We start from the raw sequence: 144,179 nt of genomic DNA, 5'->3' as shown, positions 1-144,179 counted from the left end.
ATAGCTTTTACCATATAGGTAAATATCCTTAAAATTATAGTTTTAATTTGGCTTTTGGGCTTTTAAGAAATGGGGTCAATCTTCTATATGCAATCTCTGTGACTTACCCTTTTTTGTATTCAACGCTCTGTTTGTGAAATCCATCTACATTGTCATCAGTTAGCTGTACTTCCATCATTTCTCCTGTTGGGCTCCATCTGTATAAATAGGCCACAATTTATATATTTGTATATGCTCCTATTAAGGATCATTTTGGCTGTTTCCAGTTTTTGCTGTTACAAACAATGCTGCTATAAACATTCTTGAACTTGTCACCAGGCCTACAAGTGCAAGATTTTCTCTAGGGTATTGCAGGGCGATAGAGCGAGTGGATTCTATGAGACGGTATCAGATTGTTTTCCACAGAACTTGTGCCAGTTCACCCCCTTCAGCCATGTGTTGCCGTCCTTGTTTTTCCACATCTTGCCCAGCAGTAGGTATTGTCAGGCTTCTTAGTGCTTGCTAAGTTAGTGGGTGTAAAATGGTACCTAATTTGGTTTCAATTTGTACTGGTACGTTATTATTATTTTTGTTATAAATCATATTCAGACAATGTTTGTTTACATTTACTTCAGTTTAACCTTCATGTTTGTCAGCTATTTCTATTTATCATTCCTGCTTATATTTCTGACCTTTCTACTGGGATAATTTTTCTTCTTCTTGAATTATATCTTTTAGAAGTTCATTTAGTTAAATACCATTGGTTGTAAATTCTCTCATTGTTTGCTTCTCTGAAGATGTCTTTCTTTAGCCCTTGTTCTTGGAAAAAATACCTTTCCAGGGACAAAACTCTATTTTGACAATATGTTAATCAGTCTGAATATATTATTCTGTTGTCCGGGTTTCCCTTGTTGTTGCGAAGTCTATTGTCAACCAACATGTCTTTTCGTAGGTGATACTTTCTCTCTGACTATTCTTACTACTTCTCTCGGTCTTTGGTATTTTGTAGTATCATGTAAAGACATGTCTAGATGTGGAAGTTTTTGGTCTGCTTAGTATATGTGGGTCTCCCTATAGCTGTGAATTCATGGCTTTCATCGTATTTGGAAAATTCTAATCCACAATCACTTCAAATATTGTCTTTCCTCCATGAGTTCATTCTGTCTTCCATACTGCTCAACTTCTCTGTCATACTTTCCATTTTCCCATGTCTCCATTCAATACTATGAATAGTTTCTCCAGCTCTTTTCCATAGTTCACTAATTCTCTTTTCAGCTGTTTCTAAACTATTGTTTAACCCATCCATTGTGTTATTAATATCTAAATATAAGTTTTCATTTCATTTCAAGTCAGAATATAGGCTTTATTTCTGATTTTCCAGGTCATTTTTTATAGTCTCTTTTATGCATATTTTTTAAGTGAATATTTTTTATCTTTGAGTTATCTTTATATTTTCTTTAAAATGTTTAGTGTCTGATAATTACAGCGTCTGAGTCTCTCCGGGGAGGTGCGGTGGGTGGGGGGAGCATTCTATATCTGTTTTTGTTTTCTGCTGACTCTCCACATGTATTAGTTTTCTATGACAGCTATAGCCAATTACCACAAAATTGGTGACTGAAGACAACACAAACTTATCCTCATATAGTTCTGGAAGCCAGAAGTCCAAAAGCACTGAGCCAAAGTCAAGGTACTGGAAGGGCTGGTCCCTCTGGAGGCTGGAGGGGACAGTCTGTTTGCTTGCCCTTTCTAGCTCCTAGAGGCTGCCCTCGATCCTTGGCTCATGGCCCCTTCCTTATATCACTTCATGCCCCAACTTCTTGTTTTCATCATCACATCTCCTACTCATTTAGTCATGTCTCCTCTTCTTCCCTCTTGTAAGGACATTTGTGACTATATCTAGGACCCATCTGGATAATCTCCCCACCTCCAGATCCTTAACTTAGTCACATCTGCAAAGTTCCTCTTGTCGTATAAGGTGACATTCACAGGATCCAGGGATTAGGACCTGGCTAATTTGGGGGTCCATTATTTGGCCCAGCACACACTCCTTGTGTCAAAGACTGCTGGTTGCCAACAAGTATCCATTCCACCCTTCTCTTCCTAGGAATGAAAATACTAATGTTTAGTCAGACTTACTGCTGACTACTTAAAATTACCATTTTTTGGACATCTACATATGACCATTGGGATTAAAATTTTGCCAATGAGTTGTAAATTGAGGTACTGAATGCAAGTTCCAGAGTATATTTATACAGAAAATAGGCTCTTCATCCCTTTCCTTCCACAGCTGATCTGGATATGGACATCTGGAAAACTAGCCACCATGTTGGATCACAAGAACAAGGGTCCTAACGTTGATCTGGGAGGATTTGTGAACTGTATGGAAATAAGTCCCTGAAAACTTTGTGATGAACTTGCCCTGGATACCTGGATACTTCCTGACTCCTTTTACATGAAAACAAATGAAACCGTGTACATCTAAGCCACCATTATTTGTTTTTTTCTGCCATGTGAATGTAAACACAGACCTAACTGATATAATCATTGTCATGTTTCCTTGTGTGTCTGGTGATTTTTATTGTGATCTTTCATTTGGTTTTACATAATCTATGGGAATCCTGAATCTTTGAATTAATGACACCTTTCTCCAAAAGGGATTTTCATTGACTTATTCCTGGAGTGACGTGTACTACCAACAAAGGATAGCTTTAGGTTCCTTAATGCGGTCAAAGGCCCTGGTGGCAGGCTCAGAGCTTAAGTTCCTATTTCTGCACTTATGGCTGACATTGGCATTTATTCTTCAAGCTTTGTGGTTGCTTACCTCTCTCGATTCTAGCATTACTTCACTGTGCATGTTCGCGTGCTGTTGTTTTATTGTCATTTAAAATTCCTTTTGTTTCTTGTGGGGCGCAATATATTGAAAAACATGTTATAATATGAATTTAATGCCATTGTAGTGGAGTATTACTTCAGAGTACTATCTTGTTCACCATTCAACCAGATACCATTTTTTTTTTTTTCCCTCCTTAGAGATGACCGGTAAGGGGATCTTAACCCTTGGCTTGGTGTTGTCAGCACCACACTTTCCCAACTGATCTAACCAGCCATCCCTATGTAGGGATCCGAACCCATGGCCTTGGTGTTATCAGCACCACACTGTTCCAAGTGAGCCATGGGCCGGCCCCAAAGCAGAACCCTTCTAAAAACCAGATTGGAACCACTTTCTCTGACCATAGCCTTCATTTATTATTTTGTACCGGGGGTTTATGTCATGGTCATTAACTATGATGCTCTCTTTTAAAGAGTTTCTGGGAGCTCTTTCAGATCACACAGGCTCATTTCTCTCTCTCCAAAGATTCTGATGCATTGCCAGGGATGTGTCATAAAATTGTATTAATGGTATAATATTATACTTATCACTCTGCAAATTCCTTTTGTGTTCAATAATGTAGCATACTGCATCTCAGGACTTATAGTCACCTCATTCTTTATTCATACCTGAATAGTATTCCATGGTTATATATCACAGTTTATTGAACAATTTGGCTATGCTAATCATTTAGGTTGTTTCCAATTTTTGGATATTATAAACACTGCTGTGCTGTAATAAACATACATATGTGCATGTGTGTACACGTGTGAGTCAATCTATAGAAAGGATCTCTAAAAATAAATTCATTGGTTTCAAGGGTGTGAATATTTAACACTTTGATGGATGTTGCCAACTTGTCTCCCCCAAAAGCCATGCTAATGTAATGTATTTGGGATCGAGACTACTAATGCTGACTTAATATCCATTTTCCTTAGTAAGATAATCCCTATATTGTCTGAGAGTGGTGCCCATGCCTAGCCAAAGACAACATTTCATAGCCTCACTTTGAGCTAAGTGTGGCCACGGGACTCTCTGCTGGCAACTGCAGTGTGAGTGCAGGCATTATTGGGGCATCCTGGGGTACTGCTTATTGGGAGATATGCCATTTTCTGCCCTTCTACCATTATTCCTTCTTCAAACCTGCATAGTGGTTTGATGGCTGGTGTTCCAGCGGCCACCTTAGACGATGAAGTGATCTTGAGGGCAGAAACCATGCCCTAGTGATGTGGAGAAGAAAGAATGAGGAGGCTGAATCAGGGAGAGCCACTATACAACTTTAGACCACATACCTCTTGACTTTCATACCATGAGAGTAGAAACCCATTAATTTCTAGATCCCTGTCACATGCAGCTGCATGCAATTCCTCAATGACACAGTGCTCCTTTAAACCATTTCACCAATAAACCAGTCTTGCTGCGTGCTTGCTGTGAGCCCCATCATGTGCTATGGACTGTCACCACCGTGCCCTTGCCCATTCCCGAGTCAGCCGTCCTTCTTGGATGGTCAGTGCAACGAGGAATGTGGCCTTGTACACTAACTCCCCACCCCCTCTTTCCCAAATGGTGTCCGCAGTCCACAGGACTAATAGAACAAATGTTAAACTTTCACCTTTGGCTCAGATCACTTAAGGAAACCAGTCTGTACAAATACACATATGCACGGGAGTGCACACACACGCACACACACACTCTCACAGTCCACTGCATACAGAAAGCCAAATGGCTTCTCACAGCATCCACATAGCTTCTTGTACTTAAAGCAGTTTTTACATCAGTCTCAAGAATTTTCCAGAATAACCCTTCAGCCCACTTTAAGAGAAGGCCTATCTGATGAAAAACATAACAGTTCTATGGAATAAAAAATTGTCGAATTAGTAATCCAAAACTCCTATCAAATCAATGTACTTCGTATTGGTTTGACTATATACACTTTTTCAATTCGACCATTGGATTACAGGATGAATACCAGGAGCATAATTGAGAGGTTATTGTTCTAAGTTATGATTTGTTTAGCCTAACGATCCATATGTGCAGTTGAATAAATGTGATGACTATAGGCTTCCAACGATGAAGGGCCATTATTGGCAGTTGAGTCTGCTCCTGTCCCTGGTGAGGTACCAGGCAAGAGTGATTCTCCTCATGTTCCCCTCGCAGGATCCTTCGGGCCAGCCCATTGTAATGGCCCCTCACCTACTTTCCCAGGGCCCTCTCCTACTCCACGCAGGAACACCCACACTACTGGTGACAGGTGTTGCAGACAGTGCCTGACAGGTAAGTTCTGATTCCCAAACCAAATCCTACTTTTTTCTGGTAAATAAAGACAGCAAACAAAATTCCTTCTTAATCTCTATAATGTCCTGTAGAACTTGTCAAAAGGGAACCAAGTTGGCAAAATTTGCCGAAGTCAATCAAACCCAGGGGATCTCTGTATGAGGAATGCATCATCAATACCTGAGTCACTTAGCCTGCTGTAGAAGAAACACCAGATATGGAACCGGAACTGACGGGATCCTGGACCTTCTACATTCTAGCTCCGTTCCTTCAGGCAATTCACTTAACTGCTCTGAGCCTTGGTTTTCCCATCAGTAGAATGGGGATAATAAACTTTGCTTTCCAAAGCTGTAATGAATACAAAAGGGTATGGTAATTCCTCTGGTGCACAGCAGATTATCAGTTACCTGACTCTGAATTTATTGAGTATAGTAGTATGACAAGCTCTGTGCCTGAAAGAAGGGGTCAGAGCCTCCACCTCTCCCTCCGTCACAACATTTCATTATTGCTTTTCCTCCTTAACTTCGTTGGGAGCCCCTGCTTTTCAGGCCATGATCAGAGGGCAGCATTCTTTCTTCCCCTCTAATGTGCTGTAGAACATTTATCTCTCTTAGCTTGCAAGTCTTCCGTATTTGATGGCAAAGATAGTGTCACCTGCTTTGGAGTACATGACGAACCACTAGAGGGCAGACAACTTGGCTTCTCTCCTTATCTAATGCCCCCAAAGCGTGGGCAGGCAAGGTCCAGATTGGCCCCATTTCCTCCCCCCTCACCTCCCCCACACTTGTGGGCCTCCCCTCGTAGGCTCCCCAGAGGTCAGAGGACAACTCAGCCCATCGGGTGAAACCAACTCATCCTGGTTTCAATGGCATTTTTCTCTGGTCTTTGCACTGAAAGACTAGCATCACCCCAGGACAAGTAGTCACTCTGGGTGAGGGTCACCACCAGAACATGCATCTGAATGGCTTCTCTTGGAGGCTTTGCCTGCTGTGTGCTGAGCACTCCTCACGGCTGCTGCTGGGGGGGCATGACTCATTGGGCTTCTATTCTCTTCCACCTTGACTTCAGAAATCGCCCCTACCTGGACACCAGCACCAGGGTCACCTGACTCAGGCCACACTAGGGCTTGTGCTTTACAAACCAGCCCAAGGGACCAGCCCTGTTCAGAGCGGCCTCTCCCAATGCAGGTTGGACTAATTAACATGTCCCATTTTTTTCTTCACTTTACCAGGTTGCCCATAACAGAACCGTGAGGACAGGGAGGCCCCAGGGCCCACAACTGGAGCCTGTTCTCCCCTGCTGTTTAATGATGAGAGTCTCTGTCGGCTGAGGCCCACAGTTTTTACCGTGTTGACTCTTTTGCAAGTTGTTTATTTCTTGGCAATGTATGCCCTAATATCCACCATCGAATGTATGCACCTTGTGGGTGCATAGTCCCCTGCCGTTAAGGACTGTGGTTACTGTTCACACTCATGCTGGGAACTTTCTTTCCCATGTACTTCCTTTAATTCTTCTCTCTTATCAGGCTGGTCTCCTCTTAACCATGGACCTTTAGATTTGAGGGAGGCTGTATCTGCCTTTGAGGGGCTTATGCATACCATACCCCATTAGACTGGCAGATTCTCTACTGCCCATCTCACAGGTTACAGGGACAGGCCTGCAGAGGCTGACGACGTGTCCAAGGCCCTCGAGCTCATGAGGGGCAGGACTGGGACGGAGCCCTCTGAAGGCCCCTGCTGTGCTGCCTGCTCAGCTAGAGTTGGCTGTGGGAACCACCCCACTGCTCCCGTGTTGTCTGGAATTTGCAGGCAGAGGATTGGGCCTGAGTAATGGGAGCACTCATTCTCCCTGACCTTTACGATCAGCTCAGGGATGGACCTATGGCCCAGCCAGCCCAAGGGGCCTCTGTCCTGAGATTTTTTCTGTAGCTGTTGGGGAAAAAGTGCTCTCAGGCCATTAGGGTTGCTCAGCTGGGATGATATATGCCTGGTCCCTTTTGTCCCCATGTGGGACAGCCTGCCTTAGAACGCAGTTGACCCAGAGGAAAGAGGGCCAGGACTCTGAGAGACGCTGCCCTGGCGGCATAGTTTGAGCTTTGTGCCTTTGGCTCAGCCAGGCCAGTACGAATTTATCCCTGTGCCTCATCACACACCTCCCGTTTTTGTATTACCGAGTGGAATCGGGGCCATGTGTCTTGAACCCGGGAAGGCGTTACTAACACAGCCACAGCCTCTGCCTCTGTGCTCTGTGTGCTTTCTGTTCTGCTGGGCCTTCTTTCTCCCCGGCATGCTACACATTCTCCCATCACCACCATCTTCACTCCAGGCGATCTCCCCTGCCTGTCCACACATCCCTCAAGACCATGGCAAGCTCTTGTGTCAAGCCTTCCTTAGTTCCAGCCTCCTGCACTGCTCTTCCCTCTTCTCGATTCCTACGCAGGGTGGAATCGCACAATTTAACAGTGAATGCCAATGTTGTTGGCTCTTGTTTTCATATGTTGATCTTGTCTCTTTCACTATATTTTAAGTACTTAAAGATCTGAGACTGTGTCTCACATTTCCACAAATCCTGAAGCAGTGTGGGGAAATAATCACTAAATTTGTGTTGAGCACAGAGAGTGTGCCAAACACAGTTCTAAGCCCCGTACATGTATTTGCTCATTAAATGTTCACAACTACCAGATCCGCACTGCTCTACCTTTCCCAGACCCCACCTTCAGCTCCTCTGACTTCTGAGCCAGGTATGCGTGTTTAGCTCTGTGATGAAGGATCCTGACTTCTGCAGGACACGCAAGCCACCAAGGCCAGAGGCACAGTTTCAGTCTGTCCTTTTGGTCTTCAGCTGGTGGGTTCCAGCGTGTTCTTGCTCTCCCCACTTTACACCCACCTCCCCTCCCCAACTGCCCCACTGACTACAAGCTCCAGCCTCAGACCTCAGAACGAGAGCCTTACAGAGACTACTTCACCAGCTCCCACAGCTGGGCAAGATCAAATCCCTGTGACAAATCCCCGGTCCTTTGCTTCTCTCCTGGTTCTGCGTCTCTGACTGAACCCTGACTGATACGTTACCCCAAATTCTCCTAATAGCTTACTTTTTAGTATAGTTATTCAGTGCCTATTTCTGTTGCTTGCAACGAAAAATATCCCAAACTGCACACAAGTTGCATCACGGGTACCAAAATATTTCGAAATTATGGGGGCCGTCCCGTGGCTCACTTGGGAGAGTGTGGTGCTGATAACACCAAGGCCAAGGTCTCGGATCCCTGCATAGGGATGGCCGGTTAGCTCACTTCAGAGAGCAGGGTGCTGACAACACCAGGTCAAGGCCTAAGATCCCCTTACCGGTCATCCCTTAGAAAAAAAATATGAAAAACAAGATTGAGCAGAATTTCAGAAAGATGCAGGCAACAGTGTAGTTTTTGAGTCTCCCAAAATTCTCTCATGGAAATAGACCAAATAACCTCAAAAACCTATGAGTAACATGTACACACAAAACTAGAGGACAAAGTTTTCCCTATGATCCCCAGAACAAGAGGGTGGGAAAAACCACCACCGATAGGCACCAGACGTACCTGCTATCAGCATCTGCGAAAGAGGGGGTGGCAGACAGGAGGCCTCCAAACTGCCAGCAGATGTTACTGGAAAGCACGTGGACCAATTCGAGCACAGCAGGCTGAAAGTGCAGGGCTTTTTGCCCAGACCTGACGTGAGTAAGTGTAAAGCGGCCCTTGATAGAATCTGAAGGGCTGATGCAGTCTAGCCCTTCTACTGCAGCCAGGCCCCTTTTCAGGATGTGGCCCGACACCGAGGAGAAACTGCTAAGAGGAACAACAGACACAAAGGATAAATGTTGAGGAGGGGGACAGAGTCCAGACATTTCAGAATGCAAGCCACCATGTTTTAGAGTACTATTGAAGTAAGAAAGAGAAGTTAGGAAGTTAGAAAACTTATCCACAACCACACTTCCTTTTCAAAGTGCAGAAAACCTAACTTCGCCTAAAAATGAATAACGGAAAAGGATTGAGATCAAATTCCATACAAAGGTATTCAAGAAAAAAGAGAATAAGGGCCAGAATAGCATTCTCTCATACAATGCAAGTCAGAAAAGACAGGCCCCCAAAACAGGTCACAACGGTAACCCGCTCTTTGAAACTAGGTAAGAGACATTGGGAAAAGCGTCCAAAAGATGAAAGAACATGGAGGGGATAGGGGGAAATATTATTTAGTGGGTGCAGAGTTTCTCTTCCGGATCATGAAAATGTTCTGGAGATGGACAGCGGTAATGGTGGAACAAAATTATAAATCGACTTGTCACTGAATTGTACATTTAAAAATAGTTAAAATGGTAAATTTTACATTATGTGTATTGTATCACAATAAAGAATATGAAGGAATGACATAAATCAGAATTGAAAGACCTGAGAGAACTCAGAACAGAATTAAAAATAAAAAAAAATTTAGAAATAAAGACCAAACTAAAAGAAACACAAGAGTAAATAAAAATATATATATATATTTGGAAATGGAAAAGAAGATAGAAATGATTCTAGAGAAATGGCAAATATAAAAGGCAAATAAAGCCAGGACAGTTCTGAAAAGGTTAGTGCAAATAAACATAGAAATTTAGGATAACACAAAAATGACATTTCACATCAGTGGGACACATTATTCAATACATTGGGATACATACATCATGTTGGGGTACAAATAAATAATTTCTCTGGAAGGATCGAAAAAGTAGCAAAAGTAGATGTCTCTCAGGGAGGAGGGAACTGGGTGGTTGAGAAATGGAGAAAATGGTGAATTTCCACTGAATACCCTTGTGCATCTTTCTAATGTTCTCTCATGTCAATCTATTACCTCCCAAGTCTGAATGCCTGGGTTAAAGTTGCTCCCCCAATTGCTAGCACATGATTTTGGGCAAATCCTTGACACTATCGCTTTATCTGTGAAATGCGGTGAGTACCTTAGCCAGGTGCTGCCTGGCACAGAATAAACTCTCTCTACATGTAAATGACTAAAGAAACAACCCAGTGTCCAGCAGCTCTTGAATAGATGAACTGAGGTGGTATGTCCAGACAATAGAACATTCTGCAGTCGTGAAAAGGAATGACACACTGACAGTCTACAACATGGATGAACCTTGCAAACATTATGCTGAGTGAAAGAAACCAGATACCAAAGGTCACACTGTGTGATTCCATTTACAGCATGTATATGAAATGTCCCCAAAAGGCAAATCGGTAGAAATCACTGCTTGCCTGGAGCAGGGGAAGGAGGGAGGGGGTGGAGAGGTCTCCTTTTCGGATGATGAAAATGGTATGGCTTAGACAGTGGTGATGGGTGCACACCCTTCTGAAGGTACTAAGTGCCTCCGAACTGTGCGCTTTTTTTTTTTTTTTTTTTTTTTGTCTTTTTGTGACCGGTAAGGGGATCGCAACCCTTGGCGTGGTGTCGACCGAACTGTGCGCTTTTACAAGGTCGATTTTGCGTTGCGCGAATCATACCTCAAAGACCAGTTTTACTGCTGTAAAGTACTAACTCTCCCGTGGTGACGGTCGGCTGCCGCATTTCTCCCTTGCCCCCTCCCTGCCTTTCCTGCGCTCTCCCCGCCGTCTCCCACCCGGTTTCCCTCCCGCGCGCGCCACCAGGACGCCCGACGAGCGCTCTGGACCGTTGGGCGCCCGCGTCCTGGCTGTCGGACGGCCGCCAAGTGCGCACGCGCACCCCCGCTCTCACCTAGAAATGGACGCTCCGGGACGAGTTTTCTCGAGCGCTTCGGTTGATGGTGGAGGTCCGGAAAGGCAGCACGCGCTCGGGTCTTTGGAGAACTTGGTGGGCATTTCACCTTAATATTCAGGCCCCTCTAGAAGCTGATCTCGTCCCCCCGAAACCTCCAGATGCTGTGCTCTGAAAGCCAGGTTGACCGCCTGTGGGCGCTTGCAAACACTGAGGACTTGGGGGGCTCGTAGGCTTCCAATGGAGGCCTGGCTCCTTTGCGTGCAATGCGACCCCAGCCCCAGCTGAACCTACTACTAAAGTGGCAGGGTGATAAATGATACTGGCCTTGCACGTTGCAAAGGTTAACTGAAGTAATGCATCTTGCCGGCCCAGTTCATAGGCCTTGAGTGCGTAGAGATTTATATTCCAGGCCCTGTTTTGGGTGAGCCTCATGCTCCTGCGGGTCACTTTGCTAGGCCCCGGGTTATCACCTGTCCCAGGATAACTTTGAGCTCTTGCCACTCCCCTGGTAGATTCCCCTATGTTTAGTATTCACCTTTCCCAGCTCTACTCACACATGCAGAAGGTAACCCAAACCTGATGGAGATATGTCCTGCCCGTGTTTTCTAAAACGCTATCTGGTAGGTCATGAGACATAAAGCCATCCTGTGTCAGAGATTTTTTAGATTTCTTCTGGTCAGCCCAGACTGATCTCCAGCCATCTTCAACTTTATCCAAATTTTATTCTTTTAACCTAACCTCAGACTCTGCGTCTTACTTTTGCCATTTCCCCTAATTCTGATTCCTTTTATGAGCCATAAAACCTCCCCCCTTATGGCCTTCCTAGTCCTGAACCGGGCTGCTTCCTCTTTCCTCAGTTCTTATCCCTTTATTCCCTGTTCTTCCACCCAAGTTTCATTTCCTTCTCTCTAATGCAGCCTTTGATCCCCACCACCACCACCAAAGAAAAACCAGTTAAGGGCATTGGAAAACTCAAGAGGCTTTTTTATTATTCATCTATTAATTGTATTACATGTCTTTATTCAGTTGAATTCAGTTTTAAAATATATCAGAATAGAGAAATTTGTATCTATCTATCTATATGCATATTGTATCTATCTATATTCCTATCTGTCCATATTCGTATCTATCTATATCCTATCTATCTATCTACATCTATGTTGTGTCTATCTATATATATGTGGAAAACCAGCTGGTACCCAAAGTGGCACCAACAATCTTAGAAGCTCTTATTTTGCATAGCCATAGTATCTAGCAATTTCCATCTCTTTTTCCCTCTCGATGAAATACTGCACTTTCCCCAAAGATGTATATTTGGCAGCATTCTCACGCTCTTGCTGAGCCTGCTTCTTCATGGCCTCACGCTCTGGCCTCTGCTCTTTTGTAATGGGCGTTGACATTACCGGCTCAGGAACATTTGGATTCCTCCATGGAATTCGTTGGTAGCGCAAGTCTTGGAGTGGATATTGGGTTTGAGGCTTGGGTGGAGACTGGAGCTTGGTCACAGCAGTGGAAATGGGCCCCTGCTGGAGAGAAGTGCAGGATGATGTTTTGTCGGGTGCGGGCCCAGGAGCAGCCGTCTGAGGGACACTGGGCAACCTAGGGTTGGTCAAACCTGGTTGGGTTGTGTTGATTGGAATTGGCTGAGCTGGCCTGGCAGGACCTGTCAAGGCTGCATTGGCAGGAGCTGGTTGGGATGGATTGACTGAGTTAGCAGCAGCAGGCTGGGCAGAGCAAGCCATAGCAGGCCTATGTGAAGCCAGAGACTGTGGCCTCCGAGGAGCAGGTCGAGGTCGAGGCCTGTCCAGGGTCGGAAAAGGCAAAGGTATCAACCTGACCTTCCCAGGAGGTGGCAGCTCATACTGGGATGGAGATGGAGACTCCTCTTCAGCACTGCCATCTCGTTTCTGGGCTTTGACTTGAGTTTTCTCAGGACTTTTACCCTTCCATGGGGTATCCAGCTGTCGTTTGATAGCTCGGGCTGGCTGGGGTTCTCTGGTGTTGCTAGAGTTTCCTAGGGCCCGAGAGGAAGAGAGCCCAGCTTTCTTGTCATTCTTCCTCCCCAGTGCATGAAAAACCTGCACAGACTCCAGCATGTGCATGCCTAGTCTGCTTCGAGGCTTTTTAAAGACCTCTTGGCTAAGGTCAGGTTGATTTTCCTTCCTCTTCTTCCTGGGAATGGTTGGCTTCTCCTCTGCCTGGACTTTGTTCCCTGGCTGCTTACTCTCACCAGCTTTCTTGGTGTGATTTTCTCTGGTTCTTCTCTTTTTTTCCTGCCCGTGGCTCTCAGTTTTGCTCATCCTGCTGGATGCAGCTTTCTGGGGTTTGCTGTCAGGATGCTTGGCCCCATTCACAGGAGCCCCGTCACTGGCTGCAGCACTGCAAACAACCACTTCTCCCCCTAACAGGCACTCTGGGTTCTTTGGCTGGCTTTTGGCTCTGGGAGCACGACTGATATGTTCAGAGGCTTTACGCCTGTTCTGCCTGACCTGATTGGATGGACCCTTTATGACACTCGGCTTGTCCTGCACCTGATTCATCTTGATGGCTCCGGTGTCTTTGGCTTTGATGGCTGTGAGATCTTTGGATTGGTCAAGATATTTCAAGGAATTCAAGAGCTGGGGAAGGTGGGTATCTTCCACCAGTTTAGTGGTGTCTGCAAAACCACTACTGGACTCAATCCCATTTTCAAGTGTCCCTTGGTCCTCAAGACTCAGGCTGTTCTTTCCCAGATTGGCATTGTCAGGACCAGGAGGCTGCTTTTGACCAGGAGGATCAATGCACGCCAGAATCTGGCGAATATCAGGGATTTCAAAAGGGAGTAGTGGAAGATCTTGGTTTTCTATTGGGATCTGGTCGTCATCCAGAGGCTTCGAAAGCTTGGTTTTCCTGTCTTCTGAATTTTTAATCTCTGCTTTTTCCTTGCTTGAAGGTTGCAGCCCGAGGTAAGTCTCCATCCCCAGGGAAGTTTCCATCACTACAAAGGAATCAAGGAAAAAGTCAGTCCTGGGTAAGTGAGATACTCCCCCTAGATACAAACACAGCAATCAGGCACCTTCCAGCAGTGGGCAAGCCATTTCCACTATCTCTTCTTAAGGACCATGGACAGGACCTTGTGTTAAAAGATACTCAGTGACTGGAATACTTTACTGGTGATCATCTGATGTCATTGTTTCTTGGTTTTCTTTTATTTCATAGGGTTTGTGTAAGTTATGAAAAAGTGAACGTGAGTTTTGAACTATGAAATGTTTTATACAGCCTAGCATTCTCATATAGGGTCCTTTCAATTCTCTCCAGTCTTCTGAGAGAATAAGAACACTTCATGTCATGGACGAGGAGAGACAGTGGAGCTCTTCCTCATGAAATATACAAGCAAGAACACATTCTGAGCTGGCTTTCATTGGGCAGGATCCCTGAACACAAGGTCTGAAATTCCGGTGTAAGTTGAGGAAAATTAGACTGTCACTACCACATAAGAATTCTGAAGTGCCTTCCAAAGAGACTTAAAGCAGTAGATCAGGGAAGGTAGTTAATTACAGTGTGGTGGTGTAGGGAGACTGAGGAGCAGGACAGCAAAAAGTGAGGCATCTCTTGGTGTGTTCTTGAGGTTCTCCTATATGTAGCATAGATGGCATTGTAGTATCCCACCTTCCCACCTATATGGAGTCTGAAAATGGAGAGCACTGAGCAATGGTGGTGGTTAAACTCTCAGGACTTAAACTCTACCTATCTGTGGACTCACCACTTCTGAGCTGCAGATTTGACCCTCCTTTGGAATGCTGACTGCATTCCTCTCCCTTCTTGCTGTTTGTACTCACCTTGAAAACCTGTTTCGGTGATGGATCGAGCGGACATAGAGCAGTAGGTTCCAGACGTGGAGACTGGCGTGAGGACATTTGTGGGCTGAACCTCCTCCAGCACCATCACTATCTCTGGTTGAGGGGCAGGGGCCCTACTTCCCATATACAACACAGAGCCATAGGACTGCAGGCAGGGGCCAAGCTCTCCACACAGTAGATGCCCCAATGTGCCTTGATTATAGTAATACATCTGGCTTCTCTCCTGGTAGGGAAGTGACAGACTATGTCCCTGATTTGGAATCTGTGATGGTGTCCCGTGAACAAGGCTGACAGACAGTGATGGATACAGAGGGACCACAGTATGGGCAACTGAAGTTTTATCACACTGGGCTGCCATAGATGTAGAAGAAACAGCTGTGTCTTGGTCAATGACCGTGACAGTGTAGTCTTCAAGTGAAGATGACTTTGTTTCAGTGCTTCCTGTGATATCCCACTTCAGAATACCTGGATAGGAGGCAGCTGAAGTGGAGATCTGGCTCTGGCCAGTAACCCCAGACAACATAGCTGTGTTAGAATGTTGGTAAGGGTAGGCACTATCTATGAGTGGCTGGAAAGAAGTGCCAGAGGCTGATGACAGTAGCCATGCCGAATTGGCAGATGGAGCAGGGGTGCTGGCAAAGTTGCAGACACTTCCAGCTGTTATAGAAGCTGCATGGCTCACCACAGGAAGAGAGAGCTGAAGAGATTTTGCAGTTCCAAGTACAGATGAATTTTGGAAATTTTCTGCAGGAAACAAAAGGATGATGAAAAAATGGTGAGATTGATAAACTTTCACTAGGTTTAAGGAACATCATTATCTTAAGGTTGTTGCAATCAGGAAGTCTCTAATACCAATACTCACTGAGAAACCAAAAGTCAAAGTTTATGATGGCTGTAAGTGCTGGAGCACTTTGATACTCTTCTGAGGAACTGCCTCTGCTCCAACTTGGGCACAGATGTGCAGAAGTCCCAAGTAGTCTGGTTCATGTGTTATTCCCGAGGTTAGAAGCAAACTTCTCCCTGCCCTGTCCTTCCCTTGAGCCTGTACTAGCATTGTCTCATAACTTTTTCCTAGAATTGAAGCATTTCAGCAGTAGGAGGCCCTTAGCAAACTTCTGTTTTAACATTCTCATTTTACAAGTGAGGAAACTGTGGCTCAGAGAGGTCAGATTGTCTTATTCACGTTCTCTCATTATGTTCATATCATTACCAGGTTTCAGACCCTGACTACATTGCTAGTACTCTTGCTCTTAGCAAAGGCCAGAAACTGGGAGAAATAAAATTTGAGTACAGGCAATTTTTTTTCTCTTTGCATTAGTAAACTGTACAGCTACTACTATTGCAATCTTCGGTCTCATTTTGCTTGGGTAGGTCACATGCCATTCCCTAGAGTTCACATGTAAGCCAGTCCAGTGGGTAAATGTAAAGGACCATTCTTTACCCTCTTCAAGCCTAGCTTCTGATCCAAAGTCAAAATGCCTCCCTGCCTGTTTCTCAAGAAATGCCTTTGAAAAAAAATGTTATTTAAACTGTCTGAGTAGTGATTAGAATAAAAATAACAATTATAATTAATACATGAATGAAAGTAATACATATGACTTGTATGAAGGAAGATCATTAAGTTCTGGAAAGACAATAAGACAAAAGTCATGAAAAACACGTAACATCACAGGACTAAATGGAATACATAGGTACTAATGAAAATTGAGGAATAACGAATATAGCAAGAGTCAAAGCTTAGTAAGTTTACTCATAAATGAAGTTCTGTTATCATAGATGTAATATTATGAAAGCGAATATTATCTACTGTGTGTGAATACTATTAACCAAAAACAGACCACGATAGAAGGTGATTTTCAATAAACCTATACACCTAGACCGAGAAACCGTATTAACCAAAAATGTGTAATAAACAGAAAAATGCAGTAAATGTGAATGTATAGGTACCCATAATATATGCCGGCAAACATTTTAATAAAAACTGGTAAAAGCGGGGAGCAAATCAATAACCATAAAGGAATTCCATTATTGTGCTCATTCCTATTTCTCTGAATATTACCCAGCAAGTGACAGGTATTAATCCTAGTTCAAATAGATATTTCAATTAATATAGTCACATAACAAGCAGAAAATAAAGTATTATGAAGGTTTTTATATTTATCCTGAAAACATAGATTATAATCATCTTCAACATCTAAGAAAATGTGATCCCCAAAGCCGAAGAGAATCACCTCTAGAATCCAATTTAAAAGACAACCCAAAGGACTCCACGAAGTTGTTTTGATAAAGGTGGAATTAGAGATGTGGTGCTTGACCTTTTGTTTTTATTCTTACGTAGGTCTTTCTTTTCATTCTTAAGTCTAAAAACGGTTAATGACTGTTAATCAGCACACACTGTGATTTAGGAAGAAAATAATTGTAAAGATGAAAAGCAGCCTTCAGTTGAAATCTACTTATCACGAAAAGGAATTGGTCCTTCTGATGCAAGGTAGGATATATCATTTTTTGAAAACACAATTTTATTTTTAATAGGAGAAAAATTCATATAGTTTAAAAATCAGAAAAAAAAACCCACTTAAAAATCTGTTTCATCCAGACCCCTAGATAACCACTTTTATTAATTTCTTGTTTATGGGAAGCATCATTTCTAAAACATTTCTTCACTGTTCATTTTTAAAACTGTCAAGTGTCATCTGAGTTCAAAGAAGCAACAGAAAAAAGCCAGGTAACCAGATATGACTTTTCTGACAAGCTGCTTTTCCTAGTGACACCCTATTGTAGCCTTAGTTTCCTTCTCAGTCCGGTCATCTAAGCACTTGCTGACTTCATTTTGCCCTGCTCTGAGGAGATTTCCCTCTATGCTCGTGCCGCTTTAATTTAGAATCTTGAGTCTCCTTCAACATTCCATCACAAACTGCCTTCTTTTTTTCTTGAGAATTCCCCCATGTGCTCCACCTCTTTCATCTATTTTGTCCTTCCTCATTTTTATATTTTCTTGTCCCTCTCAGTTCCTGTTGGCCTGTGCTTGATGAAATCACTGCCAAACTTCCTTGCCCGAAGAATATGTGGGTCCTTCTGGCCCACTACTATCCATCCCCTCTCCCGCTTTTTTTTTCACCTAGGTTACAAAGAAAATGTCACAACATGTGAATGTTACTTTTTGAACAGCACTGAATTTGAAATACTAAACTGAAAATATTCGTAGAGGGAGACAATTACAGATGAGACATCTCGGCATATGTTGCTAGTTTTCTACACCACCGAGGTTTTTTCTCTGTTTCTGTTGAAACAGTCTCAAGAAGTCTCTAATTTCATTTTCTGTACACAAGCCCTTTAAGATTTAACATTAGAAAAGAAAGGGACCAGAAAGAATAACCAATCTATTATCCTAATATAACAGATGAGGAAACAGATTTTGTGAGAGAGTAAATGATTTGTCCAAAGTTACACAGCTAGTAAATGTCAGAGCCAAAACTGAAATGAGGTTTCCAGATTTCTGGTTCAATACTTTCCTCCATTATTCTAAACCGTCTTGACTGTACTACTAAATTTAGGCGGAAAAATCTAATGAAACACTAGAAAGTTTCTGTCCTTACCTGACATGGTGAGAGAAGAGGAAACGTCAGCTGAGGATACCCAGGATGAGGAGACGATACTGGAGGATGTCTGGGTGGCAGAAGCCAAAGGGCGCATGTGTCCAGTACAGAGGTTACTGATCACTGGACACTGGCCACTGGTGATGATTCGAGTTTATTTACACACAATTCCATGGAAACCCCAAGATTCTACCAGGTGGCGGTAGGTTGGTGGGCGAATGATGTCACGAGACAGTCAGTTTAAAGGTATGCAATAGCCAATAGGGAGGTCAAATTTCCAACAGGAAGGTGAGATTGGACGGAGAGAGTGGCAGGAGCAGCATCGAAATGTCTGAACTCTGGGGAGGTTAAATACTGCAAGGCAGACATGATAGTTCCACGTTCCCCTAGATCATCTCAGTGCTTCTTATAGATGTTCATTAATATAATAAACTAATAGTCATTTATATTTTGTATATTATTTTTAATGTAATATACAATATTATACATTTATAAGTATATTTATATATACAGTTAATTAATATCCTTGGGGAGGAAGGAAAGGGACACATAGGGTGAGCAATAGTAGTTGTTCTGAAACTATTTCAGTTATTTTGCTTAGTGAAATTACTGCAACTTTCAGGGAGCAAAGGAAGGGATTAAAGGGCTCTTTTTGTGCGTTGGTTGAAGACTAGGGTGAAGTTGGTTGAGTGTGCCTTGTAGGGAATGATGTAATCCAAGGCTCTGCTCTTAGTTTCTTCTCCTTGAATACCACCTTCCTTGGGCTGGGCTGGACTGGGCCGGGCCAGGTGGCGCCAGAACTTGCATCTCTCTTCTGCTCTCCTTCCTTCCCCTTCATTTTAGGCATTGTTTCTGAGATGAGCCTTGATGTTGCATTCTTATACTCGTGATGTTATTTCCTGTAAAATTCAAGAAGCAGCGGTCTTCTCTTCAGTGCCCCGATGCTTTGAAAAATGGACTCTTCCTATTCAAAGCCAACACCAGAGTGGTTGAAGATACAGGTAATTGCAGACGTTCCCTCATCTGGTCTGTGGTCACAATTCCTTTGCCCATAATTTGCTACCTCTGGCTCCTTGCACCATGAAGACATTCTGCCATCCTGCTCTTTTATACGTGGGAAGCATTTGGGATATTTTCTCTCTTCTCACACGAGAGAATCCAGTGTGGCAGTTACTGTAGCCTTCTCTCCCTTGTAAACAGCCACCATAGAATCTTGGGCATCTAGGATTCCTTGTATGCCATGCTTGGGTGCAATGCCAGGCAAAATGAAGAGAAGAATAGTTAGAGAAAGAAGACATCACTGGAAAATAGGGAACATGTAAGGGAAGGGCACAGGAAAAAAGAGACTGGTGTATTTTTTGGTTTCTGTAAGAAACAAGTGGACGTTCTTTGGCCTCATTTTCTACTAGTAGAACAGACAATTCAGTATGTGTGTGTGTAGATATATTTTTTCAACGTGTATGTCTTTTTATGTAGCGAGAGTCCAGAAGCTGTCATGAATTTGTACACTGAAGAGAATAGTCATAAATGTCTTTGCTTTTTTTTTTTATGTCATATTACCTTATTTATGCCATGCATTATTATGTTTGTAGAATATAGATTGCTTTTATATGCTTTGGTTTTTCTTCATGTTTTTTTCACCCGTAGTCCTATTTTTCAAGAATCCACCAGTGTAAGACATATTGCATGTTCTTTTCTCTTGACTTTTTATTTTGAAACATCACAAATTAACTTGACCTGATGGATTTTGTGGAGAAAATTAAAGAGGGGTCCCTGAAAAAGGTTCATTATAGCTTTTATACTTATATTTCCCGTCTGTTCGAATAATGTTTCTACTGCTTAATATTCAATCTGAATTTTTTCAGTGATTGTATGTGTGTGTTTGTGGGGGTGATGCTTATCTGAGAAGAAATTGTGAAAGGTGTGGCAGGGTAGACATATGGTTTAAGTTTCCAAGTGCTTTTCCCTTTGAGCTTAGCTTCCCCTGTCACATAGCTTACTTCCGCAATACTAACATGTAATGTGAGGCTAACAACGTATGCTAAGTGTCTGCAAGCCAACCAGTCTCTGTTTTCTCTATGGTCCCATAGAAATCAAGGGAATCCATAGCTAGCACAGGTTTGGGTGGGTGACATGGATAGGGAGGAGCGTGGTTAGAACAAGAACGTGTTTACATATTAAAATATTCAGTTGCAACATTCAATTCTATTTAGGCAAATGCTTCTCATAGTTTGGTCTCTCCTGGTCCCCAGCCTCTGTAACTATTTTCTCCCGCAGTTTCTAGACACTTAACTCTAGCTCCCAGTCTCAGGATCATATTAACCTCTAAAATAAATCTGAAATGTAGGAGGAAGAACCTAAAGAGCTTCAGTCTAGCACTCTGGAACTTGGTCAAGTCCTACCATGACTAAAGCCTCAGTTTTTATAGTCAGGGTGTTGTCTTGCTCCAGAGACCCATTCCCTGCATTTCGTACCCATCAGGATAACTGAACTTCTCTCAGTGTAAATACCCAGGCCATCCACCCCTGAGGCCCTTCTTTATTCTATCCATTCTCTCTTTTTGCTTTTCTTAAAGTCTGGAATCCCTCAAACGCCTACATTGTGCCTGGGCCCTGCCAGATACTGGTAGATATTGTTAGTGTCACCTTAGCTGTTTGGTGCTCCGAATGTCCCTTAGTCCTATACTTTTCAATCCGCTGTACGACGTGCTTGTGAAGGCACACTTTGTTAGTTTTCAAAAGCATTTTATTTATCAGTAAACAGTGTCGTTGACTTTCATGTCCCTTCACCAATTCTTCCCCTACCTCCTCCCTCTCCCCGGTCCCCTACATCAACATCATATCCGTTCAGTTAACAAAGTCAAGGAATTGTGATTGTTGTGTCTTCTTCCCCCTGTCCCATTTATTTGTTTGTATGTTTATTTATTTATTTTTATTAGCTCCCACGAATAAGTGAGAACATGCGGTATTTCTCTTTCTGTGCCTGGCTTATTTCACTTAATATAATTTTCTCTAAGTCCATCTATGTTGCTGAAAATGGTTGTATTCCACTATTTTTCATATCACAGCAGTATTGCATTGTGTAGATATATCACATTTTCCTAATCCGCTCATCCAATGATGGCTATTGTAAATAGTGCTGCACTAAACATGGGAGTACAGGTAACCCTTCGACATGATGATTTCCATTCCTCCGGGTATATTCCCAGTCGTGGGATAGCTGCGTCATATGGTAGATCGATCTGTAGTTGTTTGAGGAGCCTCCATACCATTTTCCATAGAAGCTGTACCATTTTGCAGTCCCACCAACAGTGTAGGACGGTTCTTTTTCTCCACATCCTCGCCAGCATTTATCATTCTGCCTTTTGGCTATTAGCCGTCCTAAGTGGAGTGAGATGGTATCTAAAAGTGGATTTGATTTGCCTTTCTCAAATGCTAAGTGATGTTGAGCATTTTTTCATGTGTCTGTTGGCCATTCGTGTATCTTCGAGAAATGCCTGTTCAGCTCCTTTACCCATTTTTTAATTGGGTTCCTTGGTTTTTTGCTGTTAAGTTGTTTGAGTTCGTTGTATCTTCTGGATATCAATCCTTTGTCCGATGTATAGTTTGCAAATATTTTCTCCCACTCTCTTGGTTGTCTTTTTGCTCTGTTAATTGTTTCTTTTGCTGTGCAGAAGCCCTGTAGTTTGACATAATCACATTTGTTCATTTTTCCTTTGGTTGCCTGTGCTTTTGGGGTTGTATTCATACAGGCGAAGACATACTTTTACCTCATGTTGGACAAACTCCCTTTCAAAAAAGCCTGCACTTTGCCAGTTCCCATACCTTCTGGAAACCCTATTCTGCCCAGATCTGGGTTTTTGTGTGTGTCAACAACTATAACTGAGTTTGTTCTCACCCGAAGTTTGTGCCTTTTAGCAAACTCGATGTACAACATCAAGATAGTATTTTTGAAGGTTAATTCTAGTTGTCAGCTTGGTTAGATGAAGGAACGCTGAGAAACCTGGTAAAGCAATCTTTTCAGGTGCATCCATGAAGGTGTTTCCAGCAGAGATTAGTATGAGAGTCTGAGTGGCCTGAGTGTGAAAGACCCACGCTCAGCGTGGGTGGGAACCATGCAATCCACTGGGGTCCGGAGGGAACAAAAGACAGAGGAAAGAGGTGAAGCTCTCTCTCGATCCGCTGGAGCTGAGTTACACTCTTCTCTCCTGTCCATGGACATCAGGGCTTGAGACTCTTCAACTTCTGGGTTCCAGAACTTATACCAAGAACACCATCAGCTTCTCTGGGTCTGAGGCCTTTGGACTTGGACTGAGCCATGCTACTGGCATCTGGTTTATAGACGGCCTATCGTGGGACTTTTCTTCATAGCCACGTGAGCTAATTCCCCTAATAAATCCCTCTCATGGAATTAAAGCATATCCTATTGATTCTGTCTCTCTGGAGAACCCTGACTAATACAGCATTTCTAGTTTCTGACAGACTTAGGTCACATTTTGTATGGTGTCATGTTTATAGATATTTGTACCATTTGTACATTATTGTAACCATACACTGGTTGGATATTTTTTCTATAAATTCCAAAGGAGTATTTTATAATTTAATACCAAATATGAATGTGCATATTTGTAAGTTTGCAATCTGTGTGATGCCAACTTCTGTCTTTTTTTTTTCCTAATTAGCAATCCAGTAATAATGACCCATTTTTAATTATGTGGAAATTTTCAGTGTTTGTAGATTTAAAATTTGTTGAGATATGAGTATCCAAAAATGTTAAAGCTAGTGTTCTTTTGTCCCTTTCATTCAGTCATTCATTCATTCATTCATTTATTCAATAACATTGACTTCTCTGACCCTTAGTTTACCCAGCCCTAAAATGGTTGTGAAGATTACTAACAATGCATGTAAAGTACTTTCAGAAATTGGAAACTAAAAATTGTTATTATAATTAGCTACAGTTTAATCTGGAATTTAGTAGTCTATTCTGTCTTCAGAACTACTGTAGGACATGCTGTCCTTTGCTGTTCCACTTGTAGCAGATGTCAGAGTTTTTCTAACAGGTACAGATTCCTATGCTTGGTACTGGGTGGAAATCTTGGACTTGAGCTCCACTCTTATCTCTCTCTGTTATGTTTTGGTATTCCTAAAATGTAAATACATGCTGTCACCTCTAGCATGATACCTGGCATGTGATAGGAACCCAGTAACAGTTAGGGTGTGAAAGGCAGTGTACATTGCTACAGTATTTTTAAAGGGTAATTAGGCAGAATCGTTCAAAATTTCAAGTTTGTATATGTTCCATTGCAGCAATTCTAATTCTAGGAACTTAGAGATAGTTGTATATATGTACAAGGATGTTCACGTTGCAGCATCGTCTGTAACAGAAGACAAAACAGTAACAACCGCAAAACAACTAAAGGTCCACCAATATTAGACTGGTTAAGTAAATTATGATACTTTTAATCATGTTACTTATAATCAATCAAACGCTGTACGGCCATTAAAAAATTGAATGGGGTGCATACAAATTGACCGGGATCATCCGTGTTCAAGATGTATTGAATATGCATAGCATGCTGCTTTTGTATAAAAATAGGGGATATACATATGTGTGAAAGTAAAGAGACACAATATTCAAAATGTGAATGGAAGCACTTGGAAACATCTGGGGGAACACACGAGGGATTGGTAGCAGGAGGACTTGGCTTTCCATCCCATGTCCTGTTTTGAACTCTGAAGGGCGCAGACACGAACTCATCGACCTGTAGTACCGGCTGTCGGCTAAGGAGGGCGCTGTAGCCAGCAAAGCCCTGTTTACAAACCAAGCGCCTCGGTAAGCGGCCTGGTGAGGCCGGCGAGACGGGCGGTGGCGCATGCGCAGAGGCGGGCGCCGGGGCGCTGCGTGTTTGCTGCGGAGGCGCCTTCGCTCTGGGAACTTGTTCTGTCACCGAGTGCGCCGGGCTGGCCGCTTTGACCCTCTTGGTATCGGGTGGGCGGCATCTTGGGTGGCTGGGGTCTGGGACGCCACTTTTCTGGACGCTCCTCGGCTAAGAAGAAGGGCGCGGTTGGAAACCACATCCCCGAAAGGTAATACGCGCTGGGGCTTGGGCATGGCCCTTCCAGCCGGTAGCTTCCGGCCTGGGCTGCAGGTCTGGCAGTCGCCGCCTCTCACTGTCACTGCCGCGCGCTCGGCCCATCCGCCCCTTCCGACCCTTGACCCTTAGAGTCAGTGACCCTCTCGCTGCGCCACCCGCAGTCGCTGAAAGGGACAGTGTCTGTGATTTCCCCCCTACCCCCCATTCTTTTAAAAGCGAGGCTCCGGCCATTGCTGGTCAGTGAGAGTACGGAAGGACTGCTTTAAGGCGGAACTGTTAGTGTTGGGAACACTCCTTAATTACCAAAATGGAACCTCCCTCAATTCCCCAAGCTGTGTTATATTGGCACAGAGAAAGTGAGTAATAAGATAGAAGTTTGAGAAAAGGAACCCACCAGTACCGCCCTGAGATCTTACATGGAAGGTAGGTTTGTACTGTTTCCAGAAACACAAAGTGCATACTGTTGCTTCCAAACAGGTGTCAGCAGAGATACCTTCCTCTGTACGTGCAGACGGTTCATTTGGGGACTTTGTGAAGTGAACTGTGTTTACTCCTTGAGACCTTCCTCTCCCTCATCTCATGCCTCCTTCTATTTCCAGAGTGTCTTTTGAATCTCTCAACTTCTCTCTATCAGCTCCTCAACACACGTTTTGCCTGACCTATTGCAGTTGGGTCCTAATTAGTGTCCATTCATCTACTTGTTTCCTTTCAATCCATTCTTCACACAGGAAATTTTTTTAATACGTAATTGTTAAAAACTGAAATTGAATTGTAATCGGAATATTGCTCATAAACATTGCTCAAAAACATTGTTTTAAGAATAGAAAGAAACTCCTTCTCGATATCTGTAATATAAGGTTCTGCATGGTGTGGGATCCTGTCTGCTTTTCCATCCCCATCTCTTTCCACTCTTCTCCTCACTTTCTGTGCTGCAGATATACTGTATTAACCCTAGTTAATTAAAACTCATCCCACAGAAGTCAACTCAAATATTACTTTTCACTGTGACACCTGGAGTTCACAGCCCTTTCTATCAAGTTTTCTCTTAAAATAGGAACTCAGACTTCCCTACTGGTTGAATTTAATGGCATCAGTTGTGTGAAGACCAAAAATAAACTGTGAAGTCAAAGAACTGAATTTAAACTCTTTCAGTCAATGTATAATTAATGCTTTCTTAGCATTTGGTACTGGGCCAAGTTTTGTCAGGGATACAGAAGTTCTGGCCATCTTCGGTTTTAACTATGCTTTATTTGGGGGAATCTCGCACTGTTTTGTTGCCTTGTATCTGTTTTCAAGATGGAGAAACAGGAAGAAGGAAAGTCTGGGTTGTTACTAGGTGGGATTGAATAAGTGGAATAGCAAAATGCACAACAGAGAAAAGCGGGGACATGCTGTGTGGGCCGTGATTCCCATTTTCAAGGATTCTTCATTCTCTGCAGGGAGACAAGGCTGTCATACAATTTGGCTAATAAAAAATATATCTAATAGGAGGAAAGACTATCTCCCAGTTGGACAGCGGATGCCTGGGACTCGGTTCATTGCTTTCCAAGTTCCTTTGCAAAAGGTAAGCAAAAGTTGATTCAGTATTCTTTCAGAAATCTGAATTAACCATGTGGAACACTGGTTCTCAACCCTCTCACCCTCCATCTTCCCTTTTTATAGCAGATACTTTGTAATCCCCCTTACTGAAATGAAATTCATAGATAAAATATAATCTACTAAAGAGTTTATGACTTAAATTAGCTATCTAATGTTAGTTATTATTCAAATAGATGGAGACGATAATTGATCCATCAGCTCCACGTCTATGCAAGAAACAGGCTGAAGAGATGGCCTTTTAAGCAATTTACTCTTCAGAACTTTTACAATATGATGTGGAAGACTCACCGTCAAATCTGAGAAGTCTTCCCAAGTTAATTTATAAGTATAACATCATGTCAATAGGAATTTTCTGAGTCAGGCAGGTTCTTAAACTCATAGAAAAATAAACATCAATAGCCAGGAAAAGTCTGAAAAAGAATAATGGAGGTGGAGTGGGGAGTCCTCTAGCCCTACCAGATATTAAATCATATTAAAAGTGTGTTGTTGAAGCACAGGGGATTTTCAGGGCAGTGAAACTACTGTGTGTGATACAAAAAGGAAGGGTGGATACGTGTCATTGTAGAAGAGGATACTTGGATAAGATGGTGAAAAAGTTGAATTAAAAGGTAATGTGAATCCTTCCATGAATTTTTTGAAGACCACCTGTATTGGTCAAAACCCATAGAATATATAACACAGAGTGAACCTTAGGTAAAACAAACTATGCGCTTTGGTTGATAGTGATGTGTCAGAGTTGGTTCATCGATTGTAACAAACGGACCACACTGGGTGAAATGCTGATGGTCCCGGAGGGAAAGTACAGTCTGTCCTTTGGCTGAGTTTTGCTGTGAACCTAAAACTGCTCTAAACACTAAAGTCTATTAATTAAAAAAAAAAAAAGTGATGTTGCTGGCCCTTGAATAGCCAGACAGATCCATAGAACAGAGTACAAAGTCCAAAAATAAGCCACATATACAAAAGAATATTTCGCAATAAAAGCCATCCTTCATACATGTAGACATTTAAGAAATATTTAGAAGCACTAGATATGATGGGCAGTCCAGTTGTTAGCTGGACATACAGTGGTGAACAAAGTCAGTGTGATTCTTGCCTTCTGGGAATTTACAGTCTGGTTAGGAGACCAACAGGAAATAAATAAGCATAGAAATAAATGCGTAGAATTGAGCTTATTTTCTTCCTTCTGGTCTTACTGGATGAAAGGATTGTCATGTAGCTTCTTCATTCCAGAAGAGTAGAAACTTTCCTTCAAAACCCATTGTAAGTTAGCATCACAGGGCTTGAATAAATGTATAATATAACACAGGATTTTAAGCACAAATTTGCTCTTTCTTATTTCGTTCTCTTTGACAGAGTTTTGAAGAGAAACTTGCTCCAGAAGAACGCTTTTCCCCTTTGAATCGTTTTAACAAAACCCGAGAACCAAATGAAGAACTAGGACTGATAATTGATTTAACATATACTCAACGGTATTATAAGCCAGAGGTAAACAGAACCCTTCATTGAAAAGAACTTTCTTCATTCTAATACTAAAAAAATTCATGGTAATTCAGCAGTAATTCAGAAGTTGTCATCTTGTGCTAATGTTAAGGCCGGCCTTCTTTCCTGGGTGATAATTTTAATAAGCGAACCAAATGGTTTCCTTAATTAAATATTTTTAATTGCTGACTTAAATGAGAATGGAGACATGAATTGAGGTATAATATTTGTCAGTAGGCTGTGGGTGTGGTTAAGAAATTTTATTAGCGTCCACATTCATTATTTTGAAAATGCAGTAGATTTAGTAAGACTAGTAGTGGCCTGAAAGGAAAGAAAAGAATACGTTGTATGTCTTTAGCACTTATTTCAAGCAGTTGCCTGAGCATATGTAAGCATCATGGTAAATAAAAGACACTTGTCCTCTAAATTTTATGCTTTCATTTCCTAATATCTTTTCATATAATAAGGAAACCTATGTATTCTGCTGGCCCCATGTGGTGTATCAGTGGGAAAGAATTATCCTCCTGACCAGTTTCATGGCCTTTGGAACAGTAACACCTAATGTTTCTTAGCACTTGTATTTGTATAGCAGTTTGCCATTTAAAAAGTACTTTCACACGTATTAATTTAGTTAATCTTCACAATAATCCTATGCTGATGAAATAGCAGCAGTATTAATGTCTCCTATTGGGTACTTATTCTGCACTAAAGTCAGAAGAGAGATGATTACAATTAACAAACAGTTTTTGCTGTTTTTGATAAAACTGAGGCTCAAAAAAGGAAGAATTAAAACTTGAGTTCATTGTCTCTCTTGTCCTTTTTTATTGTGGTAAAGCATCCATAATGATATTTATCAGTATAGTCGTTCATAAGGGTACCATTCATTGGCATTAAAACCATTCACAATGTTGTGTAACCATCACTACTGTCTATACCCAGGACTTTTTCACCATCCCTGACAAAAGCTGTGTAACCATCAAACTGTCATTCTCCCTTCTCCCTGGGCCCTGGTATCCTCTAGTCTACTTTTGCTCTCTATGAATTTGCCTGTTCTAGGTACCTCATTGAAGAGGAATCATACAATATTTTCTCTTGTGTGTCTGGCTTCTTTCAGTAGGTGTGTTTCTAAGATTTATTCAAGTTATAGCATGTATGAAATGTTCCTTTTTATGGCTGAATAGTATTCCATTGTGTGCATATAACATATTTTATTTATCCGTTCATCTATTGATGGGCAGTAGGCTTGTTTCCACCTTTTGGCGACTGTGAATAATGCCGCTGTGAACAGTGGTATACAAATATATGTTTCAAACCTTGCTTCCATTTCTTTTAGCTACGTAGCTAGGAGTGTAATTGCTAGGTCATATGGTTGCTCTATGTTTGATTTTATGAGACCCTGCCTACCTATCCAGGTTTTGTGAACTGGAAGCATGTAGAATTGGCAGACCATCTTTATGAATAGAAAATTGACAATCCAAAGTAGGATTCTTTGGAAGGGTCTGTGCAAGTGAGGGAAGGACTTTGCTACCTTCCCAGTAAATGTGCCTCCTCCCTGGGTTTGCGCTCCTTGGAATACACAAACTGCTCGTCTGTTTATTCATTCAACACCTATTTATTGAGTGCTTACTATGTGGCAGCCTTGTTCTGGTCACTTATGATACATGAGCAAACCAAAAAGACCAAGATCCCTGCTTTGTGGAGCTCACTAAATAGAACGAAAAAACAAGTATATAGCTATAGTATTTAGAGTATCTTAGAAGGTAATAAGAAAACGTGGAGCTGGGTGAGGGGACAGGGAAAAATGAAATCTGGGTCAGGTAGTAATTAATTCTCCTCCTACATAAAGAGTAATCGAGATACTCTCGATTCCATTTAGCAGCACAGTCGATCACGTTTTATCTTGTTCCAGGGTCTCCCCTTTGGGGTTCTCCCCCATCCTCTGTAACAACAGGCCTAGGTGTGGGCAGCCTCACTCCGGGGGCTCCACTTGTAGACTGGGCCATGAGGGAATGAAAATCAATGCAACATTTCTCGAAGGGTGTGGACTGAGAGCACATGAAATACAAGGTGTCTGCAGACTGGGAATAACAGGGTAAGCTTTTAAACAATATGTTAGTTCGTTCTTCAGAGAATAGGCTGAGTATGTTTTCAGGTGAAATATGTCTAAACATACAGCAATGGGACTATTTTTAATTTGAGAAAGGTACTCTATTTTCCACATGTTTTCCAGACCTTCTGAATACCCTTCAGACTTTCTGAAATGTATTAATTGATTGTTTTTCAGATTAACAATTGGATCCTTTGCTTTAATTTAGAGATTATTTCATCTAAAAACACTTTTAGCCCAATGTTTGAAAAGGTCATTTTTAACACACCGCTTAAGAATAAGTTTATCCTCTAATTCCCTGCTTTGCAAACACCCTATAGAACCACTTGGTTAAAAATGCAGACTTCTGGGCCCCACTCCAGATCTTGAGAAAAATACCAAGTGCAATCCAACACCTTTGATGGTCCTCACACCGTACTGGGCCACGGACATGAGCGCTGATGCCAGATTTGCTGGTTTGAATCTCGGCTTGACCGCTTTAGAGCTGGGTGGCCTCAGGCAAGCTACTTAAACGTTTGGCCTTTGTTTCCTCATGCACAAAATAGGGCTGATGATAGTACCTAACTCATAGGATTGTGAGGATTGACTGATTCATATACTGTAATACGTATACTATTGAAGGGTATGTCAACAAGTTCACGGAAAGATTTGTATTATCTTTCAGTTCTATCTTTCCCTGAACTTGTTGAAGTACACTTGCACATAATATATTTTGTTTATATCATATATTATATACATAATATATATTGTACGTATATAATATACATCCATCCTGTTGGTCTGTTTCTCTAGAGATCCCTAATACAGGTAGTTCATGCAAAATCCCTTAGCACAGCGGTATTTGCAAATGCTCAGTAAGGGTTATGAGGTTGTTTTATCATCATCGTCACCAGCATCATTGTGACTGAGTTATCAAATTTCAGATCTGACCTACCTCCTAACCCTGCCATGTTATGATCTCTAGCACTGGCACAGGAATCTAAATACCTGCAAATGGAGTTCTGTATTAGTTTCCTAGGGCTGCTATAACAAAGTGCCACAAACTGGATAGCTTCAAACAACAGAAATGTGTTGTCTCACAGTTCTGGGGGCCAGAAGTCCAAACAGAGGTAGTAGGCAGTGCTGTGCTCACTGTGCAGATGCTGGGGATAGGACATTTCTGCATCTTTCCTAGCTTCTGGGAGCCTTAGGCATTCATCCCTTCCTCCATAATCACAGGGCAGTCTTCCTCCTGTCTGTCTTCACATTGTCTCCCCTCTGTGCTTGTCTGTTTCTGTGTACACATTTCCCCTTTGTAGAGGGACACCGGTCATATGGGATTAGAGGCCAGCCTAGTGACCTCATTTTAACTTGATTACTCCATCATGGCTCTACTTCCAAATAGGTCACATCCCGAGGTACCGAGTGTTCGGACTACAACATATCTTTTTCAGGGGGACACAGATCTGTGCATTACATGACCCAATGACAGCAGGCAGAGAAGACATAAGCCCGAGAAAAGGATGGGAGCCAGCAGCAATGCACAGAAGAACCACATTAGGCGTCACACTGTGGATTGTACGTACTGGGAGCTAGGGCTTTGGAGGAGAGTGAAGGCAGCTAGATATGAGCTTCTCTGTATGTCTTTGTTTCCAGCCAAGTAAGGCAACTGCAATTCTGGAGCACACAAAAGGAAACACTCCCAAACATGCTGCAAAACGCCCAGTTCCTGAGCCCGAGGACATCAGGCTTTGCTGTACGGGCTCTAAAAAAAAGAAGAAAAGTGGGATGAGAGGCGACTTTGTATTTATTTTTCTCCATTCTCGAGGGCACAAGATTTTGCTGCCAGGATTCTTGGAGAGTTTGCCAGAATGCCTTAACCAATTGTTCAGCCATTGTTCCTTGGGAACCTCAGTTCCAGAGGAGGCATTTTCACAACCCATTCAGACCCCTTGAGCATCCAAATCTTCCTAGAGGGACGTCTCTTGGTTTAGTTTCATCAGGCTTGAATGTCCCTGCTGGAGCCCTATGGAAGCATCACTTAGACACCACTTACTCAGAGTTTCGTGGAGGACCAAAGAAAACCATCCAGACACAGTCTGAAGCAAAAGCCACATCTGCCAGGCCCTAAAGCAAGGAAGATTTGGTCGCTTCATGCTGAGGATCCCCTTCTTGGCATCCATATCTGTGCTTTTAAGTGCTTTGTCAGAGAGGCCCTGGGTGCTTGTCATGCTACTCGTGAGGTTATTTGGGGGGTGGGAGTGGAGGGGAAAAGGTAAGGCTGAAGGCAAAAAAAAGTGAGGTACACCGGGGAGTTGGAGATGAAGATGAGTGGATTGACATCCTGACTGATGCTAATCAATGGCCTTGATTGAGGAGTGACCAGTGGGAGAGTAAGTCCAGAAGTAAAAGTGATAGTAATAATTGCTCCTTACATTTACTGAGCACGTACTGTGTGCTCTATGTGCATTATCTTCTATAAGCCTCATAACAACTCTATGAAATAGGAACTATTATTGCCCCCATTTTAAGGATGAAAATACTGAGGCTTAAAGGGGGTAAGTGATTTACCCAAAGTTACACCATCAGTTAAGGCGTAATGCCAGGAGTGATACACAGACAATTTGATGTGGAAGCCAGCCTCACAATCCACACTATTTTTTGTGTGTGATTATGTAATACTTGACATATACAATGTATATGTAAGTAAAACATATATGTTACGGAGCATATTAACAATATGAACACCCGTGAAGACACATGCAACTCAGCTGTCCCTAACAATATCTTCGAAGTGACCTACATGCTTCTTTCTATGCATCCCATCTCCTTTCTTCCCCCAGCAGAAACCATCATCCTGGAGTTTGTGTTTATTATTCACTTGATTTTATAAAATAGCTTTTACCATATAGGTAAATATCCTTGAAATTATAGTTTTAATTTGGCTTTTGGGCTTTTAAGAAATGGGGGTCAATCTTCTATATGCAATCTCTGTGACTTACCTTTTTTGTATTCAACGCTCTGTTTGTGAAATCCATCTACATTGTCTTCAGTTAGCTGTACTTCCATCATTTCTCCTGTTGGGCTCCATCTGTATAAATAGGCCACAATTTATATATTTGTATATGCTCCTATTAAGGATCATTTTGGCTGTTTCCAGTTTTTGCTGTTACAAACAATGCTGCTATAAACATTCTTGAACTTGTCACCAGGCCTACAAGTGCAAGATTTTCTCTAGGGTATTGCAGGGCGATAGAGCGAGTGGATTCTATGAGACGGTATCAGATTGTTTTCCACAGAACTTGTGCCAGTTCACCCCCTTCAGCCATGTGTTGCCGTCCTTGTTTTTCCACATCTTGCCCAGCAGTAGGTATTGTCAGGCTTCTTAGTGCTTGCTAAGTTAGTGGGTGTAAAATGGTACCTAATTTGGTTTCAATTTGTACTGGTACGTTATTATTATTTTTGTTATAAATCATATTCAGACAATGTTTGTTTACATTTACTTCAGTTTAACCTTCATGTTTGTCAGCTATTTCTATTTATCATTCCTGCTTATATTTCTGACCTTTCTACTGGGATAATTTTTCTTCTTCTTGAATTATATCTTTTAGAAGTTCATTTAGTTAAATACCATTGGTTGTAAATTCTCTCATTGTTCGCTTCTCTGAAGATGTCTTTCTTTAGCCCTTGTTCTTGGAAAAAATACCTTTTCCAGGGACAAAACTCTATTTTGACAATATGTTAATCAGTCTGAATATATTATTCTGTTGTCCGGGTTTCCCTTGTTGTTGCGAAGTCTATTGTCAGCCAACATGTCTTTTTGTAGGTGATACTTTCTCTCTGACTATTCTTACTACTTCTCTCGGTCTTTGGTATCTTGTAGTATCGTGTAAAGACATGTCTAGATGTGGAAGTTTTTGGTCTGCTTAGTATATGTGGGTCTCCCTATAGCTGTGAATTCATGGCTTTCATCGTATTTGGAAAATTATAATCCACAATCACTTCAAATATTGTCTTTCCTCCATGAGTTCATTCTGTCTTCCATACTGCTCAACTTCTCTGTCATACTTTCTATTTTCCCATGTCTCCATTCAATACTATGAATAGTTTCTCCAGCTCTTTTCCATAGTTCACTAATTCTCTTTTCAGCTGTTTCTAACCTATTGTTTAACCCATCCATTGTGTTATTAATATCTAAATATAAGTTTTCATTTCATTTCAAGTCAGAATATAGGCTTTATTTCTGATTTTCCAGGTCATTTTTTATAGTCTCTTTTATGCATATTTTTTAAGTGAATATTTTTTATCTTTGAGTTGTCATTATATTTTCTTTAAACTGTTTAGTTTCTGATAATTACAGCGTCTGAGTCTCTCCGGGGAGGTGCGGTGAGTGGGGGTTGGGCATTCTATATCTGTTTTTTTTTCTGCTGACTCTCAACATGTATTAGTTTTCTATGACAGCTATAGCAAATTACCACAAAATTGGTGACTGAAGACAACACAAACTTATCCTCATATAGTTCTGGAAGCCAGAAGTCCAAAAGCACTGAGCCAAAGTCAAGGTATTGGAAGGGCTGGTCCCTCTGGAGGCTGGAGGGGACAGTCTGTTTGCTTGCCCTTTCTAGCTCCTAGAGGCTGCCCTCGATCCTTGGCTCATGGCCCCTTCCTTATATCACTTCATGCCCCAACTTCTTGTTTTCATCATCACATCTCCTACTCATTTAGTCATGTCTCCTCTTCTTCCCTCTTGTAAGGACATTTGTGACTATATCTAGGACCCATCTGGATAATCTTCCCACCTCCAGATCCTTAACTTAGTCACATCTGCAAAGTTCCTCTTGTCGTATAAGGTGACATTCACAGGATCCAGGGATTAGGACCTGGATAATTTGTGGGTCCATTATTTGGCCCAGCACACACTCCTTGTGTCAAAGACTGCTGGTTGCCAACAAGTATCCATTCCACCCTTCTCTTCCTAGGAATGAAAATACTAATGTTTAGTCAGACTTACTGCTGACTAGTTAAAATTACCATTTTTTGGACATCTACATATGACCGTTGGGATTAAAATTTTGCCAATGAGTTGTAAATTGAGGTACTGAATGCAAGTTCCAGAATATATTTATACAGAAAATAGGCTCTTCATCCCTTTCCTTCCACAGCTGATCTGGATATGGACATCTGGAAAACTAGCCACCATGTTGGATCACAAGAACAAGGGTCCTAACGTAGATCTGGGAGGATTTGTGAACTGTGTGGAAATAGGTCCCTGAAAACTTTGTGATGAACTTGCCCTGGATACCTGGATACTTCCTGACTCCTTTTACATGAAAACAAATGAAACCGTGTACATCTAAGCCACCATTATTTGTTTTTTTCTGCCATGTGAATGTAAACACGGACGTAACTGATATAATCATTGTCATGTTTCCTTGTGTGTCTGGTGATTTTTTGTTGTGATCTTTCATTTGGTTTTACATAATCTATGGGAATCCTGAATGTTTGAATTAATGACACCTTTCTCCAAAAGGGATTTTCATTGACTTATTCCTGGAGTGACGTGTACTACCAACAAAGGAGAGCTTTAGGTTCCTTAATGCGGTCAAAGGCCCTGGTGGCAGGCTCAGAGCTTAAGTTCCTATTTCTGCACTTATGGCTGACATTGGCATTTATTCTTCAAGCTTTGTGGTTGCTTACCTCTCTTGATTCTAGCATTACTTCACTGTGCATGTTCGCATGCTGTTGTTTTATTGTCATTTAAAATTCCTTTTGTTTCTTGTAAGAGCGCAGTGTATTTAAAAACATGTTATAATATGAATTTAATGCCATTGTAGTGGAGTATTACTTCAGAGTACTATCTTGTTCACCATTCAACCAGACACCATTTTTTTTTTTTTTTCCTCCTTAGAGATGACCGGTAAGGGGATCTTAACCCTTGGCTTGGTGTTGTCAGCACCACACTCTCCCAACTGATCTAACCAGCCATCCCTATGTAGGGATCCGAACCCATGGCCTTGGTGTTATCAGCACCACACTGTTCCAAGTGAGCCATGGGCCGGCCCCAAAGCAGAACCCTTCTAAAACCCAGATTGGAACCACTTTCTCTGACCATAGCCTCCATTTACTTATTTGTACCGGGGGTTCATGTCATGGTCATTAACTGTGATGCTCTCTTTTAAAGAGTTTCTGGGAGCTCTTTCAGATTACACAGGCTCATTTCTCTATCTCCAAAGATTCTGATGCATTTCCAGGGATGTGTCATAAAATTGTATTAATGGTATAATATTATACTTATCACTCTGCAAATTCCTTTTTTGTTCAATAATGTAGCATACTGCATCTCAGGACTTATAGTCACCTCATTCTTCTTTCATACCTGAATAGTATTCCGTGGTTATATATCACAGTTTATTGAACAGTTTGGCTATGCTAATCATTTAGGTTGTTTCCAATTTTTGGATATTATAAACACTGCTGTGCTGTAATAAACATACATATGTGCATGTGTGTACACGTGTGTGAGTCAATCTATAGAAAGGATCTCTAAAAATAAATTCATTGGTTTCAAGGGTGTGAATATTTAACACTTTGATGGATGTTGCCAACTTGTCTCCCCCAAAAGCCATGCTAATGTAATGTATTTGGGATCGGGACTACTAATGCTGACTTAATATCCATTTTCCTTAGTAAGATAATCCCTATGTTGTTTGAGAGTGGTGCCCATGCCTAGCCAAAGACAACATTTCATAGCCTCACTTTGAGCTAAGTGTGGCCACGGGACTCTCTGCTGGCAACTGCAGTGTGAGTGCAGGCATTATTGGGGCATCCTGGGATACTGCTTATTGGGAGATATGCCATTTTCTGCCCTTCTACCATTATTCCTTCTTCAAACATGCATAGTGGTTTAATGGCTGGTGCTCCAGCAGTCACCTTAGACCATGAAGTGATCTTGAGTGCAGAAACCATGCCCTAGTGATGTGGAGAAGAAAGAATGAGGAGGCTGAATCAGGGAGAGCCACTATACAACTTTAGACCACATACCTCTTGACTTTCATACCATGAGAGTAGAAACCCATTAATTTCTGGATCCGTGTCACATGCAGCTGCATGCAATTCCTCAATGACACAGTGCTCCTTTAAACCATTTCACCAATAAACCAGTCTTGCTGAGTGCTTGCTGTGAGCCCCATCATGTGCTATGGACTGTCACCACCGTGCCCTTGCCCATTCCCGAGTCAGCTGTCCTTCTTGGATGGTCAGTGCAACCAGGAATGTGGCCTTGTACACTAACTCCCCACCCCTTCTTTCCCAAATGGTGTCCTCAGTCCATAGGCCTAATAGAACAAATGTTAAACTTTCACCTTTGGCTAAGATCACTTAAGGAAACTAGCCTGCACAAATACACATATGCACGGGAGTGCACACACACGCACACACACACTCTCACAGTGCAGTGCATACAGAAAGCCAAATGGCTTCTCGCAGCATCCACATAGCTTCTTGTACTTAAAGCAGGTTTTACGTCAGTCTCAGAAATTTTCCAGAATAACCCTTCAGCCCACTTTAAGAGAAGGCCTATGTGATGAAAAACGTAACAGTTCTATGGAATAAAAAATTGTCGAATTAGTAATCCAAAACTCCTATCAAATCAATGTACTTCGTATTGGTTTGACTATATACACTTTTTCAATTCGACCATTGGATTACAGGATGAATACCAGGAGCATAATTGAGAGGTTATTGTTCTAAGTTATGATTTGTTTAGCCTAACGATCCATATGTGCAATTGAATAAATGTGATGACTATAGGCTTCCAACGATGAAGGGCCATTATTGGCAGTTGAGCCTGCTCCTGTCCCTGGTGAGGTACCAGGCAAGAGTGATTCTCCTCATGTTCCCCTCGCAGGATCCTTCGGACCAGCCCATTGTAATGGCCCCTCACCTACTTCCCCAGGGCCCTCTCCTACTCCACGCCAGGAACACCCACACTACTGGTGACAGGTGTTGCAGACAGTGCCTGACAGGTAAGTTCTGAGTCCCAAACCAAATCCTACTCTTTTCTGGTAAAGACAGCAAACAAAATTCCTTTTAATCTCTATGATGTCCTGTAGAACTTGTCGAAAGGGAACCAAGTTGGCAAAATTTGCTGAAATCAATCAAACCCAGGGGATCTCTGTATGAGGAATGCATCATCAATACCTGAGTCACTTAGCCTGCTGTAGAAGGAACACCAGGTATGAAACCAGAACTGCAGGGATCCTGGACCTTCTACATTCTAGCTCCGTTCCTTCAGGCAATTCACTTAACTGCTCTGAGCCTTGGTTTTCCCTTCAGTAGAATGGGGATAATAAACTTTGCTTTCCAAAGCTGTAATAAATACAAAAGGGTATGGTAATTCCTCTGGTGCACAGCAGATTATCAGAAAAGGTTAGCTGACTCTGAATTTATTGACTATAGTAATATGGCAAGCTCTGTGCCTCAAAGAAGGGTCCTGAGCCTCCACCTCTCCCTCCATCACAACATTTCATTATTGCTTTTCCTCCTTTTCTTCGTTGGGAGCCCCTGCTTTTCAGGCCATCATCAGAGGGCAGCATTCTTTCTTCCCCTCTAATGTGCTATAGAACATTTATCTCTCTTACCTTGCAAGTCTTCCGTATTTGATGACAAAGATAGTGTCACCTGCTTTGCAGCACATGACGAACCACTAGAGGGCAGACAACTTGGCTTCTCTCCTTATCAAATGCCGCCAAAGCGTGGGCAGGCAAGGTCCAAATTGGCCCCATTTCTTCCCCCCTGCCCGCCCCCCACACTTGTGAGCCTCCCCTGGTAGTCTCCCCAGAGGTCAGAGGACAACTCAGCCCATCGGTGTAACCAACTCATCCTGGTTTCCCTGGCATTTTTCTCTGGTCTTTGCACTGAAAGACCAGCATCACCCCAGGACAAGTGGTCACTCTGGGTGAGGGGCACCACCAGAACATGCATCTGAATGGCTTCTCTTAGAGACTTTGCCTGCTGTGTGCTGAGCAGTCCTCACGGCTGCTGCTGGGGGCATGACTCATTGGGCTTATATTGTCTTCCAACTTGACTTCAGAAATCCGCCCTCCCTGGGGACCAGCAACAGGGTTGGGTTACCAGACTGAGGCCTCACTGGGGCTTGTGCTTTACAGTCCAGCCCAAGGGACCAGCCCTGTTCAGAGCGGCCTCTCCCAATGCAGGTTGGACTATTTAACATGTCCCATTTTTCTCCTCACTTTACCAGGATGCCCATAACAGAACCGTGAGGACAGGGAGGGCCCAGGGCCCGCAACTGGAGCCTGGTCTCCCCTGCTGTTTAATGATGAGAGTCTCTGTCGGCTGAGGCCCACAGTTGTTACCATGTTGACTCTTTTGCAAGTTATTTATTTTTTGGCAATGTATGCCCTAGTATCCAACATCGAAGAATTGCCTCGCAGCACCTCATGGGTGCATAGTCCCCTGCCGTTAAGGACTGTGGTTTCTGCTCACACTCATGCTGGTGACTCTTTCCCATGAATTTGCTTTAATTCTTCTCTCTTATCCGGCTGGTCTCCTTTTAACAATGGACCTTTAGATTTGAGGGAGGCTGTATCTGCCTTTGAGAGGCTTATGCATACCATACCCCATTAGACTGGCAGATTCTCTACTGCCCATCTCACAGGTTACAGGGACAGGCCTGCAGAGGCTGAACGACGTGTCCAGGGCCCTCGAGCTCATGAGGGGCAGGACTGGGACGGAGCCCTCTGAAGGCACCTGCTGTGCGGCATGCTCAGCTTGAGTTGGCTGTGGGAACCACCCCACTGCTCCCGTGTTGTCTGGAATTTGCAGGCAGAGGATTGGGCCTGAGTAATGGGAGCACTCATTCTCCCTGACCTTTACGATCAGCTCAGGGATGGACCTATGGCCCAGCCACCCAAGGGGCCTCTGTCCTGAGACTTTTTCTGTAGTTGTTCGGGAAAAAGTGCTCTCAGCCCATTAGGGTTGCTCAGCTGGGATGATATATGCCTGGTCCCTTTTGTCACCATGTGGGAGAGCCTGCCTGAGAACGCAGTTGACCCAGAAGAAAGAGGGCCAGGACTCTGAGAGACGCTGCCCTGGCGGCATAGTTTGAGCTTTGTACCTTTGGCTCAGCCACGCCAGAACGAATTTATCCCTGTGCCTCATCACACACCTCCCGTTTTTGTATTACCCAGTGGAGTCGGTGCCCAGTGTCTTGAACCCGGGAAGGCGTTACTAACACAGCCACAGCCTCTGCCCCTGTGCTCAGTGTGCTTTCTGTTCTGCTGGGCCTTCTTTCTCCCCATCATGCCACACGCTCTCCCATCACCGCCATCTTCACTCCGGGCGATCTCCCCTGCCTGTCCACACATCCCTCAAGACCATGGCAAGCTCTTGTGTCAAGCCTTCCTTAGGTCCAGCCTCCTGCACTGCTCTGGCCCTCTTCTCGATTACTACGCGTGGTGGCATCGCACAATTTAACAGTGAATGCCAAGGTTGTTGGCTCTTGTTTCCATATGTTGATCTTGTCTCTTTCACTACATTTTAAGTTCTTCAAGATCTGAGACTGTGTCTCACATTTCCACAAATCCTGAAGCAGTGTGGGGAAATAATCACTAAATTTGTGTTGAGCACAGAGAGTGTGCCAAACACAGTTCTAAGCCCCGTACATGTATTTGCTCATTAAATCTTCACAACTGCCAGATCTGCACTGCTCTACCTTTCCCAGAACCCTCCTTCAGCTCCTCTGACTTCTGAGCCAGGTATGCGTGTTTAGCTCTGTGATGAAGGATCCTGACTTCTGTAGGACACGCGAGCCACCAAGGCCAGAGGCACAGTTTCAGTCTGTCCATTTGGTCTTCAGCTGGTGGGTTCCAGCGTGTTCTTGCTCTCCCCACTTTACACCCATCTCCCCTCCCCAACTGCCCCACTGACTACAAGCTCCAGCCTCAGACCTGAGAATGAGAGCCTTACAGAGACTACTTCACCAGCTCCCACAGCTGGGCAAGATCAAATCCCTGTGACAAATCCCCGGTGCTTTGCTTCTCTCCTGGTTCTGCGTCTCTGACTGAACCCTGACTGATACGTTACCCCAAATTCTCCTAATAGCTTACTTTTTAGTATAGTTATTCAGTGCCTATTTCTGTTGCTTGCAACCATAAATATCCCAAACTGCACACAAGTTGCATCACGTGTACCAAAATATTTTGAAATTATGGGGGCCGTCCCGTGGCTCACTTGGGAGAGTGTGGTATTGATAACACCAAGGCCAAGGGCTCGGATCCCTACATAGGGATGGCCGGTTAGCTCACTTCAGAGAGCAGGGTGCTGACAACACCGGGTCAAGGCCTCAGATCCCCTTACCGGTCATCCCTTAGAAAAAAAATATGAAAACCAAGATTGAGCAGAATTTCAGAAAGATGCAGGCAACAGTGTAGTTTTTGAGTCTCCCCAAATTCTCTCATGGAAATAGACCAAATAACCTCAAAAACCTATGAGTAACATGTACACACAAAACTAGAGGACAAAGTTTTCCCTATGATCCCCAGAACAAGAGGGTGGGAAAAACCACCACCGATAGGCACCAGACGTACCTGCTATCAGCATCGGCGAAAGAGGGGGTGGCAGACAGGAGGCCTCCAAACTGCCAGCAGATGTTACTGGAAAGCACATGGACCAATTCGAGCACAGCAGACTGAAAGTGCAGGGCTTTTTGCCCAGACCTGATGTGAGTAAGTGTAAAGTGGCCCTTGATAGAATCTGAAGGGCTGATGCAGTCTAGCCCTTCTACTGCAGCCAGGCCCCTTTTCAGGATGTGGCCCGACACCGAGGCGAAACTGCTAAGAGGAACAACAGACACAAAGGATAAAAGTTGAGGAGGGGGACAGAGTCCAGACATCTCAGAATGCAAGCCGCCATGTTTTTGAATACTGTTTAAGTAAGAAAGAGAAGTTAGGAAGTTAGAAAACTTATCCACAACCACACTTCCTTTTCAAAGTGCAGAAAAACTAACTTCGCCTAAAAATGAATAACGGAAAAGGATTGAGATCAAATTCCATACAAAGGTATTCAAGAAAAAAGAGAATAAGGGCCAGAATAGCATTCTCTCATACAATGCAAGTCAGAAAAGACAGGCCCCCAAAACAGGTCACAACGGTAACCCGCTCTTTGAAACTCGGTAAGAGACATTAGGAAAAGCGTCCAAAAGATGAAAGAATATGGAGGGGATAGGGGGAAATATTATTTAGTGGGTGCAGAGTTTCTCTTCCAGATCATGAAAATGTTCTGGAGATGGACAGCGGTAATGGTGGAACAAAATTATAAATCTACTTGTCACTGAATTGTACACTTAAAAATAGTTAAAATGGTAAATTTTACATTATGTGTATTGTATCACAATAAAGAATATGAAGGAATGACATAAATCAGAATTGAAAGACCTGAGAGAACTCAGAACAGAATTAAAAATAAAAAATTTTAGAAATAAAGACCAAACTAAAAGAAACACAAGAGTAAATAAAAAAATACATATATATTTGAAAATGGAAAAGAAGATAGAAATGATTCTAGAGAAATGGCAAATATAAAAGGCAAATAAAGCCAGGACAGTTCTGAAAAGGTTAGTGCAAATAAACATAGAAATTTAGGATAACACAAAAATGACATTTCACATCAGTGGGACACATTATTCAATACATTGGGATACATACATCATGTTGGGGTACAAATAAATAATTTCTCTGGAAGGATCGAAAAAGTAGCAAAAGTAGATGTCTCTCAGGGAGGAGGGAACTGGGTGGTTGAGAAATGGGGAAAATGGTGAATTTCCACTGAATACCCTTGTGCATCTTTCTAATGTTCTCTCATGTCAATCTATTACCTCCCAAGTCTGAATGCCTGGGTTAAAGTTGCTCCCCCAATTGCTAGCACATGATTTTGGGCAAATCCTTGACACTATCGCTTTATCTGTGACATGCGGTGAGTACCTTAGCCAGGTGCTGCCTGGCACAGAATAAACTCTCTCTACATGTAAATGACTAAAGAAACAACCCAGTGTCCAGCAGCTCTTGAATAGATGAACTAAGGTGGTATGTCTAGACAATAGAACATTCTGCAGTCGTGAAAAGGAATGACACACTGACAGTCTACAACATGGATGAACCTTGCAAACATTATGCTGAGTGAAAGAAACCAGATACAAAGGTCACACTGTGTGATTCCATTTACAGCATGTATATGAAATGTCCCCAAAAGGCAAATCGGTAGAAATTACTGCTTGCCTGGAGCAGGGGAAGGAGGGAGGGGGTGGAGAGGTCTCCTTTTAGGATGATGAAAATGGTATGGCTTAGACAGTGGTGATGGGTGCACAACCTTCTGAACGTACTAAGTGCCACCGAACTGTGCGCTTTTTTTTTTTTTCTTTTGTCTTTTTGTGACCGGTAAGGGGATCGCAACCCTTAGCGTGGTGTCGCCCGAACTGTGCGCTTTTAAAAGGTCGATTTTCCGTTGCGCGAATTATACCTCAAAGACCAGTTTTACTGCTGTAAAGTACTAACTCTCCCGTGGTGACGATCGGCTGCCGCATTTCTCCCTTGCCCCCCTCCCTGCCTTTCCTGCGCTCCCCCCGCCGTCTCCCACCCGGTTTCCCTCCCGCGCGCGTCACCAGGACGCCCGACAAGCGCTCTGGACCGTTGGGCGCCCGCGTCCCGGCTCTCGGACGGCCGCCAAGTGCGCACGCGCACCCCCGCTCTCACCTAGAAATGGACGCTCGGGGACGAGTTTTCTCGAGCGCTTCGGTTGATGGTGAAGGTCCGGGAAGGCAGCACGCGCTCGGGTCTTTGGAGAACTTGGTGGGCTTTTCACCTTAATATTCAGGCCCCTCTAGAAGCTGATCTCGTCCCCCCGAAACCTCCAGATGCTGTGCTCTGAAAGCCAGGTTGACCGCCTGTGGGCGCTTGCAAACACTGAGGACTTGGGGGGCTCGTAGGCTTCCAATGGAGGCCTGGCTCCTTTGCGGGCAATGCGACCCCAGCCCCAGCTGAACCTACTACCAAAGTGGCACGGTGATAAATGATATTGGCCTTGCACGTTGCAAAGGTTAACTGAAGTAATGCATCTTGCCGGCCCGGTTCATAGGCGTTGAATGCGTAGAGATTTATATTCCAGGCCCTGTTTTGGGTGAGCCTCATGCTGCTGTGGGTCACTTTGCTAGGCCCCGGGTTATCACCTGTCCCAGGATAACTTTGAGCTCTTGCCACTCCCCTGGTAGATTCCCCTATGTTTAGTATTCACCTTTCCCAGCTCTACTCACACATGCAGAAGGTAACCCAAACCTGTTGGAGATATGTCCTGCCCGTGTTTTCTAAAACGCTATCTGGTAGGTCATGAGACATAAAGCCATCCTGTGTCAGAGATTTTTTAGATTTCTTCTGGTCAGCCCAGACTGATCTCTAGCCATCTTCAACTTTATCCAAATTTTATTCTTTTAACCTAACCTCAGACTCTGCGTCTTACTTTTGCCATTTCCCCTATTTCTGATTCTTTTTATGAGCCATAAAACCTCCCCCCTTATGGCCTTCCTAGTCCTGAACCGGGCTGCTTCCTCTTTCCTCAGTTCTTATCCCTTTATTCCCTGTTCTTCCCCTCAAGTTTCATTTCCTTCTCTCTAATGCAGCCTTTGATCCCCACCACCACCACCAAAGAAAAACCAGTTAAGAGCATCGGAAAACTCAAGAGGCTTTTTTATTATTCATCTATTAATTGTATTACATGTCTTTATTCAGTTGAATTCAGTTTTAAAATATATCAGAATAGAGAAATTTGTATCTATCTATCTATATGCATATTGTATCTATCTATATTCCTATCTGTCTATATTCGTATCTATCTATATCCTATCTATCTATCTACATCTATGTTGTGTCTATCTATATATATGTGGAAAACCAGCTGGTACCCAAAGTGGCACCAACAATCTTAGAAGCTCTTATTTTGCATAGCCATAGTATCTAGCAATTTCCATCTCTTTTTCCCTCTCGATGAAATACTGCACTTTCCCCAAAGATGTATATTTGGCAGCATTCTCACGCTCTTGCTGAGCCTGCTTCTTCATGGCCTCACGCTCTGGCCTCTGCTCTTTTGTAATGGGCGTTGACATTACCGGCTCAGGAACATTTGGATTCCTCCATGGAATTCGTTGGTAGCGCAAGTCTTGGAGTGGATATTGGGTTTGAGGCTTGGGTGGAGACTGGAGCTTGGTCACAGCAGTGGAAATGGGCCCCTGCTGGAGAGAAGTGCAGGATGATGTTTTGTCGGGTGCGGGCCCAGGAGCAGCCGTCTGAGGGACACTGGGCAACCTAGGGTTGGTCAAACCTGGCTGGGTTGTGTTGATTGGAATTGGCTGAGCTGGCCTGGCAGGACCTGTCAAGGCTGCATTGGCAGGTGCTGGTTGGGATGGATTGACTGAGTTAGCAGCAGCAGGCTGGGCAGAGCAAGCCATAGCAGGCCTATGTGAAGCCAGAGACTGTGGCCTCCGAGGAGCAGGTCGAGGTCGAGGCCTGTCCAGGGTCGGAAAAGGCAAAGGTATCAACCTGACCTTCCCAGGAGGTGGCAGCTCATACTGGGATGGAGATGGAGACTCCTCTTCAGCACTGCCATCTCGTTTCTGGGCTTTGACTTGAGTTTTCTCAGGACTTTTACCCTTCCATGGGGTATCCAGCTGTCGTTTGATAGCTCGGGCTGGCTGGGGTTCTCTGGTGTTGCTAGAGTTTCCTAGGGCCCGAGAGGAAGAGAGCCCAGCTTTCTTGTCATTCTTCCTCCCCAGTGCATGAAAAACCTGCACAGACTCCAGCATGTGCATGCCTAGTCTGCTTCGAGGCTTTTTAAAGACCTCTTGGCTAAGGTCAGGTTGATTTTTCTTCCTCTTGTTCCTGGGAATGGTTGGCTTCTCCTCTGCCTGGACTTTGTTCCCTGGCTGCTTACTCTCACCAGCTTTCTTGGTGTGATTTTCTCTGGTTCTTCTCTTTTTTTCCTGCCCGTGGCTCTCAGTTTTGCTCATCCTGCTGGATGCAGCTTTCTGAGGTTTGCTGTCAGGATGCTTGGCCCCATTCACAGGAGCCCCGTCACTGGCTGCAGCACTGCAAACAACCACTTCTCCCCCTAACAGGCACTCTGGGTTCTTTGGCTGGCTTTTGGCTCTGGGAGCACCACTGACAGGCTCAGAGGCTTTACGCCTATTCTTCCTGACCTGATTGGAGGGACCCTTTATGACACTCGGCTTTTCCTGCACCTGATTCATCTTGATGTCCCCGGTTTCTTTGGCTTTGATGGCTGTGAGATCTTTGGATTGGTCAAGATATTTCGAGGAATTCAAGAGCTGGGGAAGGTGGGTATCTTCCACCAGTTTAGTGGTGTCTGTAAAACCACTACTGGACTCAATCCCATTTTCAAGTGTCCCTTGGTCCTCAAGACTCAGGCTGTTCTTTCCCAGATTGGCATTTTCAGGACCAGGGTGCTCCGTTTGACCAGGAGGATCAATGCACGCCAGAATCTGGCGAATATCAGGGATTGCTAAAGGGAGTAGTGGAAGATCTTGGTTTTCTATTGGGATCTGGTCGTCATCCAGAGGCTTCGAAAGCTTGGTTTTCATCTCTTCCGAATTCTTATTCTCTGCTTGTTCCTGGCTTGAAGGTTGCAACCCCAGGGAAGTCTCCATCCCCAGGGAAGTTTCCATCACTACAAAGGAATCAAGGAAAAAGTCAGTCCTGGGTAAGTGAGATACTCCCCCTATGTACAAATACAGCAATCAGGCACCTTCCAGCAGTGGGCAAGGCATTTCCACAAGCTCTTCTTAAGGACCATGGACAGGACCGTGTGTTAAAAGATAGGCAGTGACTGGAATACTTTACTGGTGATCATTTGATGTCATTGTTTCTTGGTTTTCTTTGTATTTCATAGGGTTCTTGTAAGTTACAAAAAAGTGAACGTGATTTTTGAACTATGAAATGTTTTATACAGCCTAGCATTCTCATATAGGGTCCTTTCAATTCTCTCCAGTCTTCTGAGAGAATAAGAACACTTCATGTCATGGACGAGGAGAGAGATTGGAGCTCTTCCTCATGAAATACACAAGCAAGGACGCATTCTGAGCCGGCTTGCTTTGGGCAGGATCTCTGAACACAAGGTCTGAAATCCTGCTGTAAATTAAGGAAAATTAAACTCTCACTACCACATAAGAATTCTGAAGTGCCTTCCAAAGAGACTAAAGTAGTAGATCAGGGAAGGTAGTTAATTACAGTGTGGTAGTGTAGGGAGACTGAGGAGCAGGACAGCAAAAAGTGAGGCATCTCTTGGTGTGTCCTTGAGGTTCTCTTGTATGTAGCATAGATGGCATTGTAGTATCCCACCTTCCCACCTATATGGAGTCTGAAAATGGAGAGCACTGAGCAATGGTGGTGGTTAAACTCTCAGGACTTAAACTCTACCTATCTGTGGATTCACCACTTCTGAGCTGCAGATTTGACCCTCCTTTGGAATGCTGACTGCATTCCTCTCCCTTCTTGCTGTTTGTACTCACCTTGAAAACCTGTTTCGGTGATGGTTCGAGCGGACATAGAGCAGTAGGTTCCAGGCGTGGAGACTGGTGTGAGGACACTTGTAGACTGAACCTCCTCCAGCACCATCCCTATCTCTGGTTGAGGGGCAGAGGCCCTACTTCCCATGTACAACACAGAGCCATAGGACTGCAGGCAGAGGCCAAGCTCTCCACACAGTATATGCCCCAATGTGCCTTGATTATAGTAATACATCTGGCTTCTCTCCTGGTAGGGAAGTGACAGACTATGTCCCTGATTTGGAATCTGTGATGGTGTCCCCTGAACAAGGCTGGCAGACAGTGATGGATACAGAGGGACCACAGTATGGGCAACTGAAGTTTTATCATACTGGGCTGCCATAGACGTAGAAGAAACAGCTGTGTCTTGGTCAATGACCGTGACAGTGTAGTCTTCAAGTGAAGATGACTTTGTTTCAGTGCTTCCTGTGATATCCCACTTCAGACTACCTGGATAGGAGTCAGTTGAACTGGAGAGCTGGCTCTGGCCAGTAACTCCAGACAACATAGCTGTGTTAGAATGTTGGTAAGGGTAGGCACTACCTATGAGTGGCTGGAAAGAAGTGCCAGAGGCTGATGGCAGTAGCCATGCCGAATTGGCAGCTGGAGCAGGGGTGCTGGCAAAGTTGCAGACACTTCCAGCTGTTATAGAAGCTGCATGGCTCACCACAGGAAGAGAGAGCTGAAGAGATTTTGCAGTTCCAAGTATAGATGAATTTTGGAAATTTTCTGCAGGAAACAAAAGGATGATGAAAAAATGGTGAGACTGATAAACTTGCACTAGGTTTAAGGAACAGCATTATCTTAAGGTTGTTGCAATCAGGAAGTCTCTAATACCAATACTCACTGAGATACCAAAAGTCAAAGTTTATGATGTCTGTAAGTGCTGGAGCACTTTGATACTCTTCTGAGGAACTGCCTCTTCTCCAACTTGGGCACAAATGTGCAGAAGACCCAAGTCGTCTGGTTCATGTGTTATTCCCGAGGTTAGAAGCAAACTTCTCCCTACCCTGTCTTTCCCTTGAGCCTGTACTAGCATTGTCTCCTAACTTTTTCCTAGAATTGAAGCATTGTAGAAGTAGTAGGCCCTTAGCAAACTTCTGTTTTAACATTCTCATTTTACAGGTGAGGAAACTGAGGCTCAGAGAGGTCAGATTGTCTTATTCAAGTTCTCTCATTATGTTCGTATCATTACCAGGTTACAGACCCTGACTCCATTGCTAGTAGTCTTGCTCTGAGCAAAGGCCAGAAACTGGGAGAAATAAAACTTTAAATGCAGGCAATGTTTTGTGTGTGTGCATCAGTAAACTGTACAGCTACTACTATTGCAATCTTTGGTCTCGTTTTGCTTGGGTAGTTCACATGCCATTCCCTAGAGTTCACATGTAAGCCAGTCCAGTGGGTAAATGTAAAGGACCATTCTTTACCCTCTTCAAGCCTAGCTTCTGATCCAAAGTCAAAATGACTACCTGCCTGTTTCTCAAGACATGCCTTTGGGGAAAAAAAAGTTATTTAAACCCTCTGAGCTTTGGTTTACTCCTCTAAATAGTGATTAGAATAATAATAACAATTATAATTAATACATGAATGGAAGTAATACATATGACTTGTATGAAGGAAGATCATTAAGTTCTGGAAAGACAATAAGACAAAAGTCATGAAAAACACGTAACATCACAGTACTAAATGGAATACATAGGTACTAATGAAAATTGAGGTATAACGAATATAGCAAGAGTCAAAGCTTAGTAAGTTTACTCATAAATGAAGTTCTGTTATCATAGATGTAATATTATGAAAGCGAATATTATCTACTCTGAGTGAATACTATTAACCAAAAACAGACCACGATAGAAGGTGATTTTCAATGAACTAATACACATAGACCGAGAAACCGTATTAACAAAAAATGTGTAATAAAAAGAAAAATGCAGTAAATGTGAATGTATAGGTACCCATAATATATGCCAGCAAGCATTTTAATAAAAACTGGTAAAAGCGGAGAGCAAAACAATAACCATAAAGGAATTCCATTATTGTGCTCATTCCTATTTCTCTGAATATTACCCAGCAAGTGACAGGTATTAATCCTAGTTCAAATAGATATTTCAATTAATATAGTCACATAACAAGCAGAAAATAAAGTATCATGAAGGTTTTTATATTTATCCTGAAAACATAGATTATAATGATCTTCAACATCTAAGAAAATGTGATCCCCAAAGCCTAAGAGAATCACCTCTAGAATCAGAATTCAGGAACAACCCAAAGGACTCCACGAAGTTGTTTTGATAAACGTGGAATTAGAGATGTGGTGCTTGACTTTTTCTTTTTATTCTTACGTAGGTCTTTCTTTTCATTCTTAGGTCTAAAAACGGTTAATGACTGTTAATCAGCACACACTGTGATTTAGGAAGAAAATAATTGTAAAAATGAAAAGCAGCTTTGACTTGAAAGCTACTTATCACGCAAAGGAATTTGTCCTTCCGATGCAAGGTAGGATACATCATTTTTTGAAAACACAATTTTATTTTTAATAGGAGAAAAATTCATATAGTTTAAAAATCAGAAAAAAAAACCCACTTAAAAATCTGTTTCATCCAGACCCCTAGATAACCACTTTTATTAATTTCTTGTTTATGGGAAGCATCATTTCTAAAACATTTCTTCACTGTTCATTTTTAAAACTGTCAAGTGTCATCTGAGTTCAAAGAAGCAACAGAAAAAAGCCAGGTAACCAGATATGACTTTTCTGACAAGCTGCTTTTCCTAGTGACACCCTATTGTAGCCTTAGTTTCCTTCTCAGTCCGGTCATCTAAGCACTTGCTGACTTCATTTTGCCCTGCTCTGAGGAGATTTCCCTCTATGCTCGTGCCGCTTTAATTTAGAATCTTGAGTCTCCTTCAACATTCCATCACAAACTGCCTTCTTTTTTTCTTGAGAATTCCCCCATGTGCTCCACCTCTTTCATCTATTTTGTCCTTCCTCATTTTTATATTTTCTTGTCCCTCTCAGTTCCTGTTGGCCTGTGCTTCATGAAATCACTGCCAAACTTCCTTGCCCGAAGAATATGTGGGTCCTTCTGGCCCACTACTATCCATCCCCTCTCCCTCTTTTTTTTTCACCTAGGTTACAAAGAAAATGTCACAACATGTGAATGTTACTTTTTGAACAGCACTGAATTTGAAATACTAAACTGAAAATATTCGGAGAGGGAGACAATTACAGATGAAACATCTTGGCATATGTTGCTAGTTTTCTACACCACCGAGGTTTTTTCTCTGTTTCTGTTGAAACAGTCTCAAGAAGTCTCCAATTTCATTTTCTGTACACAAGCCCTTTAAGATTTAACATTAGAAAAGAAAGGGACCAGAAAGAATAACCAATCTATTATCCTAATATAACATATGAGGAAACAGATTTTGTGAGAGAGTAAATGATTTGTCCAAAGTTACACAGCTAGTAAATGTCAGAGCCAAAACTGAAATGAGGTTTCCAGATTTCTGGTTCAATACTTTCCTCCATTATTCTAAACCGTCTTGACTGTACTACTAAATTTAGGCGGGAAAAATCTAATGAAACACTAGAAAGTTTCTGTCCTTACCTGACATGGTGAGAGAAGAGGAAACGTCAGCTGAGGATACCCAGGATGAGGAGACGATACTGGAGGATGTCTGGGTGGCAGAAGCCAAAGGGCGCATGTGTCCAGTACAGAGGTTACTGATCACTGGACACTGGCCACTGGTGATGATTCGAGTTTATTTACACACAATTCCATGGAAACCCCAAGATTCTACCAGGTGGCGGTAGGTTGGTGGGCGAATGTTGTCACGAGACAGTCAGTTTAAAGGTATGCAATAGCCAATAGGGAGGTCAAATTTCCAACAGGAAGGTGAGATTGGACGGAGAGAGTGGCAGGAGCAGCATCGAAATGTCTGAACTCTGGGGAGGTTAAATACTGCAAGGCAGACATGATAGTTCCACGTTCCCCTAGATCATCTCAGTGCTTCTTATAGATGTTCATTAATACAATAAACTAATAGTCATTTATATTTTGTATATTATTTTTAATGTAATATACAATATTATACATTTATAAGTATATATTATATATACAGTTAATTAATATCCTTGGGGAGGAAGGAAAGGGACACATAGGGTGAGCAATAGTAGTTGTTCTGAAACTATTTCAGTTATTTTGCTTAGTGAAATTACTGCAACTTTCAGGGAGCAAAGGAAGGGATTAGAGGGCTCTTTTTGTGCTTTGGTTGAAGACTAGGGTGAAGTTGGTTGAGTGTGCCTTGTAGGGAATGATGTAATCCAAGGCTCTGCTCTTAGTTTCTTCTCCTTGAATCCTACCTTCCTTGGGCTGGGCTGGGCTGGGCCGGGCCAGGTGGTGCCAGAACTTGCATCTCTCTTCTGCTCTCCTTCCTTCCCCTTCATTTTAGGCATTGTTTCTGAGATGAGCCTTGATGTTGCATTCTTATACTCGTGGATGTTACTTCCTGTAAACTTCAAGAAGCAGCGGTCTTCTCTTCAGTGCCCTGATGTTTTGAAAAATGGACTCTTCCTATTCAAAGCCAACACCAGAGTGGTTGAAGATACAGGTAATTGCAGACGTTCCCTCATCTGGTCTGTGGTCACAATTCCTTTGCCCATAATTTGCTCCCTCTGGCTCCTTGCACCATGAAGACATTCTGCCATCCTGCTCTTTTATACGTGGGAAGCATTTGGGATATTTTCTCTCGTCTCACACGAGAGAATCCAGTGTGGCAGTTACTGTAGCCTTCTCTCCCTTGTAAACAGCCACCATAGAATCTTGGGCATCTAGGATTCCTTGTATGCCATGCTTGGGTGCAATGCCAGGCAAAATGAAGAGAAGAATAGTTAGAGAAAGAAGACATCACTGGAAAATAGGGAACATGTAAGGCAAGGGCACAGGAAAAAAGAGACTGGTGTATTTTTTGGTTTCTGTAAGAAACAAGTGGACGTTCTTTGGCCTCATTTTCTACTAGTAGAACAGACAATTCAGTCTGTGTGTGTGTAGATATATTTTTTCAACGTGTATGTCTTTTTATGTAGCGAGAGTCCAGAAGCTGTCATGAATTTGTATACTGAAGAGAATAGTCATAAATGTCTTTGCTTTTTTTTTAATGTCATCTTACCTTATTTATGCCATGCATTATTATGTTTGTAGAATATAGATTGCTTTTAAATGCTTTGGTTTTTCTTCATGTTTTTTTCACCCGTAGTCCTATTTTTCAAGAACCCAGCAGTGTAAGACATATTGCACGTTCTTTTCTCTTGATTTTTTATTTTGAAACATCACAAACTAACTTGACCTGATGGATTTTTGTGGAGAAAATTAAAGAGGGGTCCCTGAAAAAGGTTCATTATTGCTTTTATACTTATATTTCCCATCTGTTCCAATAATGCTTCTACTGCTTAATATTCAATCTGAATATTTTCAGTGATTGTATGTGTGTGTCTGTGGGGGTGATGCTTATCTGAGAAGAAATTGTGAAAGGTGTGGCAGGGTAGACATATGGTTTAAGTTTCCAAGTGCTTTTCCCTTTGAGCTTAGCTTCCCCTGTCACATAGCTTACTTCCGCAGTACTAACATGTAATGTGAGGCTAACAACGTATGCTAAGTGTCTGCAAGCCAACCAGTCTCTATTTTCTCTATGGTCCCATAGAAATCAAGGGAATCCATAGCTAGCACAGGTTTGGGTGGGTGACATGGATAGGGAGGACCGTGATTAGAACAAGAACCTGTTTACATATTAAAATATTCAGTTGCAACATTCAATTCTATTTAGGCAAATGCTTCTCATAGTTTGGTCTCTCCTGGTCCCCAGCCTCTGTAACTATTTTCCCCCGCAGTTTCTAGACACTTAACTCTAGCTCCCAGTCTCAGGATCATATTAACCTCTAAAATAAATCTGAAATGTAGGAGGAAGAACCTAAAGAGCTTCAGTCTAGCACTGTGGAACTTGGTCAAGTCCTACCCTGACTAAAGCCTCAGTTTTTATAGTCAGGGTGTTGTCTTGCTCCAGAGACCCATTCCCTGCATTTCGTACCCATCAGGATAACTGAACTTCTCTCAGTGTAAATACCCAGGCCATCCACCCCTGAGGCCCTTCTTTATTCTATCCATTCTCTCTTTTTGCTTTTCTTAAAGTCTGGAATCCCTCAAACGCCTACATTGTGCCTGGGCCCTGCCAGATCCTGGTAGATATGGTTAGTGTCACCTTAGCTGTTTGGTGCTCCGAATGTCCCTTAGTCCTATACTTTTCAATCCGCTGTACGACGTGCTTGTGAAGGCACACTTTGTTAGTTTTCAAAAGCATTTTATTTATCAGTAAACAGTGTCGTTGACTTCATGTCCCTTCACCAATTCTTCCCCTGCCTCCTCCCTCTCCCCAGTCCCCTACATCAACATCATATCCGTTCAGTTAACAAAGTCAAGGAATCGTGATTGTTGTGTCTTCTTCCCCCTGCCCCATTTATTTGTTTGTATGTTTATTTATTTATTTTTATTAGCTCCCACGAATAAGTGAGAACATGCGGTATTTCTCTTTCTGTGCCTGGCTTATTTCACTTAATATACTTTTTTCTAAGTCCATCTATGTTGCTGAAAATGGTTGTATTTCACTATTTTTTATATCACAGCAGTATTGCATTGTGTAGATATATCACATTTTCCTGATCTGCTCATCCAATGATGGCTATTGTAAATAGTGCTGCACTAAATGGGAGTACAGGTAACCCTTCGACATGATGATTTCCATTCCTCCGGGTATATTCCCAGTCGTGGGATAGCTGGGTCACATGGTAGATCGATCTGTAGTTGTTTGAGGAGCCTCCATACCATTTTCCATAGAAGCTGTACCATTTTGCAGTCCCACCAACAGTGTAGGAGGGTTCCTTTTTCTCCACATCCTCGCCAGCATTTATCATTCTGCCTTTTGGCTATTAGCCGTCCTAAGTGGAGTGAGATGGTATCTAAAAGTGGATTTGATTTGCCTTTCTCAAATGCTAAGTGATGTTGAGCATTTTTTCATGTGTCTGTTGCCCATTCGTGTATCTTCAAGAAATGCCTGTTCAGCTCCTTTACCCATTTTTTAATTGGGTTCCTTGGTTTTTTGCTGTTAAGTTGTTTGAGTTCCTTGTATCTTCTGGATATCAATCCTTTGTCCGACGTATAGTTCGCAAATATTTTCTCCCACTCTCTTGGTTGTCTTTTTGCTCTGTTAATTGTTTCTTTTGCAGTGCAGAAGCCCTGTAATTTGACATAATCACATTTGTTCATTTTTCCTTTGGTTGCCTGTGCTTTTGGGGTTGTATTCATACAGGTGAAGACATACTTTTACCTCATGTTGGACAAACTCCCTTTCAAAAAAGCCTGCTCTTTGCCAGTTCCCATACCTTCTGGAAACCCTATTCTGCCCAGATCTGGGTTTTTGTGTGTGTCAACAACTATAACTGAGTTTGTTCTCACCCAAAGTTTGTGCCTTTTAGCAAACTGGATGTACAACATCAATATAGTATTTTTGAAGGTTAATTCTAGTTGTCAGCTTGGTTAGATGAAGGAACGCTGAGAAACCTGGTAAAGCAATCTTTTCAGGTGCATCCATGAAGGTGTTTCCAGCAGAGATTAGTATGAGAGTCTGAGTGGCCTGAGTGTGAAAGACCCACGCTCAGCGTGGGTGGGAACCATGCAATCCACTGGGGTCCGGAGGGAACAAAAGACAGAGGAAAGAGGTGAAGCTCTCTCTCGATCCACCGGAGCTGAGTTACACTCTTCTCTCCTGTCCATGGACATCAGGGCTTGAGACTCTTCAAATTTTGGATTCCAGAACTTATACCAAGAACACCATCAGCTTCTCTGGATCTGAGGCCTTTGAACTTGGACTGAGCCACGCTACCGGCTCCGGTTTATAGACGGCCTATCGTGGGACTTTTCTTCATAGCCACGTGAGCTAATTCCCCTAATAAATCCCTCTCATGGAATTAAAGCATATCCTATTGATTCTGTCTCTGTGGAGAACCCTGACTAATACAGCATTTCTAGTTTCTGACAGACTTATGTCACATTTTGTATGGTGTCATGTTTATAGATATTTGTACCATTTGTACATTATGGTAACCATACACCTTCTGGATATTTTTTCTATAAATTCCAAAGGAGTATTTTATAATTTAATACCAAATATGAATGTGAATAATTGTAAGTTTGCAATCTGTGTGATGCCAACTTCTGTCTTTTGTTTTTCTAATTAGCAATTCAGTAATAATGACCCATTTTTAATTATGTGGAAATTTTCAGTGTTTGTAGATTTAAAATTTGTTGAGATACGAGTATTCCAAAAATGTTAAAGCTAGTGGTCTTTTGTCCCTTTCATTCAGTCATTCGTACATTCATTTATTCAATAACATTGACTTCTCTGACCCTTAGTTTACCCAGCCCTAAAATGGTTGTGAAGATTACTAACAATGCATGCTAGATACTTTCAGAAATTGGGAACTAAAAATTGTTATTATAATTAGCTACAGTTTAATCTGGAATTTAGTAGTCTATTCTGTCTTTAGAACTACTGTAGGACGTGCTGTCCTTTGCTGTTCCACTTGTAGCAGATGTCAGAGTTTTTCTAACAGGTACAGATTCCTATGCTTGATACTGGGTGGAAATCTTGGACTTGAGCTCCACTCTTATCTCTCTCTGTTATGTTTTGGTATTCCTAAAATGTAAATACATGCTGTCACCTCTACCATGATACCTGGCATGTGATAGGAACCCAGTAACAGTTAGGCTGTGAAAGGCAGTGTACATTGCTACAGTATTTGTAAAGGGTAATTAGGCAGAATCGTTCAAAATTTCAAGTTTGTATATGTTCCATTGCAGCAATTCTAATTCTAGGAATTTAGAGATAGGTGTATATATGTACAAGGATGTTCACGTTGCAGCATCGTCTGTAACAGAAGACAAAACAGTAACAACCGCAAAACAACTAAAGGTCCACCAATATTAGACTGGTTAAGTAAATTATGATACTTTTAATCATGTTACTTATAATCAATCAAACGCTGTACGGCCATTAAAAAATTGAATGGGGTGCATACAAATTGACCGGGATCATCCGTGTTCAAGATGTATTGAATATGCATAGCATGCTGCTTTTGTATAAAAATAGGGGATATACATATGTGTGAAAGTAAAGAGACACAATATTCAAAATGTGAATGGAAGCACTTGGAAACATCTGGGGGAACACACGAGGGATTGGTAGCAGGAGGACTTGACTTTCCATCCCATGTCCTGTTTTGAACTCTGAAGGGCGCAGACACGAACTCATCGACCTGTAGTACCGGCTGTCGGCTAAGGAGGGCGCTGTAGCCAGCAAAGCCCTGTTTACAAACCAAGCGCCTCGGTAAGCGGCCTGGTGAAGCCGGCGAGACGGGCGGTGGCGCATGCGCAGCAGCGGGCGCCTGGGCGCTCCGTGTTTGCTGCGGAGGCGCCTTCGCTCTGGGAACTTGTTCTGTCACCGAGTGCGCCCGACTGGCCTCTTTGACCCTCTTGGTATCGGGTGGGCGGCATCTTGGGTGGCTGGGGTCTGGGACGCCACTTTTCTGGACGCTCCTCGGCTAAGAAGAAGGGCGCGGTTGGAAACCACATCCCTGAAAGGTAATACGCGCTGGGGCTTGGGCATGGCCCTTCCAGCCGGTAGCTTCCGGCCTGGGCTTCAGGTCTTGTAGTCGCCGCCTCTCACTGTCACTGCCGCGCGCTCGGCCCATCCGCCCCTTCCGACCCTTGTCCCTTAGAGGCAGTGACCCTCTCGCTGCGCCACCCGCAGTCGCTGAAAGGGACAGTGTCTGTGATTTCCCCCTACCCCCCATTCTTTTAAAAGCGAGGCTCCGGCCATTGCTGGTCAGTGAGAGTACGGAAGGACTGCTTTAAGGCGGAACTGTTAGTGTTGGGAACACTCCTTAATTACCAAAATGGAACCTCCCTCAATTCCCCAAGCTGTGTTATATTGGCACAGAGAAAGAGAGTAATAAGATAGAAGTTTGAGAAAAGGAACCCAGCAGTACCGCCCTGAGACCTTACATGGAAGGTAGGTTTGTACTGTTTCCAGAAACACAAAGTGCATACTGTTGCTTCCAAGCAGGTGTCAGCAGAGATACCTTCCTCTGTACGTGCAAACGGTTCATTTGGGGACTTTGTGAAGTGAACTGTGTTTACTCCGTGAGACCTTCCTCTCCCTCATCTCATGCCTCCTTCTATTTCCAGAGTATCTTTTGAATCTCTCAACTTCTCTCTATCAGCTCCTCAACACACGTTTTGCCTGACCTATTGCAGTTGGGTCCTAATTAGTGTCCATTCATCTACTTGTTTCCTTTCAATACATTCTTCACACAGGAAATTTCTTTTAATAGGTAATTGTTAAAAACTGAAATTGAATTGTAATCGGAATATTGCTCATAAACGTTCGTCAAAAACATTGTTTTAAGAATAGAAAGAAACTCCTTTTCGATATCTGTAATATAAGGTTCTGCATGGTCTGGGATCCTGTCTGCTTTTCCATCCCCATCTCTTTCCACTCTTCTCCTCACTTTCTGTGCTGCAGATATACTGTATTAACACTAGTTAATTAAAACTCATCCCACAGTAGTCAACTCAAATATTATTTTTCACTGTGACACCTGGAGTTCACAGGCCCTTTCTATCAAGTTTTCTCTTAAAATAGGAACTCAGACTTCCCTACTGGTTGAATTTAATGGCATCAGTTGTGTGAAGACCAAAAATAAACTGTGAAGTCAAAGAACTGAATTTAAACTCTTTCAGTCAATGTATAATTAATGCTTTCTTAGCATTTGGTACTGGGCCAAGTTTTGTCAGGGGTACAGAAGTTCTGGTCATCTTTGGTTTTAACTATGCTTTATTTGGGGGAATCTCGCACTGTTTTGTTGCCTTGTATCTGTTTTCAAGATGGAGAAACAGGAAGAAGGAAAGTCTGGGTTGTTACTAGGTGGGATTGAATAAGTGGAATAGCAAAATGCAAAACAGAGAAAAGCGGGGACATGCTGTGTGGGCTGTGATTCCCATTTTCAAGGATTCTTCATTCTCTGCAGGGAGACAAGCCTATCATACAATTTGTTTAATAAAATATATATCTAATAGGAGGAAAGACTATCTCCCAGTTGGACAGCGGATGCCTGGGACTCGGTTCATTGCTTTCCAAGTTCCTTTGCAAAAGGTAAGCAAAAGTTGATTCAGTATTCTTTCAGAAATCTGAATTAACCATGTGGAACACTGGTTCTCAACCCTCTCACCCTCCATTTTCCCTTTTTATAGCAGATACTTTGTAATGCCCATTCCTGAAATGAAATTCATAGATAAAATATAATCTACTTCCACACATAGATTGAAAGAAAAAAGTCAGTGTAACACCCCCACTATAAGATATAGAATAAATTTGGGGAAACTAATTTGTAATAAAGTAATAGTATTTCACTATGTAAATGTTTGGACACAACTATGCTAGAAGACATGAAGAAATAGTTGCTTGCACCGTGAGTGCAAGAACTACAAATGCAGACTGCTCTAGGTGGGTTATATTGACTTAGGCGTAGGGCTTTTCATAGCAATGAACAGCTTTTAGTAGACTTGCAAACAAAACAAAGTACGTCTTCACTTGGTTGACAAGGTTATTACTATCTTGTGAAATTCTATGCACGTTAAAAATGTGCAAAAACTCCTTTCAGTTTATTTGTGAAATGGAGTTGGGTTCAAGGATGACATAAATATGAAGTTCTTTTAACTCATATTAATGTTGAGTAGGACAGTCGAAAAAGTCATTCTGTATGCGGGACACATTTGTGGGACTGTTCTGAATTTGGCAAGCTGTCTAGCATCTAAGACCCTCACCTACTAGATGCCAGTAGGACCCCTTCCCTCCTATTGTCACAACCACAAATGCTCTGCATCAGCAAGATCGATTTGAACATGGAAACTCCGAAGGTTGTGTTTTTGTTTGAACTAGGAAAGGAATAGGTTGGGAAAGCATTTGACACATGCATAAAAAAAGTGAGTAGAGAAGGTGAAGACAATTATTGTCATCTAGATTCCATATCTTGTTAAAATTGCCCAATATAGCAGGGATTAGTATCAGGAAAAGCCCATGTTGAATGTTTTGGGAATTTATTTAATTTGTGACCCATAGGTCAGGCTTCCTTTTCACCTGCTCTGTCAACTTTTCTGCATCTGTAGACTTCAAAATTAGTTGTTTTTGAGAGATAAACACGTGGTTCTTATTTACATCTACATCCAACAACACCAAGCATAATGTTTGACATGTAAGATAAACTTAACAAATCTTTGTTGAATGAATGGATTCTTTACCCACGTTTGCAGTTACTGTGAATATTTTCCTATACATCTCCTCGTCTATGCTATTGTCCTAACTCTTGAAGTTCCTACTCCATGGCCTCTTAAAATTGACTCCTGTGCTTTCAGAAGTGTCACTGCTCAGCCCCTTGCCTGAAAGTCCATCGGCAAGAGGAGAGAAAAGCGGAGGACTCTTCACTTCTTTTTCTCCCCACAGCCACACATCATTGCTGCCCAATGTCTTAATTAAAGGCTTCTTCTAGTTGTGTATACTTGTTTTCTTCAGTGTTGGGGTTGTTGAAAGTACCATAGAGGGGATTGTGAAGAAGTAAAACTGCTCTCAGTGTAGTTCCTGTACATGTAGTAGAGTTAGGGAGATGAACTATCCGTGTGTGGCAGTGAAATGTGGCATTGGTTTCTTGTGTTTCTTAGAGAAGACACCCAAGGAAAAACAGGCTCAATACTTGACAGTCACTTCCCAAGCACACTAGAGTATGAAATAGGATGTAAGTGTCAAATAAATGCTATGGCAAAAAATACTTAAGAATTCAAAGGAGGGAGAAGTGACTCCACATAGAGTTAATGAAGGAAGTCTTACTAAAGAGTTTATGACTTAAATTAGCTATCTGATGTTAGTTATTATTCAAATAGATGGAGATGATAATTGATCCATCAGCTCCACGTCTATGCAAGAAACAGGCTGAAGAGATGGCCTTTTAAGCAATTTACTCTTCAGAACTTTTACAATATGATGTGGAAGACTCACCGTCAAATCTGAGAAGTCTTCCCAAGTTAATTTATAAGTATAACATCATGTCAATAGGAATGTTCTGAGTTAGGCAGGTTCTTAAACTCATAGAAAAATAAACATCAATAGCCAGGAAAAGTCTGAAAAAGAATAATGGAGGTGGAGTGGGGAGTCCTCTAGCCCTACCAGATATTAAATCATATTAAAAGTGTGTTGTTGAAGCACAGGGGATTTTCAGGGCAGTGAAACTACTGTGTGTGATACAAAGAGGAAGGGTGGATACGTGTCATTGTAAAAGAGCATACTTCGATAAGATGGTGAAAAAGTTGAATTAAAAGGTAATGTGAATCCTTCCATGAATTTTTTGAAGACCACCTGTATTGGTCAAAACCCATAGAATATATAACACGGAGTGAACCTTAGGTAATATAAACTATGCGCTTTGGTTGATAGTGATGTGTCAGAGTTGGTTCATCGATTGTAACAAACGGACCACCCTGGGTGAAATGTTGATGGTCCCGGAGGGAAAGTACAGTCTGTCCTTTGGCTGAGTTTTGCTGTGAACCTAAAACTGCTCTAAACACTAAAGTCTATTAATTAAAAAAAAAAAAAGTGATGTTGCTGGCCCTTGAATAGCCAGACAGATCCATAGAACAGAGTACAAAGTCCAAAAATAAGCCACATATACAAAAGAATATTTCGCAATAAAAGCCATCCTTCATACATGTAGACATTTAAGAAATATTTAGAAGCACTCGATATGATGGGCAGTCCAGTTGTTAGCTGGACATACAGTGGTGAACAAAGTCAGTGTGATTCTTGCCTTCTGGGAATTTACAGTCTGGTTAGGAGACCAACAGGAAATAAATAAGCATAGAAATAACTGCATAGAATTGAGCTTATTTTCTTCCTTCTGGTCTTACTGGATGAAAGGATTGTTATGTAGCTTCTTCATTCCAGAAGAGTAGAAACTTTCCTTCAAAACCCATTGTAAGTTAGCATCACAGGGCTTGAATACATGTATAATATAACACAGGATTTTAAGCACACATTTGCTCTTTCTTATTTCGTTCTCTTCGACAGAGTTTTGAAGAGAAACTTGCTCCAGAAGAACACTTTTCCCCTTTGAATCGTTTTAACAAAACCCGAGAACCAAATGAAGAACTAGGACTGATAATTGATTTAACGTATACTCAACGGTATTACAAGCCAGAGGTAAACAGAACCCTTCATTGAAAAGAACTTTCTTCATTCTAATACTAAAAAAGTTCATGGTAATTCAGCAATAATTCAGAAGTTGTCATCTTGTGCTAATGTTAAGGCCGGCCTTCTTTCCTGGGTAATAATTTTAATAAGGGAACCAGATGGTTTCCTTAATTAAATATTTTTAATTGCTGACTTAAATGAGAATGGAGACGTGAATTGAGCTATAATATTTGTCAGTAGGCTGTGGGTGTGGTTAAGAAATTATATTAGCGTCCACATTCATTATTTTGAAAATGCAGTAGATTTAGTAAGACTAGTAGTGGCCTGAAAGGAAAGAAAAGAATACGTTGTATGTCTTTAGCACTTATTTCAAGCAGTTGCCTGAGCATGTGTAAGCTTCATGGTAAATAAAAGACACTTGTCCTCTAAATTTTATGCTTTCATTTCCTAATATCTTTTCATATAATAAGGAAACCTATGTATTCTGCTGGCCCCATGTGGCGTATCAGTGGGAAAGAATTATCCTCCTGACCAGTTTCATGGCCTTTGGAACAGTAACACCTAATGTTTCTTAGCACTTGTATTTGTATAGCAGTTTGCCATTTAAAAAGTACTTTCACAAGTATTAATTTAGGTAATCTTCACAATAATCCTATGCTGATGAAATAGCAGCAGTATTAATGTCTCCTGTTGGGTACTTATCCTGCACTAAAGACAGAAGATAGATGATTACAATTAACAGTTTTTGCTGTTATTGATAAAACCGAAACTCAAAAAAGGAAGTATTAAAACTTGAGTTCATTGTCTCTCTTGTCCTTTTTTATTGTGGTAAAGTATCCATAATGATATTTATCATTTTAGACGTTCATAAGGGTACCATTCATTGGCATTAAAACCATTCACAATGTTGTGTAACCATCACTACTGTCTATACTCAGTACTTTTTCACCATCCCTGACAAAAGCTCTGTAACCATCAAACAGTCGTTCTCCCTTCTCCCTAGGCCCTGGTATCCTCTAGTCTACTTTTGCTCTCTATGAATTTGCCTGTTCTAGGTACCTCATGGAAGTGGAATCATACACTATTTTCTCTTGTGTGTCTGGCTTCTTTCAGTAGATGTGTTTCTAAGATTTATTCAAGTTGTAGCATGTATGAAATGTTCCTTTTCATGGCTGGATAGTATTCCATTGTGTGCGTATAACATATTTTATTTATCCGTTCATCTATTGATGGGCAGTAGACTTGTTTCCACCTTTTGGCGACTGTGAATAACGCTGCTGTGAACAGTGGTGTACAAATATTTGTTTCAATCCTTGCTTCCATTTCTTTTAGCTACGTAGCTAGGAGTGTAATTGCTAGGTCATATGGTTGCTCTATGTTTGATTTTATGAGACCCTGCCAACCTATCCAGGTTTTGTGAACTGGAAGCATGTAGAATTGGCAGACCATCTTTATGAATAGAAAATTGACAATCCAAAGTAGGATTCTTTGGAAGGGGTCTGTGCAAGTGAGGGAAGGACTTTGCTACCTTCCCAGTAAATGTGCCTCCTCCCTGGGTTTGCGCTCCTTGGAATACACAAACTGCTCGTCTGTTTATTCATTCAACACCTATTTATTGAGTGCTTACTATGTGGCAGCCTTGTTCTGGTCACTTATGATACATGAGCAAACCAAAAAGACCAAGATCCCTGCTTTGTGGAGCTCACTAAATAGAACGAAAAAACAAGTATATAGCTATAGTATTTAGAGTATCTTAGAAGGTAATAAGAAAACGTGGAGCTGGGTGCGGGGACAGGGAAAAATGAAATCTGGGTCAGGTAGTAATTAATTCTCCTCCTACATAAAGAGTAATCGAGATACTCTCGATTCCATTTAGCAGCACAGTCGATCACGTTTTATCTTGTTCCAGGGTCTCCCCTTTGGGGTTCTCCCTCATCCTCTGAAACAACAGGCCTAGGAGTGGGCAGCCTCACTCCCGGGGCTCCACTTGTAGACTGGGCCATGAGGGAATGAAAATCAATGCAACATTTCTCGAAGGGTGTGGACTGAGAGCACATGAAATACAAGGTGTCTGCAAACTGGGAATAACAGGGTAAGCTTGTAAACAATATGTTAGTTCGTTCTTCAGAGAATAGGCTGAGTATGTTTTCAGGTGAAATATGTCTAAACATACAGCAATGGGACTATTTTTAATTTGAGAAAGGTACTCTATTTTCCACGTTTTCCAGACCTTCTGAATACCCTTCAGACTTTCTGAAATGTATTAATTGATTGTTTTTCAGATTAACAATTGGATCCTTTGCTTTAATTTAGAGATTATTTCATCTAAAAACACTTTTAGCCCAGTGTTTGAAAAGGTCATTTTTAACACACCGCTTAAGAATAAGTTTATCCTCTAATTCCCTGCTTTGCAAACACCCTATAGAACCACTTGGTTAAAAATGCAGACTTCTGGGCCCCACTCCAGATCTTGAGAAAAAGACCAAGTGCAATCCAACACCTTTGATGGTGCTCACACCGTACTGGGCCAGGAATATGAGCGCTGATGCCAGATTTGCTGGTTTGAATCTCGGCTTGACCGCTTTAGAGCTGGGTGGCCTCAGGCAAGCTACTTAAACGTTTGGCCTTTGTTTCCTCATGCACAAAATAGGGCTGTTGATAGTACCTAACTCATAGGATTGTGAGGATTGACTGATTCATATACTGTAATACGTATACTATTGAAGGGTATGTCAACAAGTTCACGGAAAGATTTGTATTATCTTTCAGTTCTATCTTTCCCTGAACTTGTTGAAGTACACTTGCACATAATATATTTTGTTTATATCATATATTATATACATAATATGTATTGTACGTATATAATATACATCCATCCTGTTGGTCTGTTTCTCTAGAGATCCCTAATACATGTAGTTCAGGCAAAATCCCTTAGCACAGCGGTATTTGCAAATGCTCAGTAAGGGTTATGAGGTTGTTTTATCATCATCGTCACCAGCATCATTGTGACTGAGTTATCAAATTTCAGATCTGACCTACCTCCTAACCCTGCCATGTTATGATTTGTAGCACTGGCACAGGAATCTAAATACCTGCAAATGGAGTTCTGTATTAGTTTCCTAGGGCTGCTATAACAAAGTGCCACAAACTGGATAGCTTCAAACAACAGAAATGTGTTGTCTCACAGTTCTGGGGGCCAGAAGTCCAAACAGAGGTAGTAGGCAGTGCTGTGCTCACTGTGCAGATGCTGGGGATAGGACATATCTGCATCTTTCCTAGCTTCTGGGAGCCTTAGGCATTCATCCCTTCCTCCATAATCACAGGGCAGTCTTCCTCCTGTCTGTCTTCACATTGTCTCCCCTCTGTGCTTGTCTGTTTCTGTGTACACATTTCCCCTTTGTAGAGGGACACCGGTCATATGGGATTAGAGGCCAGCCTAGTGACCTCATTTTAACTTGATTACCCCATCATGGCTCTACTTCCAAATAGGTCACATCCCGAGGTACCGAGTGTTCGGACTACAACATATCTTTTTCAGGGGGACACAGATCTGTGCATTACATGACCCAATGACAGCAGGCAGAGAAGACATAAGCCCGAGGACAGGATGGGAGCCAGCAGCAATGCACAGAAGAACCACATTAGGCGTCACACTGTGGATTGTACGTACTGGGAGCTAGGGCTTTGGAGGAGAGTGAAGGCAGCTAGATATGAGCTTCTCTGTATGTCTTTGTTTCCAGCCAAGTAAGGCAACTGCAATTCTGGAGCACACAAAAGGAAGCACTCCCAAACATGCTGCAAAACACCCAGTTCCTGAGCCCGAGGACATCAGGCTATGCTGTACGGGCTCTAAAAAAAAGAAGAAAAGTGGGATGAGAGGCGACTTTGTATTTATTTTTCTCCATTCTCGAGGGCACAAGATTTTGCTGCCAGGATTCTTGGAGAGTTTGCCAGAATGCCTTAACCAATTGTTCAGCCATTGTTCCTTGGGAACCTCAGTTCCAGAGGAGGCATTTTCACAACCCATTCAGACCCCTTGAGCATCCAAATCTTCCTAGAGGGACGTCTCTTGGTTCAGTTTCATCAGGCTTGAATGTCCCTGCTGGAGCCCTATGGAAGCATCACTTAGACACCACTTACTCAGAGTTTCGTGGAGGACCAAAGAAAACCATCCAGACACAGTCTGAAGCAAAAGCCACATCTGCCAGGCCCTAAAGCAAGGAAGATTTGGTCGCTTCATGCTGAGGATCCCCTTCTTGGCATCCATATCTGTGCTTTTAAGTGCTTTGTCAGAGAGGCCCTGGGTGCTTGTCATGCTACTCGTGAGGTTATTTGGGGGGTGGGAGTGGAGGGGAAAAGGTAAGGCTGAAGGCAAAAAAAAGTGAGGTACACCGGGGAGTTGGAGATGAAGATGAGTGGATTGACATTCTGACAGATGCTAATCAATGGCCTTGATTGAGGAGTGACCAGTGGGAGAGTAAGTCCAGAAGTAAAAGTGATAGTAATAATTGCTCCTTACATTTACTGAGCACGTACTGTGTGCTCTATGTGCATTATCTTCTATAAGCCTCATAACAACTCTATGAAATAGGAACTATTATTGCCCCCATTTTAAGGATGAAAATACTGAGGCTTAAAGGGGGTAAGTGATTTACCCAAAGTTACACCATCAGTGAAGGCGTAATGCCAGGATTGAAACCCAGACAATTTGATGTGGAAGCCAGCCTCACAATCCACACTATTTTTTGTGTGTGATTATGTAATACTTGACATATACAATGTATATGTAAGTAAAACATATATGTTACAGAGCATATTAACAATATGAACACCCGTGAAGACACATGCAACTCAGCTGTCCCTAACAATATCTTCGAAGTGACCTACATGCTTCTTTCTATGCATCCCATCTCCTTTCTTCCCCCAGCAGAAACCATCATCCTGGAGTTTGTGTTTATTATTCACTTGATTTTATAAAATAGCTTTTACCATATAGGTAAATATCCTTAAAATTATAGTTTTAATTTGGCTTTTGGGCTTTTAAGAAATGGGGTCAATCTTCTATATGCAATCTCTGTGACTTACCCTTTTTGTATTCAACGCTCTGTTTGTGAAATCCATCTACATTGTCATCAGTTAGCTGTACTTCCATCATTTCTCCTGTTGGGCTCCATCTGTATAAATAGGCCACAATTTATATATTTGTATATGCTCCTATTAAGGATCATTTTGGCTGTTTCCAGTTTTTGCTGTTACAAACAATGCTGCTATAAACATTCTTGAACTTGTCACCAGGCCTACAAGTGCAAGATTTTCTCTAGGGTATTGCAGGGCGATAGAGCGAGTGGATTCTATGAGACGGTATCAGATTGTTTTCCACAGCACTTGTGCCAGTTCACCCCCTTCAGCCATGTGTTGCAGTCCTTGTTTTTCCACATCTTGCCCAGCAGTAGGTATTGTCAGGCTTCTTAGTGCTTGCTAAGTTAGTGGGTGTAAAATGGTACCTAATTTGGTTTCAATTTGTACTGGTACGTTATTATTATTTTTGTTATAAATCATATTCAGACAATGTTTGTTTACATTTACTTCAGTTTAACCTTCATGTTTGTCAGCTATTTCTATTTTTCATTCCTGCTTATATTTCTGACCTTTCTACTGGGATAATTTTTCTTCTTCTTGAATTATATCTTTTAGAAGTTCATTTAGTTAAATACCATTGGTTGTAAATTCTCTCATTGTTTGCTTCTCTGAAGATGTCTTTCTTTAGCCCTTGTTCTTGGAAAAAATACCTTTCCAGGGACAAAACTCTATTTTGACAATATGTTAATCAGTCTGAATATATTATTCTGTTGTCCGGGTTTCCCTTGTTGTTGCGAAGTCTATTGTCAACCAACATGTCTTTTCGTAGGTGATACTTTCTCTCTGACTATTCTTACTACTTCTCTCGGTCTTTGGTATTTTGTAGTATCATGTAAAGACATGTCTAGATGTGGAAGTTTTTGGTCTGCTTAGTATATGTGGGTCTCCCTATAGCTGTGAATTCATGGCTTTCATCGTATTTGGAAAATTCTAATCCACAATCACTTCAAATATTGTCTTTCCTCCATGAGTTCATTCTGTCTTCCATACTGCTCAACTTCTCTGTCATACTTTCCATTTTCCCATGTCTCCATTCAATACTATGAATAGTTTCTCCAGCTCTTTTCCATAGTTCACTAATTCTCTTTTCAGCTGTTTCTAACCTATTGTTTAACCCATCCATTGTGTTATTAATATCTAAATATAAGTTTTCATTTCATTTCAAGTCAGAATATAGGCTTTATTTCTGATTTTCCAGGTCATTTTTTATAGTCTCTTTTATGCATATTTTTTAAGTGAATATTTTTTATCTTTGAGTTATCTTTATATTTTCTTTAAAATGTTTAGTGTCTGATAATTACAGCGTCTGAGTCTCTCCGGGGAGGTGCGGTGGGTGGGGGGAGCATTCTATATCTGTTTTTGTTTTCTGCTGACTCTCCACATGTATTAGTTTTCTATGACAGCTATAGCCAATTACCACAAAATTGGTGACTGAAGACAACACAAACTTATCCTCATATAGTTCTGGAAGCCAGAAGTCCAAAAGCACTGAGTCAAAGTCAAGGTATTGGAAGGGCTGGTCCCTCTGGAGGCTGGAGGGGACAGTCTGTTTGCTTGCCCTTTCTAGCTCCTAGAGGCTGCCCTCGATCCTTGGCTCATGGCCCCTTCCTTATATCACTTCATGCCCCAACTTCTTGTTTTCATCATCACATCTCCTACTCATTTAGTCATGTCTCCTCTTCTTCCCTCTTGTAAGGACATTTGTGACTATATCTAGGACCCATCTGGATAATCTCCCCACCTCCAGATCCTTAACTTAGTCACATCTGCAAAGTTGCTCTTGTCGTATAAGGTGACATTCACAGGACCCAGGGATTAGGACCTGGCTAATTTGGGGGTCCATTATTTGGCCCAGCACACACTCCTTGTGTCAAAGACTGCTGGTTGCCAACAAGTATCCATTCCACCCTTCTCTTCCTAGGAATGAAAATACTAATGTTTAGTCAGACTTACTGCTGACTAGTTAAAATTACCATTTTTTGGACATCTACATATGACCATTGGGATTAAAATTTTGCCAATGAGTTGTAAATTGAGGTACTGAATGCAAGTTCCAGAATATATTTATACAGAAAATAGGCTCTTCATCCCTTTCCTTCCACAGCTGATCTGGATATGGACATCTGGAAAACTAGCCACCATGTTGGATCACAAGAACAAGGGTCCTAACGTTGATCTGGGAGGATTTGTGAACTGTATGGAAATAAGTCCCTGAAAACTTTGTGATGAACTTGCCCTGGATACCTGGATACTTCCTGACTCCTTTTACATGAAAACAAATGAAACCGTGTACATCTAAGCCACCATTATTTGTTTTTTTCTGCCATGTGAATGTAAACACAGACCTAACTGATATAATCATTGTCATGTTTCCTTGTGTGTCTGGTGATTTTTTATTGTGATCTTTCATTTGGTTTTACATAATCTATGGGAATCCTGAATCTTTGAATTAATGACACCTTTCTCCAAAAGGGATTTTCATTGACTTATTCCTGGAGTGACGTGTACTACCAACAAAGGATAGCTTTAGGTTCCTTAATGCGGTCAAAGGCCCTGGTGGCAGGCTCAGAGCTTAAGTTCCTATTTCTGCACTTATGGCTGACATTGGCATTTATTCTTCAAGCTTTGTGGTTGCTTACCTCTCTCGATTCTAGCATTACTTCACTGTGCATGTTCGCGTGCTGTTGTTTTATTGTCATTTAAAATTCCTTTTGTTTCTTGTGGGGCGCAATGTATTGAAAAACATGTTATAATATGAATTTAATGCCATTGTAGTGGAGTATTACTTCAGAGTACTATCTTGTTCACCATTCAACCAGATACCATTTTTTTTTTTTTCCCTCCTTAGAGATGACCGGTAAGGGGATCTTAACCCTTGGCTTGGTGTTGTCAGCACCACACTTTCCCAACTGATCTAACCAGCCATCCCTATGTAGGGATCGAACCCATGGCCTTGGTGTTATCAGCACCACACTGTCCCAAGTGAGCCATGGGCCGGCCCCAAAGCAGAACCCTTCTAAAAACCAGATTGGAACCACTTTCTCTGACCATAGCCTTCATTTATTAATTTGTACCGGGGGTTTATGTCATGGTCATTAACTATGATGCTCTCTTTTAAAGAGTTTCTGGGAGCTCTTTCAGATCACACAGGCTCATTTCTCTCTCTCCAAAGATTCTGATGCATTGCCAGGGATGTGTCATAAAATTGTATTAATGGTATAATATTATACTTATCACTCTGCAAATTCCTTTTTTGTTCAATAATGTAGCATACTGCATCTCAGGACTTATAGTCACCTCATTCTTTATTCATACCTGAATAGTATTCCGTGGTTATATATCACAGTTTATTGAACAATTTGGCTATGCTAATCATTTAGGTTGTTTCCAATTTTTGGATATTATAAACACTGCTGTGCTGTAATAAACATACATATGTGCATGTGTGTACACGTGTGAGTCAATCTATAGAAAGGATCTCTAAAAATAAATTCATTGGTTTCAAGGGTGTGAATATTTAACACTTTGATGGATGTTGCCAACTTGTCTCCCCCAAAAGCCATGCTAATGTAATGTATTTGGGATCGAGACTACTAATGCTGACTTAATATCCATTTTCCTTAGTAAGATAATCCCTATATTGTCTGAGAGTGGTGCCCATGCCTAGCCAAAGACAACATTTCATAGCCTCACTTTGAGCTAAGTGTGGCCACGGGACTCTCTGCTGGCAACTGCAGTGTGAGTGCAGGCATTATTGGGGCATCCTGGGGTACTGCTTATTGGGAGATATGCCATTTTCTGCCCTTCTACCATTATTCCTTCTTCAAACCTGCATAGTGGTTTGATGGCTGGTGTTCCAGCGGCCACCTTAGACGATGAAGTGATCTTGAGGGCAGAAACCATGCCCTAGTGATGTGGAGAAGAAAGAATGAGGAGGCTGAATCAGGGAGAGCCACTATACAACTTTAGACCACATACCTCTTGACTTTCATACCATGAGAGTAGAAACCCATTAATTTCTAGATCCCTGTCACATGCAGCTGCATGCAATTCCTCAATGACACAGTGCTCCTTTAAACCATTTCACCAATAAACCAGTCTTGCTGCGTGCTTGCTGTGAGCCCCATCATGTGCTATGGACTGTCACCACCGTGCCCTTGCCCATTCCCGAGTCAGCCGTCCTTCTTGGATGGTCAGTGCAACGAGGAATGTGGCCTTGTACACTAACTCCCCACCCCCTCTTTCCCAAATGGTGTCCGCAGTCCACAGGACTAATAGAACAAATGTTAAACTTTCACCTTTGGCTCAGATCACTTAAGGAAACCAGTCTGTACAAATACACATATGCACGGGAGTGCACACACACGCACACACACACTCTCACAGTCCAGTGCATACAGAAAGCCAAATGGCTTCTCACAGCATCCACATAGCTTCTTGTACTTAAAGCAGTTTTTACATCAGTCTCAAGAATTTTCCAGAATAACCCTTCAGCCCACTTTAAGAGAAGGCCTATCTGATGAGAAACATAACAGTTCTATGGAATAAAAAATTATCGAATTAGTAATCCAAAACTCCTATCAAATCAATGTACTTCGTATTGGTTTGACTATATACACTTTTTCAATTCGACCATTGGATTACAGGATGAATACCAGGAGCATAATTGAGAGGTTATTGTTCTAAGTTATGATTTGTTTAGCCTAACGATCCATATGTGCAGTTGAATAAATGTGATGACTATAGGCTTCCAACGATGAAGGGCCATTATTGGCAGTTGAGTCTGCTCCTGTCCCTGGTGAGGTACCAGGCAAGAGTGATTCTCCTCATGTTCCCCTCGCAGGATCCTTCGGGCCAGCCCATTGTAATGGCCCCTCACCTACTTTCCCAGGGCCCTCTCCTACTCCACGCAGGAACACCCACACTACTGGTGACAGGTGTTGCAGACAGTGCCTGACAGGTAAGTTCTGATTCCCAAACCAAATCCTACTTTTTTCTGGTAAATAAAGACAGCAAACAAAATTCCTTCTTAATCTCTATAATGTCCTGTAGAACTTGTCAAAAGGGAACCAAGTTGGCAAAATTTGCCGAAGTCAATCAAACCCAGGGGATCTCTGTATGAGGAATGCATCATCAATACCTGAGTCACTTAGCCTGCTGTAGAAGAAACACCAGATATGGAACCGGAACTGCAGGGATCCTGGACCTTCTACATTCTAGCTCCGTTCCTTCAGGCAATTCACTTACCTGCTCTGAGCCTTGGTTTTCCCATCAGTAGAATGGGGATAATAAACTTTGCTTTCCAAAGCTGTAATGAATACAAAAGGGTATGGTAATTCCTCTGGTGCACAGCAGATTATCAGTTACCTGACTCTGAATTTATTGAGTATAGTAGTATGACAAGCTCTGTGCCTGAAAGAAGAGGCCAGAGCCTCCACCTCTCCCTCCATCACAACATTTCATTATTGCTTTTCCTCCTTAACTTCGTTGGGAGCCCCTGCTTTTCAGGCCATGATCAGAGGGCAGCATTCTTTCTTCCCCTCTAATGTGCTGTAGAACTTTTATCTCTCTTAGCTTGCAAGTCTTCCGTATTTGATGGCAAAGATAGTGTCACCTGCTTTGGAGTACATGACGAACCACTAGAGGGCAGACAACTTGGCTTCTCTCCTTATCTAATGCCCCCAAAGCGTGGGCAGGCAAGGTCCAGATTGGCCCCATTTCCTCCCCCCTCACCTCCCCCACACTTGTGGGCCTCCCCTCGTAGGCTCCCCAGAGGTCGGAGGACAACTCAGCGCATTGGGTGAAACCAACTCATCCTGGTTTCAATGGCATTTTTCTCTGGTCTTTGCACTGAAAGACCAGCATCACCCCAGGACAAGTAGTCACTCTGGGTGAGGGTCACCATCAGAACATGCATCTGAATGGCTTCTCTTGGAGGCTTTGCCTGCTGTGTGCTGAGCACTCCTCACGGCTACTGCTGGGGGGGTATGACTCATTGGGCTTCTATTCTCTTCCACCTTGACTTCAGAAATCGCCCCTCCCTGGAGACCAGCACCAGGGTCACCTGACTCAGGCCACACTAGGGCTTGTGCTTTACAGACCAGCCTAAGGGACCAGCCCTGTTCAGACCGGCCTCTCCCAATGCAGGTTGGACTAATTAACATGTCCCATTTTTTTCTTCACTTTACCAGGTTGCCCATAACAGAACCGTGAGGACAGGGAGGCCCCAGGGCCCACAACTGGAGCCTGTTCTCCCCTGCTGTTTAATGATGAGAGTCTCTGTCGGCTGAGGCCCACAGTTTTTACCGTGTTGACTCTTTTGCAAGTTGTTTATTTCTTGGCAATGTATGCCCTAATATCCACCATCGAATAATTGCCTCGCAGCACCTCGTGGGTGCATAGTCCCCTGCCGTTAAGGACTGTGGTTACTGTTCACACTCATGCTGGGAACTTTCTTTCCCATGTACTTCCTTTAATTCTTCTCTCTTATCAGGCTGGTCTCCTCTTAACCATGGACCTTTAGATTTGAGGGAGGCTGTATCTGCCTTTGAGGGGCTTATGCATACCATACCCCTTAGACTGGCAGATTCTCTACTGCCCATCTCACAGGTTACAGGGACAGGCCTGCAGAGGCTGACGACGTGTCCAAGGCCCTCGAGCTCATGAGGGGCAGGACTGGGACGGAGCCCTCTGAAGGCCCCTGCTGTGCTGCCTGCTCAGCTAGAGTTGGCTGTGGGAACCACCCCACTGCTCCCGTGTTGTCTGGAATTTGCAGGCAGAGGATTGGGCCTGAGTAATGGGAGCACTCATTCTCCCTGACCTTTACGATCAGCTCAGGGATGGACCTATGGCCCAGCCAGCCCAAGGGGCCTCTGTCCTGAGACTTTTTCTGTAGCTGTTGGGGAAAAAGTGCTCTCAGGCCATTAGGGTTGCTCAGCTGGGATGATATATGCCTGGTCCCTTTTGTCCCCATGTGGGAGAGCCTGCCTGAGAACGCAGTTGACCCAGAGGAAAGAGGGCCAGGACTCTGAGAGACGCTGCCCTGGCGGCATAGTTTGAGCTTTGTGCCTTTGGCTCAGCCAGGCCAGTACGAATTTATCCCTGTGCCTCATCACACACCTCCCGTTTTTGTATTACCGAGTGGAATCGGGCCCACGTGTCTTGAACCCGGGAAGGCGTTACTAACACAGCCACAGCCTCTGCCTCTGTGCTCAGTGTGCTTTCTGTTCTGCTGGGCCTTCTTTCTCCCCGGCATGCTACACATTCTCCCATCACCACCATCTTCACTCCAGGCGATCTCCCCTGCCTGTCCACACATCCCTCAAGACCATGGCAAGCTCTTGTGTCAAGCCTTCCTTAGTTCCAGCCTCCTGCACTGCTCTGCCCTCTTCTCGATTCCTACGCAGGGTGGAATCGCACAATTTAACAGTGAATGCCAATGTTGTTGGCTCTTGTTTTCATATGTTGATCTTGTCTCTTTCACTATATTTTAAGTACTTAAAGATCTGAGACTGTGTCTCACATTTCCACAAATCCTGAAGCAGTGTGGGGAAATAATCACTAAATTTGTGTTGAGCACAGAGAGTGTGCCAAACACAGTTCTAAGCCCCGTACATGTATTTGCTCATTAAATGTTCACAACTACCAGATCCGCACTGCTCTACCTTTCCCAGACCCCTCCTTCAGCTCCTCTGACTTCTGAGCCAGGTATGCGTGTTTAGCTCTGTGATGAAGGATCCTGACTTCTGCAGGACACGCAAGCCACCAAGGCCAGAGGCACAGTTTCAGTCTGTCCTTTTGGTCTTCAGCTGGTGGGTTCCAGCGTGTTCTTGCTCTCCCCACTTTACACCCACCGCCCCTCCCCAACTGCCCCACTGACTACAAGCTCCAGCCTCAGACCTCAGAACGAGAGCCTTACAGAGACTACTTCACCAGCTCCCACAGCTGGGCAAGATCAAATCCCTGTGACAAATCCCCGGTCCTTTGCTTCTCTCCTGGTTCTGCGTCTCTGACTGAACCCTGACTGATACGTTACCCCAAATTCTCCTAATAGCTTACTTTTTAGTATAGTTATTCAGTGCCTATTTCTGTTGCTTGCAATCAAAAATATCCCAAACTGCACACAAGTTGCATCACGGGTACCAAAATATTTCGAAATTATGGGGGCCGTCCCGTGGCTCACTTGGGAGAGTGTGGTGCTGATAACACCAAGGCCAAGGTCTCGGATCCCTACATAGGGATGGCCGGTTAGCTCACTTCAGAGAGCAGGGTGCTGACAACACCAGGTCAAGGCCTAAGATCCCCTTACCGGTCATCCCTTAGAAAAAAAATATGAAAAACAAGATTGAGCAGAATTTCAGAAAGATGCAGGCAACAGTGTAGTTTTTGAGTCTCCCCAAATTCTCTCATGGAAATAGACCAAATAACCTCAAAAACCTATGAGTAACATGTACACACAAAACTAGAGGACAAAGTTTTCCCTATGATCCCCAGAACAAGAGGGTGGGAAAAACCACCACCGATAGGCACCAGACGTACCTGCTATCAGCATCTGCGAAAGAGGGGGTGGCAGACAGGAGGCCTCCAAACTGCCAGCAGATGTTACTGGAAAGCACGTGGACCAATTCGAGCACAGCAGGCTGAAAGTGCAGGGCTTTTTGCCCAGACCTGACGTGAGTAAGTGTAAAGCGGCCCTTGATAGAATCTGAAGGGCTGATGCAGTCTAGCCCTTCTACTGCAGCCAGGCCCCTTTTCAGGATGTGGCCCGACACAGAGGAGAAACTGCTGAGAGGAACAACAGACACAAAGGATAAATGTTGAGGAGGGGGACAGAGTCCAGACATTTCAGAATGCAAGCCACCATGTTTTAGAGTACTATTGAAGTAAGAAAGAGAAGTTAGGAAGTTAGAAAACTTATCCACAACCACACTTCCTTTTCAAAGTGCAGAAAACCTAACTTCGCCTAAAAATGAATAACGGAAAAGGATTGAGATCAAGTTCCATACAAAGGTATTCAAGAAAAAAGAGAATAAGGGCCAGAATAGCATTCTCTCATACAATGCAAGTCAGAAAAGACAGGCCCCCAAAACAGGTCACAACGGTAACCCGCTCTTTGAAACTAGGTAAGAGACATTAGGAAAAGCGTCCAAAAGATGAAAGAACATGGAGGGGATAGGGGGAAATATTATTTAGTGGGTGCAGAGTTTCTCTTCCGGATCATGAAAATGTTCTGGAGATGGACAGCGGTAATGGTGGAACAAAATTATAAATCGACTTGTCACTGAATTGTACATTTAAAAATAGTTAAAATGGTAAATTTTACATTATGTGTATTGTATCACAATAAAGAATATGAAGGAATGACATAAATCAGAATTGAAAGACCTGAGAGAACTCAGAACAGAATTAAAAATAAAAATAAATTTAGAAATAAAGACCAAACTAAAAGAAACACAAGAGTAAATAAAAATTTATATATATATTTGAAAATGGAAAAGAAGATAGAAATGATTCTAGAGAAATGGCAAATATAAAAGGCAAATAAAGCCAGGACAGTTCTGAAAAGGGTAGTGCAAATAAACATAGAAATTTAGGATAACACAAAAATGACACTTCACATCAGTGGGACACATTATTCAATACATTGGGATACATACATCATGTTGGGGTACAAATAAATAAGTTCTCTGGAAGGATCGAAAAAGTAGCAAAAGTAGATGTCTCTCAGGGAGGAGGGAACTGGGTGGTTGAGAAATGGGGAAAATGGTGAATTTCCACTGAATACCCTTGTGCATCTTTCTAATGTTCTCTCATGTCAATCTATTACCTCCCAAGTCTGAATGCCTGGGTTAAAGTTGCTCCCCCAATTGCTAGCACATGATTTTGGGCAAATCCTTGACACTATCGCTTTATCTGTGACATGCGGTGAGTACCTTAGCCAGGTGCTGCCTGGCAAAGAATAAACTCTCTCTACATGTAAATGACTAAAGAAACAACCCAGTGTCCAGCAGCTCTTGAATAGATGAACTGAGGTGGTATGTCCAGACAATAGAACATTCTGCAGTCGTGAAAAGGAATGACACACTGACAGTCTACAACATGGATGAACCTTGCAAACATTATGCTGAGTGAAAGAAACCAGATACCAAAGGTCACACTGTGTGATTCCATTTACAGCATGTATATGAAATGTCCCCAAAAGGCAAATCGGTAGAAATCACTGCTTGCCTGGAGCAGGGGAAGGAGGGAGGGGGTGGAGAGGTCTCCTTTTCGGATGATGAAAATGGTATGGCTTAGACAGTGGTGATGGGTGCACACCCTTGTGAACGTACTAAGTGCCACCGAACTGTGCGCTTTTTTTTTTTTTTTTTTTTTTTTTTGTCTTTTTGTGACCGGTAAGGGGATCGCAACCCTTGGCGTGGTGTCGCCCGAACTGTGCGCTTTTAAAAGGTCGATTTTGCGTTGCGCGAATTGTACCTCAAAGACCAGTTTTACAGCTGTAAAGTACTAACTCTCCCGTGGTGACGATCGGCTGCCGCATTTCTCCCTTGCCCCCCTCCCTGCCTTTCCTGCGCTCCCCCCGCCGTCTCCCACCCGGTCTCCCTCCCGCGCGCGCCACCAGGACGCCCGACGAGCGCTCTGGACCGTTGGGCGCCCGCGTCCCGGCTCTCGGACGGCCGCCAAGTGCGCACGCGCACCCCCGCTCTCACCTAGAAATGGACGCTCGGGGACGAGTTTTCTCGAGCGCTTCGGTTGATGGTGAAGGTCCGGGAAGGCAGCACGCGCTCGGGTCTTTGGAGAACTTGGTGGGCTTTTCACCTTAATATTCAGGCCCCTCTAGAAGCTGATCTCGTCCCCCCGAAACCTCCAGATGCTGTGCTCTGAAAGCCAGGTTGACCGCCTGTGGGCGCTTGCAAACACTGAGGACTTGGGGGGCTCGTAGGCTTCCAATGGAGGCCTGGCTCCTTTGCGTGCGATGCGACCCCAGCCCCAGCTGAACCTACTACCAAAGTGGCAGGGTGATAAATGATACTGGCCTTGCACGTTGCAAAGGTTAACTGAAGTAATGCATCTTGCCAGCCCGGTTCATAGGCCTTGAGTGCGTAGAGATTTATATTCCAGGCCCTGTTTTGGGTGAGCCTCATGCTGCTGCGGGTCACGTTGCTAGGCCCCGGGTTATCCCCTGCCCCAGGATAACTTTGAGCTCTTGCCACTCCCCTGGTAGATTCCCCTATGTTTAGTATTCACCTTTCCCAGCTCTACTCACACATGCAGAAGGTAACCCAAACCTGTTGGAGATATGTCCTGCCCGTGTTTTCTAAAACGCTATCTGGTAGGTCATGAGACATAAAGCCATCCTGTGTCAGAGATTTTTTACATTTCTTCGGGTCAGCCCAGACTGATCTCCAGCCATCTTCAACTTTATCCAAATTTTATTCTTTTAACCTAAGCTCAGACTCTGCGTCTTACTTTTGCCATTTCCCCTAATTCTGATTCCTTTTATGAGCCATAAAACCTCCCCCCTTATGGCCTTCCTAGTCCTGAACCGGGCTGCTTCCTCTTTCCTCAGTTCTTATCCCTTTATTCCCTGTTCTTCCACCCAAGTTTCATTTCCTTCTCTCTAATGCAGCCTTTGATCCCCACCACCACCACCAAAGAAAAACCAGTTAAGAGCATTGGAAAACTCAAGAGGCTTTTTTATTATTCATCTATTAATTGTATTACATGTCTTTATTCAGTTGAATTCAGTTTTAAAATATATCAGAATAGAGAAATTTGTATCTATCTATCTATATGCATATTGTATCTATCTATATTCCTATCTGTCCATATTCGTATCTATCTATATCCTATCTATCTATCTACATCTATGTTGTGTCTATCTATATATATGTGGAAAACCAGCTGGTACCCAAAGTGGCACCAACAATCTTAGAAGCTCTTATTTTGCATAGCCATAGTATCTAGCAATTTCCATCTCTTTTTCCCTCTCGATGAATACTGCACTTTCCCCAAAGATGTATATTTGGCAGCATTCTCACGCTCTTGCTGAGCCTGCTTCTTCATGGCCTCACGCTCTGGCCTCTGCTCTTTTGTAATGGGCGTTGACATTACCGGCTCAGGAACATTTGGATTCCTCCATGGAATTCGTTGGTAGCGCAAGTCTTGGAGTGGATATTGGGTTTGAGGCTTGGGTGGAGACTGGAGCTTGGTCACAGCAGTGGAAATGGGCCCCTGCTGGAGAGAAGTGCAGGATGATGTTTTGTCGGGTGCGGGCCCAGGAGCAGCCGTCTGAGGGACACTGGGCAACCTAGGGTTGGTCAAACCTGGTTGGGTTGTGTTGATTGGAATTGGCTGAGCTGGCCTGGCAGGACCTGTCAAGGCTGCATTGGCAGGAGCTGGTTGGGATGGATTGACTGAGTTAGCAGCAGCAGGCTGGGCAGAGCAAGCCATAGCAGGCCTATGTGAAGCCAGAGACTGTGGCCTCCGAGGAGCAGGTCGAGGTCGAGGCCTGTCCAGGGTCGGAAAAGGCAAAGGTATCAACCTGACCTTCCCAGGAGGTGGCAGCTCATACTGGGATGGAGATGGAGACTCCTCTTCAGCTCTGCTATCTCGTTTCTGGGCTTTGACTTGAGTTTTCTCAGGACTTTTACCCTTCCATGGGGTATCCAGCTGTCGTTTGATAGCTCGGGCTGGCTGGGGTTCTCTGGTGTTGCTAGAGTTTCCTAGGGCCCGAGAGGAAGAGAGCCCAGCTTTCTTGTCATTCTTCCTCCCCAGTGCATGAAAAACCTGCACAGACTCCAGCATGTGCATGCCTAGTCTGCTTCGAGGCTTTTTAAAGACCTCTTGGCTAAGGTCAGGTTGATTTTCCTTCCTCTTGTTCCTGGGAATGGTTGGCTTCTCCTCTGCCTGGACTTTGTTCCCTGGCTGCTTACTCTCACCAGCTTTCTTGGTGTGATTTTCTCTGGTTCTTCTCTTTTTTTCCTGCCCGTGGCTCTCAGTTTTGCTCATCCTGCTGGATGCAGCTTTCTGAGGTTTGCTGTCAGGATGCTTGGCCCCATTCACAGGAGCCCCGTCACTGGCTGCAGCACTGCAAACAACCACTTCTCCCCCTAACAGGCACTCTGGGTTCTTTGGCTGGCTTTTGGCTCTGGGAGCACCACTGATATGTTCAGAGGCTTTACGCCTGTTCTGCCTGACCTGATTGGATGGACCCTTTATGACACTCGGCTTGTCCTGCACCTGATTCATCTTGATGGCTCCGGTGTCTTTGGCTTTGATGGCTGTGAGATCTTTGGATTGGTCAAGATATTTCAAGGAATTCAAGAGCTGGGGAAGGTGGGTATCTTCCACCAGTTTAGTGGTGTCTGCAAAACCACTACTGGACTCAATCCCATTTTCAAGTGTCCCTTGGTCCTCAAGACTCAGGCTGTTCTTTCCCAGATTGGCATTGTCAGGACCAGGAGGCTGCTTTTGACCAGGAGGATCAATGCACGCCAGAATCTGGCGAATATCAGGGATTTCAAAAGGGAGTAGTGGAAGATCTTGGTTTTCTATTGGGATCTGGTCGTCATCCAGAGGCTTCGAAAGCTTGGTTTTCCTGTCTTCTGAATTTTTAATCTCTGCTTGTTCCTTGCTTGAAGGTTGCAGCCCGAGGTAAGTCTCCATCCCCAGGGAAGTTTCCATCACTACAAAGGAATCAAGGAAAAAGTCAGTCCTGGGTAAGTGAGATACTCCCCCTAGATACAAACACAGCAATCAGGCACCTTCCAGCAGTGGGCAAGCCATTTCCACTATCTCTTCTTAAGGACCATGGACAGGACCTTGTGTTAAAAGATACTCAGTGACTGGAATACTTTACTGGTGATCATCTGATGTCATTCTTTCTTGGTTTTCTTTTATTTCATAGGGTTTTTGTAAGTTATGAAAAAGTGAACGTGAGTTTTGAACTATGAAATGTTTTATACAGCCTAGCATTCTCATATAGGGTCCTTTCAATTCTCTCCAGTCTTCTGAGAGAATAAGAACACTTCATGTCATGGACGAGGAGAGAGAGTGGAGCTCTTCCTCATGAAATATACAAGCAAGAACACATTCTGAGCTGGCTTTCATTGGGCAGGATCCCTGAACACAAGGTCTGAAATTCCGGTGTAAGTTGAGGAAAATTAGACTGTCACTACCACATAAGAATTCTGAAGTGCCTTCCAAAGAGACTTAAAGCAGTAGATCAGGGAAGGTAGTTAATTACAGTGTGGTGGTGTAGGGAGACTGAGGAGCAGGACAGCAAAAAGTGAGGCATCTCTTGGTGTGTTCTTGAGGTTCTCCTGTATGTAGCATAGATGGCATTGTAGTATCCCACCTTCCCACCTATATGGAGTCTGAAAATGGAGAGCACTGAGCAATGGTGGTGGTTAAACTCTCAGGACTTAAACTCTACCTATCTGTGGATTCACCACTTCTGAGCTGCAGATTTGACCCTCCTTTGGAATGCTGACTGCATTCCTCTCCCTTCTTGCTGTTTGTACTCACCTTGAACACCTCTTTCTGTGATGGATTGAGCGGACACAGAGCAGTAGGTTCCAGACGTGGAGACTGGTGTGAGGACTCTTGTGGGCTGAACCTCCTCCAGCACCATCCCTATCTCTGGTTGAGGGGCAGAGGCCCTACTTCCCATGTACAACACAGAGCCATAGGACTGCAGGCAGGGGCCAAGCTCTCCACACAGTATATGCCCCAATGTGCCTTGATTATAGTAATACATCTGGCTTCCCTCCTGGTAGGGAAGTGACAGACTATGTCCCTGATTTGGAATCTGTGATGGTGTCCCCTGAACAAAGGTGGCAGACAGTGATGGATACAGAGGGACCACAGTATGGGCAACTGAAGTTTTATCATACTGGGCTGCCATAGACGTAGAAGAAACAGCTGTGTCTTGGTCAATGACCGTGACAGTGTAGTCTTCAAGTGAAGATGACTTTGTTTCAGTGCTTCCTGTGATATCCCACTTCAGACTACCTGGATAGGAGGCAGCTGAAGTGGAGATCTGGCTCTGGCCAGTAACCCCAGACAACATAGCTGTGTTAGAATGTTGGTAAGGGTAGGCACTATCTATGAGTGGCTGGAAAGAAGTGCCAGAGGCTGATGGCAGTAGCCATGCCGAATTGGCAGCTGGAGCAGGGGTGCTGGCAAAGTTGCAGACACTTCCAGCTGTTATAGAAGCTGCATGGCTCACCACAGGAAGAGAGAGCTGAAGAGATTTTGCAGTTCCAAGTACAGATGAATTTTGGAAATTTTCTGCAGGAAACAAAAGGATGATGAAAAAATGGTGAGATTGATAAACTTTCACTAGGTTTAAGGAACAGCATTATCTTAAGGTTGTTGCAATCAGGAAGTCTCTAATACCAATACTCACTGAGATACCAAAGTCAAAGTTTATGATGGCTGTAAGTGCTGGAGCACTTTGATACTCTTCTGAGGAACTGTCTCTGCTCCAACTTGGGCACAGATGTGCAGAAGACCCAAGTAGTCTGGTTCATGTGTTATTCCCGAGGTTAGAAGCAAACTTCTCCCTGCCCTGTCCTTCCCTTGAGCCTGTACTAGCATTGTCTCGTAACTTTTTCCTAGAATTGAAGCATTTCAGCAGTAGGAGGCCCTTAGCAAACTTCTGTTTTAACATTCTCATTTTACAAGTGAGGAAACTGTGGCTCAGAGAGGTCAGATTGTCTTATTCACGTTCTCTCATTATGTTCATATCATTACCAGGTTTCAGACCCTGACTACATTGCTAGTACTCTTGCTCTGAGCAAAGGCCAGAAACTGGGAGAAATAAAATTTGAGTACAGGCAATTTTTTTTCTCTTTGCATTAGTAAACTGTACAGCTACTACTATTGCAATCTTCGGTCTCATTTTGCTTGGGTAGGTCACATGCCATTCCCTAGAGTTCACATGTAAGCCAGTCCAGTGGGTAAATGTAAAGGACCATTCTTTACCCTCTTCAAGCCTAGCTTCTGATCCAAAGTCAAAATGCCTACCTGCCTGTTTCTCAAGAAATGCCTTTGAAAAAAAAATGTTATTTAAACTGTCTGAGTAGTGATTAGAATAAAAATAACAATTATAATTAATACATGAATGGAAGTAATACATATGACTTGTATGAAGGAAGATCATTAAGTTCTGGAAAGACAATAAGACAAAAGTCATGAAAAACACGTAACATCACAGGACTAAATGGAATACATAGGTACTAATGAAAATTGAGGTATAACGAATATAGCAAGAGTCAAAGCTTAGTAAGTTTACTCATAAATGAAGTTCTGTTATCATAGATGTAATATTATGAAAGCGAGTATTATCTACTGTGTGTGAATACTATTAACCAAAAACAGACCACGATAGAAGGTGATTTTCAATAAACCTATACACCTAGACCGAGAAACCGTATTAACAAAAAATGTGTAATAAACAGAAAAATGCAGTAAATGTGAATGTTTAGGTACCCGTAATATCTGCCGGCCAATATTTTAATAAAAACTGGTCAAAGCAGAGAGCAAATCAATAACCATAAGGGATTCCATTATTGTGCTCATTCCTATTTTTCTGAATATTACCCAGCAAGTGACAGGTATTAATCCTAGTTCAAATAGATATTTCAATTAATATAGTCACATAACAAGCAGAAAATAAAGTATCATGAAGGTTTTTATATTTATCCTGAAAACATAGATTATAATGATCTTCAACATCTAAGAAAATGTGATCCCCAAAGCCTAAGAGAATCACCTCTAGAATCAGAATTCAGGAACAACCCAAAGGATTCCACGAAGTTGTTTTGATAAACGTGGAATTAGAGATGTGGTGCTTGACTTTTTCTTTTTATTCTTACGTAGGTCTTTCTTTTCATTCTTAGGTCTAAAAACGGTTAATGACTGTTAATCAGCACACACTGTGATTTAGGAAGAAAATAATTGTAAAGATGTAAAGCAGCTTTGACTTGAAAGCTACTTATCACGCAAAGGAATTTGTCCTTCTGATGCAAGGTAGGATACATCATTTTTTGAAAACACAATTTTATTTTTAATAGGAGAAAAATTCATATAGTTTAAAAATCAGGAAAAAAAACCCACTTAAAATTCTGTTTCATCCAGGCCCCTAGATAACCACTTTTATTAATTTCTTGTTTATGGGAAGCATCATTTCTAAAACATTTCTTCACTGTTCATTTTTAAAACTGTCAAGTGTCATCTGAGTTCAAAGAAGCAACAGAAAAAAACCAGGTAACCAGATATGACTTTTCTGACTAGCTGCTTTTCCTAGTGACACCCTATTGTAGCCTTAGTTTCCTTCTCAGTCCGGTCATCTAAGCACTTGCTGACTTCATTTTGCCCTGCTCTGAGGAGATTTCCCTCTATGCTCGTGCCGCTTTAATTTAGAATCTTGAGTCCCCTTCAACATTCCATCACAAACTGCCTTCTTTTTTTCTTGAGAATTCCCCCATGCGCTCCACCTCTTTCATCTATTTTGTCCTTCCTCATTTTTATATTTTCTTGTCCCTCTCGGTTCCTGTTGGCCTGTGCTTGATGAAATCACTGCCAAACTTCCTTGCCCGAAGAATATGTGGGTCCTTCTGGTCCACTACTCTCCATCCCCTCTCCCTCTTTTTTTTTCCACCTAGGTTACAAAGAAAATGTCACAACATGTGAATGTTACTTTTTGAACAGCACTGAATTTGAAATACTAAACTGAAAATATTCGTAGAGGGAGACAATTACAGATGAAATATCTCGGCATATGTTGCTAGTTTTCTACACCACCGAGGTTTTTTCTCTGTTTCTGTTGAAACAGTCTCAAGAAGTCTCTAATTTCATTTTCTGTACACAAGCCCTTTAAGATTTAACATTAGAAAAGAAAGGGACCAGAAAGAATAACCAATCTATTATCCTAATATAACATATGAGGAAACAGATTTTGTGAGAGAGTAAATGATTTGTCCAAAGTTACACAGCTAGTAAATGTCAGAGCCAAAACTGAAATGAGGTTTCCAGATTTCTGGCTCAATACTTTCCTCCATTATTCTAAACCGTCTTGACTGTACTACTAAATTTAGGCGGGAAAAATCTAATGAAACACTAGAAAGTTTCTGTCCTTACCTGACATGGTGAGAGAAGAGGAAACGTCAGCTAAGGATACAAAGGATGAGGAGACGATACTGGAGGATGTCTGGGTGGCAGAAGCCAAAGGGCGCATGTGTCCAGTACAGAGGTTACTGATCACTGGCCACTGGCCACTGGTGATGATTCGAGTTTATTTGCACACAATTCCATGGAAACCCCAAGATTCTACCAGGTGGCGGTAGGTTGGTGGGCGAATGATGTCACGAGACAGTCAGTTTAAAGGTATGCAATAGCCAATAGGGAGGTCAAATTTCCAACAGGAAGGTGAGATTGGACGGAGAGAGTGGCAGGAGCAGCATCTAAATGTCTGAACTCTGGGGAGGTTAAATACTGCAAGGCAGACATGATAGTTCCACGTTCCCCTAGATCATCTCAGTGCTTCTTATAGATGTTCATTAATACAATAAACCAATAGTCATTTATATTTTGTATATTATTTTTAATGTAATATACAATATTATACATTTATAAGTATATATTATATATACAGTTAATTAATATCCTTGGGGAGGAAGGAAAGGGACACATAGGGTGAGCAATAGTAGTTGTTCTGAAACTATTTCAGTTATTTTGCTTAGTGAAATTACTGCAAGTTTCAGGGAGCAAAGGAAGGGATTAAAGGGCTCTTTTTGTGCGTTGGTTGAAGACTAGGGTGAAGTTGGTTGAGTGTGTCTTGTAGGGAATGATGTAATCCAAGGCTCTGCTCTTAGTTTCTTCTCCTTGAATCCTACCTTCCTTGGGCTGGGCTGGACTGGGCCGGGCCAGGTGGCGCCAGAACTTGCATCTCTCTTCTGCTCTCCTTCCTTCCCCTTCATTTTAGGCATTGTTTCTGAGATGAGACTTAATGTTGCATTCTTATACTCGTGGATGTTACTTCCTGTAAACTTCAAGAAGCAGCGGTCTTCTCTTCACTGCCCCGATGCTTTGAAAAATGGACTCTGCCTATTCAAAGCCAACACCAGAGTGGTTGAAGAAACAGGTAATTGCAGACGTTCCCTCATCTGGTCTGTGGTCACAATTCCTTTGCCCATAATTTGCTCCCTCTGGCTCCTTGCACCATGAAGACATTCTGCCATCCTGCTCTTTTCTACGTGGGAAGCATTTGGGATATTTTCTCTCTTCTCACATGAGAGAATCCAGTGTGGCAGTTACTGTAGCCTTCTCTCCCTTGTAAACAGCCACCATAGAATCTTGGGCATCTAGGATTCCTTGTATGCCATGCTTGGGTGCAATGCCAGGCAAAATGAAGAGAAGAATAGTTAGAGAAAGAAGACATCACTGGAAAATAAGGAACATGTAAGGCAAGGGCACAGGAAAAAAGAGACTGGTGTATTTTTTGGTTTTTGTAAGAAACAAGTGGACGTTCTTTGGCCTCATTTTCTACTAGCAGAACAGACAATTCAGTGTGTGTGGGTGTAGATATATTTTTTCAACGTGTATGTGTTTTTATGTAGCGAGAGTCCAGAAGCTGTCATGAATTTGTACACTGAAGAGAATAGTCATAAATGTCTTTGCTTTTTTTTTTTTTTTATGTCATCCTACCTTATTTATGCCAGGCATTATTATGTTTGTAGAATATAGATTGCTTTTAAATGCTTTGGTTTTTCTTCATGTTTTTTTCACCCGTAGTCCTATTTTTCAAGAACCCAGCAGTGTAAGACATATTGCATGTTCTTTTCTCTTGATTTTTTATTTTGAAACATCACAAACTAACTTGACCTGATGGATTTTTGTGGAGATAATTAAAGAGGGGTCCCTGAAAAAGGTTCATTATTGCTTTTATACTTATATTTCCCATCTGTTCGAATAATGCTTCTACTGCTTAATATGCACCCTGAATTTTTTCAGTGATTATATGTGTGTGTTTGTGGGGGTGATGCTTATCTGAGAAGAAATTGTGAAAGGTGTGGCAGGGTAGACATATGGTTTAAGTTTCCAAGTGCTTTTCCCTTTGAGCTTAGCTTCCCCTGTCACATAGCTTACTTCCGCAATACTGACATGTAATGTGAGGCTAACAACGTATGCTAAGTGTCTGCAAGCCAACCAGTCTCTATTTCCTCTATGGTCCCATAGAAATCAAGGGAATCCATAGCTAGCACAGGTTTGGGTGGGTGACATGGATAGGGAGGAGCATGGTTAGAACAAGAACCTGTTTACATATTAATATATTCAGTTGCAACATTCAATTCTATTTAGGCAAATGCTTCTCATAGTTTGGTCTCTCCTGGTCCCCAGCCTCTGTAACTATTTCCCCCCGCAGTTTCTAGACACTTAACTCTAGCTCCGAGTCTCAGGATCATATTAACCTCTAAAATAAATCTGAAATGTAGGAGGAAGAACCTAAAGAGCTTCAGTCTAGCACTGTGGAACTTGGTCAAGTCCTACCCTGACTAAAGCCTCAGTTTTTATAGTCAGGGTGTTGTCTTGCTCCAGAGACCCATTCCCTGCATTTCGTACCCATCAGGATAACTGAACTTCTCTCAGTGTAAATACCCAGGCCATCCACCCCTGAGGCCCTTCTTTATTCTATCCATTCTCTCTTTTTGCTTTTCTTAAAGACTGGAATCCCTCAAACGCCTACATTGTGCCTGGGCCCTGCCAGATCCTGGTAGATATTGTTAGTGTCACCTTAGCTGTTTGGTGCTCCGAATGTCCCTTAGTCCTATACTTTTCAATCCGCTGTACGACGTGCTTGTGAAGGCACACTTTGTTAGTTTTCAAAAGCATTTTATTTATCAGTAAACAGTGTCGTTGACTTCATGTCCCTTCACCAATTCTTCCCCTGCCTCCTCCCTCTCCCCAGTCCCCTACATCAACATCATATCCGTTCAGTTAACAAAGTCAAGGAATCGTGATTGTTGTGTCTTCTTCCCCCTGCCCCATTTATTTGTTTGTATGTTTATTTATTTATTTTTATTAGCTCCCACGAATAAGTGAGAACATGCGGTATTTCTCTTTCTGTGCCTGGCTTATTTCACTTAATATACTTTTTTCTAAGTCCATCTATGTTGCTGAAAATGGTTGTATTTCACTATTTTTTATATCACAGCAGTATTGCATTGTGTAGATATATCACATTTTCCTGATCTGCTCATCCAATGATGGCTATTGTAAATAGTGCTGCACTAAATGGGAGTACAGGTAACCCTTCGACATGATGATTTCCATTCCTCCGGGTATATTCCCAGTCGTGGGATAGCTGGGTCACATGGTAGATCGATCTGTAGTTGTTTGAGGAGCCTCCATACCATTTTCCATAGAAGCTGTACCATTTTGCAGTCCCACCAACAGTGTAGGAGGGTTCCTTTTTCTCCACATCCTCGCCAGCATTTATCGTTCTGCCTTTTGGCTATTAGCCGTCCTAAGTGGAGTGAGATGGTATCTAAAAGTGGATTTGATTTGCCTTTCTCAAATGCTAAGTGATGTTGAGCATTTTTTCATGTGTCTGTTGCCCATTCGTGTATCTTCAAGAAATGCCTGTTCAGCTCCTTTACCCATTTTTTAATTGGGTTCCTTGGTTTTTTGCTGTTAAGTTGTTTGAGTTCCTTGTATCTTCTGGATATCAATCCTTTGTCCGACGTATAGTTCGCAAATATTTTCTCCCACTCTCTTGGTTGTCTTTTTGCTCTGTTAATTGTTTCTTTTGCAGTGCAGAAGCCCTGTAATTTGACATAATCACATTTGTTCATTTTTCCTTTGGTTGCCTGTGCTTTTGGGGTTGTATTCATACAGGTGAAGACATACTTTTACCTCATGTTGGACAAACTCCCTTTCAAAAAAGCCTGCTCTTTGCCAGTTCCCATACCTTCTGGAAACCCTATTCTGCCCAGATCTGGGTTTTTGTGTGTGTCAACAACTATAACTGAGTTTGTTCTCACCCAAAGTTTGTGCCTTTTAGCAAACTGGATGTACAACATCAATATAGTATTTTTGAAGGTTAATTCTAGTTGTCAGCTTGGTTAGATGAAGGAACGCTGAGAAACCTGGTAAAGCAATCTTTTCAGGTGCATCCATGAAGGTGTTTCCAGCAGAGATTAGTATGAGAGTCTGAGTGGCCTGAGTGTGAAAGACCCACGCTCAGCGTGGGTGGGAACCATGCAATCCACTGGGGTCCGGAGGGAACAAAAGACAGAGGAAAGAGGTGAAGCTCTCTCTCGATCCACCGGAGCTGAGTTACACTCTTCTCTCCTGTCCATGGACATCAGGGCTTGAGACTCTTCAAATTTTGGATTCCAGAACTTATACCAAGAACACCATCAGCTTCTCTGGATCTGAGGCCTTTGAACTTGGACTGAGCCACGCTACCGGCTCCGGTTTATAGACGGCCTATCGTGGGACTTTTCTTCATAGCCACGTGAGCTAATTCCCCTAATAAATCCCTCTCATGGAATTAAAGCATATCCTATTGATTCTGTCTCTGTGGAGAACCCTGACTAATACAGCATTTCTAGTTTCTGACAGACTTATGTCACATTTTGTATGGTGTCATGTTTATAGATATTTGTACCATTTGTACATTATGGTAACCATACACCTTCTGGATATTTTTTCTATAAATTCCAAAGGAGTATTTTATAATTTAATACCAAATATGAATGTGCATATTTGTAAGTTTGCAATCTGTGTGATGCCAACTTCTGTCTTTTTTTTTCCTAATTAGCAATCCAGCAATAATGACCCATTTTTAATTATGTGGAAATTTTCAGTGTTTGTAGATTTAAAATTTGTTGAGATACGAGTATCCAAAAATGTTAAAGCTAGTGGTCTTTTGTCCCTTTCCTTCAGTCATTCGTTCATTCATTTATTCAATAACATTGACTTCTCTGACCCTTAGTTTACCCAGCCCTAAAATGGTTGTGAAGATTACTAACAATGCATGTAAAGTACTTTCAGAAATTGGAAACTAAAAATTGTTATTATAATTAGCTACAGTTTAATCTGGAATTTAGTAGTCTATTCTGTCTTCAGAACTACTGTAGGACGTGCTGTCCTTTGCTGTTCCACTTGTAGCAGTGTCAGAGTTTTTCTAACAGGTACAGATTCCTATGCTTGATACTGGGTGGAAATCTTGGACTTGAGCTCCACTCTTATCTCTCTCTGTTATGTTTTGGTATTCCTAAAATGTAAATACATGCTGTCACCTCTACCATGATACCTGGCATGTGATAGGAACCCAGTAACAGTTAGGCTGTGAAAGGCAGTGTACATTGCTACAGTATTTGTAAAGGGTAATTAGGCAGAATCGTTCAAAATTTCAAGTTTGTATATGTTCCATTGCAGCAATTCTAATTCTAGGAATTTAGAGATAGGTGTATATATGTACAAGGATGTTCACGTTGCAGCATCGTCTGTAACAGAAGACAAAACAGTAACAACCGCAAAACAACTAAAGGTCCACCAATATTAGACTGGTTAAGTAAATTATGATACTTTTAATCATGTTACTTATAATCAATCAAACGCTGTACGGCCATTAAAAAATTGAATGGGGTGCATACAAATTGACCGTGAACATCCGTGTTCAAGATGTATTGAATATGCATAGCATGCTGCTTTTGTATAAAAATAGGGGATATACATATGTGTGAAAGTAAAGAGACACAATATTCAAAATGTGAATGGAAGCACTTGGAAACATCTGGGGGAACACACGAGGGATTGGTAGCAGGAGGACTTGACTTTCCATCCCATGTCCTGTTTTGAACTCTGAAGGGCGCAGACACGAACTCATCGACCTGTAGTACCGGCTGTCGGCTAAGGAGGGCGCTGTAGCCAGCAAAGCCCTGTTTACAAACCAAGCGCCTCGGTAAGCGGCCTGGTGAAGCCGGCGAGACGGGCGGTGGCGCATGCGCAGCAGCGGGCGCCTGGGCGCTCCGTGTTTGCTGCGGAGGCGCCTTCGCTCTGGGAACTTGTTCTGTCACCGAGTGCGCCCGGCTGGCCTCTTTGACCCTCTTGGTATCGGGTGGGCGGCATCTTGGGTGGCTGGGGTCTGGGACGCCACTTTTCTGGACGCTCCTCGGCTAAGAAGAAGGGCGCGGTTGGAAACCACATCCCTGAAAGGTAATACGCGCTGGGGCTTGGGCATGGCCCTTCCGGCCGGTAGCTTCCGGCCTGGGCTTCAGGTCTTGTAGTCGCCGCCTCTCACTGTCACTGCCGCGCGCTCGGCCCATCCGCCCCTTCCGACCCTTGTCCCTTAGAGGCAGTGACCCTCTCGCTGCGCCACCCGCAGTCGCTGAAAGGGACAGTGTCTGTGATTTCCCCCTACCCCCCATTCTTTTAAAAGCGAGGCTCCGGCCATTGCTGGTCAGTGAGAGTACGGAAGGACTGCTTTAAGGCGGAACTGTTAGTGTTGGGAACACTCCTTAATTACCAAAATGGAACCTCCCTCAATTCCCCAAGCTGTGTTATATTGGCACAGAGAAAGAGAGTAATAAGATAGAAGTTTGAGAAAAGGAACCCAGCAGTACCGCCCTGAGACCTTACATGGAAGGTAGGTTTGTACTGTTTCCAGAAACACAAAGTGCATACTGTTGCTTCCAAGCAGGTGTCAGCAGAGATACCTTCCTCTGTACGTGCAAACGGTTCATTTGGGGACTTTGTGAAGTGAACTGTGTTTACTCCGTGAGACCTTCCTCTCCCTCATCTCATGCCTCCTTCTATTTCCAGAGTATCTTTTGAATCTCTCAACTTCTCTCTATCAGCTCCTCAACACACGTTTTGCCTGACCTATTGCAGTTGGGTCCTAATTAGTGTCCATTCATCTACTTGTTTCCTTTCAATACATTCTTCACACAGGAAATTTCTTTTAATAGGTAATTGTTAAAAACTGAAATTGAATTGTAATCGGAATATTGCTCATAAACGTTCGTCAAAAACATTGTTTTAAGAATAGAAAGAAACTCCTTTTCGATATCTGTAATATAAGGTTCTGCATGGTCTGGGATCCTGTCTGCTTTTCCATCCCCATCTCTTTCCACTCTTCTCCTCACTTTCTGTGCTGCAGATATACTGTATTAACACTAGTTAATTAAAACTCATCCCACAGTAGTCAACTCAAATATTATTTTTCACTGTGACACCTGGAGTTCACAGGCCCTTTCTATCAAGTTTTCTCTTAAAATAGGAACTCAGACTTCCCTACTGGTTGAATTTAATGGCATCAGTTGTGTGAAGACCAAAAATAAACTGTGAAGTCAAAGAACTGAATTTAAACTCTTTCAGTCAATGTATAATTAATGCTTTCTTAGCATTTGGTACTGGGCCAAGTTTTGTCAGGGGTACAGAAGTTCTGGTCATCTTTGGTTTTAACTATGCTTTATTTGGGGGAATCTCGCACTGTTTTGTTGCCTTGTATCTGTTTTCAAGATGGAGAAACAGGAAGAAGGAAAGTCTGGGTTGTTACTAGGTGGGATTGAATAAGTGGAATAGCAAAATGCAAAACAGAGAAAAGCGGGGACATGCTGTGTGGGCTGTGATTTCCATTTTCAAGAATTCTTCATTCTCTGCAGGGAGACAAGGCTATCATACAATTTGGCTAATAAAAAATATATCTAATAGGTGGAAAGACTATCTCCCAGTTGGACAGCGGATGCCTGGGACTCGGTTCATTGCTTTCCAAGTTCCTTTGCAAAAGGTAAGCAAAAGTTGATTCAGTATTCTTTCAGAAATCTGAATTAACCATGTGGAACACTGGTTCTCAACCCTCTCACCCTCCATTTTCCCTTTTTATAGCAGATACTTTGTAATGCCCATTCCTGAAATGAAATTCATAGATAAAATATAATCTACTTCCACACATAGATTGAAAGAAAAAAGTCAGTGTAACACCCCCACTATAAGATATAGAATAAATTTGGGGAAACTAATTTGTAATAAAGTAATAGTATTTCACTATGTAAATGTTTGGACACAACTATGCTAGAAGACATGAAGAAATAGTTGCTTGCACCGTGAGTGCAAGAACTACAAATGCAGACTGCTCTAGGTGGGTTATATTGACTTAGGCGTAGGGGTTTTCATAGCAATGAACAGCTTTTAGTAGACTTGCAAACAAAACAAAGTACGTCTTCACTTGGTTGACAAGGTTATTACTATCCTGTGAAATTCTATGCACGTTAAAAATGTGCAAAAACTCCTTTCAGTTTATTTGTGAAATGGAGTTGGGTTCAAGGATGACATAAATATGAAGTTCTTTTAACTCATATTAATGTTGAGTAGGACAGTCGAAAAAGTCATTCTGTATGCGGGACACATTTGTGGGACTGTTCTGAATTTGGCAAGCTGTCTAGCGTCTAAGACCCTCACCTACTAGATGCCAGTAGGACCCCTTCCCTCCTATTGTCACAACCACAAATGCTCTGCATCAGCAAGATCAATTTGAACATGGAAACTCCGAAGGTTGTGTTTTTGTTTGAACTAGGAAAGGAATAGGTTGGGAAAGCATTTGACACATGCATAAAAAAAGTGAGTAGAGAAGGTGAAGACAATTATTGTCATCTAGATTCCATATCTTGTTAAAATTGCCCAATATAGCAGGGATTAGTATCAGGAAAAGCCCATGTTGAATGTTTTGGGAATTTATTTAATTTGTGACCCATAGGTCAGGCTTCCTTTTCACCTGCTCTGTCAACTTTTCTGCATCTGTAGACTTCAAAATTAGTTGTTTTTGAGAGATAAACACGTGGTTCTTATTTACATCTACATCCAACAACACCAAGCATAATGTTTGACATGTAAGATAAACTTAACAAATCTTTGTTGAATGAATGGATTCTTTACCCACGTTTGCAGTTACTGTGAATATTTTCCTATACATCTCCTCGTCTATGCTATTGTCCTAACTCTTGAAGTTCCTACTCCATGGCCTCTTAAAATTGACTCCTGTGCTTTCAGAAGTGTCACTGCTCAGCCCCTTGCCTGAAAGTCCATCGGCAAGAGGAGAGAAAAGCGGAGGACTCTTCACTTCTTTTTCTCCCCACAGCCACACATCATTGCTGCCCAATGTCTTAATTAAAGGCTTCTTCTAGTTCTGTATACTTGTTTTCTTCAGTGTTGGGGTTGTTGAAAGTACCATAGAGGGGATTGTGAAGAAGTAAAACTGCTCTCAGTGTAGTTCCTGTACATGTAGTAGAGTTAGGGAGATGAACTATCCGTGTGTGGCAGTGAAATGTGGCATTGGTTTCTTGTGTTTCTTAGAGAAGACACCCAAGGAAAAACAGGCTCAATACTTGACAGTCACTTCCCAAGCACACTAGAGTATGAAATAGGATGTAAGTGTCAAATAAATGCTATGGCAAAAAATACTTAAGAATTCAAAGGAGGGAGAAGTGACTCCACATAGAGTTAATGAAGGAAGTCTTACTAAAGAGTTTATGACTTAAATTAGCTATCTGATGTTAGTTATTATTCAAATAGATGGAGATGATAATTGATCCATCAGCTCCACGTCTATGCAAGAAACAGGCTGAAGAGATGGCCTTTTAAGCAATTTACTCTTCAGAACTTTTACAATATGATGTGGAAGACTCACCGTCAAATCTGAGAAGTCTTCCCAAGTTAATTTATAAGTATAACATCATGTCAATAGGAATGTTCTGAGTTAGGCAGGTTCTTAAACTCATAGAAAAATAAACATCAATAGCCAGGAAAAGTCTGAAAAAGAATAATGGAGGTGGAGTGGGGAGTCCTCTAGCCCTACCAGATATTAAATCATATTAAAAGTGTGTTGTTGAAGCACAGGGGATTTTCAGGGCAGTGAAACTACTGTGTGTGATACAAAAAGGAAGGGTGGATACGTGTCATTGTAGAAGAGGATACTTGGATAAGATGGTGAAAAAGTTGAATTAAAAGGTAATGTGAATCCTTCCATGAATTTTTTGAAGACCACCTGTATTGGTCAAAACCCATAGAATATATAACACGGAGTGAACCTTAGGTAATATAAACTATGCGCTTTGGTTGATAGTGATGTGTCAGAGTTGGTTCATCGATTGTAACAAACGGACCACCCTGGGTGAAATGTTGATGGTCCCGGAGGGAAAGTACAGTCTGTCCTTTGGCTGAGTTTTGCTGTGAACCTAAAACTGCTCTAAACACTAAAGTCTATTAATTAAAAAAAAAAAAGTGATGTTGCTGGCCCTTGAATAGCCAGACAGATCCATAGAACAGAGTACAAAGTCCAAAAATAAGCCACATATACAAAAGAATATTTCGCAATAAAAGCCATCCTTCATACATGTAGACATTTAAGAAATATTTAGAAGCACTCGATATGATGGGCAGTCCAGTTGTTAGCTGGACATACAGTGGTGAACAAAGTCAGTGTGATTCTTGCCTTCTGGGAATTTACAGTCTGGTTAGGAGACCAACAGGAAATAAATAAGCATAGAAATAACTGCGTAGAATTGAGCTTATTTTCTTCCTTCTGGTCTTACTGGATGAAAGGATTGTTATGTAGCTTCTTCATTCCAGAAGAGTAGAAACTTTCCTTCAAAACCCATTGTAAGTTAGCATCACAGGGCTTGAATACATGTATAATATAACACAGGATTTTAAGCACACATTTGCTCTTTCTTATTTCGTTCTCTTTGACAGAGTTTTGAAGAGAAACTTGCTCCAGAAGAACACTTTTCCCCTTTGAATCGTTTTAACAAAACCCGAGAATCAAATGAAGAACTAGGACTGATAATTGATTTAACGTATACTCAACGGTATTACAAGCCAGAGGTAAACAGAACCCTTCATTGAAAAGAACTTTCTTCATTCTAATACTAAAAAAGTTCATGGTAATTCAGCAATAATTCAGAAGTTGTCATCTTGTGCTAATGTTAAGGCCGGCCTTCTTTCCTGGGTAATAATTTTAATAAGGGAACCAGATGGTTTCCTTAATTAAATATTTTTAATTGCTGACTTAAATGAGAATGGAGACGTGAATTGAGCTATAATATTTGTCAGTAGGCTGTGGGTGTGGTTAAGAAATTATATTAGCGTCCACATTCATTATTTTGAAAATGCAGTAGATTTAGTAAGACTAGTAGTGGCCTGAAAGGAAAGAAAAGAATACGTTGTATGTCTTTAGCACTTATTTCAAGCAGTTGCCTGAGCATGTGTAAGCATCATGGTAAATAAAAGACACTTGTCCTCTAAGTTTTATGCTTTCATTTCCTAATATCTTTTCATATAATAAGGAAACCTATGTATTCTGCTGGCCCCATGTGGCGTATCAGTGGGAAAGAATTATCCTCCTGACCAGTTTCATGGCCTTTGGAACAGTAACACCTAATGTTTCTTAGCACTTGTATTTGTATAGCAGTTTGCCATTTAAAAAGTACTTTCACAAGTATTAATTTAGGTAATCTTCACAATAATCCTATGCTGATGAAATAGCAGCAGTATTAATGTCTCCTGTTGGGTACTTATCCTGCACTAAAGACAGAAGATAGATGATTACAATTAACAGTTTTTGCTGTTTTTGATAAAACCGAAACTCAAAAAAGGAAGAATTAAAACTTGAGTTCATTGTCTCTCTTGTCCTTTTTTATTGTGGTAAAGTATCCATAATGATATTTATCATTTTAGACGTTCATAAGGGTACCATTCATTGGCATTAAAACCATTCACAATGTTGTGTAACCATCACTACTGTCTATACTCAGTACTTTTTCACCATCCCTGACAAAAGCTCTGTAACCATCAAACAGTCATTCTCCCTTCTCCCTAGGCCCTGGTATCCTCTAGTCTACTTTTGCTCTCTATGAATTTGCCTGTTCTAGGTACCTCATGGAAGTGGAATCATACACTATTTTCTCTTGTGTGTCTGGCTTCTTTCAGTAGGTGTGTTTCTAAGATTTATTCAAGTTGTAGCATGTATGAAATGTTCCTTTTCATGGCTGGATAGTATTCCATTGTGTGCGTATAACATATTTTATTTATCCGTTCATCTATTGATGGGCAGTAGACTTGTTTCCACCTTTTGGCGACTGTGAATAACGCTGCTGTGAACAGTGGTGTACAAATATTTGTTTCAATCCTTGCTTCCAATTCTTTTAGCTACGTAGCTAGGAGTGTAATTGCTAGGTCATATGGTTGCTCTATGTTTGATTTTATGAGACCCTGCCAACCTATCCAGGTTTTGTGAACTGGAAGCATGTAGAATTGGCAGACCATCTTTATGAATAGAAAATTGACAATCCAAAGTAGGATTCTTTGGAAGGGGTCTGTGCAAGTGAGGGAAGGACTTTGCTACCTTCCCAGTAAATGTGCCTCCTCCCTGGGTTTGCGCTCCTTGGAATACACAAACTGCTCGTCTGTTTATTCATTCAACACCTATTTATTGAGTGCTTACTATGTGGCAGCCTTGTTCTGGTCACTTATGATACATGAGCAAACCAAAAAGACCAAGATCCCTGCTTTGTGGAGCTCACTAAATAGAACGAAAAAACAAGTATATAGCTATAGTATTTAGAGTATCTTAGAAGGTAATAAGAAAACGTGGAGCTGGGTGCGGGGACAGGGAAAAATGAAATCTGGGTCAGGTAGTAATTAATTCTCCTCCTACATAAAGAGTAATCGAGATACTCTCGATTCCATTTAGCAGCACAGTCGATCACGTTTTATCTTGTTCCAGGGTCTCCCCTTTGGGGTTCTCCCTCATCCTCTGAAACAACAGGCCTAGGAGTGGGCAGCCTCACTCCGGGGGCTCCACTTGTAGACTGGGCCATGAGGGAATGAAAATCAATGCAACATTTCTCGAAGGGTGTGGACTGAGAGCACATGAAATACAAGGTGTCTGCAAACTGGGAATAACAGGGTAAGCTTGTAAACAATATGTTAGTTCGTTCTTCAGAGAATAGGCTGAGTATGTTTTCAGGTGAAATATGTCTAAACATACAGCAATGGGACTATTTTTAATTTGAGAAAGGTACTCTATTTTCCACGTTTTCCAGACCTTCTGAATACCCTTCAGACTTTCTGAAATGTATTAATTGATTGTTTTTCAGATTAACAATTGGATCCTTTGCTTTAATTTAGAGATTATTTCATCTAAAAACACTTTTAGCCCAGTGTTTGAAAAGGTCATTTTTAACACACCGCTTAAGAATAAGTTTATCCTCTAATTCCCTGCTTTGCAAACACCCTATAGAACCACTTGGTTAAAAATGCAGACTTCTGGGCCCCACTCCAGATCTTGAGAAAAAGACCAAGTGCAATCCAACACCTTTGATGGTGCTCACACCGTACTGGGCCAGGAATATGAGCGCTGATGCCAGATTTGCTGGTTTGAATCTCGGCTTGACCGCTTTAGAGCTGGGTGGCCTCAGGCAAGCTACTTAAACGTTTGGCCTTTGTTTCCTCATGCACAAAATAGGGCTGTTGATAGTACCTAACTCATAGGATTGTGAGGATTGACTGATTCATATACTGTAATACGTATACTATTGAAGGGTATGTCAACAAGTTCACGGAAAGATTTGTATTATCTTTCAGTTCTATCTTTCCCTGAACTTGTTGAAGTACACTTGCACATAATATATTTTGTTTATATCATATATTATATACATAATATGTATTGTACGTATATAATATACATCCATCCTGTTGGTCTGTTTCTCTAGAGATCCCTAATACATGTAGTTCAGGCAAAATCCCTTAGCACAGCGGTATTTGCAAATGCTCAGTAAGGGTTATGAGGTTGTTTTATCATCATCGTCACCAGCATCATTGTGACTGAGTTATCAAATTTCAGATCTGACCTACCTCCTAACCCTGCCATGTTATGATCTCTAGCACTGGCACAGGAATCTAAATACCTGCAAATGGAGTTCTGTATTAGTTTCCTAGGGCTGCTATAACAAAGTGCCACAAACTGGATAGCTTCAAACAACAGAAATGTGTTGTCTCACAGTTCTGGGGGCCAGAAGTCCAAACAGAGGTAGTAGGCAGTGCTGTGCTCACTGTGCAGATGCTGGGGATAGGACATATCTGCATCTTTCCTAGCTTCTGGGAGCCTTAGGCATTCATCCCTTCCTCCATAATCACAGGGCAGTCTTCCTCCTGTCTGTCTTCACATTGTCTCCCCTCTGTGCTTGTCTGTTTCTGTGTACACATTTCCCCTTTGTAGAGGGACACCAGTCATATGGGATTAGAGGCCAGCCTAGTGACCTCATTTTAACTTGATTACCCCATCATGGCTCTACTTCCAAATAGGTCACATCCCGAGGTACCGAGTGTTCGGACTACAACATATCTTTTTCAGGGGGACACAGATCTGTGCATTACATGACCCAATGACAGCAGGCAGAGAAGACATAAGCCCGAGGAAAGGATGGGAGCCAGCAGCAATGCACAGAAGAACCACATTAGGCGTCACACTGTGGATTGTACGTACTGGGAGCTAGGGCTTTGGAGGAGAGTGAAGGCAGCTAGATATGAGCTTCTCTGTATGTCTTTGTTTCCAGCCAAGTAAGGCAACTGCAATTCTGGAGCACACAAAAGGAAGCACTCTCAAACATGCTGCAAAACACCCAGTTCCTGAGCCCGAGGACATCAGGCTATGCTGTACGGGCTCTAAAAAAAAGAAGAAAAGTGGGATGAGAGGCGACTTTGTATTTATTTTTCTCCATTCTCGAGGGCACAAGATTTTGCTGCCAGGATTCTTGGAGAGTTTGCCAGAATGCCTTAACCAATTGTTCAGCCATTGTTCCTTGGGAACCTCAGTTCCAGAGGAGGCATTTTCACAACCCATTCAGACCCCTTGAGCATCCAAATCTTCCTAGAGGGACGTCTCTTGGTTCAGTTTCATCAGGCTTGAATGTCCCTGCTGGAGCCCTATGGAAGCATCACTTAGACACCACTTACTCAGAGTTTCGTGGAGGACCAAAGAAAACCATCCAGACACAGTCTGAAGCAAAAGCCACATCTGCCAGGCCCTAAAGCAAGGAAGATTTTGTCGCTTCATGCTGAGGATCCCCTTCTTGGCATCCATATCTGTGCTTTTAAGTGCTTTGTCAGACAGGCCCTGGGTGCTTGTCATGCTACTCGTGAGGTTATTTGGGGGGTGGGAGTGGAGGGGAAAAGGTAAGGCTGAAGGCAAAAAAAAGTGAGGTACACCGGGGAGCTGGAGATGAAGATGAGTGGATTGACATTCTGACAGATGCTAATCAATGGCCTTGATTGAGGAGTGACCAGTGGGAGAGTAAGTCCAGAAGTAAAAGTGATAGTAATAATTGCTCCTTACATTTACTGAGCACGTACTGTGTGCTCTATGTGCATTATCTTCTATAAGCCTCATAACAACTCTATGAAATAGGAACTATTATTGCCCCCATTTTAAGGATGAAAATACTGAGGCTTAAAGGGGGTAAGTGATTTACCCAAAGTTACACCATCAGTTAAGGCGTAATGCCAGGATTGAAACCCAGACAATTTGATGTGGAAGCCAGCCTCACAATCCACACTATTTTTTGTGTGTGATTATGTAATACTTGACATATACAATGTATATGTAAGTAAAACATATATGTTACAGAGCATATTAACAATATGAACACCCGTGAAGACACATGCAACTCAGCTGTCCCTAACAATATCTTCGAAGTGACCTACATGCTTCTTTCTATGCATCCCATCTCCTTTCTTCCCCCAGCAGAAACCATCATCCTGGAGTTTGTGTTTATTATTCACTTGATTTTATAAAATAGCTTTTACCATATAGGTAAATATCCTTAAAATTATAGTTTTAATTTGGCTTTTGGGCTTTTAAGAAATGGGGTCAATCTTCTATATGCAATCTCTGTGACTTACCCTTTTTGTATTCAACGCTCTGTTTGTGAAATCCATCTACATTGTCATCAGTTAGCTGTACTTCCATCATTTCTCCTGTTGGGCTCCATCTGTATAAATAGGCCACAATTTATATATTTGTATATGCTCCTATTAAGGATCATTTTGGCTGTTTCCAGTTTTTGCTGTTACAAACAATGCTGCTATAAACATTCTTGAACTTGTCACCAGGCCTACAAGTGCAAGATTTTCTCTAGGGTATTGCAGGGCGATAGAGCGAGTGGATTCTATGAGACGGTATCAGATTGTTTTCCACAGCGCTGGTGCCAGTTCACCCCCTTCAGCCATGTGTTGCAGTCCTTGTTTTTCCACATCTTGCCCAGCAGTAGGTATTGTCAGGCTTCTTAGTGCTTGCTAAGTTAGTGGGTGTAAAATGGTACCTAATTTGGTTTCAATTTGTACTGGTACGTTATTATTATTTTTGTTATAAATCATATTCAGACAATGTTTGTTTACATTTACTTCAGTTTAACCTTCATGTTTGTCAGCTATTTCTATTTTTCATTCCTGCTTATATTTCTGACCTTTCTACTGGGATAATTTTTCTTCTTCTTGAATTATATCTTTTAGAAGTTCATTTAGTTAAATACCATTGGTTGTAAATTCTCTCATTGTTTGCTTCTCTGAAGATGTCTTTCTTTAGCCCTTGTTCTTGGAAAAAATACCTTTCCAGGGACAAAACTCTATTTTGACAATATGTTAATCAGTCTGAATATATTATTCTGTTGTCCGGGTTTCCCTTGTTGTTGCGAAGTCTATTGTCAACCAACATGTCTTTTCGTAGGTGATACTTTCTCTCTGACTATTCTTACTACTTCTCTCGGTCTTTGGTATTTTGTAGTATCATGTAAAGACATGTCTAGATGTGGAAGTTTTTGGTCTGCTTAGTATATGTGGGTCTCCCTATAGCTGTGAATTCATGGCTTTCATCGTATTTGGAAAATTATAATCCACAATCACTTCAAATATTGTCTTTCCTCCATGAGTTCATTCTGTCTTCCATACTGCTCAACTTCTCTGTCATACTTTCCATTTTCCCATGTCTCCATTCAATACTATGAATAGTTTCTCCAGCTCTTTTCCATAGTTCACTAATTCTCTTTTCAGCTGTTTCTAACCTATTGTTTAACCCATCCATTGTGTTATTAATATCTAAATATAAGTTTTCATTTCATTTCAAGTCAGAATATAGGCTTTATTTCTGATTTTCCAGGTCATTTTTTATAGTCTCTTTTATGCATATTTTTTAAGTGAATATTTTTTATCTTTGAGTTATCTTTATATTTTCTTTAAAATGTTTAGTGTCTGATAATTACAGCGTCTGAGTCTCTCCGGGGAGGTGCGGTGGGTGGGGGGAGCATTCTATATCTGTTTTTGTTTTCTGCTGACTCTCCACATGTATTAGTTTTCTATGACAGCTATAGCCAATTACCACAAAATTGGTGACTGAAGACAACACAAACTTATCCTCATATAGTTCTGGAAGCCAGAAGTCCAAAAGCACTGAGTCAAAGTCAAGGTATTGGAAGGGCTGGTCCCTCTGGAGGCTGGAGGGGACAGTCTGTTTGCTTGCCCTTTCTAGCTCCTAGAGGCTGCCCTCGATCCTTGGCTCATGGCCCCTTCCTTATATCACTTCATGCCCCAACTTCTTGTTTTCATCATCACATCTCCTACTCATTTAGTCATGTCTCCTCTTCTTCCCTCTTGTAAGGACATTTGTGACTATATCTAGGACCCATCTGGATAATCTCCCCACCTCCAGATCCTTAACTTAGTCACATCTGCAAAGTTGCTCTTGTCGTATAAGGTGACATTCACAGGACCCAGGGATTAGGACCTGGCTAATTTGGGGGTCCATTATTTGGCCCAGCACACACTCCTTGTGTCAAAGACTGCTGGTTGCCAACAAGTATCCATTCCACCCTTCTCTTCCTAGGAATGAAAATACTAATGTTTAGTCAGACTTACTGCTGACTAGTTAAAATTACCATTTTTTGGACATCTACATATGACCATTGGGATTAAAATTTTGCCAATGAGTTGTAAATTGAGGTACTGAATGCAAGTTCCAGAATATATTTATACAGAAAATAGGCTCTTCATCCCTTTCCTTCCACAGCTGATCTGGATATGGACATCTGGAAAACTAGCCACCATGTTGGATCACAAGAACAAGGGTCCTAACGTTGATCTGGGAGGATTTGTGAACTGTATGGAAATAAGTCCCTGAAAACTTTGTGATGAACTTGCCCTGGATACCTGGATACTTCCTGACTCCTTTTACATGAAAACAAATGAAACCGTGTACATCTAAGCCACCATTATTTGTTTTTTTCTGCCATGTGAATGTAAACACAGACCTAACTGATATAATCATTGTCATGTTTCCTTGTGTGTCTGGTGATTTTTTATTGTGATCTTTCATTTGGTTTTACATAATCTATGGGAATCCTGAATCTTTGAATTAATGACACCTTTCTCCAAAAGGGATTTTCATTGACTTATTCCTGGAGTGACGTGTACTACCAACAAAGGATAGCTTTAGGTTCCTTAATGAGGTCAAAGGCCCTGGTGGCAGGCTCAGAGCTTAAGTTCCTATTTCTGCACTTATGGCTGACATTGGCATTTATTCTTCAAGCTTTGTGGTTGCTTACCTCTCTCGATTCTAGCATTACTTCACTGTGCATGTTCGCGTGCTGTTGTTTTATTGTCATTTAAAATTCCTTTTGTTTCTTGTGGGGCGCAATGTATTGAAAAACATGTTATAATATGAATTTAATGCCATTGTAGTGGAGTATTACTTCAGAGTACTATCTTGTTCACCATTCAACCAGATACCATTTTTTTTTTTTTCCCTCCTTAGAGATGACCGGTAAGGGGATCTTAACCCTTGGCTTGGTGTTGTCAGCACCACACTTTCCCAACTGATCTAACCAGCCATCCCTATGTAGGGATCCGAACCCATGGCCTTGGTGTTATCAGCACCACACTGTCCCAAGTGAGCCATGGGCCGGCCCCAAAGCAGAACCCTTCTAAAAACCAGATTGGAACCACTTTCTCTGACCATAGCCTTCATTTATTAATTTGTACCGGGGGTTTATGTCATGGTCATTAACTATGATGCTCTCTTTTAAAGAGTTTCTGGGAGCTCTTTCAGATCACACAGGCTCATTTCTCTCTCTCCAAAGATTCTGATGCATTGCCAGGGATGTGTCATAAAATTGTATTAATGGTATAATATTATACTTATCACTCTGCAAATTCCTTTTTTGTTCAATAATGTAGCATACTGCATCTCAGGACTTATAGTCACCTCATTCTTTATTCATACCTGAATAGTATTCCGTGGTTATATATCACAGTTTATTGAACAATTTGGCTATGCTAATCATTTAGGTTGTTTCCAATTTTTGGATATTATAAACACTGCTGTGCTGTAATAAACATACATATGTGCATGTGTGTACACGTGTGAGTCAATCTATAGAAAGGATCTCTAAAAATAAATTCATTGGTTTCAAGGGTGTGAATATTTAACACTTTGATGGATGTTGCCAACTTGTCTCCCCCAAAAGCCATGCTAATGTAATGTATTTGGGATCGAGACTACTAATGCTGACTTAATATCCATTTTCCTTAGTAAGATAATCCCTATATTGTCTGAGAGTGGTGCCCATGCCTAGCCAAAGACAACATTTCATAGCCTCACTTTGAGCTAAGTGTGGCCACGGGACTCTCTGCTGGCAACTGCAGTGTGAGTGCAGGCATTATTGGGGCATCCTGGGGTACTGCTTATTGGGAGATATGCCATTTTCTGCCCTTCTACCATTATTCCTTCTTCAAACCTGCATAGTGGTTTGATGGCTGGTGTTCCAGCGGCCACCTTAGACGATGAAGTGATCTTGAGGGCAGAAACCATGCCCTAGTGATGTGGAGAAGAAAGAATGAGGAGGCTGAATCAGGGAGAGCCACTATACAACTTTAGACCACATACCTCTTGACTTTCATAACATGAGAGTAGAAACCCATTAATTTCTAGATCCCTGTCACATGCAGCTGCATGCAATTCCTCAATGACACAGTGCTCCTTTAAACCATTTCACCAATAAACCAGTCTTGCTGCGTGCTTGCTGTGAGCCCCATCATGTGCTATGGACTGTCACCACCGTGCCCTTGCCCATTCCCGAGTCAGCCGTCCTTCTTGGATGGTCAGTGCAACGAGGAATGTGGCCTTGTACACTAACTCCCCACCCCCTCTTTCCCAAATGGTGTCCGCAGTCCACAGGACTAATAGAACAAATGTTAAACTTTCACCCTTGGCTCAGATCACTTAAGGAAACCAGTCTGTACAAATACACATATGCACGGGAGTGCACACACACGCACACACACACTCTCACAGTGCAGTGCATACAGAAAGCCAAATGGCTTCTCACAGCATCCACATAGCTTCTTGTACTTAAAGCAGTTTTTACATCAGTCTCAAGAATTTTCCAGAATAACCCTTCAGCCCACTTTAAGAGAAGGCCTATCTGATGAGAAACATAACAGTTCTATGGAATAAAAAATTATCGAATTAGTAATCCAAAACTCCTATCAAATCAATGTACTTCGTATTGGTTTGACTATATACACTTTTTCAATTCGACCATTGGATTACAGGATGAATACCAGGAGCATAATTGGGAGGTTATTGTTCTAAGTTATGATTTGTTTAGCCTAACGATCCATATGTGCAGTTGAATAAATGTGATGACTATAGGCTTCCAACGATGAAGGGCCATTATTGGCAGTTGAGTCTGCTCCTGTCCCTGGTGAGGTACCAGGCAAGAGTGATTCTCCTCATGTTCCCCTCGCAGGATCCTTCGGGCCAGCCCATTGTAATGGCCCCTCACCTACTTCCCCAGGGCCCTCTCCTACTCCACGCAGGAACACCCACACTACTGGTGACAGGTGTTGCAGACAGTGCCTGACAGGTAAGTTCTGATTCCCAAACCAAATCCTACTTTTCTCTGGTAAATAAAGACAGCAAACAAAATTCCTTCTTAATCTCTATAATGTCCTGTAGAACTTGTCAAAAGGGAACCAAGTTGGCAAAATTTGCCGAAGTCAATCAAACCCAGGGGATCTCTGTATGAGGAATGCATCATCAATACCTGAGTCACTTAGCCTGCTGTAGAAGAAACACCAGATATGGAACCGGAACTGCAGGGATCCTGGACCTTCTACATTCTAGCTCCGTTCCTTCAGGCAATTCACTTACCTGCTCTGAGCCTTGGTTTTCCCATCAGTAGAATGGGGATAATAAACTTTGCTTTCCAAAGCTGTAATGAATACAAAAGGGTATGGTAATTCCTCTGGTGCACAGCAGATTATCAGTTACCTGACTCTGAATTTATTGAGTATAGTAGTATGACAAGCTCTGTGCCTGAAAGAAGAGGCCAGAGCCTCCACCTCTCCCTCCATCACAACATTTCATTATTGCTTTTCCTCCTTAACTTCGTTGGGAGCCCCTGCTTTTCAGGCCATGATCAGAGGGCAGCATTCTTTCTTCCCCTCTAATGTGCTGTAGAACTTTTATCTCTCTTAGCTTGCAAGTCTTCCGTATTTGATGGCAAAGATAGTGTCACCTGCTTTGGAGTACATGACGAACCACTAGAGGGCAGACAACTTGGCTTCTCTCCTTATCTAATGCCCCCAAAGCGTGGGCAGGCAAGGTCCAGATTGGCCCCATTTCCTCCCCCCTCACCTCCCCCACACTTGTGGGCCTCCCCTCGTAGGCTCCCCAGAGGTCGGAGGACAACTCAGCGCATTGGGTGAAACCAACTCATCCTGGTTTCAATGGCATTTTTCTCTGGTCTTTGCACTGAAAGACCAGCATCACCCCAGGACAAGTAGTCACTCTGGGTGAGGGTCACCATCAGAACATGCATCTGAATGGCTTCTCTTGGAGGCTTTGCCTGCTGTGTGCTGAGCACTCCTCACGGCTACTGCTGGGGGGGTATGACTCATTGGGCTTCTATTCTCTTCCACCTTGACTTCAGAAATCGCCCCTCCCTGGAGACCAGCACCAGGGTCACCTGACTCAGGCCACACTAGGGCTTGTGCTTTACAGACCAGCCTAAGGGACCAGCCCTGTTCAGACCGGCCTCTCCCAATGCAGGTTGGACTAATTAACATGTCCCATTTTTTTCTTCACTTTACCAGGTTGCCCATAACAGAACCGTGAGGACAGGGAGGCCCCAGGGCCCACAACTGGAGCCTGTTCTCCCCTGCTGTTTAATGATGAGAGTCTCTGTCGGCTGAGGCCCACAGTTTTTACCGTGTTGACTCTTTTGCAAGTTGTTTATTTCTTGGCAATGTATGCCCTAATATCCACCATCGAATAATTGCCTCGCAGCACCTCGTGGGTGCATAGTCCCCTGCCGTTAAGGACTGTGGTTACTGTTCACACTCATGCTGGGAACTTTCTTTCCCATGTACTTCCTTTAATTCTTCTCTCTTATCAGGCTGGTCTCCTCTTAACCATGGACCTTTAGATTTGAGGGAGGCTGTATCTGCCTTTGAGGGGCTTATGCATACCATACCCCATTAGACTGGCAGATTCTCTACTGCCCATCTCACAGGTTACAGGGACAGGCCTGCAGAGGCTGACGACGTGTCCAAGGCCCTCGAGCTCATGAGGGGCAGGACTGGGACGGAGCCCTCTGAAGGCCCCTGCTGTGCTGCCTGCTCAGCTAGAGTTGGCTGTGGGAACCACCCCACTGCTCCCGTGTTGTCTGGAATTTGCAGGCAGAGGATTGGGCCTGAGTAATGGGAGCACTCATTCTCCCTGACCTTTACGATCAGCTCAGGGATGGACCTATGGCCCAGCCAGCCCAAGGGGCCTCTGTCCTGAGACTTTTTCTGTAGCTGTTGGGGAAAAAGTGCTCTCAGGCCATTAGGGTTGCTCAGCTGGGATGATATATGCCTGGTCCCTTTTGTCCCCATGTGGGAGAGCCTGCCTGAGAACGCAGTTGACCCAGAGGAAAGAGGGCCAGGACTCTGAGAGACGCTGCCCTGGCGGCATAGTTTGAGCTTTGTGCCTTTGGCTCAGCCAGGCCAGTACGAATTTATCCCTGTGCCTCATCACACACCTCCCGTTTTTGTATTACCGAGTGGAATCGGGGCCACGTGTCTTGAACCCGGGAAGGCGTTACTAACACAGCCACAGCCTCTGCCTCTGTGCTCAGTGTGCTTTCTGTTCTGCTGGGCCTTCTTTCTCCCCGGCATGCTACACATTCTCCCATCACCACCATCTTCACTCCAGGCGATCTCCCCTGCCTGTCCACACATCCCTCAAGACCATGGCAAGCTCTTGTGTCAAGCCTTCCTTAGTTCCAGCCTCCTGCACTGCTCTGCCCTCTTCTCGATTCCTACGCAGGGTGGAATCGCACAATTTAACAGTGAATGCCAATGTTGTTGGCTCTTGTTTTCATATGTTGATCTTGTCTCTTTCACTATATTTTAAGTACTTAAAGATCTGAGACTGTGTCTCACATTTCCACAAATCCTGAAGCAGTGTGGGGAAATAATCACTAAATTTGTGTTGAGCACAGAGAGTGTGCCAAACACAGTTCTAAGCCCCGTACATGTATTTGCTCATTAAATGTTCACAACTACCAGATCCGCACTGCTCTACCTTTCCCAGACCCCTCCTTCAGCTCCTCTGACTTCTGAGCCAGGTATGCGTGTTTAGCTCTGTGATGAAGGATCCTGACTTCTGCAGGACACGCAAGCCACCAAGGCCAGAGGCACAGTTTCAGTCTGTCCTTTTGGTCTTCAGCTGGTGGGTTCCAGCGTGTTCTTGCTCTCCCCACTTTACACCCACCGCCCCTCCCCAACTGCCCCACTGACTACAAGCTCCAGCCTCAGACCTCAGAACGAGAGCCTTACAGAGACTACTTCACCAGCTCCCACAGCTGGGCAAGATCAAATCCCTGTGACAAATCCCCGGTCCTTTGCTTCTCTCCTGGTTCTGCGTCTCTGACTGAACCCTGACTGATACGTTACCCCAAATTCTCCTAATAGCTTACTTTTTAGTATAGTTATTCAGTGCCTATTTCTGTTGCTTGCAATCAAAAATATCCCAAACTGCACACAAGTTGCATCACGGGTACCAAAATATTTCGAAATTATGGGGGCCGTCCCGTGGCTCACTTGGGAGAGTGTGGTGCTGATAACACCAAGGCCAAGGTCTCAGATCCCTACATAGGGATGGCCGGTTAGCTCACTTCAGAGAGCAGGGTGCTGACAACACCAGGTCAAGGCCTAAGATCCCCTTACCGGTCATCCCTTAGAAAAAAAATATGAAAAACAAGATTGAGCAGAATTTCAGAAAGATGCAGGCAACAGTGTAGTTTTTGAGTCTCCCCAAATTCTCTCATGGAAATAGACCAAATAACCTCAAAAACCTATGAGTAACATGTACACACAAAACTAGAGGACAAAGTTTTCCCTATGATCCCCAGAACAAGAGGGTGGGAAAAACCACCACCGATAGGCACCAGACGTACCTGCTATCAGCATCTGCGAAAGAGGGGGTGGCAGACAGGAGGCCTCCAAACTGCCAGCAGATGTTACTGGAAAGCACGTGGACCAATTCGAGCACAGCAGGCTGAAAGTGCAGGGCTTTTTGCCCAGACCTGACGTGAGTAAGTGTAAAGCGGCCCTTGATAGAATCTGAAGGGCTGATGCAGTCTAGCCCTTCTACTGCAGCCAGGCCCCTTTTCAGGATGTGGCCCGACACAGAGGAGAAACTGCTGAGAGGAACAACAGACACAAAGGATAAATGTTGAGGAGGGGGACAGAGTCCAGACATTTCAGAATGCAAGCCACCATGTTTTAGAGTACTATTTAAGTAAGAAAGAGAAGTTAGGAAGTTAGAAAACTTATCCACAACCACACTTCCTTTTCAAAGTGCAGAAAACCTAACTTCGCCTAAAAATGAATAACGGAAAAGGATTGAGATCAAGTTCCATACAAAGGTATTCAAGAAAAAAGAGAATAAGGGCCAGAATAGCATTCTCTCATACAATGCAAGTCAGAAAAGACAGGCCCCCAAAACAGGTCACAACGGTAACCCGCTCTTTGAAACTAGGTAAGAGACATTAGGAAAAGCGTCCAAAAGATGAAAGAACATGGAGGGGATAGGGGGAAATATTATTTAGTGGGTGCAGAGTTTCTCTTCCGGATCATGAAAATGTTCTGGAGATGGACAGCGGTAATGGTGGAACAAAATTATAAATCGACTTGTCACTGAATTGTACATTTAAAAATAGTTAAAATGGTAAATTTTACATTATGTGTATTGTATCACAATAAAGAATATGAAGGAATGACATAAATCAGAATTGAAAGACCTGAGAGAACTCAGAACAGAATTAAAAATAAAAATAAATTTAGAAATAAAGACCAAACTAAAAGAAACACAAGAGTAAATAAAAATTTATATATATATTTGAAAATGGAAAAGAAGATAGAAATGATTCTAGAGAAATGGCAAATATAAAAGGCAAATAAAGCCAGGACAGTTCTGAAAAGGGTAGTGCAAATAAACATAGAAATTTAGGATAACACAAAAATGACACTTCACATCAGTGGGACACATTATTCAATACATTGGGATACATACATCATGTTGGGGTACAAATAAATAAGTTCTCTGGAAGGATCGAAAAAGTAGCAAAAGTAGATGTCTCTCAGGGAGGAGGGAACTGGGTGGTTGAGAAATGGGGAAAATGGTGAATTTCCACTGAATACCCTTGTGCATCTTTCTAATGTTCTCTCATGTCAATCTATTACCTCCCAAGTCTGAATGCCTGGGTTAAAGTTGCTCCCCCAATTGCTAGCACATGATTTTGGGCAAATCCTTGACACTATCGCTTTATCTGTGACATGCGGTGAGTACCTTAGCCAGGTGCTGCCTGGCAAAGAATAAACTCTCTCTACATGTAAATGACTAAAGAAACAACCCAGTGTCCAGCAGCTCTTGAATAGATGAACTGAGGTGGTATGTCCAGACAATAGAACATTCTGCAGTCGTGAAAAGGAATGACACACTGACAGTCTACAACATGGATGAACCTTGCAAACATTATGCTGAGTGAAAGAAACCAGATACCAAAGGTCACACTGTGTGATTCCATTTACAGCATGTATATGAAATGTCCCCAAAAGGCAAATCGGTAGAAATTACTGCTTGCCTGGAGCAGGGGAAGGAGGGAGGGGGTGGAGAGGTCTCCTTTTCGGATGATGAAAATGGTATGGCTTAGACAGTGGTGATGGGTGCACACCCTTGTGAACGTACTAAGTGCCACCGAACTGTGCGCTTTTTTTTTCTTTTTTTTTTTTTTTGTCTTTTTGTGACCGGTAAGGGGATCGCAACCCTTGGCGTGGTGTCGCCCGAACTGTGCGCTTTTAAAAGGTCGATTTTGCGTTGCGCGAATTGTACCTCAAAGACCAGTTTTACAGCTGTAAAGTACTAACTCTCCCGTGGTGACGATCGGCTGCCGCATTTCTACCTTGCCCCCCTCCCTGCCTTTCCTGCGCTCCCCCCGCCGTCTCCCACCCGGTCTCCCTCCCGCGCGCGCCACCAGGACGCCCGACGAGCGCTCTGGACCGTTGGGCGCCCGCGTCCCGGCTCTCGGACGGCCGCCAAGTGCGCACGCGCACCCCCGCTCTCACCTAGAAATGGACGCTCGGGGACGAGTTTTCTCGAGCGCTTCGGTTGATGGTGAAGGTCCGGGAAGGCAGCACGCGCTCGGGTCTTTGGAGAACTTGGTGGGCTTTTCACCTTAATATTCAGGCCCCTCTAGAAGCTGATCTCGTCCCCCCGAAACCTCCAGATGCTGTGCTCTGAAAGCCAGGTTGACCGCCTGTGGGCGCTTGCAAACACTGAGGACTTGGGGGGCTCGTAGGCTTCCAATGGAGGCCTGGCTCCTTTGCGTGCGATGCGACCCCAGCCCCAGCTGAACCTACTACCAAAGTGGCACGGTGATAAATGATACTGGCCTTGCACGTTGCAAAGGTTAACTGAAGTAATGCATCTTGCCAGCCCGGTTCATAGGCCTTGAGTGCGTAGAGATTTATATTCCAGGCCCTGTTTTGGGTGAGCCTCATGCTGCTGCGGGTCACGTTGCTAGGCCCCGGGTTATCCCCTGCCCCAGGATAACTTTGAGCTCTTGCCACTCCCCTGGTAGATTCCCCTATGTTTAGTATTCACCTTTCCCAGCTCTACTCACACATGCAGAAGGTAACCCAAACCTGTTGGAGATATGTCCTGCCCGTGTTTTCTAAAACGCTATCTGGTAGGTCATGAGACATAAAGCCATCCTGTGTCAGAGATTTTTTACATTTCTTCGGGTCAGCCCAGACTGATCTCCAGCCATCTTCAACTTTATCCAAATTTTATTCTTTTAACCTAAGCTCAGACTCTGCGTCTTACTTTTGCCATTTCCCCTAATTCTGATTCCTTTTATGAGCCATAAAACCTCCCCCCTTATGGCCTTCCTAGTCCTGAACCGGGCTGCTTCCTCTTTCCTCAGTTCTTATCCCTTTATTCCCTGTTCTTCCACCCAAGTTTCATTTCCTTCTCTCTAATGCAGCCTTTGATCCCCACCACCACCACCAAAGAAAAACCAGTTAAGAGCATTGGAAAACTCAAGAGGCTTTTTTATTATTCATCTATTAATTGTATTACATGTCTTTATTCAGTTGAATTCAGTTTTAAAATATATCAGAATAGAGAAATTTGTATCTATCTATCTATATGCATATTGTATCTATCTATATTCCTATCTGTCCATATTCGTATCTATCTATATCCTATCTATCTATCTACATCTATGTTGTGTCTATCTATATATATGTGGAAAACCAGCTGGTACCCAAAGTGGCACCAACAATCTTAGAAGCTCTTATTTTGCATAGCCATAGTATCTAGCAATTTCCATCTCTTTTTCCCTCTCGATGAAATACTGCACTTTCCCCAAAGATGTATATTTGGCAGCATTCTCACGCTCTTGCTGAGCCTGCTTCTTCATGGCCTCACGCTCTGGCCTCTGCTCTTTTGTAATGGGCGTTGACATTACCGGCTCAGGAACATTTGGATTCCTCCATGGAATTCGTTGGTAGCGCAAGTCTTGGAGTGGATATTGGGTTTGAGGCTTGGGTGGAGACTGGAGCTTGGTCACAGCAGTGGAAATGGGCCCCTGCTGGAGAGAAGTGCAGGATGATGTTTTGTCGGGTGCGGGCCCAGGAGCAGCCGTCTGAGGGACACTGGGCAACCTAGGGTTGGTCAAACCTGGTTGGGTTGTGTTGATTGGAATTGGCTGAGCTGGCCTGGCAGGACCTGTCAAGGCTGCATTGGCAGGAGCTGGTTGGGATGGATTGACTGAGTTAGCAGCAGCAGGCTGGGCAGAGCAAGCCATAGCAGGCCTATGTGAAGCCAGAGACTGTGGCCTCCGAGGAGCAGGTCGAGGTCGAGGCCTGTCCAGGGTCGGAAAAGGCAAAGGTATCAACCTGACCTTCCCAGGAGGTGGCAGCTCATACTGGGATGGAGATGGAGACTCCTCTTCAGCACTGCCATCTCGTTTCTGGGCTTTGACTTGAGTTTTCTCAGGACTTTTACCCTTCCATGGGGTATCCAGCTGTCGTTTGATAGCTCGGGCTGGCTGGGGTTCTCTGGTGTTGCTAGAGTTTCCTAGGGCCCGAGAGGAAGAGAGCCCAGCTTTCTTGTCATTCTTCCTCCCCAGTGCATGAAAAACCTGCACAGACTCCAGCATGTGCATGCCTAGTCTGCTTCGAGGCTTTTTAAAGACCTCTTGGCTAAGGTCAGGTTGATTTTTCTTCCTCTTGTTCCTGGGAATGGTTGGCTTCTCCTCTGCCTGGACTTTGTTCCCTGGCTGCTTACTCTCACCAGCTTTCTTGGTGTGATTTTCTCTGGTTCTTCTCTTTTTTTCCTGCCCGTGGCTCTCAGTTTTGCTCATCCTGCTGGATGCAGCTTTCTGAGGTTTGCTGTCAGGATGCTTGGCCCCATTCACAGGAGCCCCGTCACTGGCTGCAGCACTGCAAACAACCACTTCTCCCCCTAACAGGCACTCTGGGTTCTTTGGCTGGCTTTTGGCTCTGGGAGCACCACTGACAGGCTCAGAGGCTTTACGCCTATTCTTCCTGACCTGATTGGAGGGACCCTTTATGACACTCGGCTTTTCCTGCACCTGATTCATCTTGATGTCCCCGGTTTCTTTGGCTTTGATGGCTGTGAGATCTTTGGATTGGTCAAGATATTTCAAGGAATTCAAGAGCTGGGGAAGGTGGGTATCTTCCACCAGTTTAGTGGTGTCTGTAAAACCACTACTGGACTCAATCCCATTTTCAAGTGTCCCTTGGTCCTCAAGACTCAGGCTGTTCTTTCCCAGATTGGCATTTTCAGGACCAGGGTGCTCCGTTTGACCAGGAGGATCAATGCACGCCAGAATCTGGCGAATATCAGGGATTGCTAAAGGGAGTAGTGGAAGATCTTGGTTTTCTATTGGGATCTGGTCGTCATCCAGAGGCTTCGAAAGCTTGGTTTTCATCTCTTCCGAATTCTTATTCTCTGCTTGTTCCTGGCTTGAAGGTTGCAACCCCAGGGAAGTCTCCATCCCCAGGGAAGTTTCCATCACTACAAAGGAATCAAGGAAAAAGTCAGTCCTGGGTAAGTGAGATACTCCCCCTATGTACAAATACAGCAATCAGGCACCTTCCAGCAGTGGGCAAGGCATTTCCACAAGCTCTTCTTAAGGACCATGGACAGGACCGTGTGTTAAAAGATAGGCAGTGACTGGAATACTTTACTGGTGATCATTTGATGTCATTGTTTCTTGGTTTTCTTTGTATTTCATAGGGTTCTTGTAAGTTACAAAAAAGTGAACGTGATTTTTGAACTATGAAATGTTTTATACAGCCTAGCATTCTCATATAGGGTCCTTTCAATTCTCTCCAGTCTTCTGAGAGAATAAGAACACTTCATGTCATGGACGAGGAGAGAGATTGGAGCTCTTCCTCATGAAATACACAAGCAAGGACGCATTCTGAGCCGGCTTGCTTTGGGCAGGATCTCTGAACACAAGGTCTGAAATCCTGCTGTAAATTAAGGAAAATTAAACTCTCACTACCACGTAAGAATTCTGAAGTGCCTTCCAAAGAGACTAAAGTAGTAGATCAGGGAAGGTAGTTAATTACAGTGTGGTAGTGTAGGGAGACTGAGGAGCAGGACAGCAAAAAGTGAGGCATCTCTTGGTGTGTCCTTGAGGTTCTCTTGTATGTAGCATAGATGGCATTGTAGTATCCCACCTTCCCACCTATATGGAGTCTGAAAATGGAGAGCACTGAGCAATGGTGGTGGTTAAACTCTCAGGACTTAAACTCTACCTATCTGTGGATTCACCACTTCTGAGCTGCAGATTTGACCCTCCTTTGGAATGCTGACTGCATTCCTCTCCCTTCTTGCTGTTTGTACTCACCTTGAAAACCTGTTTCGGTGTTGGTTCGAGCGGACATAGAGCAGTAGGTTCCAGGCGTGGAGACTGGTGTGAGGACACTTGTAGACTGAACCTCCTCCAGCACCATCACTATATCTGGTTGAGGGGCAGAGGCCCTACTTCCCATGTACAACACAGAGCCATAGGACTGCAGGCAGGGGCCAAGCTCTCCACACAGTAGAGGCCCCAATGTGCCTTGATTATAGTAATACATCTGGCTTCTCTCCTGGTAGGGAAGTGACAGACTATGTCCCTGATTTGGAATCTGTGATGGTGTCCCCTGAACAAGGCTGGCAGACAGTGATGGATACAGAGGGACCACAGTATGGGCAACTGAAGTTTTATCATACTGGGCTGCCATAGACGTAGAAGAAACAGCTGTGTCTTGGTCAATGACCGTGACAGTGTAGTCTTCAAGTGAAGATGACTTTGTTTCAGTGCTTCCTGTGATATCCCACTTCAGACTACCTGGATAGGAGTCAGTTGAACTGGAGAGCTGGCTCTGGCCAGTAACTCCAGACAACATAGCTGTGTTAGAATGTTGGTAAGGGTAGGCACTACCTATGAGTGGCTGGAAAGAAGTGCCAGAGGCTGATGGCAGTAGCCATGCCGAATTGGCAGCTGGAGCAGGGGTGCTGGCAAAGTTGCAGACACTTCCAGCTGTTATAGAAGCTGCATGGCTCACCACAGGAAGAGAGAGCTGAAGAGATTTTGCAGTTCCAAGTATAGATGAATTTTGGAAATTTTCTGCAGGAAACAAAAGGATGATGAAAAAATGGTGAGACTGATAAACTTGCACTAGGTTTAAGGAACAGCATTATCTTAAGGTTGTTGCAATCAGGAAGTCTCTAATACCAATACTCACTGAGATACCAAAAGTCAAAGTTTATGATGTCTGTAAGTGCTGGAGCACTTTGATACTCTTCTGAGGAACTGCCTCTTCTCCAACTTGGGCACAAATGTGCAGAAGACCCAAGTCGTCTGGTTCATGTGTTATTCCCGAGGTTAGAAGCAAACTTCTCCCTACCCTGTCTTTCCCTTGAGCCTGTACTAGCATTGTCTCCTAACTTTTTCCTAGAATTGAAGCATTGTAGAAGTAGTAGGCCCTTAGCAAACTTCTGTTTTAACATTCTCATTTTACAGGTGAGGAAACTGAGGCTCAGAGAGGTCAGATTGTCTTATTCAAGTTCTCTCATTATGTTCGTATCATTACCAGGTTACAGACCCTGACTCCATTGCTAGTAGTCTTGCTCTGAGCAAAGGCCAGAAACTGGGAGAAATAAAACTTTAAATGCAGGCAATGTTTTGTGTGTGTGCATCAGTAAACTGTACAGCTACTACTATTGCAATCTTTGGTCTCGTTTTGCTTGGGTAGTTCACATGCCATTCCCTAGAGTTCACATGTAAGCCAGTCCAGTGGGTAAATGTAAAGGACCATTCTTTACCCTCTTCAAGCCTAGCTTCTGATCCAAAGTCAAAATGACTACCTGCCTGTTTCTCAAGACATGCCTTTGGGGAAAGAAAAGTTATTTAAACCCTCTGAGCTTTGGTTTACTCCTCTAAATAGTGATTAGAATAATAATAACAATTATAATTAATACATGAATGGAAGTAATACATATGACTTGTATGAAGGAAGATCATTAAGTTCTGGAAAGACAATAAGACAAAAGTCATGAAAAACACGTAACATCACAGTACTAAATGGAATACATAGGTACTAATGAAAATTGAGGTATAACGAATATAGCAAGAGTCAAAGCTTAGTAAGTTTACTCATAAATGAAGTTCTGTTATCATAGATGTAATATTATGAAAGCGAATATTATCTACTCTGAGTGAATACTATTAACCAAAAACAGACCACGATAGAAGGTGATTTTCAATGAACTAATACACATAGACCGAGAAACCGTATTAACAAAAAATGTGTAATAAAAAGAAAAATGCAGTAAATGTGAATGTATAGGTACCCATAATATATGCCAGCAAACATTTTAATAAAAACTGGTAAAAGCGGAGAGCAAAACAATAACCATAAAGGAATTCCATTATTGTGCTCATTCCTATTTCTCTGAATATTACCCAGCAAGTGACAGGTATTAATCCTAGTTCAAATAGATATTTCAATTAATATAGTCACATAACAAGCAGAAAATAAAGTATCATGAAGGTTTTTATATTTATCCTGAAAACATAGATTATAATGATCTTCAACATCTAAGAAAATGTGATCCCCAAAGCCTAAGAGAATCACCTCTAGAATCAGAATTCAGGAACAACCCAAAGGACTCCACGAAGTTGTTTTGATAAACGTGGAATTAGAGATGTGGTGCTTGACTTTTTCTTTTTATTCTTACGTAGGTCTTTCTTTTCATTCTTAGGTCTAAAAACGGTTAATGACTGTTAATCAGCACACACTGTGATTTAGGAAGAAAATAATTGTAAAAATGAAAAGCAGCTTTGACTTGAAAGCTACTTATCACGCAAAGGAATTTGTCCTTCCGATGCAAGGTAGGATACATCATTTTTTGAAAACACAATTTTATTTTTAATAGGAGAAAAATTCATATAGTTTAAAAATCAGAAAAAAAAACCCACTTAAAAATCTGTTTCATCCAGACCCCTAGATAACCACTTTTATTAATTTCTTGTTTATGGGAAGCATCATTTCTAAAACATTTCTTCACTGTTCATTTTTAAAACTGTCAAGTGTCATCTGAGTTCAAAGAAGCAACAGAAAAAAGCCAGGTAACCAGATATGACTTTTCTGACAAGCTGCTTTTCCTAGTGACACCCTATTGTAGCCTTAGTTTCCTTCTCAGTCCGGTCATCTAAGCACTTGCTGACTTCATTTTGCCCTGCTCTGAGGAGATTTCCCTCTATGCTCGTGCCGCTTTAATTTAGAATCTTGAGTCTCCTTCAACATTCCATCACAAACTGCCTTCTTTTTTTCTTGGGAATTCCCCCATGTGCTCCACCTCTTTCATCTATTTTGTCCTTCCTCATTTTTATATTTTCTTGTCCCTCTCAGTTCCTGTTGGCCTGTGCTTGATGAAATCACTGCCAAACTTCCTTGCCCGAAGAATATGTGGGTCCTTCTGGCCCACTACTATCCATCCCCTCTCCCTCTTTTTTTTTCACCTAGGTTACAAAGAAAATGTCACAACATGTGAATGTTACTTTTTGAACAGCACTGAATTTGAAATACTAAACTGAAAATATTCGGAGAGGGAGACAATTACAGATGAAACATCTTGGCATATGTTGCTAGTTTTCTACACCACCGAGGTTTTTTCTCTGTTTCTGTTGAAACAGTCTCAAGAAGTCTCTAATTTCATTTTCTGTACACAAGCCCTTTAAGATTTAACATTAGAAAAGAAAGGGACCAGAAAGAATAACCAATCTATTATCCTAATATAACATATGAGGAAACAGATTTTGTGAGAGAGTAAATGATTTGTCCAAAGTTACACAGCTAGTAAATGTCAGAGCCAAAACTGAAATGAGGTTTCCAGATTTCTGGTTCAATACTTTCCTCCATTATTCTAAACCGTCTTGACTGTACTACTAAATTTAGGCGGGAAAAATCTAATGAAACACTAGAAAGTTTCTGTCCTTACCTGACATGGTGAGAGAAGAGGAAACGTCAGCTGAGGATACCCAGGATGAGGAGACGATACTGGAGGATGTCTGGGTGGCAGAAGCCAAAGGGCGCATGTGTCCAGTACAGAGGTTACTGATCACTGGACACTGGCCACTGGTGATGATTCGAGTTTATTTACACACAATTCCATGGAAACCCCAAGATTCTACCAGGTGGCGGTAGGTTGGTGGGCGAATGTTGTCACGAGACAGTCAGTTTAAAGGTATGCAATAGCCAATAGGGAGGTCAAATTTCCAACAGGAAGGTGAGATTGGACGGAGAGAGTGGCAGGAGCAGCATCGAAATGTCTGAACTCTGGGGAGGTTAAATACTGCAAGGCAGACATGATAGTTCCACGTTCCCCTAGATCATCTCAGTGCTTCTTATAGATGTTCATTAATACAATAAACTAATAGTCATTTATATTTTGTATATTATTTTTAATGTAATATACAATATTATACATTTATAAGTATATATTATATATACAGTTAATTAATATCCTTGGGGAGGAAGGAAAGGGACACATAGGGTGAGCAATAGTAGTTGTTCTGAAACTATTTCAGTTATTTTGCTTAGTGAAATTACTGCAACTTTCAGGGAGCAAAGGAAGGGATTAGAGGGCTCTTTTTGTGCTTTGGTTGAAGACTAGGGTGAAGTTGGTTGAGTGTGCCTTGTAGGGAATGATGTAATCCAAGGCTCTGCTCTTAGTTTCTTCTCCTTGAATCCTACCTTCCTTGGGCTGGGCTGGGCTGGGCCGGGCCAGGTGGTGCCAGAACTTGCATCTCTCTTCTGCTCTCCTTCCTTCCCCTTCATTTTAGGCATTGTTTCTGAGATGAGCCTTGATGTTGCATTCTTATACTCGTGGATGTTACTTCCTGTAAACTTCAAGAAGCAGCGGTCTTCTCTTCAGTGCCCTGATGTTTTGAAAAATGGACTCTTCCTATTCAAAGCCAACACCAGAGTGGTTGAAGATACAGGTAATTGCAGACGTTCCCTCATCTGGTCTGTGGTCACAATTCCTTTGCCCATAATTTGCTCCCTCTGGCTCCTTGCACCATGAAGACATTCTGCCATCCTGCTCTTTTATACGTGGGAAGCATTTGGGATATTTTCTCTCGTCTCACACGAGAGAATCCAGTGTGGCAGTTACTGTAGCCTTCTCTCCCTTGTAAACAGCCACCATAGAATCTTGGGCATCTAGGATTCCTTGTATGCCATGCTTGGGTGCAATGCCAGGCAAAATGAAGAGAAGAATAGTTAGAGAAAGAAGACATCACTGGAAAATAGGGAACATGTAAGGCAAGGGCACAGGAAAAAAGAGACTGGTGTATTTTTTGGTTTCTGTAAGAAACAAGTGGACGTTCTTTGGCCTCATTTTCTACTAGTAGAACAGACAATTCAGTCTGTGTGTGTGTAGATATATTTTTTCAACGTGTATGTCTTTTTATGTAGCGAGAGTCCAGAAGCTGTCATGAATTTGTATACTGAAGAGAATAGTCATAAATGTCTTTGCTTTTTTTTTAATGTCATCTTACCTTATTTATGCCATGCATTATTATGTTTGTAGAATATAGATTGCTTTTAAATGCTTTGGTTTTTCTTCATGTTTTTTTCACCCGTAGTCCTATTTTTCAAGAACCCAGCAGTGTAAGACATATTGCACGTTCTTTTCTCTTGATTTTTTATTTTGAAACATCACAAACTAACTTGACCTGATGGATTTTTGTGGAGAAAATTAAAGAGGGGTCCCTGAAAAAGGTTCATTATTGCTTTTATACTTATATTTCCCATCTGTTCCAATAATGCTTCTACTGCTTAATATTCAATCTGAATATTTTCAGTGATTGTATGTGTGTGTCTGTGGGGGTGATGCTTATCTGAGAAGAAATTGTGAAAGGTGTGGCAGGGTAGACATATGGTTTAAGTTTCCAAGTGCTTTTCCCTTTGAGCTTAGCTTCCCCTGTCACATAGCTTACTTCCGCAATACTGACATGTAATGTGAGGCTAACAACGTATGCTAAGTGTCTGCAAGCCAACCAGTCTCTATTTCCTCTATGGTCCCATAGAAATCAAGGGAATCCATAGCTAGCACAGGTTTGGGTGGGTGACATGGATAGGGAGGAGCGTGGTTAGAACAAGAACATGTTTACATATTAAAATATTCAGTTGCAACATTCAATTCTATTTAGGCAAATGCTTCTCATAGTTTGGTCTCTCCTGGTCCCCAGCCTCTGTAACTATTTTCCCCCGCAGTTTCTAGACACTTAACTCTAGCTCCCAGTCTCAGGATCATATTAACCTCTAAAATAAATCTGAAATGTAGGAGGAAGAACCTAAAGAGCTTCAGTCTAGCACTGTGGAACTTGGTCAAGTCCTACCCTGACTAAAGCCTCAGTTTTTATAGTCAGGGTGTTGTCTTGCTCCAGAGACCCATTCCCTGCATTTCGTACCCATCAGGATAACTGAACTTCTCTCAGTGTAAATACCCAGGCCATCCACCCCTGAGGCCCTTCTTTATTCTATCCATTCTCTCTTTTTGCTTTTCTTAAAGTCTGGAATCCCTCAAACGCCTACATTGTGCCTGGGCCCTGCCAGATCCTGGTAGATATGGTTAGTGTCACCTTAGCTGTTTGGTGCTCCGAATGTCCCTTAGTCCTATACTTTTCAATCCGCTGTACGACGTGCTTGTGAAGGCACACTTTGTTAGTTTTCAAAAGCATTTTATTTATCAGTAAACAGTGTCGTTGACTTCATGTCCCTTCACCAATTCTTCCCCTGCCTCCTCCCTCTCCCCAGTCCCCTACATCAACATCATATCCGTTCAGTTAACAAAGTCAAGGAATCGTGATTGTTGTGTCTTCTTCCCCCTGCCCCATTTATTTGTTTGTATGTTTATTTATTTATTTTTATTAGCTCCCACGAATAAGTGAGAACATGCGGTATTTCTCTTTCTGTGCCTGGCTTATTTCACTTAATATACTTTTTTCTAAGTCCATCTATGTTGCTGAAAATGGTTGTATTTCACTATTTTTTATATCACAGCAGTATTGCATTGTGTAGATATATCACATTTTCCTGATCTGCTCATCCAATGATGGCTATTGTAAATAGTGCTGCACTAAATGGGAGTACAGGTAACCCTTCGACATGATGATTTCCATTCCTCCGGGTATATTCCCAGTCGTGGGATAGCTGGGTCACATGGTAGATCGATCTGTAGTTGTTTGAGGAGCCTCCATACCATTTTCCATAGAAGCTGTACCATTTTGCAGTCCCACCAACAGTGTAGGAGGGTTCCTTTTTCTCCACATCCTCGCCAGCATTTATCATTCTGCCTTTTGGCTATTAGCCGTCCTAAGTGGAGTGAGATGGTATCTAAAAGTGGATTTGATTTGCCTTTCTCAAATGCTAAGTGATGTTGAGCATTTTTTCATGTGTCTGTTGCCCATTCGTGTATCTTCAAGAAATGCCTGTTCAGCTCCTTTACCCATTTTTTAATTGGGTTCCTTGGTTTTTTGCTGTTAAGTTGTTTGAGTTCCTTGTATCTTCTGGATATCAATCCTTTGTCCGACGTATAGTTCGCAAATATTTTCTCCCACTCTCTTGGTTGTCTTTTTGCTCTGTTAATTGTTTCTTTTGCAGTGCAGAAGCCCTGTAATTTGACATAATCACATTTGTTCATTTTTCCTTTGGTTGCCTGTGCTTTTGGGGTTGTATTCATACAGGTGAAGACATACTTTTACCTCATGTTGGACAAACTCCCTTTCAAAAAAGCCTGCTCTTTGCCAGTTCCCATACCTTCTGGAAACCCTATTCTGCCCAGATCTGGGTTTTTGTGTGTGTCAACAACTATAACTGAGTTTGTTCTCACCCAAAGTTTGTGCCTTTTAGCAAACTGGATGTACAACATCAATATAGTATTTTTGAAGGTTAATTCTAGTTGTCAGCTTGGTTAGATGAAGGAACGCTGAGAAACCTGGTAAAGCAATCTTTTCAGGTGCATCCATGAAGGTGTTTCCAGCAGAGATTAGTATGAGAGTCTGAGTGGCCTGAGTGTGAAAGACCCACGCTCAGCGTGGGTGGGAACCATGCAATCCACTGGGGTCCGGAGGGAACAAAAGACAGAGGAAAGAGGTGAAGCTCTCTCTCGATCCACCGGAGCTGAGTTACACTCTTCTCTCCTGTCCATGGACATCAGGGCTTGAGACTCTTCAAATTTTGGATTCCAGAACTTATACCAAGAACACCATCAGCTTCTCTGGATCTGAGGCCTTTGAACTTGGACTGAGCCACGCTACCGGCTCCGGTTTATAGACGGCCTATCGTGGGACTTTTCTTCATAGCCACGTGAGCTAATTCCCCTAATAAATCCCTCTCATGGAATTAAAGCATATCCTATTGATTCTGTCTCTGTGGAGAACCCTGACTAATACAGCATTTCTAGTTTCTGACAGACTTATGTCACATTTTGTATGGTGTCATGTTTATAGATATTTGTACCATTTGTACATTATGGTAACCATACACCTTCTGGATATTTTTTCTATAAATTCCAAAGGAGTATTTTATAATTTAATACCAAATATGAATGTGCATATTTGTAAGTTTGCAATCTGTGTGATGCCAACTTCTGTCTTTTTTTTTCCTAATTAGCAATCCAGCAATAATGACCCATTTTTAATTATGTGGAAATTTTCAGTGTTTGTAGATTTAAAATTTGTTGAGATACGAGTATCCAAAAATGTTAAAGCTAGTGGTCTTTTGTCCCTTTCCTTCAGTCATTCGTTCATTCATTTATTCAATAACATTGACTTCTCTGACCCTTAGTTTACCCAGCCCTAAAATGGTTGTGAAGATTACTAACAATGCATGCTAGATACTTTCAGAAATTGGAAACTAAAAATTGTTATTATAATTAGCTACAGTTTAATCTGGAATTTAGTAGTCTATTCTGCCTTCAGAACTACTGTAGGACGTGCTGTCCTTTGCTGTTCCACTTGTAGCAGATGTCAGAGTTTTTCTAACAGGTACAGATTCCTATGCTTGATACTGGGTGGAAATCTTGGACTTGAACTCTATTCTTATCTCTCTCAGTTATGCTTTGGTATTCCTAAAATGTAAATACATGCTGTCACCTCTAGCATGATACCTGGCATGTGATAGGAACCCAGTAACAGTTAGGCTGTGAAAGGCAGTGTACATTGCTACAGTATTTTTAAAGGGAATTAGGCAGAATCGTTCAAAATTTCAAGTTTGTATATGTTCCATTGCAGCAATTCAAATTCTAGGAATTTAGAGATAGTTGTATATCTGTACAAGTATGTTCACGTTGCAGCATCGTCTGTAACAGAAGACAAAACAATAACAACCGCAAAACAACTAAAGGTCCACCAATATTAGACTGGTTAAGTAAATTATGATACTTTTAATCATGTTACTTATAATCAATCAAACGCTGTACGGCCATTAAAAAATTGAATGGGGTGCATACAAATTGACCGGGATCATCCGTGTTCAAGATGTATTGAATATGCATAGCATGCTGCTTTTGTGTAAAAATAGGGGATATACATATGTGTGAAAGTAAAGAGACACAATATTCAAAATGTGAATGGAAGCACTTGGAAACATCTGGGGGAACACACGAGGGATTGGTAGCAGGAGGACTTGACTTTCCATCCCATGTCCTGTTTTGAACTCTGAAGGGCGCAGACAGGAACTCATCGACCTGTAGTACCGGCTGTCGGCTAAGGAGGGCGCTGTAGCCAGCAAAGCCCTGTTTACAAAGCAAGCGCCTCGGTAAGCCGCCTGGTGAGGCCGGCGAGACGGGCGGTGGCGCATGCGCAGCAGCGGGCGCCGGGGCGCTGCGTGTTTGCTGCGGAGGCGCCTTCGCTCTGGGAACTTGTTCTGTCACCGGGTGCGCGACAATGGCCGCTTTGACCCTCTTGGTATCGGGTGGGCGGCATCTTGGGTGGCTGGGGTCTGGGACGCCACTTTTCTGGACGCTCCTCGGCTAAGAAGAAGGGCGCGGTTGGAAACCACATCCCCGAAAGGTAATACGCGCTGGGGCTTGGGCATGGCCCTTCCAGCCTGTAGCTTCCGGCCTGGGCTTCAGGTCTTGTAGTCGCCGCCTCTCACTGTCACTGCCGCGCGCTCGGCCCATCCGCCCCTTCCGACCCTTGTCCCTTAGAGGCAGTGACCCTCTCGCTGCGCCACCCGCAGTCGCTGAAAGGGACAGTGTCTGTGATCCCCCCCCACCCCCCATTCTTTTAAAAGCGAGGCTCCGGCCATTGCTGGTCAGTGAGAGTACGGAAGGACTGCTTTAAGGCGGAACTGTTAGTGTTGGGGACACTCCTTAATTACCAAAATGGAACCTCCCTCAATTCCCCAAGCTGTGTTATATTGGCACAGAGAAAGAGAGTAATAAGATAGAAGTTTGAGAAAAGGAACCCAGCAGTACCGCCCTGAGACCTTACATGGAAGGTAGGTTTGTACTGTTTCCAGAAACACAAAGTGCATACTGTTGCTTCCAAACAGGTGTCAGCAGAGATACCTTCCTCTGTACGTGCAGACGGTTCATTTGGGGACTTTGTGAAGTGAACTGTGTTTACTCCTTGAGACCTTCCTCTCCCTCATCTCATGCCTCCTTCTATTTCCAGAGTATCTTTTGAATCTCTCAACTTCTCTCTATCAGCTCCTCAACACACGTTTTGCCTGACCTATTGTAGTTGGGTCCTAATTAGTGTCTATTCATCTACTTGTTTCCTTTCAATCCATTCTTCACACAGGAAATTTTTTTAATACGTAATTGTTAAAAACTGAAATTGAATTGTAATCGGAATATTGCTTAAACATTGCTCAAAAACATTGTTTTAAGAATAGAAAGAAACTCCTTATCGATATCTGTAATATAAGGTTCTGAATGGTCTGGGATCCTGTCTGCTTTTCCATCCCCATCTCTTTCCACTCTTCTCCTCACTTTCTGTGCTGCAGATATACTGTATTAACACTAGTTAATTAAAACTCATCCCACAGAAGTCAACTCAAATATTATTTTTCACCGTGACACCTGGAGTTCACAGGCCCTTTCTATCAAGTTTTCTCTTAAAATAGGAACTCAGACTTCCCTACTGGTTGAATTTAATGGCATCAGTTGTGTGAAGACCAAAAATAAACTGTGAAGTCAAAGAACTGAATTTAAACTCTTTCAGTCAATGTATAATTAATGCTTTCTTAGCATTTGGTACTGGGCCAAGTTTTGTCAGGGGTACAGAAGTTCTGGCCATCTTTGGTTTTAACTATGCTTTATTTGGGGGAATCTCGCACTGTTTTGTTGCCTTGTATCTGTTTTCAAGATGGAGAAACAGGAAGAAGGAAAGTCTGGGTTGTTACTAGGTGGGATTGAATAAGTGGAATAGCAAAATGCACAACAGAGAAAAGCGGGGACATGCTGTGTGGGCTGTGATTCCCATTTTCAAGGATTCTTCGTTCTCTGCATGGAGAGAAGCCTATCATACAATTTGGCTAATAAAAAATATATCTAATAGGTGGAAAGACTATCTCCCAGTTGGACAGCGGATGCCTGGGACTCGGTTCATTGCTTTCCAAGTTCCTTTGCAGAAGGTAAGCAAAAGTTGATTCAGTATTCTTTCAGAAATCTGAATTAACCATGTGGAACACTGGTTCTCAACCCTCTCACCCTCCATTTTCCGTTTTTATAGCAGATACTTTGTAATGCCCCTTCCTGAAATGAAATTGATAGGTAAAATATAATCTACTTCCACACGTAGATTGAAAGAAAAAAGTCAGTGTAACACCCTCACTATAATATATAGAATAAATTTTGGAAAACTAATTTGTAATAAAGTAATAGTATTTCACTGTGTAAATGTTGGACACAACTACGCTAGAAGACATGAAGAAATAGTTGCTTCACCGTGAGTGCAAGAACTACAAATGCAGACTGCTCTAGGTGGGTTATATTGACTTAGGCGTAGGGGTTTTCATAGCAATGAACAGCTTTTAGTACACTTGCAGACAAAACAAAGTACGTCTTCACTTGGTTGACAAGGTTATTACTATCCTGGAAAATTCTATGCACGTTAAAATTGTGCTAAAACTCCTTTCAGTTTATTTGTGAAATGGAGTTGGGTTCAAGGATGACATAAATATGAAGTTCTTTTAACTCATATTAATGTTGAGTAGGACAGTCAAAAAAGTCATTCTGTATGCGGGACACATTTGTGGGACTGTTCTGAATTTGGCAAGCTGTCTAGCGTCTATGACCCTCACCTACTAGAAGCCAGTAGGACCCCTTCCCTCCTATTGTCACAACCACAAATGCTCTGCATCAGCAAGATCGATTTGAACATGGAAACTCCGAAGGTTGTGTTTTTGTTTGAACTAGGAAAGGAATAGGTTGGGAAAGCATTTGACATGCATAAAAAAAGTGAGAAGAGAAGGTGAAGACAATTATTGTCTTCTAGATTCCATATCTTGTTAAAATTGCCCAACATAGCAGGGATTAGTATCAGGAAAAGCCCGTGTTGAATGTTTTGGGAATTTATTTAATTTGTGACCCATAGGTCAGGCTTCCTTTTTCACCTGCTGTGTCAACTTTTCTGCATCTCTAGACTTCAAAATTAGTTGTTTTAGAGACATAAACACATGGCTCTTATTTACATCTACATCTAACAACACCAAGCATAATGTTTCACATGTAACATGAACTTAACAAATCTTTGTTAAATGAAGGGATTCCTTACCCACGTTTGCAATTACTGTGAATATTTTCCTATACATCTCCTCGTCTATGCTATTGTCCTAACTCTTGAAGTTCCTACTCCATGGCCTCTTAAAATTGACTCCTGTGCTTTCAGAAGGGTCCCTGCTCAGCCCCTTGCCTGAAAGTCCATCGGCAAGAGGAGAGAAAAGCGGAGGACTCTTCACTTCTTTTTCTCCCCACAGCCACAAATCATTGCTGCCCGATGTCTTAATTAAAGGCTTCTTCTAGTTGTGTATATTTGTTTTCTTCAGTGTTGGGGTTGTTGAAAGTACCATAGAGGTGATTGTGAAGGAGTATATCCGCTCTCAGTATAGTTCCTACATGTAGTACATGTAGTAGAGTTAGGGAGATGAACTATCCGTGTGTGGCAGTGAAATGTGGCATTGGTTTCTTGTGTTTCTTAGAGAAGACACCCAAGGAAAAACAGCCTCAATACTTGACAGTCACTTCCCAAGCACACTAGAGTATGAAATAGGATGTAAGTGTCAAATAAATGCTATGGCAAAAAATACTTAAGAATTCAAAGGAGGGAGAAGTGACTCCAGACAGAGTTAATGAAGGCAGTCTTACTAAAGAGTTTATGGCTTAAATTAGCTATCTAATGTTAGTTATTATTCAAACAGATGGAGATGATAATTGATCCATCAGCTCCACGTCTATGCAAGAAACTGACTGAAGAGATGGCCTTGTAAGCAATTTACTCTTCAGAACTTTTACAATATGATGTGGAAGACTCACCATCAAATCTGAGAAGTCTTCCCAAGTTAATTTATAAGTATAACATCATGTCAATAGGAATTTTCTGAGTCAGGCAGGTTCTTAAACTCATAGAAAAATAAACATCACTAGCCAGGAAAAGTCTGAAAAAGAATAATGGAGGTGGAGTGGGGAGTCCTCTAGCCCTACCAGATATTAAATCATATTAAAAGTGTGTTGTTGAAGCACAGGGGATTTTCAGGGCAGTGAAACTACTGTGTGTGATACAAAGAGGAAGGGTGGATACGTGTCATTGTAGAAGAGCATACTTCGATAAGATGGTGAAAAAGTTGAATTAAAAGGTAATGTGAATCCTTCCATGAATTTTTTGAAGACCACCTGTATTGGTCAAAACCCATAGAATATATAACACGGAGTGAACCTTAGGTAATACAAACTATGCGCTTTGGTTGATAGTGATGTGTCAGAGTTGGTTCATCGATTGTAACAAACGGACCACACTGGGTGAAATGTTGATGGTCCTGGAGGGAAAGTACAGTCTGTCCTTTGGCTGAGTTTTGCTGTGAACCTAAAACTGCTCTAAACACTAAAGTCTATTAATTTAAAAAAAAAAAAAAAGTAATGTTGCTGGCCCCTGAATAGCCAGACAGATCAATAGAACAGAGTACAAAGTCCAAAAATAAGCCACATATACAAAAGAATATTTCGCAATAAAAGCCATCCTTCATACATGTAGACATTTAAGAAATATTTATAAGCACTCGATATGATGGGCAGTCCAGTTCTTAGCTGGAGATACAGTGGTGAACAAAGTCAGTGTGATTCTTGCCTTCTGAGAATTTACAGTCTGGTTAGGAGACCAACAGGAAATAAATAAGCATAGAAATAACTGCGTAGAATTGAGCTTATTTTCTTCCTTCTGGTCTTACTGGATGAAAGGATTGTCATGTAGCTTCTTCATTCCAGAAGAGTAGAAACTTTCCTTCAAAACCCATTGTATGTTAGCATCACAGGGCTTGAGTAAATGTATAATAAAACACAGGATTTTAAGCACACATTTGCTCTTTCTTATTTCGTTCTCTTTGACAGAGTTTTGAAGAGAAACTTGCTCCAGAAGAACACTTTTCTGCTTTGAATCATTTTAACAAAACCCGAGAACAAAATGAAGAACTAGGACTGATAATTTAACATATACTCAACGGTATTATAAGCCAGAGGTAAACAGAACCCTTCATTGAAAAGAACTTTCTTCATTCTAATACTAAAAAAGTTCATGGTAATTCAGCAATAATTCAGAAGTTGTCATCTTGTGCTAATGTTAAGGCCGGCCTTCTTTCCTGGGTGATAATTTTAATAAGGGAACCAAATGGTTTCCTTAATTAAATATTTTTAATTGCTGACTTAAATGAGAATGGAGACATGAATTGAGGTATAATATTTGTCAGTAGGCTGTGGGTGTGGTTAAGAAATTTTATTAGTGTCCACATTCATTATTTTGAAAATGAGGTAGATTTAGTAAGACTAGTAGTGGCCTGAAAGGAAAGAAAAGAATACGTTGTATGTCTTTAGCACTTATTTTAAGCAGTTGCCTGAGCATGTGTAAGCATCAAGGTAAATAAAAGACACTTGTCCTCTAAGTTTTATGCTTTCATTTCCTAATATCTTTTCATATAGTAAGGAAACCTATGTATTCTGCTGGCCCAATGTGGCGTATCAGTGGGAAAGAATTATCCTCCTGACCAGTTTCATGGCCTTTGGAACAGTAACACCTAATGTTTCTTAGCACTTGTATTTGTATAGCAGTTTGCCAATAAAAAGTACTTTCACATGTATTAATTTAGTTAATCTTCACAATAATCCTATGCTGATGAAATAGCAGCAGTATTGATGTCTCCTATTGGGTACTTATTCGGCACTAAAGTCAGAATAGAGATGATTACAATTAACAAACAGTTTTTGCTGTTTTTGATAAAACTGAGGCTCAAAAAAGGAAGAATTAAAACTTGAGATCATTGTCTCTCTTGTGCTTTTTTATTGTGGTAAAGCATCCATAATGATATTTATCAGTTTAGTCGTTCATAAGGGTACCATTCATTGGTATTAAAACCATTCACAAGGAGTTTCAAGATGGCGGCGGCTGTGGCGGCTGGTGCGGAGTAGCTGAGGTGGAAAAGGTGGCCACTGGGCCTCAGGCAGCCGGGAAACTTGTGGACCTTCCTCTCGCCATCTCTTACGGGAGGACTGCTGCTGCTGGCCGGTCGTGGGGGCTCAACGCCACTTTGCCCCCGGCAGGAGAGGCTGCCTCATTTACAGGCAACAGCTTTGAAGTGTGGAGCAGGAAAAGAACTGATTCTTAGCTGCAAAAGCGAGTCTTGAAATAGGGAACACAGCGCCAGGGCTGCTGTGGATGCAGCCAGGATCCCGGAGGCTGGGGCCGCACTGAAGGCGGCCAGCTGCCCTATTCGGGATTCGAGTTTTCAGGCCGGCATTAAAGAAGATTCCTGGGAGCGCCCGAGCCGCGCCGCGACTGAACAGCCCGAGGCGGCATCGCCGAGAACACGGAAGGCGACAAACGAGAGACAGAGTGAGCGCCCGACCTGGCACAGCACTGTGAGTGATCCCTGGCACAGCTCTGTTCGGGGGGTGGATGCCCACGCGGCTCTCGCCTGCACCACCAGGCCACTCACCGCCTCGGTGCTGCCTCCATTTTCCCAGGTGCGGGCAGCTCCGCCCTGCTCGGCCATCACTGAGCCCATTTGCTTGGCCTGGCGCGGAGCTTTCCGGAGCCTGCGGGCCGGTCTCCCCTCCCACTCCCTCCGCGGTTCTCTGGCGGGGCTGGGGGTGTGGGGCGTCCCGACCAGTGTTGGGAGGGCAAAGAAGTATGGGCGGGCCGACTGTCACTCCACCACACCCTGGACTCCGGCCCGGTAAACTTCCTGTTACTGGGAGGCAGATACCATCTCTACGACCACCAGTTTGGAAAAAAGCCTAACGAATTTCTGGTTGGGAATAGTGTGGTAGGAGTTCCCAGGTCCGCTTGAACCTGCCGGAGAGCAGGCTGCAGGCGGGCACTAGACTCGGTTTATACCGGGTGGATACAAAGGTGAACAAGACCCGTGAAAGATCTACACAGTGCTACAAAGGCACCCAGAGAGACCAGTCGTCTGTGCCTAGCAGAAAACTGGTAGACTTCCTGGGCGAGGCGGTGCTGAGCAGGGTCTTGAAGGCCCAGCTGATAGACGAGGGGTGCAGAAGACACACCCCAGCCCAGCACAGTGTGCACAGAGGGGGGAGACGTGCGGCCAGGGAGGCGGAGACTTGACAGAAACCACACACCCGGTGGGGTCGCCACTGCACGATCTAACAGCCTGGGCCAGAGCACACGGAACGGGGAGAAGTCCTGTACAGGAAGTGAAAGCTCAACAGAGATCACACACCGATCCACCAGCCCAGCAGAGTCCAAGCTGACCAGAAAGGTGGATCCCCGGAGAAGCCCAAGACCCGAGGCAACCACACACACAAGACACTAGAGGCCAACTGAGCAGTCACGGCGGGAGCCATACCAAATTGGCAACCACAGCAACATCCTTGTTAGTCATTAGTCTCAAACCGGTGGACTGTGAAACCCCCTGCCACAATGAATAAACACCAAAAAAAAGACACCAGAAATACAAAAAATCAAGAAAGTACACCACCAAAAGTTAATAAATCTCGTACTCTAGATCCTATAGAACAAGAAGCCCTTGAAATAACTGACAAGGAATTTCGAGTGATAATTCTAAGGAAACTGAATGAGATACAAGAAAACTCAGCTAGACATCATGATGAAATGAGGAAAAGTATACAGGATCTGAAAGAGGAAATATACAAGGAAATCAATGTCCTGAAAAAAAATGTAGCAGAACTTGCTGAACTGAAGAAGTTATTCAGCGAAATAAAAACACAACGGAGAGTTTAACCAGCAGGCTTGTCGAAGTTGAAGAGAGAACCTCTGAACTTGAAGATGGGCTGTTTGAAATAACACAAGCAGACAAAAAGAAAGAAAAAAGAATCAAGGACATGGAAGAAAATCTGAGAGAGACATCAGACAACCTCATGCACTCAAATATCTGAGTCATGGGTATTCCAGAAGGGGAGGAAAGTGGAGATTCCATTGAAAACATATTCAACAAAATAGTGGCAGAAAACTTCCCAGGTATAGGAAAAATCACAGATCTTCAGATCCAGGAAGCTCAACGATCTCCAAACGTATTCAACCCAAAAAGGCCTTCTCCAAGACATGTCATAGTCAAATTGGCAAAACTCAGAGACAAAGAGAGAATCTTAAAAGCTGCAAGAGAGAAGCATCAAATCACCTATAAGGGAGCCCCAATCAGGTTAACATCAGACTTTTTATCACAAACCCTAAAAGCTAGAAAGGAATGGGATGATATTTTCAAAATACTGAAAGACAAAGATTGCCAGCCAAGAATACTCTACCCTGGAAGGCTATCCTTCCGAAATGAGGGGCAAATAGTATATTTCTCAGACAAACAAAAACTGCGGGAGTTCACTACCACACGACCACCCTTACAAGAAATCCTCAAGGGAGTACTGGGTTTGGTTCCTGAAAAATAACTACCACTGCCATAAAAACCTAAGAAAAATCTAAACCCGCTAGTATAATAAAAATGGCATTCATGAAGAGAAAACAAGCTAACAAAAACACTATCTACAACCCAAGGAACCAACAAACAAAGAAACCAAACAGTAAATCAGAAAGCAAGGAACAAAAGACACCTAAGACAACCAAACAACCAATAAAATGGTAGGAATAAATCAACACCTTTCAATAACAACTCTTAATTTTAAAGGCTTAAGTTCTCCAATTAAAAGACACAGACTGGCTGACTGGATCAAAAAGCAGGACCCAACTATATGCTGCCTACAAGAGACCCACCTCACCCATAAAGATTCACACAGACTAAGAGTGAAAGGATGGAAAAAGATTTACCATGCAAACAGAAAAGAAAAGCAAGCTGGAGTGGCTATTCTTATATCTGACAAAATAGACTTCAAACTAAAAACCATAAAAAGAGACAATGAGGGACACTACTTAATGATAAAAGGACTGATCCATCAAGAAGACATAACAATCATAAATATGTACGCACCCAATGTTGGAGCAGCCAGATTTATAAAACAAACTCTATTAGACCTAAAGAAGGAAATAGACACTAATACTATAATAGCAGGGGACCTGAACACTCCACTGTCAATATTAGACAGATCATCTAGGCAAAGAATCAGTAGAGAAACACAAGATCTAAACAAGACTCTAGACCAATTGGAATTGGCAGATATCTACAGAACATTCCACCCAACAACCTCAGAATATTCATTCTTCTCAGCAGCACATGGATCATTCTCCAGGATAGATCACATATTAGGTCACAAATCAAGTCTCAATAAATTCAAAAAAATTGGAATTATCCCATGTATCTTCTCAGACCACAATGGATTAAAACTAGAAATTAATAACAAACAAAACTCTGGAAACTATACAAACACATGGAAATTAAACAGCATTCTACTTAATGACATATGGGTCCAAGAAGAAATCAAGCAGGAAATCAAAAAGTTTATTGAAACTAATGAAAACAATGATACATCATACCAAAACCTGTGGGATACTGCAAAAGCAGTATTGAGGGGAAAATTTATTGCATTAAATGCTCACTTCAGAAGAATAGAAAGATGGCAAATGAACAACCTAACGCTTCACCTTAAAGAACTAGAAAAACAAGAACAATCCAAACCTAAAGTTAGCAGACGGAAAGAAATCATTAAGATCAGAGCAGAAGTGAATGAAATTGAAAACCAAAAAACTATTCAAAAGATCAACGAATCAAAAAGTTGGTTTTTTGAAAAGATAAATAAAATTGACAAACCATTAGCATGGCTAACAAAAAAAAGAAGAGAGAAGACTCAAATAACAAAAATTAGAAATGAAAAAGGCGATATTACAACTGATTCATCTGAAATACAAGGAATCATTCGAGACTACTATAAACAACTATACGCCAACAAATTTGAAAATCTGGAGGAAATGGATAAATTTCTGGACACACACAAGCTCCCAAAACTGAACCGTGAAGACGTAGAAAATTTGAACAGACCAATAACAATAAAGGAGATTGAAGCTGTTATCAGAAGGCTCCCAACAAAGAAAAGCCCAGGACCAGATGGATTCACAGCAGAATTTTACCAAACATTCAAAGAGGAATTGACACCGATTCTTTACAAACTATTCCAAAAGATTGAAACGGACGCAAATCTCCCAAACTCATTCTATGAAGCAAACATCATCCTGATACCAAAACCAGGTAAAGATATAACCAAAAAAGAAAACTACAGGCCGATATCCTTGATGAATATAGATGCAAAAATCCTCACTAAAATACTAACAAACAGAATACAGCAACACATACGAAAAATTATTCATCACGATCAAGTGGGATTCATCCCAGGGATGCAAGGTTGGTTCAACATACGCAAATCAATAAATGTGATACACCATGTTAATAAAATCAAACACAAGGACCATATGATCATCTCTATAGATGCTGAAAAAGCATTTGATAAAGTTCAGCACTCATTCATGACAAAGACCCTCTATAAGTTAGGTATAGAGGGAAAGTATCTCAACATAATTAAAGCCATATATGCCAAACCCATTGCCAATATCATCCTGAATGGGGAAAAGCTGAAAGCTTTTCCTTTAAGAACAGGAACTAGACAAGGATGCCCATTCTCACCACTCCTATTCAACATAGTGTTGGAAGTACTAGCCAGAGCAATCAGAGAAGAGAAGGAAATAAAGGGCATCCAGATTGGAAAAGATGAAGTCAAACTGTCCCTGTTTGCAGATGACATGATCCTATATATCGAACAGCCTAAAACCTCTACAAAAAAACTGTTGGAATTGATAAATGATTTCAGCACAGTAGCAGGATACAAAATCAACACGCAAAAATCAGTAGCATTTCTTTTCTCCAATAGTGAACATGCAGAAGGAGAAATCAAGAAAGCTTGCCCATTTACAATAGCCACCAAAAAAATAAAATACTTAGGAATTGAGTTAACCAAGGATTTGAAAAATCTCTATAATGAGAACTACAAACCACTGCTGAGAGAAATTAGAGAGGATACAAGAAGATGGAAAGATATTCCATGCTCTTGGATTGGAAGAATCAACATAGTGAAAATGTCCATACTACCCAAAGTGATATACAAATTCAACGCAATCCCCATCAAAATTCCAAAGACATTTTTCTCAGAAATGGAAAAAACTATTCAGACATTTATATGGAACAATAAAAGACCACGAATAGCCAAAGCAATGCTCAGCAAAAAAAATAAAGCTGGAGGCATAACACTACCTGACTTTAAGCTATACTACAAAGCTATAATAACCAAAACAGTATGGTACTGGGATAAAAACAGACACACTGAGCAATGGAATAGAATAGAGAATCCAGAAATCATCCCACACACTTACTGCCATCTGATCTTTGACAAAGGCACCAAGCCTATTCACTGGGGAAGGGACTGCCTCTTCAGCAAGTGGTGCTGGGATAACTGGATATCGATATGCAGGAAAATGAAACTAGATCCATACCTCTCACCGTATACTAAAATCAACTCAAAGTGGATTAAGGATTTAAATATACACCCTGAGACAATAAAACTTCTTAAAGAAAACATAGGAGAAACACTTCAGGAAATAGGACTGGGCACAGACTTCATGAATACGACCCCAAAAGCACGGGCAACCAAAGGAAAAATAAATAAATGGGATTATATCGAACTAAAAAGCTTCTGCACAGCAAAAGAAACAATTAAAAGAGTTAAAAGACAACCAACAGAGTGGGAGAAAATATTTGCAAAATATACATCTGAAAAAGGATTAATATCCAGAATATATAAGGAACTCAAACAACTTTACAAGAAGAAAACAAGCAACCCAATTAAAAAATGGGCAAAAGAGCTAAGTAGGAATTTCTCTAAGGAAGATATACAAATGGCCAACAGACATATGAAAAAATGCTCAACATCACTCAGCATCCGGGAAATGCAAATCAAAACCACATTGAGATACCATCTAACCCCAGTTAGGATGGCTAAAATCCAAAAGACTATGAACGATAAATGCTGGCGAGGCTGCGGAGAAAAAGGAACTCTCATACATTGTTGGTGGGACTGCAAAATGGTGCAGCCTCTATGGAAAATGGTATGGAGGTTCCTTAAACAATTGCAAATAGATCTACCATACGACCCAGCCATCCCACTGTTGGGAATATACCCAGAGGAATGGAAATCATCAAGTCGAAGGTATACCTGTTCCCCAATGTTCATCGCAGCACTCTTTACAATAGCCAAGAGTTGGAACCAGCCCAAATGCCCATCATCAGATGAGTGGATACGGAAAATGTGGTACATCTACACAATGGAATACTATTCAGCTATAAAAACGAATGAAATACTGCCATTTGCAACAACATGGATGGACCTTGAGAGAATTATATTAAGTGAAACAAGTCAGGCACAGAAAGAGAAATACCACATGTTCTCACTTATTGGTGGGAGCTAAAAATTAATATATAAATTCACACACACACACACACACACACACACACACACACACACCCAAACGGGGGGGGGGGGCTGGGAAGAAGATATAACAACCACAATTATTTGAAGTTGACACAACAAGCAAACAGAAAGGACATTGTTGGGGGGAGGGGGGAGGGAGAAGGGAGGGAGGTTTTGGTGATGGGGAGCAATAATCAGCTACAATGTATATCGACAAAATAAAATTAAAAAAATAATAAATAAATAAATAAATTAAATTAAATAAAAAATAAAATAAAACCATTCACAATGTTGTGTAACCATCACTACTGTCTATACCCAGGACTTTTTCACCATCCCTGACAAAAGCTCTGTAACCATCAAACTGTCATTCTCCCTTCTCCCTGGGCCCTGGTATCCTCTAGTCTACTTTTGCTCTCTATGAATTTGCCTGTTCTAGGTACCTCATGGAAGTGGAATCATACAACATTTTCTCTTGTGTGTCTGGCTTCTTTCAGTAGGTGTGTTTCTAAGATTTATTCAAGTTATAGCATGTATGAAATGTTCCTTTTTATGGCTGAATAGTATTCCATTGTGTGCGTATAACATATTTTATTTATCCGTTCATCTATTGATGGGCAGTAGACTTGTTTCCACCTTTTGGCGACTGTGAATAACGCTGCTGTGAACAGTGGTGTACAAATATTTGTTTCAATCCTTGCTTCCAATTCTTTTAGCTACGTAGCTAGGAGTGTAATTGCTAGGTCATATGGTTGCTCTATGTTTGATTTTATGAGACCCTGCCAACCTATCCAGGTTTTGTGAACTGGAAGCATGTAGAATTGGCAGACCATCTTTATGAATAGAAAATTGACAATCCAAAGTAGGATTCTTTGGAAGGGGTCTGTGCAAGTGAGGGAAGGACTTTGCTACCTTCCCAGTAAATGTGCCTCCTCCCTGGGTTAGCGCTCCTTGGAATACACAAACTGCTCGTCTGTTTATTCATTCAACACCTATTTATTGAGTCCTTACTATGTGGCAGCCTTGTTCTGGTCACTTATGATACATGAGCAAACCAAAAAGACCAAGATCCCTGCTTTGTGGAGCTCACTAAATAGAACGAAAAAACAAGTATATAGCTATAGTATTTAGAGTATCTTAGAAGGTGATAAGAAAACGTGGAGCTGGGTGAGGGGACAGGGAAAAATGAAATCTGGGTCAGGTAGTAATTAATTCTCCTCCTACATAAAGAGTAATCGAGATACTCTCGATTCCATTTAGCAGCACAGTCGATCACGTTTTATCTTGTTCCTGGGTCTCCCCTTTGGGGTTCTCCCTCATCCTCTGAAACAACAGGCCTAGGAGTGGGCAGCCTCACTCCGGGGGCTCCACTTGTAGACTGGGCCATGAGGGAATGAAAATCAATGCAACATTTCTCGAAGGGTGTGGACTGAGAGCACATGAAATACAAGGTGTCTGCAAACTGGGAATAACAGGGTAAGCTTGTAAACAATATGTTAGTTCGTTCTTCAGAGAATAGGCTGAGTATGTTTTCAGGTGAAATATGTCTAAACATACAGCAATGGGACTATTTTTAATTTGAGAAAGGTACTCTATTTTCCACGTTTTCCAGACCTTCTGAATACCCTTCAGACTTTCTGAAATGTATTAATTGATTGTTTTTCAGATTAACAATTGGATCCTTTGCTTTAATTTAGAGATTATTTCATCTAAAAACACTTTTAGCCCAGTGTTTGAAAAGGTCATTTTGAACACACCGCTTAAGAATAAGTTTATCCTCTAATTCCCTGCTTTGCAAACACCCTATAGAACCACTTGGTTAAAAATGCAGACTTCTGGGCCCCACTCCAGATCTTGAGAAAAAGACCAAGTGCAATCCAACACCTTTGATGGTGCTCACACCGTACTGGGCCAGGAATATGAGCGCTGATGCCAGATTTGCTGGTTTGAATCTCGGCTTGACCGCTTTAGAGCTGGGTGGCCTCAGGCAAGCTACTTAAACGTTTGGCCTTTGTTTCCTCATGCACAAAATAGGGCTGTTGATAGTACCTAACTCATAGGATTGTGAGGATTGACTGATTCATATACTGTAATACGTATACTATTGAAGGGTATGTCAACAAGTTCACGGAAAGATTTGTATTATCTTTCAGTTCTATCTTTCCCTGAACTTGTTGAAGTACACTTGCACATAATATATTTTGTTTATATCATATATTATATACATAATATGTATTGTACGTATATAATATACATCCATCCTGTTGGTCTGTTTCTCTAGAGATCCCTAATACAGGTAGTTCATGCAAAATCCCTTAGCACAGCGGTATTTGCAAATGCTCAGTAAGGGTTATGAGGTTGTTTTATCATCATCGTCACCAGCATCATTGTGACTGAGTTATCAAATTTCAGATCTGACCTACCTCCTAACCCTGCCATGTTATGATCTCTAGCACTGGCACAGGAATCTAAATACCTGCAAATGGAGTTCTGTATTAGTTTCCTAGGGCTGCTATAACAAAGTGCCACAAACTGGATAGCTTCAAACAACAGAAATGTGTTGTCTCACAGTTCTGGGGGCCAGAAGTCCAAACAGAGGTAGTAGGCAGTGCTGTGCTCACTGTGCAGATGCTGGGGATAGGACATTTCTGCATCTTTCCTAGCTTCTGGGAGCCTTAGGCATTCATCCCTTCCTCCATAATCACAGGGCAGTCTTCCTCCTGTCTGTCTTCACATTGTCTCCCCTCTGTGCTTGTCTGTTTCTGTGTACACATTTCCCCTTTGTAGAGGGACACCGGTCATATGGGATTAGAGGCCAGCCTAGTGACCTCATTTTAACTTGATTACCCCATCATGGCTCTACTTCCAAATAGGTCACATCCCGAGGTACCGAGTGTTTGGACTACAACATATCTTTTTCAGGGGGACACAGATCTGTGCATTACATGACCCAATGACAGCAGGCAGAGAAGACATAAGCCCGAGGAAAGGATGGGAGCCAGCAGCAATGCACAGAAGAACCACATTAGGCGTCACACTGTGGATTGTACGTACTGGGAGTTAGGGCTTTGGAGGAGAGTGAAGGCAGCTAGATATGAGCTTCTCTGTATGTCTTTGTTTCCAGCCAAGTAAGGCAACTGCAATTCTGGAGCACACAAAAGGAAGCACTCCCAAACATGCTGCAAAACGCCCAGTTCCTGAGCCCGAGGACATCAGGCTATGCTGTACGGGCTCTAAAAAAAAGAGGAAAAGTGGGATGAGAGGCGACTTTGTATTTATTTTTCTCCATTCTCGAGGGCACAAGATTTTGCTGCCAGGATTCTTGGAGAGTTTGCCAGAATGCCTTAACCAATTGTTCAGCCATTGTTCCTTGGGAACCTCAGTTCCAGAGGAGGCATTTTCACAACCCATTCAGACCCCTTGAGCATCCAAATCTTCCTAGAGGGACGTCTCTTGGTTCAGTTTCATCAGGCTTGAATGTCCCTGCTGGAGCCCTATGGAAGCATCACTTAGACACCACTTACTCAGAGTTTCGTGGAGGACCAAAGAAAACCATCCAGACACAGTCTGAAGCAAAAGCCACATCTGCCAGGCCCTAAAGCAAGGAAGATTTTGTCGCTTCAAGCTGAGGATCCCCTTCTTGGCATCCACATCTGTGCTTTTAAGTGCTTTGTCAGACAGGCCCTGGGTGCTTGTCATGCTACTCGTGAGGTTATTTGGGGGGTGGGAGTGGAGGGGAAAAGGTAAGGCTGAAGGCAAAAAAAAGTGAGGTACACCAGGGAGTTGGAGATGAAGATGAGTGGATTGACATCCTGACAGATGCTATTCAATGGCCTTGATTGAGGAGTGACCAGTGGGAGAGTAAGTCCAGAAGTAAAAGTGATAGTAATAATTGCTCCTTACATTTACTGAGCACGTACTGTATGCTCTATGTGCATTATCTTCTATAAGCCTCATAACAACTCTATGAAATAGGAACTATTATTGCCCCCATTTTAAGGATGAAAATACTGAGGCTTAAAGGGGGTAAGTGATTTACCCAAAGTTATACCATCAGTGAAGGCGTAATGCCAGGATTGAAACCCAGACAATTTGATGTGGAAGCCAGCCTCACAATCCACACTATTTTTTGTGTGTGATTATGTAATACTTGACATATACAATGTATATGTAAGTAAAACATATATGTTACGGAGCATATTAACAATATGAACACCCGTGAAGACACATGCAACTCAGCTGTCACTAACAATATCTTTGAAGTGACCTACATGCTTCTTTCTATGCATCCCATCTCCTGCCTTCCCCCAGCAGAAACCATCATCCTGGAGTTTGTGTTTATTATTCACTTGATTTTATAAAATAGCTTTTACCATATAGGTAAATATCCTTAAAATTATAGTTTTAATTTGGCTTTTGGGCTTTTAAGAAATGGGGTCAATCTTCTATATGCAATCTCTGTGACTTACCCTTTTTTGTATTCAACGCTCTGTTTGTGAAATCCATCTACATTGTCATCAGTTAGCTGTACTTCCATCATTTCTCCTGTTGGGCTCCATCTGTATAAATAGGCCACAATTTATATATTTGTATATGCTCCTATTAAGGATCATTTTGGCTGTTTCCAGCTTTTGCTGTTACAAACAATGCTGCTATAAACATTCTTGAACTTGTCACCAGGCCTACAAGTGCAAGATTTTCTCTAGGGTATTGCAGGGCGATAGAGCGAGTGGATTCTATGAGACGGTATCAGATTGTTTCCCACAGCACTTGTGCCAGTTCACCCCCTTCAGCCATGTGTTGCAGTCCTTGTTTTTCCACATCTTGCCCAGCAGTAGGTATTGTCAGGCTTCTTAGTGCTTGCTAAGTTAGTGGGTGTAAAATGGTACCTAATTTGGTTTCAATTTGTACTGGTACGTTATTATTATTTTTGTTATAAATCATATTCAGACAATGTTTGTTTACATTTACTTCAGTTTAACCTTCATGTTTGTCAGCTATTTCTATTTATCATTCCTGCTTATATTTCTGACCTTTCTACTGGGATAATTTTTCTTCTTCTTGAATTATATCTTTTAGAAGTTCATTTAGTTAAATACCATTGGTTGTAAATTCTCTCATTGTTTGCTTCTCTGAAGATGTCTTTCTTTAGCCCTTGTTCTTGGAAAAAATACCTTTCCAGGGACAAAACTCTATTTTGACAATATGTTAATCAGTCTGAATATATTATTCTGTTGTCCGGGTTTCCCTTGTTGTTGCGAAGTCTATTGTCAACCAACATGTCTTTTCGTAGGTGATACTTTCTCTCTGACTATTCTTACTACTTCTCTCGGTCTTTGGTATTTTGTAGTATCATGTAAAGACATGTCTAGATGTGGAAGTTTTTGGTCTGCTTAGTATATGTGGGTCTCCCTATAGCTGTGAATTCATGGCTTTCATCGTATTTGGAAAATTATAATCCACAATCACTTCAAATATTGTCTTTCCTCCATGAGTTCATTCTGTCTTCCATACTGCTCAACTTCTCTGTCATACTTTCCATTTTCCCATGTCTCCATTCAATACTATGAATAGTTTCTCCAGCTCTTTTCCATAGTTCACTAATTCTCTTTTCAGCTGTTTCTAAACTATTGTTTAACCCATCCATTGTGTTATTAATATCTAAATATAAGTTTTCATTTCATTTCAAGTCAGAATATAGGCTTTATTTCTGATTTTCCAGGTCATTTTTTATAGTCTCTTTTATGCATATTTTTTAAGTGAATATTTTTTATCTTTGAGTTATCTTTATATTTTCTTTAAAATGTTTAGTGTCTGATAATTACAGCGTCTGAGTCTCTCCGGGGAGGTGCGGTGGGTGGGGGGAGCATTCTATATCTGTTTTTGTTTTCTGCTGACTCTCCACATGTATTAGTTTTCTATGACAGCTATAGCCAATTACCACAAAATTGGTGACTGAAGACAACACAAACTTATCCTCATATAGTTCTGGAAGCCAGAAGTCCAAAAGCACTGAGCCAAAGTCAAGGTACTGGAAGGGCTGGTCCCTCTGGAGGCTGGAGGGGACAGTCTGTTTGCTTGCCCTTTCTAGCTCCTAGAGGCTGCCCTCGATCCTTGGCTCATGGCCCCTTCCTTATATCACTTCATGCCCCAACTTCTTGTTTTCATCATCACATCTCCTACTCATTTAGTCATGTCTCCTCTTCTTCCCTCTTGTAAGGACATTTGTGACTATATCTAGGACCCATCTGGATAATCTCCCCACCTCCAGATCCTTAACTTAGTCACATCTGCAAAGTTCCTCTTGTCGTATAAGGTGACATTCACAGGATCCAGGGATTAGGACCTGGCTAATTTGGGGGTCCATTATTTGGCCCAGCACACACTCCTTGTGTCAAAGACTGCTGGTTGCCAACAAGTATCCATTCCACCCTTCTCTTCCTAGGAATGAAAATACTAATGTTTAGTCAGACTTACTGCTGACTACTTAAAATTACCATTTTTTGGACATCTACATATGACCATTGGGATTAAAATTTTGCCAATGAGTTGTAAATTGAGGTACTGAATGCAAGTTCCAGAGTATATTTATACAGAAAATAGGCTCTTCATCCCTTTCCTTCCACAGCTGATCTGGATATGGACATCTGGAAAACTAGCCACCATGTTGGATCACAAGAACAAGGGTCCTAACGTTGATCTGGGAGGATTTGTGAACTGTATGGAAATAAGTCCCTGAAAACTTTGTGATGAACTTGCCCTGGATACCTGGATACTTCCTGACTCCTTTTACATGAAAACAAATGAAACCGTGTACATCTAAGCCACCATTATTTGTTTTTTTCTGCCATGTGAATGTAAACACAGACCTAACTGATATAATCATTGTCATGTTTCCTTGTGTGTCTGGTGATTTTTTATTGTGATCTTTCATTTGGTTTTACATAATCTATGGGAATCCTGAATCTTTGAATTAATGACACCTTTCTCCAAAAGGGATTTTCATTGACTTATTCCTGGAGTGACGTGTACTACCAACAAAGGATAGCTTTAGGTTCCTTAATGAGGTCAAAGGCCCTGGTGGCAGGCTCAGAGCTTAAGTTCCTATTTCTGCACTTATGGCTGACATTGGCATTTATTCTTCAAGCTTTGTGGTTG

The 144,179-nt window shown here is 42.3% G+C and overlaps 3 protein-coding genes and 2 long non-coding RNA genes across 6 annotated transcripts; 2 read left to right on the top strand and 3 right to left on the bottom strand.

Moving 5' to 3' along the window:
* Window positions 1-12,107: 12,107 nt before the first annotated feature.
* Window positions 12,108-18,395, bottom strand: LOC134362759 (uncharacterized protein C2orf78-like; the record flags this gene model as incomplete). Its single annotated transcript, XM_063078003.1, has 3 exons — window positions 18,299-18,395; window positions 14,682-15,446; window positions 12,108-13,840 (listed from the first exon to the last, which is right to left on the bottom strand). Coding segments are annotated over exons 1-3 (2,595 nt in total), but the record flags the coding sequence as incomplete, so codon positions are not given.
* Window positions 18,396-24,187: 5,792 nt separating this feature from the next.
* Window positions 24,188-96,354, top strand: LOC134363070 (uncharacterized). 2 transcript variants are annotated; one of them, XR_010021682.1, is made up of 3 exons: window positions 24,188-24,384; window positions 92,390-92,465; window positions 95,426-96,354. It is a non-coding gene; the product is annotated as an uncharacterized LOC134363070 (long non-coding RNA). The 2 variants fall into 2 exon arrangements; XR_010021681.1 differs by lacking the exon at window positions 24,188-24,384 and adding an exon at window positions 90,693-90,892.
* On the bottom strand, window positions 44,570-50,881 carry LOC134362454 (uncharacterized protein C2orf78-like; the record flags this gene model as incomplete). Its single annotated transcript, XM_063077720.1, has 3 exons — window positions 50,785-50,881; window positions 47,144-47,908; window positions 44,570-46,302 (listed from the first exon to the last, which is right to left on the bottom strand). Coding segments are annotated over exons 1-3 (2,595 nt in total), but the record flags the coding sequence as incomplete, so codon positions are not given.
* On the top strand, window positions 56,671-62,282 carry LOC134362972 (uncharacterized). The gene is made up of 3 exons (XR_010021670.1): window positions 56,671-56,865; window positions 58,363-58,438; window positions 61,400-62,282. It is a non-coding gene; the product is annotated as an uncharacterized LOC134362972 (long non-coding RNA).
* Window positions 96,355-112,644: 16,290 nt separating the features above from the next.
* LOC134362455 (uncharacterized protein C2orf78-like) lies at window positions 112,645-118,956 on the bottom strand (the record flags this gene model as incomplete). The annotated part of the gene is made up of 3 exons (XM_063077721.1): window positions 118,860-118,956; window positions 115,219-115,983; window positions 112,645-114,377 (listed from the first exon to the last, which is right to left on the bottom strand). Coding segments are annotated over exons 1-3 (2,595 nt in total), but the record flags the coding sequence as incomplete, so codon positions are not given.
* Between the last annotated feature and the right edge of the window lie 25,223 nt (window positions 118,957-144,179).

This window comes from Cynocephalus volans, chromosome 14 (assembly GCF_027409185.1).
Source record: "Cynocephalus volans isolate mCynVol1 chromosome 14, mCynVol1.pri, whole genome shotgun sequence".
Taxonomy (NCBI): domain Eukaryota; kingdom Metazoa; phylum Chordata; class Mammalia; order Dermoptera; family Cynocephalidae; genus Cynocephalus; species Cynocephalus volans.
Note: the sequence above shows the minus strand (reverse complement) of the source record. Positions and strands in the feature narration are given on the sequence as shown.